Source organism: Benincasa hispida, chromosome 11 (genome assembly GCF_027475165.1).
Source record: "Benincasa hispida cultivar pf3 chromosome 11, pf3_genome.v1.1, whole genome shotgun sequence".
Lineage (NCBI taxonomy): Eukaryota > Viridiplantae > Streptophyta > Magnoliopsida > Cucurbitales > Cucurbitaceae > Benincasa > Benincasa hispida.
In genome coordinates this window covers 35,814,534-35,958,712 of record NC_143488.1, presented here as the reverse complement: position 1 = coordinate 35,958,712, position 144,179 = coordinate 35,814,534, and the positions used below count along the sequence as shown (strand labels likewise).

The 144,179-nt window shown below is 35.7% G+C and overlaps 3 protein-coding genes and 1 long non-coding RNA gene across 6 annotated transcripts; 3 read left to right on the top strand and 1 right to left on the bottom strand.

The window, feature by feature from the left end:
• The first annotated feature begins 43,345 nt into the window (after window positions 1-43,345).
• Window positions 43,346-45,800, top strand: AOX2 (alternative oxidase 2). The gene is made up of 4 exons (XM_039020773.2): window positions 43,346-44,118; window positions 44,447-44,575; window positions 44,829-45,317; window positions 45,553-45,800. The coding sequence occupies exons 1-4, from the start codon at window positions 43,744-43,746 to the stop codon at window positions 45,610-45,612; spliced, it is 1,053 nt and encodes a 350-aa protein (XP_038876701.1). The 5' UTR covers window positions 43,346-43,743; the 3' UTR covers window positions 45,613-45,800.
• Window positions 45,801-84,985: 39,185 nt separating this feature from the next.
• On the top strand, window positions 84,986-112,811 carry PAA1 (P-type ATP-ase 1). 3 transcript variants are annotated; one of them, XM_039020774.2, is made up of 17 exons: window positions 84,986-85,521; window positions 85,706-85,759; window positions 86,028-86,181; window positions 90,224-90,298; window positions 90,468-90,745; window positions 91,473-91,703; window positions 97,425-97,523; window positions 97,884-98,033; window positions 98,239-98,385; window positions 100,136-100,186; window positions 100,276-100,451; window positions 101,181-101,313; window positions 102,610-102,707; window positions 104,115-104,352; window positions 106,182-106,385; window positions 110,242-110,322; window positions 112,275-112,811. In XM_039020774.2, exons 1-17 carry the CDS (start codon window positions 85,093-85,095, stop codon window positions 112,458-112,460), a joined length of 2,784 nt encoding a protein of 927 aa, XP_038876702.1. In that variant the 5' UTR covers window positions 84,986-85,092; the 3' UTR covers window positions 112,461-112,811. The 3 variants fall into 3 exon arrangements, with proteins under 3 accessions (XP_038876702.1, XP_090163493.1, XP_090163494.1); XM_090307367.1 differs by lacking the exons at window positions 110,242-110,322; window positions 112,275-112,811 and adding an exon at window positions 106,678-106,755 and having other exon boundaries at window positions 84,998-85,521; XM_090307368.1 differs by lacking the exons at window positions 110,242-110,322; window positions 112,275-112,811 and adding an exon at window positions 106,626-106,752 and having other exon boundaries at window positions 84,998-85,521.
• Window positions 111,321-112,895, bottom strand: LOC150032598 (uncharacterized). Its single transcript, XR_016524667.1, has 2 exons — window positions 112,755-112,895; window positions 111,321-111,709 (listed from the first exon to the last, which is right to left on the bottom strand). It is a non-coding gene; the product is annotated as an uncharacterized LOC150032598 (long non-coding RNA).
• A 6,371-nt stretch (window positions 112,896-119,266) lies between these two features.
• On the top strand, window positions 119,267-140,238 carry KUP7 (K+ uptake permease 7). Its single transcript, XM_090307292.1, has 10 exons — window positions 119,267-119,826; window positions 119,995-120,223; window positions 120,521-120,769; window positions 122,574-122,624; window positions 124,433-124,693; window positions 137,218-137,270; window positions 137,394-137,508; window positions 137,617-137,871; window positions 138,426-138,948; window positions 139,146-140,238. Exons 1-10 carry the CDS (start codon window positions 119,557-119,559, stop codon window positions 139,681-139,683), a joined length of 2,544 nt encoding a protein of 847 aa, XP_090163418.1. The 5' UTR covers window positions 119,267-119,556; the 3' UTR covers window positions 139,684-140,238.
• Window positions 140,239-144,179: the final 3,941 nt, after the last annotated feature.

Here is a 144,179-nt window from a genome sequence, read left to right as displayed (position 1 = left end):
AAAAATGATTGGGCAAGAATCAAACCAAAATCCCATACAACAATAATCAAACCACTAAACTGGTTTGATAATAAATACGCATTTATTAATAATAATATTAGCGATTACTTAAAAATTTATATTAAAAATACAAAAATCGATAATTTGAGGGGACAAGTGCTTTTGGTCCTATGTGACTTCACCCTTTATATATATATATAAATTCTAGTTATAAAACAATTTAAAATAAATAAATAAAATTAAAAACCAAATCACTGCTGTCACTTTTGGATGAACATTAAAAGTACCCTTTCCAAAAATTTTTCAAACAAAACTAGGCACGAGTTCAGGCATGTATTATTAGGCAAGAAATCAGAAAATTCGAAGTGTGACCCCTACATTTTATTGATCTAAAAAAATATATATACTATGATGGCTTCACTTGATGTTGATTTTGTGTAAATATTTGTCTAACACTAATCATTTTGGCTTCGTATGATAATCATTAATGGTTTTTAAATTGTAATTGATTTCTCATCATTTATTTACCATGATTTTCATCTTTTTTTTAAGGATTCATTTGAATTTTTAGCCTTTTTTTAAAAAAAAGGTTTTTTTCCCAAAAATTTATACGGGTTATTTGATTCAATAAATTAATTATTTTGAGAATTCAAAATGTAAATGTTCTAGTGTTGAATGATAAATGTTGGTTAATCACAAAATGTTACGTTATTATTCTCAAATTAATGAAAAAAATAACAAAACATTGTTGGCAAGACACACTTGCCACTTCATGGAAAGAGAACAATCCCATATGGATTGTACGTTGTTGTCAAAACAAAAAGCTAAGTATTTTCCAAATCCCTCTTTTTCCCATGTAGGCTTGGACTATCGTCTCTCCTATACAAGGCATAGCATCTTAAAAGGGTTGTGAGTTGGCTCTCAAAGGTGGAAATTAGAAGTTGGGGATGATCAATCTATTGACTTCTATTCAGATCAATGGTTACCTAGAGAATCCACGTTCAAGCTTCTCTCTTTATCTATGTCACACCCCGCCCCGTGCCCACACTCCTGAGTCCGAGGAGAGGCGTGAGGGACCGCAGATACCACCCTTTTGTGATACCTACTATCTAACTGAACCTCTTTACTACACTCAATAAACTTTAAGTCAAGGAGATAACAACAAATGATTAAGTAGACCCATTTTATATTACAACAATGTAATGTTCATACAACTCCAAGACTTAATTATAAAGTTTACAACAACCATTCTTAAAACCCTCTGGAAGTGTAATTGTGGCTGGTGGCAGACCTTGACCTTAGCAGCACCCTAGAACTTCTCACCTTCTGCTACCTGGAGGGAAAAGACATAAAACATAGAAAATGTGAGCTACAAAGCTCAATGAGTGACAGTTTTAAACAAACATAAGTTTGATTTTAGAATTTCATCTTTGGGAAAACAATTCCACAATCAACAACAATCACATAGCAAAATGTAATCTCCTCAGCCTGTCAGCTAGACAACCCTGACATGATTATGTATTTTTCCCGAGTATTCTCCGCGAATGACCCGTGATGACCAACGTGGACACAAGCCCAATACCATATAACCCGTCGACTGTGCACATGTCGACATTCTTTGTTAGCCATGTTTGGGTACGCTGACAATTCCAGCCAGATATTCTGATAATCCCAGCCAAGCATCCCACCAAGCACACTAACAATATCCCGGGTATGAATCCCATTTCCTAATGCAAATATACACGCATTGTGACAAAAATACAAATCAAATATCCAGACAAACATATTTCCCGATCATGCCAATATTTCAACACAACCTATATATATAATCACATATATATATATATAGAAATCAACCATTCAAACAATGGAATAACCACTCACCTTGGTTGGTTAGGAACTTTCCTTTTCAAAGTTCATTAGGTTTCCTTGGTTTCCCTTTTGAACCCCTAAAATCTTAGCTCAGAACTCCTCGTGGTTAGCCGGAATCATCAAAACATCAAGGCTGGCCCAAGCTTACCCAACAACTCAACCCTCTTGTCTTTTCCTTATTCTCTAGCCCGATTCCTTGGAGCTTATTCTCCGGCAGTCCTACCCTGAAAACTAGACTCTCAAAGCTTTTAGGTGTCTTTGGAATCACTCCAAACGCACGAGTATTCTGGGAGATATCCTTGTCACAAATTGATGTTACTTCCAGACCTTCTTGTCTGACAGCATCTCCTCCTCTTGGAACTTCATGACCGACGCATGCATTCTTCCATCAACGCATAGTTCCTCCCACTCGACCCTCGTACGCTCTTCCTAATGTCCTTTGAAGAGAATTCGAGTTATGGTCTGAAGAGGTCCTCGTCCCTATTTATAGGCGTCTAAAATCTCTCTAAGGTCGACACCTTCTACTTGGCCGCATGTCCAAGTGTCTTTTCCCCACACTATTAACACAATCTTTAAGCCACCGCAATTCAAGGTGTCTTCCTCCCCTTTTATCAACACATAGCCCTCAAATTTACATGTCTTCTTTTGCATCCACCTCATTTGCTTAAGGCCCAAGATTTCTCCCCAACAAGCCACATGTCCGGATGATTTAGCATCACCATGGGCACATTCCACACTCACATGATCGCAAGCCATCTTGGCAAATGCGTCCATCCAACCACAAATGCATCCATCTAACCACAAATGCATCCATCCACCTATAAATGCATCCATCCCATCTTTACGCCCTTGAGGTGTCTTTTTAATCTCAACATAACACCCTTCAAGCCATTGTCGCCTAGCATCTTTCCCCATATGCGACCTACTAACCTCGATTATGCCATTTCTAATTAACGTAACCCTACCTTGTGCATCCAATTGACGCAACTTGGTCACATATGCTAGATGCTCGCAAGGCTCATCCTAACCTTATTGCTTGGTCATGCATGTCTTTTTCTCAGTTAGCCATCATCAACTTGTGGCTTTCTCATCAATGCATCACTTGAATCAAAACTCAAGGAATCCATCCTTGGCCACATACCTTCCTCTCCTGCATGGCTTACCTTTGGCCTATGCGCTCGACTAGGATTGTAACCACACTCTTCTAACATGTACTATTAGCCTTGTCCTATGCGCCCACATGCCCTCGGAGGTCCAACGCATATAGCAGGTCGCATAGTTCAACACCAACGCATATTAGCCTTGTTCTATGCTCCCACATGCCCTCGGTTGTCCAACACATATAGCACATCGCCAACGCATGTCAACCCTTTAGTCAAGCTAAGTCTCAGCTCAACACCTCATGGTATAACTTACCATCGCCTAGCCTCTTGTTAACGCATCCCTCATGACCATCGTATGTATACCTTAATTTCTTATCAACGTCCTTAGTCTCTTATTCAAGACCCATGCAACTAACCTCACAAGCCTTATGTACTGCCAGCCTTAGCAACGCAAAGACATTTCACCATGCGCTCACCATGGCTTGTCTCATCACCTAGCTCATCGTTTAGCAAGGTCGTCGCATAGTACCATCGCATAGCACCTGCGGCTATTGCATAGCACACAGCCTACCGCACAGCTCTTGCTCATCGTGTAGTGCTGATGCCCATCGTGTAGTGCATCATGGCTATCATCTAGTGCATCATCGCATAGCACTATCGTTTAGCGTGACTCCCCACATCGTCTAACGCCACATCGTTTCACACGATCGCCTACCACATCGCTTAGCTCCACGCATTTGTTATACAATTCTCCAGTACCCGCCTACACAATCGCCTACCTCATCGTATAGCTCTGCTCACTTACTATATGATCACATACCCCATCGTGTTGTGTTGCTCATTTGCTACACGATTGTCTATCTCATTATGTAGCACTGCTTATTTACTACACGATCAACCAATGCACACAACTCCAATGCCCAGCGCCCATGTCTGCGCAACTTGAGGCTGCCGCCTGCTTTGCTAACCTCTTAAGACATTGGCTGCCGCATGCTTGTCCCCGCATAGTCTTTCCTCTCGGCCACACTTTAGCCTCTTTCAACACCCAAATAACCTCTTAAATGTTCATGGCCAATGCATGGCACAACACCAATGCTTAGCATAAGGCCAATGCATTGTCTAATACTTGCCTATTTTTTCTAGCCTCCAACACATAGTTCTTTTTGGATTCATACTTAACTAGATTTTCACTAGTAACGGCTTATTTCAAAGCTACAAAATAATCTACTTAAACACTTAGAATTTTCCTACTCTTTAACATCGGATTTAACTTATACTTAGTTAATTCTTTTTATTTCCAGCTTAAGTAGGGAAAATGGAAATTCGGGTTTCACAACCTAGACCCTTATTTGTATATTCGGTGGATAGTCTTATTGTGATGGACATTAGAATCAAGATTTAATAGATGAGTTATTTTGTCCTGATGGTGTAGACATTATCAAGAGTATACCTATTTGTTCTTTACCTTGTTCGAATAGATTATTCTGGCATTATGACAAAAAAAAAGGATATACTCCATCAAAAGTACGTATAAGTTGGCTCTTGTTTTCGTTGTGGGTGCTTTGTCCTTATCCAATCTTGTCATGGAAAAATTATGGAAATTATTTTGAATTCTTTCTATCCCAAAAATGATGAAAATCTTTATGTGGTGTGCTTGTCTCAACTCTCTTCCAGCGTGTAATGCTTTGGTTCACCATTTAATTTAACACTAGTGGGAAATGTCCTTTATGTCATCATATATATGAATCGAGTATCCATGCTCTTTGTAAGTGCAAAGGAAGTAAACATATCTAGACCCTCTAGTTTCTCGGTCTTCCTCTTGATGACATACAATATTCTAATGTTGTTTCTCTATTTTATAGGACTTGTGAGATATTGGACCCACTGGACATCTGCATTTTCACACTCATTGTTCTGCAATTTAGCACAAATGCAACCTATTGGCTTTTTATGGCCATATTTCTCCTCAGTTTGATCCTATACGGTGGACAATGCCTTTGGTTGAAGACTTTGATCGGCATTTTGGATTGGATACCACTCAAGTGACTAAAGCTCCTTTGGCTATTACGGAGGACTCCCGTTGGTTAGCCCCTTTGCTTGGTTCTTTCAAGGTGAATTTTGATGTTGCCTGTCTGGATAAGGATGTGGTTATCGATGCCATTGTTCTTGATAATAATGGTGATGTCATGTTTTCTATGGAAAGTCACTTTTCCTTGATGGGTGTTGTGGAGCTTGTTAAGGCCATTGCTATGTTTATTGGTATTTACAGAGAAATTGAAGCTGGCATCACTTCGCTTTGGGTCGAAGTTGATTCCAAAATCCTTTGTAACCTCCTGGTTAGGCATGCTAGACATGCGAGTGAGGTTCAATTTTTTGTTGATGCTATTTGGAATATACATCTTAGTGGTTCTATTCTTGCTTTAATTTGGGTAAACCGTCAATGTAACTTTGTTGCTCATGATTTAGCTTCTCATGCTGCAAATTTTGACATTCAACTATGTGGCTTGAAGACCACTCTCTTTGGGCGGACTCTACTATTTGTTCTGATTCCCTTTGTCACTAGCTCTTTTGTATCCATATGTTATACTAAAAAAGGGGGGAAAAACATTAATTATCAAAGCGAGCATATCTCAACTGACATATAAAAGTGTTATTGACTACGAGGTTTGTAGTTCGAATCCCCTCTACCCCTTATTGTACTATCAAAATATTAAATTTGAAATCAATTACAAATTGGCACGTCTCAAATTCAATTTAAAGATAAAAAGATGACAAATCATAAATAATATCACCTATCTTTATTATGGTCATTTGATTAAGTAACCCTAATCCAAATAAATTGGGTTATATTGAAATTGGGCCCAAAATCAATTATAAAGGAGTTAGGCCTCAAGGCCCAAATCTAAAAGTCATCAAAGCTTAATTTCACACTATGTCATAGAAAACTTTATAAATAAAAGAGTTCTCAATTTTCAATGTTCAAAACTTCATATCTATAACACTCAAAAAACTTTTAACAAATCGAAGGGAGTCTTGAAGCTCTTAAAGATAGAAGATTCTTTGTATTCTTTGAAGGTGAAAGAATCTTTGAAAACTAAATCATTTTATTTTATAGACTTGAAAAGTTAATTCAAGCAATTAAACTAAAATTTTTTGGAGCTTTTATTATCATAATTTTAGACTCCATATTAGGCTTGGTACCTTGACTAGATTTAAGATTGGCAATGAAACACGGTTTTATACTCTTTTCTTTCATTTTTTAGTGTCATTCTCAGTGTTTTTTTAGGCATTAATGAGAGAAAGCTACAATATATTTTTTTCTTTTTTTTTTTGAAATTTGATCAGATACAAAATGACCATTGAAATAATTTGTTTTTAAGAGAAGAATTCATTAAACTGAATCCAAACTACAATCACTCTCCTCAACTATAGCATAAGAGATTCAACAGGGAATATTCTCCTCCCAAAAACTACAATTAAACTCTTCCAAAGAGGAGGAAGAGGAAGCGAATAAGCTCAAAAAAGGAATACAAAACAAAGAAAAATGTGCTCCAGCAGCCCAATGCAAGGATTAGTTGCAAGAACGAGAGCACTTAGAGAAATGAATATTCCCAAAGGCAGTAGCAATGTGCATAACATTACAAGTCACTAATTTAGTCTCCAAAAAATTGGAGTTAATATCTTTCAAAAAAGTAATCACCTCGGCAGAATTGGATTCGGCCATAACCGAAGAGGGGACCTCATCGCGATAAGCTAACACAACTGTTGGAAACGGCAGAGCCCTCAAAACGACAAATTGTAAACCGTCAAGGCACGACGGTCAAGCGAAGAGCAAACCTATAAAACAGAACCTCGTTATAGGCTGAGTCGCAGAGCTCGCTCTCACTAAGACGTTTCGCGGCTCTACTCAAGTGTGCAAGCAGGTCTGAAAATTGCCACATCGTCCCCAGGATAAAATAGTCAAATGAAAATCGATCGAAAATGCACCATTACCGACTGGAACGTACACCCTTTCTAAACTCACTGCTCGAAAAGCTAAGATGAAGGAGGAGAGGAAAATGAAGTGGGGAATTAAGAAATGAATTCTGTGTTTCACGAATTGCTGAAGGCCTCGCCTTTTATAGGCCTTTAGCGTCGAACGGTAGGGAGCAAGAAGAGCGCTCTGATGACGAGCAGAAATGCATGTCATCTTAGGCCTTTTATTTAGAATTATGAGGATTGTTAAGTGAAATATGCGGCGAATATATTAGGAATTCATGAGAAAATGAGTTTGCGTCGTTTGGCATTAAGAATCTCGGCTAACCCACTATTATGCGTTATTATGCGTTCAATTGTCTATCTTTGTAGCTAACGTAAGAAGCAGGCACATATGCAGAAGCCGGGCTATTGCAAAGATGACCGCATGCGGAGAATTTCTCCATCACAAAGGCGAACGAATACATTCGATGCATGGATGTTGCGACCATCTACCACATGCGTCCATCGCATAGGAGTTGCAGTCGTCAAGCGAATGCGGTTATCGCATAGAAGTTGTGGTCATCGCAAGATTGCGGCTACACAATGATAACCACAATAGAAGGATGAATGCAAGATTGATGGAAGGCAACATGAATGCATATCTCGGAAGAATCAAAAGATGATGTTGACATTTTACCTACCACGCCGTTAGTAGCAGAGATTCAGAAAAGGACCATCATACCGCGAATGTCAAAATCAGAGCAGGTCCATTAATGCTATTGGCGATCAACCTCTATAAATAGAAGTCGATGAGCAGAATTTCATTTTATCAGAGTTTCTACGTTCGAGTGGATCCTTGAGATCTAGACAAAAGCGTGAGAAGAAAACTTTAGAGTTCTTCATCCGCTCTATCCATTTCGAGTGACGATCAGAGCCTTTGCCGGAGTTAGAGCTCGAGAGAGTCTGCTTCACCGCCCATTCATGGCATCACCGGCAGCTTTGACACACATCTGCTGGAAGTAAGATATTGCTTCTAGCTAGCCTTTTCCATTTCTCTTCTTTCCTTATATTATATTGTATTACATTTTGGCTTAAGGAATTAATACACTTTGTGATCAATGCATTTCTATATTTCCTTCAATTCCATCTCCACATTCATTTACTTAGCATTTTTAACTTTCATTGCATCACTTAGTGAGATTGTTAGAGTATCGCATACTTAATCATGCAGCATAGGAATAGGAACCATGTAGCAAACCACTGGGAGGTGTGCGTTGCGCGAGTGTATGAGAAAACCTTATTTGCTTTGTGTGAAGCTATAGTAACGCTTGTCTATAAGCGGACGCAATGCTTGTCTATAAGTAGAATCAGCAGCAACTAACTATCCGGGAGGGTAAGTGGTTGGCCGCATTAAGCAATGTAAGCAAGTGTTCACTAGGAATAGGAATAATCTTACGTCAACCAGGCTTTTGTGGTTACCTTGTCTTATGTATGCGTCCATCACACCTTTAGAGCTACTCGAGAGAGAGCCTAAAGAAAGAACCTAAGACTTGAGAGAGCTAGGTTAGAATCGAGGCTCGGGAGGGCTAGATTAAGATCGCATAAGCAAGAATGGAAACTTAGGAATAAGTTCCATTTTCTATTACACTTCACGTGCATCTGCGTCGGGCGTGTATGGCATGATCGCATTAGTTTGTGTTGGCTGGGGTTGCCCTTGCGGTCAAGCTTAGGGTTGCGATGAAGACATCTTCACATTTTATCTATTTTTCCATACATCTACCACGCGTTAACAATTGCTGTGTCTCTACCTCTCATTCGTATTCTCATTGCTTAATCTGTTAGTTATGAGTAGGAGTAGTTTATAGCTTACAACCCCCATCATTCTTTTATTCATCCGTCGCAAACACAACATTGCATACATTTAGCTACAAGTCCCTGAGTTCGACTTCGGATCACTCGAGAAACTTGCGTTCTCGTTATACTTGGCGAGAGCGTAAGAAAACTTGTGACGGGAATGCATGGTCATCGCATATAAGAGTAACGCATATTTTCATTCTAACGCATGACCACCGATGCATGAGAACCAACGCTAACCTAAGACTTGCATCGCATATTGCGTCCCCCTAATTTTAGTCATGACGCTCTGCCACAGAACGTGCGCGGACGTTACGAATGGGCGGACGAAACGCGCGAACGAACAGACTGTTTCTCCCTTTTTTCTGGTTAAAAAATAATAATAATAATAATAATAATAATAATAATAATATATTTTTTATTAAAAATAATCATCACACACACACGCCTCGCCTCGCCCGACCGACTGACCGCGGCCGACATGGGATGTCCACCGAACCCACTTGGTCTATCTCCTCATTCCCTCCAAAACATGGGTACCCCTTGGGGCCCAAACCCAAAACACAAGGTTGGAGTACATAAAGAATACTTCCAACACCAAATTTTCCAATGTGGGATTCTCCAACCAAAAAAATTAGTTCCCTTTTTGTTTTAAGTTAAATTTTCACCCAACAATCCCCACTTGGAAATTTAAACAAAAGGAAAAGAGAGAAAATATTTTCATCGAGCAGTTTTCAATCTATAAAACACTGTGCATAAGCAAAGGTGTCTTACAACTTGAACCTTTACATAGTGTAGATGATTCAGAATATGCTAGAGTAACCCTTGGTTTTGAACTCTATCTCTAACAGCATCTCACACAGAGTGTCATTAGGGTGTAGTACGAAAGCCCGTGCTTTTAAGGCCTAGCACGTGAATCCCGGTTTAGTGAATGCTCTAGAGATTTTGCCTAAAAACTCCATAGGAAGCGGCCCTCACGTCCACATTCACACTGATGAATCTATCAAGGGTACTCTTGTAGCTGGGTACCCCACTTGTCATCAAGTATAGATCTCATTAAGAACTGAGTTCAACCTTTCTTACGCTTCAGGATATCATGCTCAGACTTTGTCATAGGAATGGAACTCTGTGTTTGGTTTAGCATGATCACTATATATTACTCGTGATCAGTTATTACCCGTTGAACCTGTTTCTTGGGATCTCCAATCTATAGGTTGGATTTTCCTCACTGTGATTCATTTTTCGATAGGCATGAGTCCCATTCTTTCTGAGGTTCTAAAAACCTTTTCTCTGGCCAATTTTTTCGTCAAAAGATCTGCCAAATTTTCATCAGTCTGTATGTGATCCACTCTAACTGCACCAGTAGTGAGAAACTCTCTAATAGTACTGTGCTTACGACGTATTTGACGTCTCTTTCCGTTGTAGTAACGGTTCTAAAATTTTTCGATTGCTGCAGTACTATCGCAATGGATCAATATGGTTGGTACCGGCTTTTCCCATAAGGGAATCTCTGATAGCAGACTTCTAAGTTAGCCTGCTTCTTCACTAGCTGTCGCTAGTGCTATCATTTCTAACTCCATCGTAGATTGAACAAAAATAGTCTGTTTCTTGAACTTCCAAGAGACAGCTCCGCCAGCTATATTAAAGATATAGCCACTTATAGCCTTTGAATCATCCGAAAGAGAGTTTCATTCAGTATCGCTAAACCCTTCCAGGACAGCGGGAAACTTTTGATAATGTAATCCTAGGTTTTGGGTTTTCTTTAAGTATCTCATGACCCTTTCTATAGCATTCTAATGCTCTTTACTAGGTCTGCTTGTAAACCTGCAAAGTAGTCCTACAGTATAAGCTATGTCAGGCCTAGTGCAGTCGGCAGCGTATTTAAGACTACCTATGATGCACGCATATTCAGATTGATTAACACTGTCAGTGTTGTTGAACAACTTGACACTAAGGTAATAAGAAGTACAGGCTGGTTTACACTCAAAGTAATTATATTTCTTTAGAATCTTTTCTATATAGTGAAATTTATCCAAAGAAATTCCCTTTTCAAACCTATTTACTTTTATGCCTAAAATTACACTAGCTTCTCCTAAGTCTTTCATGTCGAAGTTCGCACTCAATATTGATTTTACATCATTTATGACGTGCAAGTTCGACCCAAAGATCAATAAATCATCTACATATAGACACAAGATAGTGCAGAGGTTATTATCAAACTTATGGTAGATGCATTTCACTTTCATTGACCTTGAAACCTTTAGATAGGATAAGGTGGTCAAATTTTTAATGTCATTGCTTAGGAGCTTGTTTTAGTCCACAAAGAGATTTGTCTAATTTACACACCTTATTTTCTTGACCATGGACAACAAAACCCTCAAGTTGTTCCATGTAAATCTCTTCTTCAAGTTTACCGTTTAGGAAAGTGATTTTTACATCCATTTGATGTACTACCAGGTTATAAAGGGCAACAAGAGAGAACAGGACACGGATAGAGGTAATTCTAGTGACAGGGGAGAAGGTGTCAAAGAAACCTAAGATTTCTCTCTATCTAAAGCCCTTCGCTACTAACCTGGCTTTAAATTTATCGACAGTCCGATCAGGTCTAAGTTTCCTCCTTAAGATCCATTTGCACCCAATTGCCTTACATCCTGGGGGTCGATCTACTAAGTGCCAAGTCCTATTTGACTCAAGTGAGTCCATCTCATCATTTATGGCTTCTTGCCATAGGTTGGCATCTACTGAGGATAGGGCAGCTCTGAGATCTTTAGGGTCTTCTTCTACATTGTAGGTCAGGAAGTCATTTTCGAAATCTTTGGTGGTTCTAGCTCTTTTGCTTCTTCTAGATTCTGGGTTAGTTTCCTCTCTAGGGTTAGGATTTCTAACTAAGGTTATACCACTTGAACCAGAGCCCCTACTATTCCTTGATTTAAAAGGAAACTTATCTTCAAAGATGTCGGCATCATTTGACTCAATGATCACTTGGTTCACTAGATCATAGAACCTGTAGGTTTTACTATTTAAGGCATAACCTATAAAGATACACTCATAAGCTCTACTAGCCAACTTTCTCCTTTTTGGGTCAGGAATCCTTACAAAGGCTAGACAACCCATGTTTTAAAGTAGGACAAGTTTGGTTTCTTATTCTTGAGAATTTCGTAAGGTGAAGTTTTATTTTTAGATTTTGGGATTCTATTTAGAACATAACACACGGTAAGGATGATTTCACCCCACCAATAAGACGCGGCTCCTGAACTAAGTAAAATAGCAACTACTAGCTCAGCTAAAGTTCTATTTTTCCTTTCGGCTTTTCCGTTCATTTCAGGAGAATAAGGTGCGGCCTTTTTGTGTACTATTCCATGTGAGTTAAAGAATTCACTAAAACTGTCTGAGTCGTACTCGGTTCCCCTATCACTACAAAGTCTTTTAACTTTTCTATTAAACTGATTCTCTATTTCAGAAACAAAAAGTTTGAAGGCATCAAAAGCATCACTTTTGTTTTTCAGCAGGTATACAAAAGTAAAATCAGAGCAGTCGTCAATAAAAGTAATGAAATATCTTTTACGATTCCTAGTCAATATGCCATTAAATTCACAGACATCAGAATGAATCAAATCTAAAGGCTCATAATTCCTAAGTACAGATTTATGCGGAGTTTTAGTAATTTTAGCCTGACTACAATACTCGCATTTAACAAAATCATTCGTGGATAACTTAGGTATCATTTCCAGCCTAATAATGTTACTAATTAAATTCTTATTCACATGAAAGAGTCTAGCATGCCAAATATTCATAGAACATAGCATATACACAGAAGATTTAATTTTATTAAGGTCTAGATTTAATTTGAACATTCCCTCAGTTGCATACCATTTCCCTACAAATACATTATTTTTGGTAAGGGTATATAGGTTTGCCCCTATAGTTTGAGTAAACCCAGCTTTGTTGAGATGATAGCCCCAAACCAAATTCTTTCGTATCTCTGGAGTGTGAAAAACGTCCTTCAACGTGAGGGTCTTCCTAGAGGTAAACTTCAGTTCCACCTCACCGGTTCCTGCAATTTTTGTGGAGTGGTGATCTCCCAACAGAATATTCTTATTCTTAGCTTCAGTAAGTTTTAAATAGATTAAGGTCGTGACAGACATGGCGCGTCGTGCCAATGTCTATCCACCACCCTTCATAACCACCGATCACATTTACTTCTGTGATCATGGTGACTAACGGTTCTTCTGTCAAGTTCGCCTGACTAGCAGGACGACGCCTGTTCCTATAGTTCCTAGCCATGTGTCCAGGTTTATTACAATTAAAGTAAAGGAACTGTACTGTTTCTCCTAAAGGGGGCTTCTATTTTTTCTGTTGGTTCTGGTTGCTGAAGCCACGGTTCTGACCTTTTCTCTTTGTCCCCTTAGGTTTTTGGTCAGGTTTTACCACGGTAGAGGCAGGTTTCCTAGGTACTACGTTCACCTCCTCCCTCTAGTTCTGCTTTCGAGCTTCCTCCTCGATCCTTAGCCGAGTTATAAGACTCTCCAAGGAGAACTCCTTGGTCTTATACCTCAAAGTATTCTTAAAGTCCTTCCACAAGGGGGGGGGGGGGGGGGGGCAGTTTATCAATAACAAAAGCAACTTGAAATTGTTCGTCTAGAGGTACACCTTCGTCTAGAAGTATACCTTCAGTAATTATCTCGTGGGCTTTCTTCTAGATTTCATGAGATTAGGCCTCCACGGATTTTTCATCCGTCATCTGGAACTTGAGATACTGGCTAACTACATATTTCTTTGACCCGGCCTCCTCGGTGTCATACATCTTTTGCAGGGCATCCTAGACCTCCTTTGCTGCCTTCATTGTACTGTAGTAGTCATACAGATCATCAGTCAAATCATTTTAAATGAAATTCTTACATAGAAAGTCATTCTCCTCCCAATCAGCAGCTTCTTTTATCTGTTGTTCGGTTAGTTCTTCTAAAGGGACGATCGGCTTAGCGCTGGTACTAGCTTCAGCAACTTTCTTGACGGTGAGGAAGAACAACATCTTTTGCTTCCACCACTTAAAGTTCACTCCTTCGAACCGGAATGGACGGTTGAGGTCAGATATCTCATTGTTGCTACTGAGGGCCATTGATGATGTGGAAACGTTTAAAATTGTTGGAAATGGCAGGGCCCTCAGAACGACGAACTATAAACCGTCAAGGCACGGCGATCAAGCGAAGAGCAAAACTTGCAAAACAGAAACTCGTTATAGGCTGAGTCGCAGAGCTCGCTCTCTTAAAAACATTTCGTGGCTCTGCCCAAATGTGCAAGCAAGTCTGAAAATTTCCACGTTGTCCCCAGGATAAAACAACCAAATGAAAATCGATCGAAAATGCACAATTACCGACCGGAACATACGCCATTTCTAAACTCATTGCTCAGAAAGCTAAGATGAAGAATGAGAGGAAAATGAAGTGGGGAATTAAGAAATGAATTATGTGTTTCACGAACTGCTGAAAGCCTTGCCTTTTATAGGCCTTCAGCGTTGAACGGTAGAGAGTGAGAAGAGCGCTCCACCACAGAACGGGATGGGTGGACGAACGGACCGTTTTCCCCTTTTTTAGTTAAAAATAATAATAATAAAAATAAAATAATATTTTTTATTAAAAATAATCATCACACACACGCGCCCCGCTCGGACGGACGACGACGACGCACGTGTGAGAGGTCCACTGAACCCACATTGGTCTATCTCCTCACTTCCTCCAAAACATGGGTATCCCTTGGGGCCCAAACCTAAAACACAAGGTTGGAGTACATAAAGGAGACTTCCAACACCAAATTTTCCAATGTGGGATTCTCCAACCAAAAAAGTTGGTTCCCTATTTGTTTTGAAAGTTAAATTTTCACCCAACAACAACCAACAGACCTTTCTCGATCGTTTTCATCTCCAGCTTCTTAACCTTCCAAACTCTATTAATCTTAAGAATGCCGACACCAATTAGAGAGCCGGTGTAGTCACAGATAACCCAACCCACCCCTCCAAAACTTAGATCATCGAACCAAGTGGCGCTAATATTCATTTCCAACCAATGAGGGGAAGTGTCCATCGATCATGACTCGACGAGCTCACAAGATTTAGTCCACTGTGTTGGGATTGATGTATGAAATCTTGTGTATCTCGTGGTTTGTAGTTTTGTTAACACAAATTATTTATCTAATAAAATCAGAGGTATTTTATTTCACATTTAGACAATATTAATTCAATCCAATAAACTAAGATACTAATGGAACACGAGACATACGCAGCGGAATAAGGATCTAATGACACTCTAATTGCTTCTAATTAAACAGAAATAAGCATGCAAAAGTAAAAAAATTAAAAAATTAAAAAAAAATAAACTAAAGGGATAGTGTACAACCTTTGTAGTTCCCGAAAATAGCTTTTTCTCGTTGAATCTCGACCCGAACTCTACCGGACCACCACTAGAGTTTCCTTGCTATTCTCTGAACTCAGAACAAGGTTGTGGGACCTGGTGAATGAAGCAATGAAAAGAGAAGCAAGAGAGGTTCAAGGTTAATGTGAGAAAACAAGAATTTTTTGTGAGAATTTGGAAACCAAAAATATATATATAATTCAGCTTGCTAAAAAGAAAGAAGAAGAAATTTCTTTTATAAAACTTCCTTTTAAAAAAATTACATGCATTTAATGCATGTAAAAACTCACATAAAATCAACACCTCAAAAAGCACTAAACCAAAGTGGGCTATGCGTCATTCTATAATGTTTACACATAGTCCACTTAAGTTAGTGGGATTATCCAACAAAAATGTTGGATAATTCCACTAACTCTAGTCAAAGGAAAAATGGTCTTTTTCTATATGGTCAAAGTAAAACTTTGACTTTCCCTAGCGAAAAAGGCAACCATTTGACTTTTTATAGTTTTGACCCTCTTGACTAATTTTGACCTCCCGAACATGAATCCGCATTCATATTTTCAAAATTCAAATCACATTTGAATATAGAGCGCTATACAAAAAATCGATAGCGATATCGCATATACTTGTCGGTTTTAATCCCTTTTCCTAATTCGAATAATTCAAATTAATCCAACATACTGTTCTACGTTTAATTCATATGAGCTAGCAGGGGGATCTAATGGACCTACAGATCATGGGCTCCAACAATCCGAGATTAACCTGTAAAACTCTTTAACCTTATTAATTAACATTTGTTAACTAATGGGACATTCCATTAAAGTCCCGTAGTTGCACTCTCCTCACTGTAGATATATTTCTGTCCATCTGATATAACCATAACCAATAAGTCAATCTTTCACAGGTTGTTCGTGGTCTTGGCTAGGTCAAAATACCGTTTTACCCCCGAGAACACTTCTTGTTCCTTCAATTCGATTGAACCTCTAAAGAACAATTGATTTGTGGTCCAACCAAAAAATCGAGTCCTTCTTAGCCTAGTGAAAGGGTGAGGCCCCTTGTTCTAATTACGAAGTTAGCACTTAAGGGAACAACCTATCTACTACCACTAGAGATAGGTAGGAGTGAAGTCCGTCTTGCACCCTACCCAGTTATTTACCCGGTCTTACCCCTGAAACGGGAGGTTTATTGAGCCAGCGTTGTTGAGCTGCTCTCACCCATGCAGATCTAAGGATAATCCCGAATAAACAGGAGCTCATAGTTAGCTTAGGATTGAGAACGAGTTACCTAGGTCATCAAAATTGAATTAGTCAGTTTTATACAGTAAACGGTGTTATAAAGCAAAAGTGACTATGTCGTGGTCCAGTCTTATACAAACTCATTGCATAGGATGACCCTACTCACATATCTCTATATGAACGATTCAGCATCACATCGTTTGTACTAACTACAAAGTAGGCCGCATCCATAGTGTCCCCAGAACAAGGCGCCCAACCTTATCCCTATAATATAGACCATTTTAGGCTATATACTCGAACTTGGTAATTGTTCTATGTCATCACATAAAGTTCAAGTCTACATTAAACGGCCTCAGGACCTTACTTTATTGGATTCAAGATTACAATTTCAATAACAATTTTATCAAAAAACAAAACAGAATATGTTTATCAATTTACAAACTACGAGTTTTAAGACATAAAATCCAAAAAACTCCCACTTGGACTAAAAATCCTAGTGGATTATCACAATGTTGAATTTAAGTGAGGAAAAGAAACATATGAGTACAATAAACATATGAATACAATAAACTAGGGCATATACCCAAAAGTTCTCCCACTTGTCCTAGTTTACAAACTTCGTAGACCCAGACTCTGTAGGTGACCTTCAAACACTTTAGCGGTGAGGGCCTTTATAAAAAGATAAGCAATGTTTTGCTCAGAAGATATCTGGGTCACTACAACGTCTCCAAGATATACAATCTCTCGGATAAGATGGTATTTGCGCTCAATATGCTTGTCACGCTTATGGCTTTTTTATTCTCTTGAATTTGCAACTGTACCACTATTCTCACAATTTAGGGTGATAGGCAGATGCATATTTGGAACGACTTCCAAATCTGTCAAGAATTTCCTCAACCATACTGCTTCCATTGCTGCTTCACATGTAGCTACGTATTTAGCTTCCATTGTGGAGTCTGCAATGTAGTTTTGCTTCACACTTTTCCACACTACTGCTCCTTCATTCAGAATGGACACTGATCCCGATGTAGGTTTTCTTGCATCCTTATCGATTTGAAAATCAAAGTCAGTGTATCCAATAAGGATCAAATCCTTAGTATCATACACGAGCATGTAGTTCCTCGTTCTCCTAAGATACTTGAGGATATTTTTAATGGCAATCCAATGATCATATCCAGGATTGGATTGATATCTACTGACTATCCCTACTGCGTAACATATGTCAGGTCTAGTACATAACATTGCATACATCAGGCTCCCTACTGCGGAAGCATAGGGAATGTGTCTCATATCCTCAACCTCTTGGGGTGTCTTAGGACATTGATCCTTTGACAAATGAATTCCATATCTGTAAGGTAACAGGCCTCTTTTGGAATTCTGCACCTTATACCTAGACAACATTTTGTCTATATAAGTTGCCTTAGACATGGCTAGTGTTCTGTTCTTGCGATTTCGAATAATCTGAATCCCGAGAACATATTGCGTATTTCCTAAATCTTTCATTTGGAACTGCATTGCAAGCCATTTCTTGATGTCAGTTAGGTAACCTACTTCATTCCAAATGAGTAGAATATTATCAACATATAAAACTAAGAACGCTATAGTAGAATTGACGATCTTCTTGTAAACACAAGGCTCGTCAACATTCTGTTCAAAGCCATAAGATTTGATAGCAGTATCAAATCTTATATTCCAAGATCTAGAAGCTTGTTTCAACCTATAAATAGATTTTTGAAGCTTACAAACGTTTTGTTCTTGACCTTGTGTAATAAACCCCTCTGATTGAGCCATATAGATACTCTTCTCAAGATCGCCGTTTAGAAAGGCTGTATAGACATCCATCTGCCAAATTTCATAGTCATAAAAGGTGGCAATGGATAAGAGTATTCTAATTGACTTATGCATGGAAACGGGAGAGAAAGTTTCTTCATAGTCCACTCCCTCTCTCTGGATATAATCCTTTGCCACAAGTCGAGCCTTAAAAGTTTGTACTTTACTGGCTTGGTCTCGTTTTCTCTTGTAGATCCACTTACAACCAATTGGTTTTACATCATTTAGTTAATCCACAAGTTCCCAGACAGAATTGAAATACATAGACTCCATTTCGAGATCCATGGCTTTGACCCACTGATCATGGTCTATATCTTTCATCGCTTGTTTATAGGTCGATGGATCCTCTATGTCGTCATCAGGTATGCCAACTTGTGTTTCTGTTAAACCCAAGTAATGGTCAGGCTGATGAACAGCCCTTCCACTACATCGAGGCATTCTCAACTCTTGAGAAGGATGTGAATGACTAGATGTACTAGTTTTATCTACTACTTTAGTAGATGAACTAGCTCTATCTGTAGCGTCTTTGAAAATTTCATTCAATACTAGTCTACTGCGAGGTTGATGACTTCTTATATGGTCTTCCTCTAAGAATGTGACATTTGTCGATACAAATACTTTATTCTCTTAAGGATCATAAAATAGACCACTTTTTGTTTCTTTTGGATAACCTACAAATAGGCATTGTTTTGAACGACGTTCCAATTTTTTAGAATTTTGCACCAACACGTGTGTCGGGCATCCCCAAATCCTAAAGTGACGTAAACTTCCTTTATGCCATTTCCATAGCTCATAAGGTGTTTCTGAAACACTTTTAGAGGGAATGTTATTCAAAATATAGACAGCAGTTTCTAATGCATGTCCTCAAAAGGAATCCGGTAACTTAGCAAAGTTCATCATTGAGCGAACCATGTCCAATAAGGTTCTGTTTCTGCTTTCAAATAAACCGTTCTGCTGAGGCATCTTAGGTGCAGAGAGTTGTGACTTGATTCCGTGTTCTATCATATAGTCCTGGAATCTTAAGTCCATGTACTCCCCACCTCGATCTGATCGTAGTGTCTTAATTGTTTTACCTAACTGGTTCTCACCCTCAACCTTATATTCTTTGAACTTTTCAAAAGAATCAAACTTGTGATGCATTAGGTAAATATGACCTTACCTTGAACAGTCATCAATAAAACTGATGAAATATTCATACCCACCACGAGCTTTGACATTCATCGGTCCACAGAGGTTCGAATGTACGAGCTCTAAGGGTATTGTGGCTCTGAGACCTTTTCCAGTAAAAGATCTCTTAGTCATTTTTCCCTCAAGACAAGACTCACATAGAGGTAAAGAATTGTCTTCTAACTGATTTAGGAGTCCATTCTTAACCAATATCTCAATCCTTTTGAGATTTATGTGGCCAAGTCTTAAGTGCTATAGATGGGCATTAGAAGAAACTTTTTGTCTTTTCTTCTGAGTTTTGGCTGTTCTAAACATCTCAGAATGTAAGAAAAAATTTGCTTTAGTTGGTCTTAACTTATATAAGTTGTTTCAAGTACAGCAGAGCAAATTTGAATACCTTTTCTGAAAATGAACGCTTCATTAATTTCAAAAGATATTTTATACATTTGTTCCAATATACATGTGATTAAATTCCGTCTCATTTTAGGAGCATACAAAACATTTTTAAGTATGATATATCTATCGTTGAAAAATATCTTCAAGTCTCCCACTTCTTCGGCCGAGACAACCTCTCCTGCTCCAACCTTGAGGGTGATCTCGCCTTTTTCAAGCTTTTTCCTGAATCCAATATCCAGGTTGAGGTATCTTACTCCACTAAACATGTTTCAGCAACTAGTAAATCATATTTACCTTGTGCTTCTTTTGAGGCAGGGGCCTGAGGACATTCCTCAGTTAAGACAAATCTTAGGTCATCTATTACTAGTATCGTATTCAAATTTGTTTTCCATGTTGAGTAGTTTTCGCCTTTAAGTTTTTCAGAAGCTAATAGTTGAATTAAAGAGCTAGTCATACTAAAAAGAAAAACATATCCTTTTTAGTAAAAAACATTAATCTTTAAAATCCAATCAAGTTTAGTAAAAAATAATGTACCCATCTGTCACACCCCACTCCAGATTACCCTCTTAATCTGGATGGAATGGTGACTGCAGCAGTTACCAACCCTTTTGCTGGCACTTAGTGCCTAACAAACCTGTTAACTTTTACTCGAACCCTGAATACATACATATCATCAATATACCAACATATTAACTCGGAACTTAACACATTTACATTGCAGGATTTTGCAGCATTGTTCATACATGAATATTACAACTTAGTGAGCCCCATCTAGAATACTAGTCACTAGATAGACACATGTGTACTAACTAATACAGGTTTTCAATTACACATCCTTCAACTTGTTTCTTTGAGTGGCAGAGCAGCAGCAGAAAAGTCTTTTGGGAACTGACCGCTACATGAAAAGGAAAACATTTGAAAACGTAAGCTAGAAGCCCAGTGAGTGACTTAATAAAAATATAAATCTCATGCCCAAAACCGGAAGCTTGAAACCATAATACTGAAACTAAAATATACCAAGCAAACGTGTACATAAAACCTTTAAACCACCATTAAACATCATTATTCCTTAGTTAAGAACGAGCATACATCGCTCTAGTTCCCAACATCTGTTACCGGCCAAGAGACCCATACTTCGGCCTCCCTTTGTTGGTATATAACCTAGGAGACTCATACTTCGGCCTCTCATTCGGAACTACCTACGGCACATGGAGTTTTCTATGTACCGTCAACACCTTAGGTACATTTATTCAAATACCTTCCTTACCTTCAGTATCCCTTTTCATTATGTTTAGGAATACCAACGCATGTACTTTGACAATCTTAGATATTTAAAACATAGTACATCAAGCTTCATTCGACCTTAGCTTTAACCCTAACGCATGCTTCATACTTTGTAAAATAATTTGACTTAAATCATGTTGAGCTAGCTTGTAAAAACTATTAGCATGCATTAGATATGGAAAACATACTTGGAAAACTCATACATTAGTAACATCATGCGTTGATAAACATTCATAAGCATTAGCAATTCTAAACTATCCTTCCAGCCTAGGAGAAGATATGACTGCCCTTATCCTTAGTTGAGAGTGAACTATTAGATCTAACCCTCAATGTCAACCTTGGTCGGGGAGAACCCTTTTGCTCAATCCCTCGACGTCATATTACCTACGTGCACGTGGTTATAATTGAGTACCGTCATACCTTAGGTACTTGACTAGGATACCTTCTCATTGTCCTTCAATATCCTTAGGATACCTTCTCATTGTCCTTCAGTATCCGCCATATAACTAGTCATAAACATTTAGTTGAAATGATACCTTCTCATTGTTCTTCAGTATCCGTCATTTACTAGTCATAAACATTTAGTTGAAAGGATACCTTCTCATTGTCCTTCAGTATCTGTCATATAACTAGCCATAAACATTTAGTTGAAAGGATACCTTCTCATTGTCCTTTAGTATCCGTCATATAACTAGTCATAAACATTTAGTTAAAAGGATACCTTCTCATTGTCCTTCAGTATCCATCATAAACATTTAGTTGAACACTAAGGCTTAGTGCTCAAATCATCATACTAGTTCATCCATCATACTGGTTCATCATAAAAATGGAGTTACTTAAACATACTGATAGTATTTGGACAAGATAACATATCCAAATCATGTCAATTCCATGGAAAACATGCTTTACTTAACATGAGAAACAGTTTCACAAATATGTTGCTTAGCAATCCATTTAAACACTTAGCATGGGAAATATCTTCAAGAAATCATAGTTTCTAAATCATTAAAACAGTAAGTCATCATATAGTCACTCACAGTTCGTTGGCCTCTTAACGGGTTATACGCCTCTCCTAGACCTTCTTGGCCTGAAAGGACATAATTCCTGATTAAACTACTCAGAATTCTTAGCAAAATACCTCAAATAGTGGAACTTTCTTCAACAAAGATAGATTTACTAGCAAGATCCTCCTCATGAGCGAGATCAGCGAGATCCTCATGAGCGAGATCAAGCTTTTCTTGGAAAACTGTCATCCTAGTGATACTAACCTTACCAGCAAGATTCAGCCCAATTTCTAGCGAGATTCCCTTCTAGAACGAGATCCTCAGCACAAAATTAGAGAGATTTCCTTCATCAGCGAGATCTTCAGCACAAAATTAGCAAGATTTCCTTCAATAGCGACATTCTCTTTCTCCATATGAGTTGTTTACTTGTACTTCTCAAGCAACTGTCTGCTTATGCATAGCTTCTTTATTACAACTTCAAAAATTCATAACTCAAAATCCAGCCCTCTGTTGAAGAAACTTCCTTCTATAAACATATTTATAATTGAATTAGCAACATTACTTTAAAATTTCAGCTCAACATTCCTCATCGTTTAATCTGGAGATTAAAAAATTCATCATTGGCCCCAATTCAAGCAGCTGCCTGCTTGTTTAACAATTTCCAATTCAAACTTCAAAATTATATAACTCGATTTTCAAGCCTCATCTTAAAAAGTTTCATGCTACAAGTTATTTATAACTGAGTTAACAATATTTCCTCAAATATTTAGCTCAAAACGATTCGTAATTCGTCCTGGAGCATCAATTCTTCACTGATGGCCTAGATTCACCCGAGAAACCAACCCTTCATTTTTATTTTGCCCCTTCGACCTTATTTCGGCGAGTTTTCCTTCCAGTAGCCCAGCCACAAAAAATAGACACACAGAGCTTTCGAATGCCACTATAATTACACAAATAGCCTAAGTAGTTTGTCCAAAACCGACCCAATGAACTTGACCTTCTTGCTTATATTACCGCCCAAAATCCAGCATGAACCCTCCTTGTGCCACCTGGCCTCCTATTGGTGATGAAGGGCTAGGATTTAGCAAATTTCCTTTTGCTAACTTCATTCACAATATTACTTCAGCACTATACCTATTAGATGGCATGGTCTCATTCATATGCTTATTATGCATTCCATCATCAAGCATGACCTTCCTTAGCCTAGCCAAGTTTTGTCCTACTTTTACACTTAGCTACCCAAGAGCCTATTTCTTCTTGATTACATCTTCTACCCTTCCTAAGACATGGCTTCATTTAGCTCATTAAAAGACATCACATTACTTACTCTTACTTGAAGTAATTATGGTTCGGGTTTTACACCATCATTATTATATTTACAATGATATTTCAACGGTTTAGAATAACCTTCACCGAGGGGTGATCGACTATTCCTCCGTTGAACCAAGACTATCTTGACTAGATACTATCGCCAAAATAACTCTTGTTTCTATAGTAACTTAGTTATCGCTACTTTTAGTCAAGAATTTACTAACACTTGGTAATTTTCATAAGTGTGACCCTCCATTTCCAAACCTCAAAGATCGGCATCATTATGCTCCTGAAGTTGGAAAGACAAGAATGAAAATGGACCTGAGAGACCCTATCAATTTCTAGTGTTCGTGGAGTTTCGAATCCTATAATACAACCCTCCGATTGGTAAGGTCACTCCAGGGCAGACATATAGGTGCATTATAGGAATCTCACGGTACGACCTAATGGAAGAGATTGTAGGATGAATTGGCACACTTTCTTCTCCCACTTACTATGAACAACTTCCCCTATTCACCTTGGTATTGACTCATGCAAACACTCTCCGAATGGAATCCGCTCCCAGGGTGGCTCAAAGCCAAGCATGAATCTCACGATGTGAACCCTTAGGGACGCTAGAGCTAAAAGTACATTACTTCTTTCCAGCTGAAGTGTTCTAGACGGTTAAGGTATAAAGTACTTAGGATACATTTCGGCTAACTTAAACATATCCTAAGTCTAGGTAATTCATCCGAGTATAACTTTTATACTGGATTTTTAACCTATGATGTCTAGGTGATAAATAAATTTTATTACCTTACACCGCCCACGCATGCTCATAAAACCGGTTTAACCTAATTCAGAACCGGCTCGATCTCCAGGTAGTAGGTGTTCCGTGAACCGTCAACTTAAAAACCTTCAACCTTAGTCATTTTATTTGACTTTTTGCCAAGATCTTGTCGGGTGAGTTTTCTTGTAACTTCGGTTTTACAAGATATAGACCTATTTTCTATGAAAATTGGGATTGCTCGATGGTTAACCCTAAGTGAGCATGCATCTTATCTTTATTATAGATTTTAGAAGTCTAGGTTATTTTATAACAATTATAAAATAAATTATAACAATTATAACCCTAGAGCATTCATCTATAACATGCTTCCTTCAAACAAAGATGCTTTAATATAACACTTATATTAAAACTAAGCATGCATAGTATATATTTTATAGCACTTATAATATATAACAAATGCATGTCACATGCTTTTCCTATGGTGGGGTTTTAATACTATATGGCATACTATATGCACACATAATTAAACAACATTATACATCACATGCATAATAGGTAAACAACACTAAAGTGGACTGATTTTGGCAATAAAAACAAACAAATAACTAATTTATTACAAAAATCAGCAACCAGCTTCCCGGAACCGGCTTCAAACACTTTGAACCATCTGGAATCGAACAGAAACCACTCGAACCGACCCAAAAACACCAAAAACCAAGTTAAACCAGTCAACTTGGCTCAACCAGGTCAAACGAACTGATCCAAATCGGCTGTACCGGCTGGTCAACGCATGCTGGCACGGTCAATGGAAGCGCGGGGCGGGGCAGGTCGACGAAAAACACATGGGTCACGGAGGCGAGAGCAGGTGGGCGGCGCGCGCGGAGCTGCTTCGAACCGGGTCAAAACAGAGTGGGTGGGAAATCGAGTCAGAGCGCGAAATCGAGTCGTGGAGGTTGGAACAGCTGGCGTGCGCGGGGCTACTCCGAACCAGGTTGGATCTCGGGCTAGTGGGTGGGTCGTGGGGTCTAGTGACCGAAACGGTTCTGGAACCAAAATTTCTTTAATTTTTGAAGCTTTCCACTCTCCCGGAACCGAGCAATTACAACATAATTTCAACTCTAATGACTCCAACAAATTTACAGATCCTTTTTCACACATTAATGCTCATAAACATGTGAGCAATTACAAATTTCCATAAGAAATTTAAAGAAAAACAATGCCAAAACCATAATATATCCACTTTAGTCCACATTTCAATCAACATTTGAAAGAAAGGAAAAAAATACCCACCAAAAGTAATTGAGCGTAGTTAAAGCATCCTCCGATACCACATGATGAACACGAGATATATGCAGCGGAATAAGGATCTAAATTACACTCTAATTACTTTTAATTAAAAGGAAATAAGCATGAGTAAAAAAAAACAGTAAACTAAAAGGGATAGTGTGTAACCTTTGTAGCTCCCAAAAAAAACTTTTTCTCACTGAATCTCGACTCAAACTCTACCGGACCACCACTAGAGTTTCCTTGCTATTCTCTGGACTCAGAATCAGGTTGTGGGACCCGGTGAATGAAGCAATAAAAAGAAAAGCAAGGGAGGTTCAAGGTTAATGTGAGAAAACAAGAATTTTTTGTGAGAATTTAGAAACCAAAAATATATATATAATTCAGCTTGCTAAAAAGAAAGAAGAAGAAATTTGTTTTATAAAACTTCCTTTTATAAAACAATTATATGCATCTAATGCATGTAAAAACTCACCAAAAATCAACACCTCACAAAGCACAAAACAAAAGTGGGCTATGTGTCATTCTATAATGTTTACACATAGTCCACTTAAGTTAGTGGGATTATCCAACAAAAATGTTGGATAATTCCACTAACTCTAGTCAAGGGCAAAATGGTCTTTTCTATTTGGTCAAAGTAAAACTTTGACTTTTCCTAGTGAAAAAGTCAACTCTTTGAATTTTTATAGTTTTTATCCTCTTGACTAATTTTGACCTCCCGAACATGAATCCGCATTCATATTTTCAAAATTCAAATCACATTTGAATATAGAGCGACAGACAAAAAATCGATAGCGATATCGCATGTACTTATCGGTTTTAATCCCTTTTCCTAATTCGAACAATTCGAATTAATCCAACATACTGTTCTAAGTTTAATCCATATGAGCTAGCAGGGGGACCTAATGGACCTACAGATCATGGGCTCCAACAATCCAAGATTAACTGGTAAAATCCTTTAACCTAATTAATCAACATTTGTTAACTAACGGGTCATTCCACTAAAGTCCCGTAGTTGCACTCCCCTCATTGTAGATATATTTTTGTCCATCTGATATAACCATAAATAGTAAGTCAATCTTTCATAGGTTGTTCGTGGTCTTGGCTGGGTCAAAATACCGTTTTACCCCCGAGAACCCTTCTTGTTCCTTCAGTCCCACTGAACCTCTAAAGAATAATTGATTTGTGGTCCAACCAACAAATCGAGTCCCTCTCAGCCTAGTGAGAGGGTGGGGCCCCTTGTTCTAATTCTGAAATCAGCACTTAAGGGAACAACCTATCTACTACCACTAGAGACGGGTAGGAGTGAAGTTCGTCTTGCATCCTATGTCCCCAGCTATTTGCCCAGTCTTACCCCTGAAATGGGAGGCTTTTTGAGCCAGCGCTGTTGAGCTGCTCTCACCCATGCAGATCTAAGGATAATCCCGAATAAATAGGAGCTCATAATTAGCTTAGGATTGAGATCGAGTTACCTAGGTCATCAAATTTAAATTAGTCAGTTTTATACAGTAAACGGTGTTATAAAGCAAAAGTGACTAAGTCATGGTCCAGTCTTATACAAACTCATTGCATAGGATGCCATACTCACATATCTCTATATGAACGGTTCAGGATCACATCGTTTGTACTAACTACAAAGTAGGCCGCATCCATAGTGTCCCTAGAACAAAGCGCCCAACCTTATCCCTGTACTATAGACCATTTTAGACTATATACTTGAACTTGATCCATGTTTTATGTCATCACATAAAGTTCAAGTCTACATTAAATAGCCTCAAGACCTTAGTTTATTGGATTCAAGATTACAATTTCAATAACAATTTTATCAAAAAACAAAATAGAATATGTTTATCAATTTACAAACTACGAGTTTTAGGACATAAAATCCAACAGATACAAGGTTATATGATGTCACTTGAATAGTATATGGTTGACATACAGTTGGTTCATGTTCAAGTAATAACCTAAAAGGTCTGCAATAAATGGATGAAGATTGGATGCCTTGTCCTAGTAACAATGTAGATACGACCCACTTTGTCATTGTTACATGAGATGTAAGTATTATAAACAATATGAGCCATATTATTCATGTAAAGATATGTGAATGAGGTATCCTATATAAAGGAGTTTATACATAGACCGGACCACGAAATAATTAGTTTATCTTTATAACACAGATACTTGAAGAAATTAATATTTCACTAGGATGACCATAGGAAACTTAACCTTAATCGTGAGTGAGTTGTAAATTTCTATTTATGACGACAGTCCTATGATCTGTATGGGTGAGAGTGGTCATGATAGCCGACTCAATAAGCCTACCATTTTGGGAATTTGTCTTATTAGGGACCTTGGAACATAGCTACACAAGTTGGAATTCACTCCTTCTCATTCCTTGAAAAAATAGATAAATTGCTCTCTTGATAACTGGTTTCGGGTCTTGAAAAATGAGGCCTCAACCTCTCACTGGCCGAGAGGTGTTAGTTTATAGTTGGACTATAAACTAGGAATCAGTGGTACTTAAAGAGTTAGATGTAACTGCGGGGGTAAAACAGTATTTTGACCCAATTATAGTTATGAGCATTTGTGAAGAAGGGTCATCGCTCTGTTGATTGGTTATATCCATGGACACCTAAATATATCTACAATGCAAAAAGTGCAGTTATTGATCTTTAGTGGAGTGATCAATAGTTAATGAATATTGATTAATTGGATTGAAGAAGTTTAATCAATTAATCTCATATCATTGGAGCTTCTAATTTGTAGGTCCATAAGGTCCCTTTATTAGCTCACTAAAGGACAGTAATGAGGAATAATTTAAATTGTTCAAATCAAATGAGGGGAATTTTATACTAATGAGATTAATATATAATGGATAATTATAGATATGATCTATAATCCAAATTATGTAAGAGAGATATACTTGAATAAGATTCAAATATTGGATGTACACATATAAATATGTGATAATTATATGTTAATTAACTTCATATTAAATATGATTTAATATAGTTATTTAATTGATTAATTAATGGTTAATTAATTGATTAAGAAATAACGGAGATTAGAGGTTAGTATAAATATATGATATTTATGATAATTAAATAAATGTATATTAAATAAAATATAATATATGGTTATTTAATTAATGTGTCAATTAATTAAATAAGGGTTATTTAATTAATTAGCACAAAGGGTATAAAGGAAAATTCTTAGAGAAAGAGTTAACCCTTCCCCATTTAGGGCAATAAATTTTTTACACAAGCCTCCACCTTCTCTCTAACTTCTCTCTAAAAATTCTCTACCCTTTTCCTCCTCAAAAGTTCTTGGAGACTATTCTTCCAAGTTCTTTGGAATCCTAGAGAATAGCAAGGCAACTTTGTTGGTGGTTTCCTTCTTCATTGGAAAAGTTCGAGATCGATGATAATGGTGAAAGATGAAAGCTAAAGGAATCAACAAAGGTGAATTTTGATTTCTTCTTTTCTTCCTCTTTTCTAGCATACTTATGTTTTTGTTTGAATGTTTATCCTACAAATGCATGTTTTATTTTACTATTTTTTTTTCCATAAGAAACGAACGTCTAAATGCAAGACGTTCACACACTTCCACAGGAATTTGATTCCTTCAATTGGTATCAGAGCCGATGTTTTCTTGCATTTTGATTTTATGTTTTTGGAACAAAAATCAGTTCAAGAGGTGGGTTATTTTTCTGCAATTTTCTTGAAAATGTATGAGGTTTGCTTGATAGATAATTTCATTTATTGGCACCATATATTGTAAAATTTTATGTTGATTTAATCAATGTAAGGACCTATTGTCTGTGCATTTTATTCTTGCAATCAAGTTTGTATCTTTTGGGTCGTTTGGAGTCAGATTCTAAGTTGTCCAAAGCCTAGATTTTCAAAGAAAAATAGAGGATTTTCTTCTATCTCATGTCGTCTGGTATCATGGCATGCGGTGATGGCTTGCAGCGAGATGGCATGCGGTGATGGCTTGCAGTAAGATGGCATATGATGATGGCTTGCGGCGAGATGGCATGCAATGATGGCTTGCAGTGGGACGCATTCCATGCGATGGGGTGATGGTCTTGCAAAGCAGAGGGGCTTGAAGATAAGCACGTCAACGTATACCATGCGTCGACACTTACAACATTGAACGTAAACTCATGCGATAGGTAGCATACCCATGCGGTGAAGGAAATTAGGCGCGATGGATGCAGCGTCATGCTCGCATGCGGAGGGACGATGCCCATGTGATGAACTTCATTGCCCAATGTATGCGGTACTCGAAACCCATGCATCAAGCGAGGCACCATGCATTGAGCACTTCGTCTGACATGTGTGGAGAGTTCAGCGAAAATCCCTTGTTTGTCTCGGTTTGTGCGTCATGGAAGGTACTGGCAGATAGCTGATCGCAAGAGTCTTTTCAATGCAAGGATGAAAACTTTCCTTTGTAATTTTAATTTTGTTAAAATGAGGGTGCCAATATTTGGTCTATCATAGCTTTTATATAGTTTTAAATGCATGTGATGTTTTATTTGTTGGGATTGGTGTCCTAATTCTCCCGGAGTCTCGTTGTTTTGTAAAGATACACTTTGTTTAATGAATAAAATAAGTGTTATTTAATTCTGGCATTTACTCATATCCAATAAACAAAGCTCCTTGGTTACCTTATGTGAACTTAAGCATATATATGTGATATACAAGTGGATCATGCCTTAAGTGATAACCTAAATAGGTCTGTAGTATAAGGATTAAGGTGGGATACTTGATCCTGGTGACATTACGGATACCGCCCGCTTTGTAGAAGTTTGCAAACATATAAACATATATATTCATTTATGTATATAATGAATTATAACCATTGATTTATAATGGTTATAATTCAGATCAAAATCGATAACCAAGAGTTGCATGTAAACATAAATTCAAATTTTTTTAAATGGTTTAAAATTAATTCACCTAGACTTATGTTAAACACATTTCTAATGATATTAGAAATAGGTTAATCTTTTAATTTATTTTAATAGGATTAAAATGAACTTGGTTAAAAGATTAAATTAATAAAATAATTTCCTATAAGAGACCTTTGTCTAAGGAACGTTGTTTCTAGGCTGAGGTTTTTAAGTTGACAGAAACAGAACACCTATACCTTGGAATGGACCTGGAAGGTGAATTGGGCAAATATTTTATAAGCATACAATAAGTGATTAATTTCATTAAAAGAGTTTAATGAACAAAAACACATGTTGTTAAATATTCAAATGTAAGCGTTATATTGAGCAAATTTAACAAGAATTTAGTTAAAATAATTTAGCCTTATCTTTTAAGTTAATAAATCCAAAAGGTAAAACAGGAAAAGATATATATGATATTTCATTTTTTCACTCATGTTCTCCTAAAGAGTTCATAGGGTAAGATTCATGCTCAGCCTTGTGATGCCCTGGGCGCACACTCCCTTACGAAGGTATTTGCATGGGTCAATATCAAGGTGAATAGAGAAAGTGTTTATAGTAAATGAAAGAAGGACGTGTGACAACATATCTTGCAGCCTCCTTCATTAGTTTGTAATGTTTCCTTCATGCTCCACCTCGTGGTACCCTAGGCACACCCTTGCTTAAGAAAGTATTTGCATGGGGAAGGTTTGTGCTTCCTTCTGGATTCATTAGATGTTTGTGTTTCCTTTGGAATTCACCAGAGGTTTGTTGTCACGCCCTTCCCCAGATTACCCTCGTAATCCGAAAAGAGGTGTAAAGGCAATAATTGCCAACCCTCTTATGACAACCACTGTCCAACATACTCTTGGAAACTTGTATTCTTAGCACTTGTTAAACCTGTTTAGCAGTTTATAATTTTCTAGAACTTTAACACATAATTCCAGTAACAACTTTAAACATATAATTTACTGCTAACCAGAAATGTCAACATAAATATACATGATAGACTTAGAAACCAAACTCATATACAACACAAACTCCTCTATATTCTCCCCCTAACATAGATATAAAACTTAACAGAACGTTATAAGCCACCTAAACTGCAGTCTTCCTGAGGGTCTGAGGAGTGACTAATTGGCAGAACCCTTAGGCCTTGGGACATTGATCGCTACCTGGGAGGAAAAAAAATTTAAAGCGTGAGCTGGAAAGCCCAATGAGTGACTATTTTATGTAAAACATACTTTAAATCATAAATAACATAAACACACCTATCAAAGAAAATATTTATAAAATCATAATCAAGATTTTGGAAATGGAACTGAAATCGTAAAATACATCATGAAAAACCCTGTAATAAAACTCATTAACATCATTATGGAAAACTTCACTACTCCACTGCCTGAAATGTGGGAAAGCCCTTTTGCTCAATTCCTAATTAAATGGATGAAAACCCTAAGGCACAACGAAAGTCAAAACATATAACCCAAATGTATTTAAATTTGGCATTTAAAACAGAACAATTTTACATTGGAATAAAATAGAAAAATAGACTAAGCATTTAAAATTGGCATTTAAAACAGAACAATTTTGCATTGGAATAAAATAGAAAAATAGATTAAGCATGCAATTCAAAAACATAATTATATAGGGAAGAAATCTTATCTTGCAAACCTTTTGACAGTAGATTTTCTCTATAGGGAATTGGGATTGGGCACCACCACTTGGAGTCCTCCTTATTCTTGCAGGGAAATTGAGGAGATGAGAATTATGGGATTCTCCTTTTTTTTATTTCTTTTGGAATTGAGGGGAAGAAAAAAGATTAAAAAAAAAAAAAAACACATAGAGTTTTTTAATATCGATCAATTGATCTTCTCTGCTTTTTTTTTTCTTTTGTTTTGATGCAGAGAGAATGAGAGAGAGGGAGAAAAGTGAGGAGACGTGGGACTCATCCCACATCTCTAGTAACTCCCCTACGTGGCGAGTTACATTTTATTTAATTAAGATTAAATAAAAAAACAATAGCCATTTAAATCATATTTAAATAGTTCCCTCTCACATAACCTATAGTTTTAATGCATAACCTATAGTTTTGATTTAATCAATTTAATAAATTCATTCAATTAAATTAAATAATTAATTAATTCTTCAATCAATTAATCATCCAATTAAATATCACATAATTAATTTAAGTTTCTCATTTGAATCATATTCAAATATATTTCTCTCAGTTAACCTATAGTTTTAATGTGCATCTAATGCACATTATTTTTAACCTATAGTTTTCTATATGAATCTTATTCGTATTAGATTAATATTTGAACTCCTTTCAAATATTTCGTTCTCTCATTTATTAATTTTGAATCATATCCAAAATTAATAATAAAGTTTAAAATGAAAATTTATATTAAAATGTATCAACATACATTAAAAAATTCTCAATTCTAAACTTGAACATTTCAAATTCAATTTAATGACAAATTACCTCAATACCCTTTACAAGCTAGGAAGGGGACCTAATAGACCTGCACAGAAGCTCCAACGATGTGAGATTAATTAGCTAAACTCATTAACCAAATTAATCAATATTCATTAACTGTGGATACACTCCACTAAAGACCCATAGCTGCACTATTCTCACTACAGATATGTTTCTGTGTCCACGGATATAGACCAATAACAACAAGTTAGTTCTTCACGAGCGTTCGTAGCTCCAACTGGGTCAAATTACCATTTTACCCCTGGGTTACCTCTACATCCTTAAGTACCAGTGCTCCTTTAATAAACAATCTATTTATGGTCCAAACATTAAACAGAAACCCCTCTCGAGCCAATGAGATGGTAGGGGCCTTTGTTCAAGTCCCAGAAATACCACTTAAGGGAATACTCATCTACTTACCCTGAAGTCGGAAAGGAGTGAAATTCATCTTGTATGATTATGTTCCCAACTACCCACTCGATCTTATCCCCAAAATGTTGGGAATGTCCTAGAACTCGCAGTTCGTGTTAAACATTCTATTTAATCAATAACAATGACTTGTTGATTTTGCATCTTATTATGAAAATCCAATAAACGCATCCATGGCTATAGTTTGAATGTTGTCACTTTATGTAGTGACATAAACAGGATCAAGTTGACAGTATATAGCCTAAATGGTCTAATAAGTATATGGATGAAATTGGGTATCTCATCCTGGTAACACTATTGGATGTGGCCCACTCTGTAGTTGTTACAAGAAGTTGTAAGGTGCTACAAACGATGTGATCCACAAATCGTTCATGTTGAGACATGAGAGTGGAGGCATCCTATGCAATGAGTTTGCATATAGACTAGACCACGAAAATAGTCACTTTTCTTTATAACGACCGTTTACTGTTAAAACTGATTATTTCATTTATTATATAACCTAGGTTAACTCAATCTTAATCCTGAGCTATCTATGAACTCATGTTTATTCGGGATTATCTTTTGATCTGCAAACGGCGAGAGCAGTCCAACAGCACTGCTCAATAAGCTTACCATTTTGGGGATAAGACCGGATGAATAGCTGGGGACATAGCCTTGCAATATAGAATTCACTCATACCATATTTAGGGTTAGCAAATAGGTTGTTCTCTTAAGTACTGACTCCAGGTCTTGAACAATCGGGGCTCCGCCTTCTCATGATAGAGAAATGATTTGATTCATAGAGATTATGAATCAGAATTGTTCATTAGAGGATCAGTAGGAACTTAAGGAACAAGATGTAGTCACGGGGGTAAAACGGTATTTTTGACCTAACTGTGATTACGAACAACCTAAGAATGATCGACTTACTGATTATGGTTATTAAGTGGACATAATATATCTACAGTGAGAGGAGTTCAACAATGAGCTATAGTGGAGTGTCCCATTAGTTAACGAATGGGGGTTAGATCGGACTAATGAGTTTAGCCGATTAATCTCAAATCGTTGGAGCCCATGATCTATAGGTCCGTGAGGTCCCCTTACTAGCTCGTAAATGGATAAGCTTTAAGGTAGCTTGAGAGATTAATTTGAAACGTTCAAATTAAACGAAACAAGAGAATAAATATTTAAATATGATTTAAATATATAAAGATGATTATTGTGCAAAAATTAATTTAATATTTGATATTAAATTAATTATTATTTTAAATTAATTTGTGAAAATAATTTAAGAAAATAAAATTTTGAATTAAAATGATTTAATATCATTTTATGTTTTAAAAGAAAATGAAAATTGTTTGCATGATTGCACAAAAATGGAAAATGGGTATTTTCTATTATCATCATCTTTATGCTCACACAAAATGCATTATCTTCTTAACCTTGATTCTCCAAGCATAAGTTGCAAGCCATGCACTCCATCACTTTGCATGTTCATCTATTATATATTAAGTAGAATGGAGTTATTGGAGAAGGAGATAATTACAGAATTTCGAGAGAAATTTTTTAGAAGAAGAAACTGTCTTCTTCAGTTGTGCTGCTGTGAGTTTCTCTGGTTTCTTCACATCTTCAAGCTATTCTTGAGTCCCACAACTCTGCCTAAAGCTCCAAGAGCATAGTAGGGAAGGCTTTGAGGTGGTTCACGTTGATAACAAGAGTAGACAGCAGCTGAACAGGCGTTACCTTGAAGAGTTCATCAAAGGTATGTTCATAAAACCCACTTTTTGAAAAGAGCATGCTTTAGTTTTTGCTAAAATTAGTGAATTAGAAAGCTTATGGATCCTTTATACTTCTGCTACATGTTGTTTTACTCTTTCACAAAATGGTAGGTGTATTGAGTCAGCGATCTGGTCACTCTCACCCATACAAATCAAAGGATAATCCCTTGTGAATATGAGTTCATAATATACTCAGGAGTAAGACTAAGTTGCCTAGGTTATCCTATCGAAATAGAAACCTAACTAGTCGACGGAGTTACATCTAGTGATTATTATTTCACGGTTCATTCTTGTGCAAACTCATTGTCCAAGATAGCCCCACTCGCGTGTCTCTTACACAAATGCATTGGATCACTACATTTGTATCAAATACAAAGTAGGTCGTATCCATAGTGTCACCAGGATAAGATACCCAACCTTACCCCTATACTATAGACCCTTTATGTTGTATCTTGAACATTGATCCCTATATGTCTCTACATACAATTCAAGACTCATAAGACAGCCTAGAATGTTAGCTTATAAGATTTTAGGGTTAATAAGGCAAAATTAAATAAAATATCAATAACACTTATTGAGAAAAACATTAATAACTATTTATTAATGACGGTCATTTAATTACATTCGTTGTCTACGAGTTTTACGACATAAAACCCAACACTAATTACCTTAGTTGAGAGAGAACCCTTTTCCTCAATCTCATCAACTCAATAATATAGTCATACATGCACACAGAGCTGAATTGGATCCTAACCATACCTTCGATGTCAAGGATCCCTAACATCATTGAAATCTGAGTACCTTACCGTACCTTCGGTACCAACAATGGAGTAAGGTTTGTACAAGGCACAAACATTTAAGCATTTAAGAACATACACAGAATATGCATATTGGAAATAATCATATCTCATGGTTTCATATCAAAGCATATTGCCTTGTAAAACATGGAGTATACTTGATCAATTTCATCATGCGATAAAACATGGCATAGGCTACTAGAAAACGCATGCTAAACTCTTAAATAATTTCATCATTTAAGAAAAACATAGATCATGCGATCAACATACATTTTAAGGCATGCGTTGGAGAAAATTGTAATATAATAGCTTCAATAAAGTACTTATGCGTTGGAAATCATTCATAAAATTTGCATTAGAAAACATTTATTAAAACTTGTCACTCACTGTCTTAATCTACTTATCAAAGGGGTTGTACGCCTCTCCTATTTGCATTTGCCTCGAAAAGGAAAGCTCTCTTGGTCAATATACTTAGCTCCATTTTGAGCTTAACACATAGCTTAACTGTATTGCATACTATTGGTTATCGTATCGTAACTAAGTTCGACACATAAAAAATCATCCTTAACGCGTCGACCATTCCTTAGCCATCTTATCTTATAACTTAAATGAAAAATGGGAATCCCCTCTCAAGATGCTTGGGTAAGCATTGAAACACTTCTCAGCCTATGCAACATAAGCCCACTATTGGGATGTACTCAGATTGCCTTCGTTGGGATTTGCTATGTTGTATGCGTTAACACATAACCTTATTAAGTCAGCTGCTTGTTTATTCTTCGTATGCAGCTGCCTACTTATTCATCCACAACATCAACTCAACATCAAATTTCCAGATTTCATAACTTTAATTCCAGCATTCGTTTAACTAAACTTCCTTTAAAGAAATGCTCATAAACATCTTAACTTTTGCTTACCTTAGAGTTTGAGCATTATTTCCTCCAAAATCGATTGAAAATCCCTCAAATTCTCCTTTAGTTGGCTGAGAGTTCTTCAACTTTCAAAATCTTAAGATGGTAACAATACTCCCTTACTTAGGTGTTAGAAAAATTTTGGCAAAACAGTCTCCTTCTTGGTTAAGCCTATTTATACTTGGTTTTGCATGAAGAGTTTGTTTAATTAATTACCACCTGGTAAACTTATCCCTTTATTGACGTCTACAAGCCTGCCACCTAGCTTACTTACTCGTTAATTAAGTTGAATTTCTCAGCTTAAGCTTGACCGCATGGCTTTACGGCCACCCAGGGCTTCTCCCTTTAACGCATGATTGTCTGTCGCATCCCTCGTCAACTTAGCCCTCAACAATGGTATACAAAGTTGGTCGCATAAACCCTATATACCACTTGCTATACTTAGCCACAATGCTCTCCTTGTGCCTATGGCTGCATCATTCACCAAGTTGGCCACATGGCGCCTACCAGTTCCAACGCATGGAACCCTCTCCTCTCTCTAAGTGTTAACTTGTTCCTACTTCACCTGAGAACTAGCATTCCATACTTTGTTGTGTTGTATGTCCTAAGACTCATAGTTTGTAAACAGTAAACATACATGAAGTTTATTCAGACAAATGTTGTTGAATGAAATTGAATTGATAACTCTAAATCCAATAAACTACAAACCCTTGGCTATTGTAATGAATACTTGGACTTTATGTGGAGACATATATTGGATCAAGTTTGAGTAAAATAACCTAAATAGTCTATAGTACTTGGATTAGGTTGGGTACCTATTTCTGGAGATACTATTGAATATGGCCCACTTTATGATTATTACAAATGTTGTAAAGTGTCATAAACGACGTGGTTAGTTCGCTCATGTAGAGACATGTGAGCGGGAGTGTTTTACACGATGAGATTGTGTAAGACTGATCATGAAATAATCACTGTTCTGTATTAACACTGATTAATTTCACTTCTTGATGACCTAGATAACTTGATCTGAATCCTGAGTTGTCTATGAACTCCTGTTTATTCGGAATTGTCCCTTGATTTGCATAGGTGAGGGTAAGCTCAACATCGCTACTCGATAGGCCTCCCATTTCAAGGATAAGACCGGGAAGATAGCTAGAGACATAGAATTTGCAAGATGGAATTCACTCCTACCCATTTTAAGGATAGTAGAAAGGTTGTTCCCTTAAGGGATGATCCCGGGTCTTGAACAAGGGGCCCCATCCTCTCGTTGGCCTAAGATGGAATGAATTTAGTGATTAAGATCCTAAATCAATTATTCATGAGAGGGACAGTGGTACTTAAGGAGAAAAGATGTAACTTAGGGGTATTTCGGTTTTTGGCCTAGCTGAGGTTACAAACAACCTGTGAGGGATCAACTTATCGATGACAGTTATATCAAATGGACACATAATATATTTACAATAAGGGGAGTGTAACTACATGTTATAGTGGACAGCTCTATTAGTTAACGAATGTTGATTAACTAGGTTAAAGAGTTTGACCGCTTAGTCTCGGATCATTGGAGCCTATGATGTAGGTCCATCAAGTCTTCTTGCTAGCTCACTACGGATAAAATTGAAGAACCAGGTGAAGTAAGAATTTGAAATGTTCAAATTCAGACTTTAGGGAAAATTATATTTTATAAGAGATATAATTTATAATTAATTAATTATTTATTTATTTTTGGAGAGTATGTTTTAAATAAAACATTAGCATGAAAGTGTTTGAAAATTGATTAATGTGATTATCAAAAGTTAGGTGTTAAAGACAATTTAATATGTGATATTAAATTTGTTTATTTATTTAATTAAAATTGTTTTAACTAAATAGCTTCTAAAATATGAAAATAGTATTTGATATTTTTGTCAAAAATTGTTTTATTATAAAATTTAGTTTAATAAAAAAAAATTAGCTAGTGGAAAAATCCAATTGTTGGATTTGCCCACAAACTAAGTGGTTTTTGAAGTGGCTCTTCCAAAGTTTGACGCCTAGAGATTTCATGCTAGTGGAGTTTGAGGTGAAAGACATGCAAGATGGGATTTTGCATGTCTTTTGTCTTTAGATAGGTTTTGATTTCCAAAAATTAAAACTTAATGCTTCCTTGAATATTGAATTTACCTATTCAACAAAATCTCATTTACTCTCCTTTTTACTAGAGTGGAATTCCTTAGCTTTCACTAACAAAACGGTCCCACAACTGTGTTCTTCAACCGGAGAATAGTGAGGATTTTCCGTTAGTGGTGTCGTTCAAGCATGGAGAGGAAGATTACGATGGATTCTACAAAGGTTGTATTTTCTAACCCTTTTTGCATGCTTATTCTTAGTTTTAATATAATTAGAACGTTATCGATCTTTGTTTCCGTTGTGCATGTTGTCTTTATATTCCAACATACTTCACATATTTTTTTGCCTTTTTCTGGTTTACCATTAATAGACTTCTCCAACTTTCTACGCATCCACCATGTTACAACCTGAACGCATATAATCATAACACTTAGGAAATTTTCTTTCTCTTATATTCCAGACTATACATAATTACCTTTCCATTGACGTTAATTCACATCTTAACTCATAATTAGGAGGTCTTAAATTTGATTGACTAGTGAAACAAGTTTAGGGGTTTACATTTGTGTTTCTTTCGGGATTCACCAGAAGTGGTGATCTCCTTTGGGATTTCACCAGAGGTTTGTGTTTCCTTCGGGATTCACCAGAGGTACATGTTCCCTTCAGGATTCACCAAAGGTGGTGATCTCCTACGGGACTTCGCCAGAGGTTTGTGTCTCCTTCGAGATTCACCAGATATTTGTAGGTATACTTAATCTACAGTATAGTGGATTCAATTAACCACTAGTTAGCCATCCCATGGAAGTAGAGGTTTATGCACATCCCACTATAGAGTGGCATCTAGAGGACATAAATACTTAGCCTAACCCCGGTAGTGGGGTTACTTCCTAAGTATTTTATACTCATTCTTTCTCGTGTTTATTTTTCAGGGAAGGGTAAGAACAAGCCAGCAATGACAAGGAAAATATGTGGTCGAGCCACTAGGACCAGTCATATGCTTCCGTTCATGTTTTTAGGATTTTATGTTTTAAAATTTCTAGTTTTGATGTTTGACCTTGAAGTTTTGGTATTTGTGTTGTAGTCTTTTAAAAGCATTTTCTAGTTTTGTTTTATGGTTTTAAGGGTACCCTTTAAATGAATTTCAGTTATTTAGTTTTTAAAAAGTTTATTATTTTATGCTATTTATTTGGTTTTACTAAGTCCTAAAAAAAATGTCAATTTGAATTGTATGCATGCATGTCTATAGTAATAGCCTAGTTTAAGTCCTAGAGAGTCGGGTCGTTACACCAACAGTTAACACAACCTCCAAGCTTAGACGTACACTTGTTGGAGAAATGAATGGAATCAAGAAACTTTGTTTTTGCTTATAACAGTATAAACAAATGAGAAGATGGATGATGGAAGAAGATAATCAGATATGGTTAAAAAAAAAATTAAAAAAAAAAAAAAAAAAAAAAAAAACCTTTACTATATGAAGCATGGAGTAAAAAATCGTTGATATGAGGAAAAACGTTGGAAAATGGATCTGTACTAATGTAGATAAATATATTAAGGATATAATAATGAAAACACATTTAATAATGGATTATTTTTAAATAAAGAAAAATAAACTAAAATATTTATAAAATGTAGCAAAAGTTTAGAACTATCAATGATAGATGCTGATAGTTACTGATAGACTTCTTTTAGTAGTGTCTATCAGTGATATTGATTGACACTGATAGAAATATTTATCATTGATAATTCTAAAATTTTGTTATATCTTATAAATATTTTCAACAGTTTTACTATTTGAAATAATTTTCCTTTAATAAAACGGCAATATTTTTAAACGAAAAAGTAATAAAAAAATTAGTTCCTTTTTCACATGAGTGTGGTTATCCGACCCCGTTCGTCCTCCTTTTGGTTTAAGAAGTGCGTGCGTGCGTGCATGGAGAAGGTTTCTATTTCCCCCACAACTACGGTTTGGAAGCTCTCGTGCAAGCTTTAAAATCTTCCAATGTGAGACAACATACTATTTTTCTCTCAAATTTTTTTTTCTACTATGAATCAAAAGATTGAGTCATTCCAACAAGGTAAAACCACACGGATTTATATCCATAATAAACAAATATAATATCATAGTAAATATATATATATTTTTTAAAGATAAGTGGTCATAGATAGAGATTTCATTATCCTCTTTTATATATACACACATACATATATGTCATTTAATTTTATGGCAAATATCAATTTATACCCCTATACTTTGGAGATTGTATGAATTTAAACCATAAACTGAAAATTGTATCAATTTAAACCTTAAACTTCCGTATCAATTGAACCTCTGAACTTTGGGATTTATATCAATTTCAATAATTATATCAATTTAAACTATGAATTTTCACAAATATATCAATTCAAATCTTGAACTTTCATAAACATATAATTTAAACCCTAAACATTCATAAATGTATCCAAATAAAACATAATAGAGGGTTTAAGTTGATACAATTATGAAAGTTCAGGATTTAAATGGATACACTTATAAAAGTTCAGAGTTTAAAATGTTATAATTATTAGTTTGAGGTTTAAATTGATAAAATTTCTAAAATTTGTGATTTAAATTGATACAACTATTAGTTTATGGTTTGAATTGATACAATATCCAAATTTTGAAGATATAAATTGATATTTGCCTTTAATTTTATTATTCAACGTGGATGTAAAATAATTACATTTTTTGACAATCCATATGATCGTACTCGTACGAACTTTGTTGAACGTACAAAGGAGTTAAAAGTTGTTACAATTTCGAGTACTTAATTTCTAGTCAAATTTGTTACATCCCCCAAGATGCAAAAGTTTAGAGACGTTATTTAATTAATGTTGGGAATTATGTTATAGTTTATTTATATATTTTTTTTAATTTCGATTAAAGAAAGAGAAATAGAAAACAACAAAGAATTCAATTTGAATTTGTTCTGGTCCGAAGCTTGACCAGTTCCATGTTGTCAACCAGTTCTACTATCCACCAAATTTTTTTATTTTTATAAAATTCAACTAATACTCCAACAAATATTTTAAAATAAATTACTAGATTCGTTATTGCCGTTCCCACACACATATTATAAATATTTAACGTAACAATGGTAGGGTAGGTACCAACCATAACCTTTTAGATTGATAGTAAGTATTAGGATAAAAGTTGATTCGATTTTATTGATTTTAGGGTCAATCAAGTATCACTAAAAGAGAATTTAAACTGATGTTCAATCAAGAACATTTTTGTTTGATCCAATTTATTATCGGAATGGTTTTTGAAATTGGACATTTTTGTTTTTTTTTCTTAATATCTTTCTAAATAACAAAAATACATGCTCCATAATAATTAGTCAATAACTAAAATACTAAAAGATACCTAATGTTAGAGTTTATTTTTAATGGTATATACATATCTCCTTGATTGATTCAATTTTGATCGTCTTTCTTATGAAAAACCATTCCAAACAAATACATTTTTGGTTTTTTCTAAATATAATCAAATTGTCCAATTTTATACTAAAAATCAAACTTGCAGATCAATTGGGTTGGTTTGGTTCTCGATTTTTCAATTTTTTATTATACTCCCAGTAAATATTGAGAAACGAGTACCTAAATTATTTATGTTGATGCTTGAATATCTTGCTATTTTGCTTGGGTAATGATCCTTCTCAGTAAATAGTGTCTTACCACTAAGTTATAGTCAATATTATTTTGGTGCTTGGAAATTTTAGAAAGTTGTTCTATAGAACAAAAATTCCCTGATACCTTGAGACAATAATTCTTTCTTTCTTTTCATAAATTTGATATAATATTTCAAAACTTAATTTAGAAATATTACAGAACATTATGACGGAAAAGAGAGATGAATAAAAGGAAAATCAAAATACCAAAATAATTCAATATTTTTTTAAATAAATGTTTTGAAAATTATATTACTGAAAAAAAAAAAAACTTAAATAAAAATAAAAAATTATAATCAAAACAAAAATTCTTAGGTGTATCTAAAACATCACACATCTTTATGCATTTCACCTTTCTTATACACATACGAAAATTAATTAAAATATAAAAAAAAAAAACAAAAACAAAAAAACAAAAAAAAAAGTAAAAAGAACTTGTTATCTTTTTTTAAGAGTAAAAATACAGAGTCCTGTTTCCGACAACTTTTTAAATTTGCTATATTATTGGAATGGAAGGAAGGGCAAAACAGTCTTTTCACAAATCCGGGTCAAACAAGGCAACTACTTCTTCACAACAGATCCCAAACCTGACCCAAAATACATAATTAAATAAATAAATTCCGTCCGATCTGGATTACCATTCTTATATCCCAATGGGTCCCACAAAAAAAAGATCAAACGGTCAATAACGAAAGATGTCTGTTGACCGCTGACCTAAAAACCAGAAACACGTTTGACTCAAAAACCACACGATAATTTCTCTAAACAGCCGCCAACCCAGAGAGGTTATTATTATTATTTTATTAGAAAAAATACAAAAGTAGAAAATTGAATTGAGTGGTTATGGTTGTAATCCCCTGATTCTCGGACCATTATAAATCCTTTCTTTCTTGCTCCCCAAGGCTACGGATTTCCTGGAACCTTCTGGAATCTCGACGCCTAACGAAAGGCGTCGAAGATTTCTTGAGCCCCAAGCCTACTCATTCTTACCAACTTGAACAGCCGTCGCACTGAAACCGCAAAGCACAGGATTATAATCCTTTGTCGGTTATTTTCAACGAAGCCAGCCCACTACTTATAACGGACTGGTCATTGCTTTCATGGACAATCGGAGAAGAATCGACGTGAAGGAATTTGGTCCATTGTTTTGATTTCTAGCGATGAATCGTATTGTGATTAGGAGTTTTGCGAGGGCTTTGGTTAATAATAGCCGGAGCTTTGGCTCCGTCGCCGGGGTTTCCGTTGGTGGCAGTGACGGTGCTATGAAGGTTACTTTCGCGGCGGTGGCGTCGCCGGGGACGAGGTACCAGCCGTTGGCGGATGGGGGATTCCAGTGGAGGAGGTTTTTGAGCTCGTCGGCGGCGGTGGCAGAGGAACAGGGGAAGGTGAAAATGGAACAGGGGATTAAGGATATTGAGAATCAGGAGAAGAAGGAAAAAGAGAAGGAGAATGCTATGGTTTCTAGTTATTGGGGGATTTACAGGCCGAAGATTACTAGGGAAGATGGGTCTGAATGGCCTTGGAATTGCTTTATGGTATGAATTTGGTCTTTGCTTTATTTGCCCTTTTCAATGATCTGTTCTATTGACTTTAGAGGGAGCTTCTAATTCGTTTGTTGTACTTTTGTCCATCAACTGTTTGTTGCTTGCTTTTAGCCTTAAATTGTGTGTCCTTTTCTGGGGGTAATTCGATACTCTTTAAAGTTCGCCTGATTTGGCTTTGGGAGATCCGATTAAACGTTTTGTAATCCAGTGTTTTGATCAAATCCTTTTCGTTTAAGTATGAGAATGGAGTTTCGCAACTGTTGTTTTCCTGTTTCTTTAATGAATTGTGGTTCTGAAGAAACTGTTGCTGTAAATGCAGCCATGGGAGACTTACAGAGCAGATTTGTCCATAGATCTTGGAAAACACCATGAGCCGAAAGCTTTCCTGGACAAAGTCGCTTACCGCGTTGTGAAGCTTCTTCGGATCCCAACAGATATTTTCTTCCAGGTGGGTTAATCTGATTTGTTTGCTTTTCACTGAATTCTGAGTGGTTCAATCAATTTTGAAAACCCTTCTTACAAGAAACAATCGGATGATTCTAAATGTGGAAAGTTCCTCTGGTCAACACAACGTGTTTGCCTTTCTTTTACGGTAGGATTCAGGTTTAGAAATCCAAGTAACTCTTCAACACAAGTTTAAGATATAGTTTTTAAAGTTTGATACATTGTCTAGAATTCATTTCAGTTTCTACGTTGTGCAGAGACGCTACGGTTGTCGAGCAGTGATGCTTGAGACGGTGGCAGCAGTGCCGGGGATGGTTGGAGGGATGCTGTTGCATCTGAAGTCTCTGAGAAAGTTTCAGCACAGTGGGGGGTGGATTAAGGCCCTGCTTGAAGAAGCAGAGAATGAGAGGATGCATTTAATGACCATGATTGAGCTAGTGCAGCCCAAGTGGTACGAGCGGCTGCTTGTGATCACAGTGCAGGGAGTCTTTTTCAATGCCTTCTTTGTTCTCTACTTGATGTCCCCCAAATTGGCTCATAGAATTGTTGGCTATTTGGAAGAGGAAGCCATCCATTCTTACACTGAGTACTTGAAGGATATCGACGAGGGAAAGATCGAGAACGTCCCCGCTCCTGCCATTGCCATCGACTATTGGAGGCTGCCTAAGGATGCAAGGTTGAAGGATGTTATCACAGTCATTCGGGCCGATGAGGCACACCACCGCGACGTGAACCATTTTGCTTCTGTGAGTAACTCTGCTTCCTTTTGTGTCCAACATACTTTACTGTAAAGCTTGTGTCTACAAGGTACCAAATTTTAAAAATCGTCTAATAAGTCTTGAAGAATCAATACCAGTGCTCTATCATTTCAATTTTCTTGTCTAGCAGATCGATTGATTTTATAAAAGTCGAATATTTCAAATACCTAAATAGATATAAATTGAACATAGTATTAAATGGCATGGTTTTGTTTATGTGCAGGACATCCATTTCCAAGGGAAGGAATTGAGAGAATCAGCAGCGCCTCTGGGATATCACTAAACACACAATTTTTTTTTCAGTGTTTTCGGATTATAACCCTGGAGAGAACCTTGTTTTGTGTTGTTGAGGTGTACAAGTGGGAAAGCTTAATTTGGTCTCAATTTCTAGTAGATGTGTATGTCGTAATTTGTACATAGGTTCTCTCTTGAATTCGCGTCTAATAAAGACCTTCATAAGTTTTATGATTACTATAGTTAGTTTTAGAAAGTTATATTTTGAAAAAGAAAAAGAAATATGATTGGTCCTTACAAAATAATAATAATAATAAATAAATAAAATTGGCATTCCTTTGAAAGGCTCATTCTCTTTTTTGAGGAAAGAACTTAACCTCCCTCGTTCTTGAGAGAACAAGTGGACAGAGATTTCTTTCATTTGCATGTAAGAAAATAGTAGAATTGAAAAGTTTAAGGGTGTGTTTGGTGTGTGATAAAAGTAGAGAGTTGAGTTGAGTTGGTAATTATTATCTAGAGAATTAAAATTGTCTGTGTTTGTTTGCATAGTTGAGTTGAGTTGATAATTATTGTCTGTGTTTGTTGTAGAATTGAGTTGAGTTGGGGATCTAATACAATTTTTTGTGAATGAGAGTAGTTCTATTTTTTTCTATTTGTTTTTTATTTTATTCTTTTATATTTTAGTTTTATGTTTTGCTATTGTTGATTAATTTTCAAATATACACGTATTTTCTCAAGGAAAATTTCAATTTTTTTCTCAACTTATAGAACATAATAGATTATTTTTTATATATTCTTTTCAAAAACTGTAATAATTCTAATTCTCTTCGATCGGTAAAACATACCAACAAAATATATTTCATATTGCTGTTCAATTAATTGGTATATTGTATATTATATGTGTAGGAATATCACAACCATCTCTTCGACGTACATACATCTTGCTGTAGCATATTACATAGAATCGTAACGGTACGTTTATTCATTCGGGTGCTTTCACGACATGTCAAGTCACTCTCGTAAATTAGGTGAAATAAGGTCAACTGCCTAATGTAGTGCCTAGCATATGTCAGTTGTCTCTCTATCCTTCGGTAGTTGTTCAATAACATGGTTAGTGTTATGAACAACGGATTATGTTTCATGATTAAGAAAGAATAGCAAACGATGTCAAGCGTCGGTATTGGGTATATTGGGTTATAGTTTAGATTTATGGTGTTATTTCCTAATGTACCTATAATAATCTAAAAATACATGTTTTCAAGAGCTTAGTGGGTTTTTTTCCTAAGGATAGGGTTGAGGGTATTTTAGTTAAGTCTTTTTAAAGGCTTAGTGGGTTTTTTTCTCTCTCTCTTTCTTATTCTTCTTATTTTTTCCCCTATATTGGTTTATGAACAATTTGTATCAGCTTCTAAAAACTTATCATACTCCTAGTTCCTAGGACAACAAATTTTTACCGAAAGATGTGTTAAAACGATGTATATAGAAAAAAATATGCATTTTTCCATACTTCCAAAACTTGGTGAACCGATTGTATGAATATTGGTGTGCAATATTTTTTTAATTCTTATGTCACCGATTAGAAACTATATTTTTCATAATTTAAACATTGGTTATAATATTAATATCATCGTTTCATTATAATTACATAATTTTAAAAAAATCAATTTTGATTGTGAAACGATAGTAAGACATACTAAAATTAATCTTGAAACTAGTTTGATAATAACACACGAAAATGTATATAATATGTTCTTATTGAAGCTAGAAAAAAAATTACATAACAGTACTATTTCACTCATATTTCATTAAAAATTTGAGAAGTATCAGATTAAAAAATATAATGTCGCCAACCATTAATAAAAACAATTTGTGAACTAGTATTCCAAAAAAATGTGATCAACAATTAACAAATAACATATTTCTATTAAAAAAATAAAAAATAAAAAATAAGTCTTTGAACCTCAAAATAACAAACCTCCTCAAACTAATTAGGAATGATTTGTGCAATTAGTTTAGACCCTACAAGAAACACAAAATAATAATAGTTAGGTTAGAAATAAAATAAAATAAATTGAACTAAGGAGTAACCAATTGAACTAAGGAGTAACCAACAAAAGCATACTTTTTTAAGGTTTAACACCCATAGTGAAAAAAGGTATGAGTGGGAAGTCATCTATAAATAGAAGAGGGAGAAAGAAGTGTTTGTTGGAGAGAGTTGGGTGCATTGGAGAAAGAAGTGGTTGTTGGATAGAATTGTGTGCATTTATTAAAGAGTGAAATTAATTTAACCTCATTAATTAAAGAGCGAAATTAATTTGAATGTTAGTTGAAAGTAAATAGCAGCCACGTTAGTAGTAAAGTCAAGTAAATACAAATAGTAATGTCAAGTAAATAGAAATACTAAACAAACAATGAACCAAATATGACAGTAGAATGAACCAACAAAAATGACAGTAGAATGAATTTGAACATATAAGATAAGATCGGTCATTGGAAGAATCCAACAAAAACAATGAACCAAATCATCATATCAAATTTTTGTAAAACTAAAAAGTAAGCTATGAACTGGAAAAAAAAATATTTATGTGATATGACACAAAAACTCTATTAAATTAGCTACCAAATTTGAAATGAAAATCAGATTAGGATGAGCAAGATCCTCCTCATGAACGAGATCCTCATGAGCGAGATCAAGTATTTCTTTAACAAACTGTCTTCCTAGCGATACTCACCTTACCAGCGAGATTCAACCCACATTTCTAGCGAGATTCTCTTCTAGAGCGAGATTCTCATCACAAAATTAGCGAAATTTCACTTGTCGAGGGTTGAAGTTTCGACTTATGTATGTCGAAACTTCAACCTTCGACAACCCTTTATACATATTGTTTCTAAGTTTTTCTTTGTTTGTCGAGTTCTCAATGTTTGAAAAGAATCATATTAATATAAAAGGTCCTAGTTTTGAGGGGATAAAAAATGAGAGTTTTGAGTGGATAAAAAAGGGGTTTTAATAACCCATAGATTTTTTTTATGGGCTTAACAAATATGAATAATAAATATTCACCTAACTCAATAACTCCTACTCATTTATCAAATGCCTCCTAAGTGTTTAAATTAATCGCATAGTAGGTATTGAAGGGAAGAATTACTGTTTCTAAAGTTGAATAACGGTGATATTTAGTTAAGATTTTGAAGAAAGAAGTAGCAAAATATTAGTGTTTTATATATGCAAGTGTGGTTATTTGAACCCATCTGATTGGATAGAGATACTAGCGTTTGTGAGGAAGGACTTTACTACAACTACAATCACATTTTAAAGCTCGCAAGGAAGGCTTATAAAAACTCTTTACATGAATCAAAATCTTTTCATGTGACGAAGAACTTTTCTCAAAAGCAAGAACTTTTCTCAAAAGCATTTTCTTAAGGACCTTTTTAGATGTAAAAAAATATTTAAAAATATTTATACTTTATAATAAAATGTTTCAAAATATATAAAATGTAAATATTTTTTGGATTTTTCTATTTATAAGAATTTTTTTCTTTTTTTAATGGTTAAGTCATTTGTAATGCGTTTTACAGCCCTATAACTTCAGGAGAAGGGATGCTTCCTCATAAAGTGGGTTGCAGTGACTAGGCCTAAACAATTGTTTACCAAAAATACAGGTCTCCACAAAGTCATAAGATTATGTATGGGGAATGATGTCTGGGTAGTATTGGTTGGAACACATTAGCTATTAGCTTTCCGATTGGGCAGTAAGGGTCAGAGAAGGACAATCACTTATTCTTAAAACCAGCATTCTTAAGACCAAAGAGGCGGGCGGAAAAGGGGGGAAAGTTCTCCATTCCTGGTTCTTTTGTAGTTGGATTCTCCGGAACCACAAGAATTCTTAATTAGAATGGGATTCTAACTCGGTACCTTTTGAGATTTTGAGAAGAGTTGCTAGATATACTGCAATGAGAGGAAGATAAGAATTTATCGCTAGGTATTTGACCAAATAGGATCATCCAGTTCCTAGAGAACCTATTACTAAAATACCCCTAGAGGGGGATAGGGCTAAACAAAGCAAAAAGGGTTTTCCATGAGCTGGGAAATGAAAACTATTAGCCCCATACGAGGTTTGTGAATAAGTGATTGTTTGGATAATGAGCAAGGAATGTCCTTCTTTCTACTGAGCATGATGTATTGAACTCATAATTCATTAGATACTTTTTATGAATGTCAATTAAGTATCGTAAGTAAATTACTCCTGGTTGTTTAATCATTTGATAACTAGAGTCATCCTTTGATAAGTGATCATTATGAGTCAAACTCAATAGAATTCAATCAATCTGTGGGAGGCCTACACCCCATAGAAACTGTCTACCTGAGTTTGTCCCTTGGCCCGTAGGTCCTAACATAAGATTAGAATTCTAGCTCTTCCAGAGTGGTATCTCACTGATGGCTCAGGACCAAAGCTATAGAAATTGGGTGTGGGTCTTTTGGATGTATAACTGCTGAAGACATCATTTTACCACCTTCAGTGGAAATCGTTGATAATACACATATAGCTAACCTAACGAAACCAATTAATCTGTGTATTGAATTAAAGATTTAAAGGAATCACAGATATCGTATACAAACGCCAAATAATTTTTAGAATGCAAGTTATCCTGTAGATGCTATATTCATGCTTATTCGAAATGTGAATCATAGTATTCATTCTTATGTAAATGGGAATGAAAAACAAGAGATACTTTTTCTCAAAATATGGACCAATGGAAGTTTAACTCCTAAAGAAGCACTTCATGAAGCCTCTACGCTTTAGGTCAACATATATGTATGTCCCCTCACAAAGCGCGAAGAGTAATTAACCAGATTTGTGGACGTTCCTACGAAGAAACAATTATGATACTCAAACTCATGCCTTATCGAGCATGTTATCCAATTTTAAAACTGGTTTATTCGGCAGCAACAAATGCTAGTCACAATATGGGTTTCAACGAAAAAGATTTAGTCATTAGTAAAACATATGTCAATCAAGGTACTATTGTGAAAAAAATTAAAACCTCAATGGGTTTCAATATACGAGATCTTGTAGCACTTACCAATAAGACCCTGATTAGTATTACACAGAAGAAATCAATTATCGACACTAATATAATTAGATCTGTTTTTCATAGACAAACTTGGGATTTGCTATCCTAGGTAAGATCAATTCAGGATCATGGGATCCTTTTCTATCATATAGGAAGGGATGTTACACAAAATGTACTTCTAAGTAATTGCTCCATAGATCATATATCCTATATGAAGAAGAAACCATGTTAATTTATTATGAGCCCAAACGATGGATTCAATAAGTTCTTGCCAATAACCACGGCCGTTGAATAGAAAAACATTAAACTAAAAGCCCATACAAAATGAGCACCTAGGAAAAACAAGCTATATGCAGATAATCAAGAACTATAAGACTGAATTACTTGGGATGTCTGTGACCATAAGAAATCGTAAAGCCACCAATTAATAGTAATAGAACTCTACACAAAGTTTCCTCTCGTAATATGAGTTATTACCCCTTGATCACTTACACTACCCCAAACATCTGACTACATTTTCCAACTAAAATGGAATATTACTACCGAAATTGCATTGTACATCCAAAATAGCCCTAACAGAAGGCCAGTTCAAGTCATCTCATTGATGTTCATCACCTGTCACAACTTTCGGTAAATGGCCTTCTTTTTTAAGCATATAGAAGCTTGTGATCTTTCTTAATTTCTTTCAGGAATGATGGGCATTGGATGGAAAAGACAGAGAAGAGAACAACCCACCAGAAGGGCATACCTCAAGAGCACCCCCGACAAACATCGAGATGCATGAAGTCGACCTATATCTCGAAAGAAAAATGCAGGAAAGGAAAATAAAATATGAAAGAAAAAAGATGTTTTAAGGGCTTCCAGCAGCGATAGCTGCTCCACCAGATTTTAAAATAAAGTACTAATACGACAAATAGAGGTCTAAATCGATTAAAAAAATTAAGTTAACATAACTATTAATTTAGAATTTTAAATTATACAATCTCTAATATAAGAAAATATTTAGTTAAATCTAGGATGAATCCTATAAAAATTGTACTATCAAATTTTCTCACCCACATGTTATGAAAAGTCCACAATTGCTCTCTACCATGTATTGAGTTTTTTCTCTTTATAAATATTATTGCAATTTATGATTCACACGTGTCACCATCCGGTCCCAATTTGTATTGACTTTGATAATCGATTATCTCCATGAACCGTGTCCCATGTTCTCGGGAAAATTCCAGATAGAATCTGAACGTCGTCATCGCCCGATGGAAAGTTTTCTTACGCAATTTGCTTGGAAGAGTCACATAAATTATTAATTTATTTATTTGGGCCGCCACACAGATTCTGTTCTACGTGTAATGTAACCAAACACAGTCATATTATAAGAAAAAGTCTTCAATTTTATAATAATTAGTACCTTAAATTAGCACCGCGTTGTTTACCCATTCATATTAAAAATTGATAGTAATTATAATGGACCACCATCATAAATATAGTTAGATTGTTTTTCATTACGTCTAATTAAAATTATGAATTGATCACATTTATTATTACCATTACTGTTACCACTAAACCCTACTGATAACAATAATATTAATATAATTCTAATACTGTAACAATAACAATATCTGTAATGATAATAGTAACGATAATGAGAACGGTAATGAGTCCCATGTAAATTTCAAACGTAATCAAATTGAGAACCCTCAATTCCTCAATCAGATTACATTCTTTAGTTACAAAATTCAAAGTGGATCTCACATTTTATTGATTATGAAATACAGGTAAATAACAACAAAATTTAATCAAATGGAACGCACTTTTCAAATTACCATTGATTTATTACGTTTATGAGTGGATAAATACGGCCTAATATCAATTCAGAGCAAATTTATCATGTATCCGAGACTCAAGCTCCTCTCAATTTTAATGTGTTTTTATTTGAGTATAAATGGAGTTATTTAAATTATTGAAATGATTATCTAACCGAGTAGTAAAGTACTTCAGCTCCTAATAGGTTTAAATTTGAATTACCATATAATGAAGCAGTAAATTAAAATATACTGAACAGAAAAAATATATATATATTTTAGGATTAAATTACAAGTTTAGTAATTTTAAAACGTGTATTTTTTTTTATCTTATGAATTTTAAAAGGGTAAATTTTAATTTTTAATTCTTGGGCATTAAGTTTTAAACTTTCGATTTTACGTCCAAATAATTTATGAATTTTCAATTTTATGTTTAATAGAGTAATAGATCATTAGTCATTTTTTTTTTTTTTAATTCATTGATCTACTAGAAATATAATTGAAAGTCCGAATTTCATTAGACGTAAATCCAATTTCATATATAATAGATCAATTAATTTTAAATAAAAATGTATATGTTAAGAACATATTAGATATAAGATTGAGAGTTTAGAGGTCTATTAGACATTTTCAAAATTTAATGATGTGTAAGTCACAAAATTAAAAGTTGATCAACTAAATTTGTAATTTATTTATTTTTTTTTTTTTTACTTTTTAATATTGTTGCAGGTCTTTAAACTAAGCACTCTGAACAAAACTCATAGATCTACCAATGATATTAGCTTAAATTAAAAAAAAAAATGTCATTAAATAATCGATCAACCATACAAATTTCAACCACTAAAATTTAATATTCAAGATGTAGAAGAGTTTGAAAATCAAAAACATGAAAATCATTAAACCTAGCCCTTAATCCTCATAAAATAAATCACTAATAAGCAATAAAAACTTGATAACAAAAGTAAAACCAAGACAAAAAAAAAAAAAAAAAATCAATACTTCCCATAATTCTGTTTTTTTTTTTTTTTTTTTAAGAATTACCTACCTACAAAATTTAGAGTTATTGCCAACATGAGTCTAGATCAATTGGCATAGTGCTCGTATTATCGACTTCGAGGTCAGATATTCGATTTCCCTATCCCACATTTTAATTACAATACCGTTGCACTTGTGTCGATTCAGTACCTTTGAAACTTGGGACGGTTATATCTCGATTCTCCTTGACAAAGGTTGAATTCAATTACATTAAAACTGGTTTGCAATTTTCTCTTTAAGTTTCAAGTGTTTTTTTTTTTTTTTTTTTTTCCCTATTGATTCAAGTTCAGCTTCAATATAAGCTAAGTATTTTCATTCAAGTTAATTTTCCAGCAAGCTTAAAAATTGTAATTCTTTTAAATTTACAGGAGTTAAAGTAAATAAAGCTTTCTTAGTTTAAGTTCATTTGTTTATCTCTTTTCCTATCATTTTTATTCTTTTTAATTTGCTTTTATTTATCATATCAAGTTTCTATGTACCATTTAATTCAACCCTCTCTAAAAAAAAAAAAAAAAACGATGACTTATTTGGATGGATTAGAAAAAAAAATATTTTTCAAAAAAGTCATTTTTTTTAAAACTCTTTTGATAAAATTGTTTAAAGTACACTTTGAGAGTGTTTCAAAAACTATTTTTACTAGTTGCTAATCACTTCAATTCTTTTCAAAACGACTCATTTTCAAAATTAAACCAAACACCGTTGAGTTTTGGCAAAATGATCTTATACCTTTGATTTCAAATTGTCTCAGTCAGAAACACTTTAAGTTTACGTATGCTAACTTTAATTAAATTCTCTTTTGCATTTTTTAGTTTGAGAGTGAGAAAAATGGTGCGAGTAGTAAAAAATTTTGAGAGAATGATTTTGTAATTGGGGCCAACGAGAGATCTTTATGTGATTATAATAACTTTTCACATAGTAGAATTTTTCTGTTATTCTTATGCTTATTCTTGTCGTAGTAGTGGAAGATTTTTCACAATAAATACACCCTAGGATTGTAATAGTTTGAGTTTTTTTTTTTTCTCTCTCTCTTCTTTTTACATCCCAACATTCCATTGGTAGTTATCGTCCTTAATGTTAACTTACACACTCAATAGTTTAAAAGTTTATTCCCCATTTCTCTTTTATCCGGTTTTATTTAGAATGGAGAGAATATATATACAATCTAAATTTTGGTGAAAGATAGATACCAAAATACATAAATGGAAAAATATACAAATCAAAGATGGAAATATATTTCCTAATAATATACAAGACAAATATGGAAATATATTTCCTAATACCCCTATCAAATTGGAGCATGAGGATCACAAATGCCCAACTTATGAAGAAGATAAATAAACCGGTGTTTCCCCATGGCTTTCATAAAGATATCAACAAGTTGTTCGTTAGTAGAAACATGATGTGTAGTAATGGTGCCATCTCGAACACGAACATAGTGACATTCTACTTCGTTATTTTTTGTGCGTTCATGAAAAACAGGATTTCGAGCAATATTCAATGTCGATTAACTATCCCAAAATAAATTTATGGCACGAGGATGATCTACCCCAAGACTTCCAAGTAAGGCCTTAAGCCACTTGATTCATAAACATAATAGAAACCATGGAACGTTACTCGGCCTATGATTGAGACACTATATGTTGCTTCTTAGTTTTCGAAGATATGTGAAAACCACCAAGAAAAACAAGTCAACCGGTGAGAGAGTAGTGAGTCAAGGGACAACTAGCCCAATCCGAGTCAATGGACAATTTGCTCTAATACCATGCTAAATCACCAATTAACCCAAAAACTTCAGGTGAGAGGTGATCAATATAATTGGGAAGGAAATAATATTGTAGGGGTTTGAACACAAAACCTACCTGAACCACCTACTCTGATACCAGAAAGCTATTTCCTTCCCTTTTCATTTAAAATGAGGAGAATATATATACAACCTAAATTCCAGTGAAAACTAAAATAAATATCAAAATACATAAATGAAAAAATATACAATTCAAAGGTGAAAATCTATTTCCTAATAATATATAAAGCAAATATGGAAATATATTTCTTAATATCTTTTCAATAAATTTTTTTTTAGAGTTGTTTCATTTAAAATTGTTTTTCCTTTAGTTTATCATTGAGTTTTGTTCATCACAAGTTTTATTCTTTATTTCTTTACTCATGAACTAAGTATTGGTTTGGGATTCAAATTTGTGAATGTACTAAAGAAAGTAGTAGAAGGAATGCCTTAAAGAAAGTAGTAAAAGTAATATGTGGGGGAAAAAAATAAGTTAGACTCAATTCATATTTTGGTTTGCTTTTCGTTGATTTTTATTTACTCACTATTAGTTTAGATTAGTCACCTAGATTAGTATATAAAAATTGAATCTAACATCGAAAGTGAAATTTGGTTTTCATAAAAGCAATTTAGGAAAAGAGCCTAGAGATAGGACTTTATTTTTTATCGGGCAAAACTTTAAAACCTAAGGATTGTGTTTCTTAATTACTTAAATTCATACTAGCCACAAATATATAGGTTTAATGGCTTAACCCCCAAAAGATACTTTTTAGAAGGTCAAATAGGTATCGAATCTGGTTCACCATGCATTTAAATTGAGTTGAAGTTGCAAAATTGCATATTAGGTTACACTCACTTTCTAAAAGGCATGAGTATATTTGGATCTTGTTTCCTCACCATTCTATTTTTTAATTTAACCTTTTACCAAATCTCCAATTAAATTTTATTCAGTTATTAGAATTGCAATTTTAAGGAAAATCGTTATTTTGAAATTTTTGTGGAAAATATCCAATTTTGATCCGAAAATTTTTCTCCCATTCAAAAGTAACCTCATCTTTAAAATCTACATTTTTTAACCATTTTTTCAAAGTTTCAAACTTTAAGTAGAGGGATCCACCACGTAAAAAGACAATTTTGTCCCTCAATAAATGATCATTTTAAAAAGCTAAATCAAATCTCATCATCCCATGAAAGTTAGGGTTTTCTATTCTTCATCTTCTCATTGAGTTTTCTTCACCATTGTTGGACTCTCTTCTCGCAAAGACTCCCCAACCTCTGTAAAAAAGATCCATCTTTCGTATTTCGTTACCCCTTCGGCCGAATCAAATTTTGAAAAAAGGTACCTTTTCCATTTTCTTTCTTTCTAAATGTATTGATTATATTGCTTATAGGGGGAATCTATGTGATTTCTGACAGGAATGGGTAGTGAAAAACCCAAAACCCCTTTTTTATCATCCTTTGAACTTTAACGAACTTAAAAGAACCGGTAAAATATATGGGGTAGTGACTATATGTTCGTCTAGGTTTGATTTACCATTTTTTTGGGTGTATTGAACTTCACAAGACAAGTATCTCGTGAAGTTGTTGCGAATATTTGAATCGTGAAGTATTCGCAACAGTGGGAAGTTCTTAAAATAGCTCAAAAGCTCTATGTCATTTGTCTTGTAATGTTGTAAGTTTGTCTCGTGAAGTAAATTCACAAGACAAAAGACAGAGATCAACTCAACTTCATGAGACAAACCATAGAGAGTACAACTCAAGCTCTTTTACAAACTTCACGAGATTTGTCTTTTGGTGATGGCTTTTTGGCTTCTTTTTCGTGAAGTTCGTTCTTATTAAGGGTATTTTCTTTCACTAGGAATTTTAACATTGTATCATATTTTGTACCACATATAGGTAATTATTATGGAGCTGAGGATCGAGCCAACATGATACTTTAAGTCTTCGTTATCTACGTGTTCTCATTTGGCTAAGACTTGTATGGTGATTTGGATGATGTTAATGAGAGTTCAGTTAGACATGTTTAGGTAGAACATTTTCGGACTCATCTTAGATAGTACTCTCTCCCTCAATGGACAACTGATACCTCACCTACTTTTGAGAAAGGTTGTGGATGATAGACCGAACGTAATTTCTTTTAATATGTTTGGGTCTAGGATATCATTCGTTAAGGATGAGTTTGACCTCATCACTGGGTTTAAGGTACAAATGCGAGTGGTGCAGAATAATCCTAACCTTACTAGGCTTAGAAACTTATACTTCAACGATAGACCTAAATTGAAACAGTTTGAAGCCGAGAAACATTTTCTTGCCATGGACTTTAGGAATGACGAGGATGCAGTGAAAGTGGCACTTGCATATTTCATATAGAGTTAGTCATGATGGGGAGGGAAAAGAAGCAAGTGTTTAACTATAGTATTCTTGGCATTGTGGATGACTGGAAGATTTTTTGCAATCACGACTAGAGTAATGTGATTTTTTAGAAGACTACCAGTAGTCTTAAGAGAGCTTTCGAGTAGAACCTAGGACTCTAGCTAGATACAACCTGTACAGATTCCCATTTGCCTTACAGGTTAGTTCACATACGGTTTCTACACGTGTTTCCTTCTCAATTATCGTCAATTGTTTTTTATGTTTTGACTCTATTTTCCTGTTTGTAGGTGTAGGAATATGAGATGATTTCTTTGCTAAGAGATATTTTGGCAACTCGTACTAGTGAGACAGTCATTCCATGCTTGTCTTGATGGGAGAGCAGGAAAAACCCAACATATGCCTCATTGAACAGAGATATTTTCACGATACGACGGGCAACAAATTGAAATTCTTTTGATATATTGTTATATGTTCATTCTGTTTTTACCCTAACCTGTCACATGCAGAGAAACCCTGTTATAACGATACGACTAGTACCAACAGAGGAAGAGGTAGCTCATATGGGTCGTGTAGTTCTTGCTCTTGAAGTACACGTCCTCCCACCTAGTCCTGTTGGTGAGGGTGACAATCATCGTGTCGAGGGTGATGTTGGCCATGATCAAAGTGATTGTGGCGACAAGGGTGAGGGCCGTCATGACGATGGTGACGACGAGAATATTCCTAGCGTCCAACTAGATCATGTTCATTGTAAAGGTGATCACGATGACGATGAGGATAATCATGGACACAATGACCAGCAAGACGAAGACCAGGACCGAGTTCATGTTGATGTTAAAATGAGTAGGGTGAAAGAAGATCCCTCTCGTCCGAACATCAACGTTCACAATTCTTCGAAGCCCACTCGCAGACCAGACATCGATGCTGGCAATTCTCCACATTCGACGCGTTATGGAGTATCAGATACCAAGACATCCTGCGTTATGGGAGAGATAAAACAATTGAAGAGTCACATAGATCAGTTTGAGGCCAGTGGTAAGTCTGAGTTCGACACCCTCCATTCTAATGTCGCTGATGTTCAACAGGATGTCTCTATTGATGGTATATCTTAGGAAAATATTGAAGGTACGATTATCCTCTGAACCTATACGATCTTTACAAATTTGTACATTCGCTTACAGTCTTTTAACGCAACTGTGGGGAAAAGATGTTGCTCAATCTGATGATGCCGATGTATAGCCCAAAACTGATTTCCCTTATATCGTGTCTGAGAATGTTGGTGCCCTGTCTGAAGCTGTGGGGGATATTGCATCAGAGCCCTTTGAAGGAGGAGCTGATAGAGCAAAGGATGACTCGGTTTTTCTCGCTCTCCAAATCATTCCTAACACCGAAGAGGATATTGGTAGTCCTCAAGAACCGGTACTCAGAGGACAAGAGATGATTACTCTTGACTCACAGGACATTAGTGTCATGGAGATTGTGCCTTCAGGTGTCGATGGCACAGACAAGGATGAGTTTGAAGAACCGATGGTATGTGAAACTCAATAGATCAAATTACTCTCTCATAAATTTTAATTTTAGCTAACATACGTTGTTATTAAAATAGGAATACTTTACATTAGTTATAGCCCTAAAGACCTAACCAATGAAGGATGCCACCTCGGTCATTGTACATAGTCTGCGTAAATAAGGTCCGAGAACAAAACGTAGACAAAAGGCATATAGTACATCAGTTACTGATACCCAATCGGTTCATACTCTACAGGTTTTACATACACTGTTATATTAGGTTTATTCATTTTGGTCAATCTGGTTTTCTAATTCGAATAGTACAAACAGTGGATGAGGAGGATAGGGATAAAACATGGGGGACAACCAGTCGCAAGGGCAAGACACCTATACCCTCAAATATTGAAATGTTAAGGTTAGTATTTTACGATGTCGATGTGTGCCTTTGAATGTCGTACTATGTACCTAATAGTTATTTGACAGGATACGTCGATAAAAAAACTAGATCGTTCGAAAATAGATGAGGAATGCCAAAATTATCTCAGACATTGGAGGAATAATGGGAAGCTGCTCGATTAAAGGTGAAACAAGAGGCAGTTGAGATACTGGATGACCCAATTCTAGTTCTTATACATGTTCCAATAAAAAACAGATTGGTGCGTACACGCCAGGTTTCGTGGAAACTATCATCACCATATAAGGCCTCTGAATCTAAACAAAATAAGGGTAAGGGAGAACATAAGGGATATAACTCGATGGTCCTAGTTCAAAAACATATGGAGAAGTACATGATGGAGTGGGCAAATCATCCACAAATAACACTGTTAAACTTGTGGCGACTGTGTGTACTGTCTAGAAAAAGGAATGATTGGTGGAAGTCCCTAATTTATATGGGTCAATGGTTGGATGAAGAGGTAACCATCTAAACTTTTTCCATATTTTCAATTTTTTTTTTTTTTTTTGGATAGTCTTCATTAATATAGTTTTTAACGTCCACAAGCTGACTATGAATATCTTGTTCATATTTTTACAAAACAAGATATTGAATGAAAATTCTCCGACTCAAAGTATCTATTTGTTCACGACAAGTGATCGAGTAGTTACTATAAGTTATCATCAGTTAATAACAATAGTTTATTTACAATGTGTTTTTTTATGTTGATAGTACTTAATTTTGTTGACAAAACTTATTCCGTCATCCACATAAGTTGTTCTCTGAGTGGAAAAAGTCACAATGCACCACAACATATGATTGGGATAAAGCAAGCACAATACTGAAGTCTGTTTAAGGCGAGCTAATTGACTACAGTATTCCATGGTCAACAGTTGATGCCATATATATGCCTTACAATATACTCGACGTACAATGGATACTGGTCAAGATATACATGGTGCAAGGTAGGTTAGTTGTTAGGGATTCATACAAGAGACTCTGTACTTGGCCGGAACTGGAGTATGATTGGCGGTCATGCGAAAGGTTGTACCCGCATGTCACACCCCATCCCAGATTACCCTCTTAACCTGGAAGGAGATGTGACTCCAGCAATTACCAACCCTTTCGCTAGCACTTACTGCCTAACTAACTTGTTTGACTTGTCTTAAACCCTGGTATACATACATTTCATCAACATACTGAACAGATTAACTCAAACCTTAACACATTTACATTACAGGGTTTTAAACATTGTTCATACATACCCTTATGTACATTACAACTTTGTGAGCCCAACATACTACACTAGTCCCCATATGATAGACACATGTGTACTAACAATTATAGAGTCATCAATTTCTTCAACCTATGTCTTTGAGTGGTAGAGCAGCAGCAAAGACATCCTCTGGGAAGTGACCGCTACCCGAGGGAAGAAAACATTTAAGAACATGAGTTAGAAGCCTAGTGAGTGACTAGCTTTTAAAATCATAAACTATGCATTAAAACTGGAAATCAGTACTGAAAGCTTAAATTGAGCATAACTTAATAAACAGTAAGTACATAAAATATAGCACAACATAATACATCACAATGTATCCGCACTAGAATATAACCGGCTATTCCTCATCTGATAGTGGCTCGTAAGCTCTACTCGATGTTCCAGCCTCGCTGGTTCACTGTATAGCCAGGGAAGGAAACCTTCGCTCCAACCCTCTACTCTAAGTAATCCCTAGGTTAAGAAGTGACTCATTCGTCCACTAACCTCACCTAGTCCTACTCAACCAATCCCAAGTTTAAGGTGTGACTCCTCTGTCCAACACCTTCCTCAAGTGTGATGCCTCCGTTCAACGCCTAAGGTGTGGCTCCTAGGATTAAGATATGACTCCTTTGTTCAATGCCTCCCCTCAACGTGTGACTCTCTATTCATCACCTGAGGTGTATGGCTCCTCTGTCCAAGTCCAAGTAGCCTTATGCTCTCATGGCCCAGTTTCAGTTCTAACTCATATCTAGTCCTTCGCTTAAGTACTTTCTCCTCGGGTCCCTCAGTACTCAGCCTCTCATACTTCTTAAGGTACAACCCTAGCTCTACTAGGATTTAGTAACTCAATAGCACCTAGGGCTATCGCCTATTATGGCTAGTGAAACACTGAGCCATTCTTTCACACATCATAGTCAACACATAGTAAACATCATATAAGTATGTTCAATAAACATAAGTTGAACAATCATTCACAAAGATTTTAGAAAACATTTAAAGTCACTTACTGTCTTTGATGTCAACCCTCCAACGCCCAAGACTACTAGGCGTTGAGTACTTAGCCAATTTCTCAAGCTTTAACTTGACTAGGCAGTAAGAACGTCACTATGCATCCATCGCATGAGTCCATGTCTTGCCTTAGGTGTTCAAGCCTCTTATGTGTTCGAGTTTCCAGCCCACGCCTATAGCCCATCGCATGGCCCATCACATAGCTAGCATTTGCGCCAACTATTCAGCCTATGCGCCCAACTTGTGGCACATTAACTCATGCTCGATGCGTTCATCTAGTCGCGCGCCTCATGCTCCAGCACAACCTTGCACCAACTTATCCCTTGCACAACACTCAGCCTTTAACGCGTGCGTTCAACATCACTGTCTGGCTCTTCAAGCTGCTTGCTTGTTCAACCCAAGCAACTGCCTGCTTGTTCAAGATTCCAGATTCAACTTATAATTTTAATAACTAATTTTTCAGGAATTTTCTCAAGAAATTTCCTTCTACAAACTTGCTCTAAAATGTCTTAGCAAGATTACCATAAATTTTTAGCTTAGAAATTCTCGTGGTTTGGCCGAAATCCTCAAATTACCGCAACTAGCCCAAGCTTACCCGAGAGCTCAACCTTTAGCTGGATTCTTCAACCTCCAGCCCAATTCCTCTGGAATTTCCTTCTAGCAACTCAATGTCAGCAACTAGACACAATCAAGGTTTGAATGGCTCTAAAATCACTCCATTTGCACGAGTGAATTGCTCAAACTCTCTCTTCAAAGCCAAACATCCTTTTTATACTAGCAGCTGCATGATAAACCTTTATTGATAAGCTGCCACCTCATCCTTAAAAAGATAATACCAAACCTAAGCATGACAACTGGCTTAGCTGATCAGTCACTATGTTGATCCTTTCCTCTTGGTCATCAATGCAAGGATCAACTCTCAAGCCAACGCTTGCAATTACTTGGTCGCATGCCTCCTTCAACGGTCGCATGCCTAGACCAACGCATGTCCTAGCCCACGCATAGCTTAATCTTAACATATCATCAACCAAGCATTAAGCCTTCCTCGATGCTCAACCATCGACCATCACATGCCTCATGTACCTTACGTCAAGACTACCAACGCTTTCCAAGCAATCGCACAGCCTTCCAACACAATCGCATACCTTGGCGTATACTTCCTCGCTCCATCGCATAGGTTTAGCGTGCATCGAGTATTTAAAGCCTTGTGCTCATCGCCGCACACTGGTAAGCACGCACGCCCAACCTCAATGCTTAGCCTTGCAACCATCGTGCACCCTAGTGTATATCGTCTACCTCATCTTCTTCCGTTCATCGTCTAGCGCCTATCGCTAGTGTCTTTCGTGCAGCCCCACATGCACTATGCAATCACCCTCGCACAACGCCTCAATGCCCAGCACCTTGCTCGCGTGCAACCAAGTGCTTCCTCACTCACGCCTGACCTACTCATTGCACGATGGCTCCTTTTCATTGCACGATCCCTTGCACGCATGCGCTAGGCTCCGCACCAACGCCCAGCATGCCTTGCCCACATCCTCACTAACCTTGCAAGCCCCTTGCTGCCGCATGCCTTGTCAACGCATTATGAAAAATCCATCAACTCATGTGTTCATCCTTAGTTCCAACACATAGTTTGTCCTTAGCTTCAACAGTTAGATCTCTCACAACCTTCACAAGCCTTGGTTGCCACACACACAATCTCATGCATCAATGATTCCTAACACCAACGCATGCCTTCTCTTGGCTTCTATACTTAGCTAATTTTTCACTTGTTAAACTATTTAAAACTCGAGACTAGGTTTTTCCATTAATTGGAATTTTCTTACTCCATATTCCTACTTTCTTTACTTCCTTTCACTACTTTACTTGAGCATATCCTTACTCTTTACTTGGCATACCTATTACTCACTTATGTAGGGAAAATGGAGTACAAGGTTTACACCGCATTACTTCACAGAGCGAGTGTGATGCTGGCTCACCCTGAACTGCCATTGACTCCTTGGGAGCTAGAGCGAGTTGAGGATCACCGCAGCAACCAATTAACAGAGACTGTGGTATATTTTGTTCCAAGATGTTTGAGTATGTTGTAACTGAGTCTGATATGTCCACTTTGACATAATCAAATATGGATATCTTTAGATGTCAGTTTGTTTTGCAAATATACATGAACAAATCTATTTATTAGTGCATTTGTTTATCTTCAACGGTGTTTGTTTTCTACCTTCTTTTGATACTTTGCTTAAGATAATTAAATATTACAGCGTTTAAACTCTCACCCGCATTTATAGTCATCTAATCAAACCTTTGTCCACATTGAAATGCCTTGGCACACTTTTCAAATCCAATCTCCTTCAAGTATTGGCCCACTCCTTCGATTGGGATAATTTTGGCCCAATGTACTTGAAAAGTAGTCTTGAGGTGATTTTGCAGCTAGGAAGAAATCGAGGAGGAGAGCTTTTTTCCCGAAATGCTTGAGTAGGTTTAGACTTATATGATGAATACAGAAACAATGGAAGGTAGAAGAAAATACCTTACTGATTGCTTTGCCAATGCTTGCTTTACAATATGATATAATGACAAGTTCAAATATAGTCCTAACTGCCACCTTAACCTACTTAAAAACCATGTCTAAGCCTCTTCCATTTCAACATCCACAATGGAAAATGCAACCAGATATATTTGACCGTTCCCATCCACCGAATTCGCGCTTAACATGACACCTTTAAACTTACCCCGTAAATGTGTCCTGTTAAGAACCAAAACACGCCTTATGTAGTTCAAGAAGCCTCATACTGATAGACCCAAAGCCATGAAGACATACTTGAAGTACCTATCATCTTAAAGCTTTAATTTGTAAACAGCGCCAGGGTTTGTTATCTTCAAAGCTTCCTCATAAGCATGTAACTGACCAAAAAACTCCTCCAGCCTACCTAGGATCATTACTAATGCCTCTTCTCTAGAATGCTAAGCTTTCGTATAACTAATATTGACACAATATCCCTCCCGCATATCTTGCATGGCATCCTTCGACCTATACGTCCTACCAACGTTCGTGAACTTGGACTTAATCAAATAAATAATGAACTTGTTTCTAGCTTAACGATGATTGTGATCCATTAATTGTTTTTTAGCATGTATGTGAAGGATCTCTTACTAAAGAGTTCCATGAGCGTGTTCGGATCGCTCCAATTTCACAGTGGCTGAAATACATCAAATACATTCAAGCATACAGTTATACAAATAAATAGTAATTATCGGTATGCTTTGAACAAGAAATTACAAGGGTGAGAGTTGCCATACTAGTTGAAGACGTTCTTTAAACTTCGAAACTCAACGCAGCGAAAACCTCTAACCGATCAACTAATGCCTAGCAGATGCATCGACTGCAGTAGCATGAACAACCGCAAACTCACAAATGCAACGGGGACAACACCACCAGAAAAGAGCCCCAGGTATTCTTAGAGTGAGAACCTAAGCGTGGTCTTTGGTGAATTTGGTAGAGGAAAGAGGAAGAACAGATCGTGTAGGCGATAAGCAAGTGGGAGGGAAAAAGACGCTATCGTATAGCAAGATGCTTATCGTTTAGGAGAAACTACACGATCGTGTAGATTTTACTGAACGATCGTTTAGGAAAAGGTGAACGATCGTTTAGGAAAAGTTATACGATCGTTTAGCTAACATGACACACTATACGATCGTTTAGAACTTAGTGTACGATCATTTAGGCGCGAGGTGGATGCTCGTTTAGGTGTAGAGTGACTATCGCATGGGCTCTCAATTTTAATCGATCGATTACTATTTCACCAACGTGCTCTTCTATCTTTTTCCAGATTTTCGAACGATTCAAAATGAAACCAATTTCATTTTTATTCATCGGTTAAATAATCGACGATGCTCCACTAACACACATCCGAACGTGATTTTGGCTTAATTATCATATAATTAACCAATTAAAATAATAATAAATATAATCATATTATATTTTTACCCTATAGTTTGATATCACATATCTACTCTAGTAATTTCTCCTCTACTTGATATAAATCATATTTATATCTAATTTCCTCCAAAATAATGTATCTCATACATTTTGCCAATTATATCATATATAATTAATCAGTCCATTTATATCATATATAATCAAACTTCCTCTTGTCAATTTGAGCATTTTAAATTAACCCAAACACTGTTTCTCGACCTTATCCAAGCTACCCAGGGGACTTAATGGACCTGTGGCTTGAAGCTCTAACGATCTGTGAATAACTAACTAAACTCTTTAGCCACGAGATCCACCATCCGTTAACTGTCAAACATTTCACTAAAGACCAACAGCTGAACTCTTCTTACCACAGATATATTTATGTATCCTTCGAATATAACCAATCATGAGTACAATGACCCTTCATAGATGCTCGAAAGTACAGTTAGGCTAAATTACTGTTTTGCCCCTGTAGTTACATCTCACTCCTTAAGTACCACTGATTCCTCTCATGAACAATACAACATAGTCCAACTATGTGTGAACACCTCTCGGGCCAAGAGAAGGTGTGTGGCGCCACATCATTCAAGCCCCAGAATCAGCCCTTAAGGAAGCTATCTATCTACTTACCCCTGCCTCGGGGAATGAGTGAATTCCATCTGGTGTAGCTGAGTTCCCAACTCTCAAATCAGACGAATCCCCAAAATGGTAGGTTTGATTCGGCGACTTGGCCACTCGCACCCATACAAATCAAAGGGTCGCATCCGTAGCATTACCAGGATAAGGTTTCCCTCTTATATCCATATACTATAGACCATTTTGATTATCACTCAAGACATGATCCACTTGTATGTCATCACATATATGCTTGAGTCACATACAGATAACCAGGGATTTTATGTTTATTGGTTTGTGGTAAACCAAATAAAACATGCAACTGAACAAAATACAAAATGTGAAGTAAATATCATATATTATATAACACAAGCATTCGTACAAACTACAGGACACGAGACTTTAGGGCATCAACCCCAACAATCTCCCACTTGTCCTAAAGCGAAGTGGGGTGTACAATAATCTAGTACAAAATAATAAACTAGCGCATAAAAGCCCAGTACAAGAAAATCTTCTACTTGCCCTAGTCCATCCACGGGCGATCTTATAGACCCATGCTCCATAGGTGACCCTCAAACACTATAGCCATGGGAGCCTTCATAAACAGGTCAGCAACATTGTGCTCCGAAGCGATCTTTGTGACGATCACATCCCATCAATGCACTATCTCACAGATTAGATGATATTTCCGCTCTATGTGTTTGTCGCGTCTGTTATTCCTTGGCTCCTTGGAGTTTACCACTACCCCATTATTATCACAATTAAGGGTAATGAGCCTAGACATATCTGGAACAACTTCCAGTTCTGTCAAGAACTTCCTGAGCTAGACGGCCTCCTTAGCAGCTTCACAAACCACTACGTATTCCGCCTCTATAGTGGAGTCGGCGATGCACCCCTGCTTAGTGCTTCATCACACTACAGCTCCTCCGTTAAGAGTAAAGACTGACCCTGATGGACTTGCAAGATTCCTTATCAGTTTGAAAATCAGAATTTGTGTCTCCGGTAAGAAATAAATCCCTAGAACTATACATGAGCATGTAATCCCTCGATCTCCAAAAATACTTGAGGATATTCTTCACTGCAGTCCAGTGACCCTGACCTGGGCTAGATTGATACCTACTGACTATTCCCACTGCGTAGCAGATATCTAAACGAGTACAGAGCATTGCGTACATCAAACTGCCAACGGTAGATGCATATGGGACCTATCTCATCTCCCAACCTCTTAAGGCGTCTTAGGACACATGTTCTTAGACAAAGTGACTCCATGCCTGAATGGCAGTAGGCCCCTCTTGGAGTCCTGCATCGAGTACTTAAGTAACATCTTGTTAATGTACAATGTCTGAGATAGTGCTAGCACTTTGTTCTTACGATACCGAAATATTTGTATACCAAGAACAAACTGAGCCTCTCCCAAATCTTTAATTTTGAATTGGGTCGCTAGCCAGTTCTTAACTGCAGTTAGTAGACCTACATCATTCCCAATGAGTAGGATATCATCTGTGTATAACACTAAGAAGACTATTGAAGCGTTGATGATCTTTTTGTAAACACAAGGTTCATCAACGTTTTGGTCAAAGCCATACAACGTGATCGCAGTATCAAACCATATGTTCCAAGATCGAGATGCCTGTTTCAGTCCATAAATGGACCGATTCAGTTTGCAAACCTTTTGCTCTTGACCTTGGGCTATGAACCCCTCAGGTTGCACCATATAAATGGTCTCCTCAAGATTGCCATTCAGAAAGGCCGACTTGACGTCCATTTTCTAGATCTCATAATTATTATAAGTTGCAATAGACAGGAGGATGCAGATCAACTTTAACATGGCAACGGGCGAGAAAGTCTCCTCATAGTCGACTCTTTCTACTTAGGTATGACCCTTTTCCACAAATCGGGCCTTGAAGGTTTGTACCTTCCCATTAACACCCCGTTTGCGCTTGTAGATCCATTTACGACCTATAGGTCGAACCCCATCAGACTAATTTACAAGATCCCATACTGAGTTGAAGTACATCGACTCCATCGCGAGATCTATGGCCTTGACCCATTCATCCTGGTCAACATCCTTCATTTCCTTTCGATAAGAAAACGGATCCTCAATATCGCCATCTACTACCATAGCAAGGATTTCTGCAAAACCCAGATAGCGAACAGGTGGGTTCGCAACCCTCCCACTACGTCGAGGTTCCCTCAACTCTTGAGGTGGAACTGACCTACTGGATGAACTCCCATCATCAACTCTTGCTAATGTAGCGGGCTCCTCAACAACTCTTGTGAAGTTTCAATAGTTTCATTGGAAAGCTCATGCAACACGACTTTGCTTCGTGGACTGTGCTCCCTTATATGATTCTCCTCCAAGAAAGTAGCGTTTGTTGACACAAACACCCTATTTTCTATCGGATCATAAAAATAACCCCCCCCCCCCCCCCGTGTACCTTTGGGATAACCTACAAAAAGACACAACCTCGATCGTGATTCTAACTTCTTGAGATTAGCCTCAAGCACATGTGCAAGGCAACCTCAAATGTGGAAGTGACGTAAACTAGCTTTACGCCCGTTCCACAACTCCAGAGGTGTTCGTGCAACACTCTTGAAGGGAACACAGTTGAGTATGTATACCGCAGTCTTCAGTGCGAAACCTCAAAACGAGTCCGGTAAGGAAGGGTAACTCATCATCGAGCAAACCATGTCTAATAAAGTCCTATTTCTCCTCTCCACCACACCATTTTGCTGAGGTGTACCCGGCACTGAGAGTTGGGAAACGATTCCATGTTCTATCAAATAGTCCTGGAATGTCGAGTTCAAAAACTCTCCACCTCGATCTGATCGAAGTATTTTAATTCATCTATCCAATGCGTTTTCAACTTTAGCCTTGAACTCTTTGAACTTTTCAAAGGATTCAGACTTTCGTTGCATAAGATAAACATACCTGTACCTAGAGTAATCATCAGTAAAACTGATAAAATACTTATAGCCACCCTGGGCTCGCACATTCATAGGACCACAAAAGTCAGAATGTACTAACCCAAGAGGCTCCTTTGCTCTATAACCTTTTCCAGTAAAAGGTCGTTTAGTCATCTTACCTTCAAGGCAAGACTCGCACATTGGTAAAGAATTTTCTTCTAACTCACTTAGAAGTCCATTCTTCACCAATCTCTCAATTCTATTGAGATTAATGTGCCCTAAACGAAGATGCCAAAGTTGGACATTTTCTTTTGGAGAAATTCGTCGACGTTTTGATTGAGTTATGACAGTTCTAAACAATTCAGTATTATGGAGAGAATTAATGGTTAACGGCCTTAGCACATATAAATTCGATTCCAGATTTGCTGTGCAAATAAAAACACCATCTTTATGAATAAATGCTTTGTCCATATTAAAAGAGATAGTATATTTACATTACAATAAACACTTTACAGAAATGAGGTTCCTTTTTAGTTTGGGAACAATATATACATCATTCAAAACAAGAAACCTATTCTATAAAGCTAACTGGAACCCTCCCACTGCCACAGCTGAGATGACGTGCTCGGTGCCTACTCGCATCGTCATTTCACTATCCTCCAGCTGTCGCCAAGATCTAATCCCCTGAAAAGAAGAATAAACATGGTTAGTGGTGCTCGAATCAATTATCCAGGCAGAATCATCATTCTCCACTAAACAAGTTTCAAGAACAAGTAAATCACATTTACCTATATCGGTCTTGGCATTAGCCTTGGCTACTTTCTTCTCTTTCAGATACCGAGGACAATTCCTCTTCAAGTATCCATTTTGGATGTAGTGAAAACACTTTTCCTTAGTAACCGGTGGACGCCTCCTTGGGGCGACAAGCGGTGGGTTAGCAGGCGTCTTCCCTTTGGAAGCACATATATGATACATGTCTTAGGCTATGCATTTGTTCTCATGCGTTGGAATGGAAAGTATGCGTTAATCTCGTATGCAATGACCATGCGTTCCTATCACAAGTTTTCTTGCGCTCTCGCCCAGTATAACGAGATCGCAAGTTTCTCGAGTGATCCGAGGTCGAACTCAAGGACTTGTAGCTAAATGTCATGAAGTAATGTGTTTGCGGCGAAGAAGAAAAGAATGTTGAGGGTTGTTGACTATGCGCTACTCCTACTCCTAACTAACAAATTAAGCAGTGGAAGTATGACTGCGAGAGATAGAGACACGACAACTGTTAACATGTAGTAAAATGCATGGGAAAATGGATAAAATGGCGAGGATGTCTTCATCACAACACTAAGCTTGACCACAAGGGTAACCCTAGCCAATGCATGCTATGCGATCATGCTATACACACTTAACGTAGACGCATGCGATATATATGCGATAGTGTCGAGAGACATTATTTCTAAGTCTCTATTCCCACTCATGTGCTCTCACACATAGGCAAGATAACCGTATACCACCATATCCTACTTAAAGAGTGCATACGCTGTGTAGTAGCAAACAAAGCTTATTTTTAAGTCCCCCTTCTTGCTTATGCGATCCAATCTGCTCTCCCGAGTCTAGATTTAGATTTTAGACTACTCTCCCAAGTATGCCTAAATGATGAATGATGCACTCATAAGACAAGGTAATCATATAAAACATGGTTGAAGTAAGATTATTCCTATCCCTAGCGAACACTTGCTTACATTGCTTAATACGATCAATTACTTACCCTCTCGGGTAGTTGGTTGTTGCTGACTCTACTCATAGACAAGCATTGCATCCACTTATAGACAAGCATTGCTACAGCTTCACACTAAGCAAATAGGATTTTCTCACAATACTCGCGCAACGCACACCTCCCGGTGGTTTGCTACATTTTTCATATGTCTATGTCGCATGATTAAGTATGTGATACTCTAGCAGTCTTACTTAGTAATGCAATGAAAGTGAAGGATGCTAAGTAAATGAAGATGGAGATGGAATCAAAGGAAAATATAGAAATGCATTGATCACAAAATGTATTAATCTCTTAAGCCACAATGTAATACAATACAAAGATAAAAGAGAAATGAAGGGCCAGATGGAAGCAATGTCTTGCTTCTATCAGATGTGTGTCAAGGTTGCCAGTGGTGCCATGGATGGATGGTGGAGTAGACTCTCTCGAGCTTTAACTCCGGCGAAGGCTTCAATCGTCACTCGGAATAGTTGAGGGGTTTAACTAAAGAGCTAGTCATGCTGAAAAGAAAAACATATCCTTTTTAGTAAAAAAAACATTAATCTTTAAATCCAATCAAATTTAGCAAAAAATAATGTATCCGTCATTATTATATTTGCAACGATATTTCAACGGTTTAGAATAACCTTCACCGAAGGGTGATCGACTATTCCTCCATTGAACCAAGACTTTCTTGACTAGATACTATCGCCAGAATAACTCTTATTCCTATAGTAACTTAGTTATCGCTACTTTGGTCAAGAATTTACTAACACTTGGTAATTCTCGTAAGTGTGACCCTCTATTTTCAGACCTCAAAGATCGGAATCATTATGCTTCCGAAGTTGGAAAGACAAGAATGAAAACGTACCTGAGAGACCCTATCAATTTTCTAGAGTTCGCGGAGTTCCAAATCCTATAATACAGCCCTCCGATTGGTAAGGTCGCTCCAGGGTAGACATGCAGGCGCATTATAGGAATCTCACGGTGCGACCTAATGGAAGAGACCATAGGATGTGTTGACACACTTCCTTCTCCCACTTACTATGAACAACTTCCCTTATTCACCTTGGTATTGACTCATACAAGCACTCTCTGAATGGAGTCCGCTCCTAGGGTAGCCCAAGCCAAACATGAATCTCACGGTGTGAACTCTTAGGGATGCTAGAGCTAAAAGTACATTACTTCTCTCCAGCTGATGTGTTCTAGACGGTTAGGGTATAAAATACTTAGGATACATTTCGGCTAACTTAAACATATCCTAATTCTAGGTGATTCATCCGAGTATAACTTTTATACTGGATTTTTAACCTATGATGTCTAGGTGATAAACAAATTTTATTACCTCACACCGCTCACGTATGTACATAAAACCGGTTTAACCTAACTCAGACGCCGGCTCGATCTCCAAGTATTAGGTGTTCCCTTAACCGTCAACTTAACAACCTTCAACCTTAGTCATCTTATCTGAGTTTTTGCCAAGATCTTGTCAGGTGAGTTTTCTTGTAATTTCGGTTTTACAAGATATCGACCTATTTTCTATGAAAATTGGGATTGCTCAATGATTAACCCTAAGTGAGCATGCATCTTATCTGTATTATAGATTTTAGAAGTCTAGGTTATTTTATAACAATTATAACATAAATTATAACAATTATAACCCTAGAGCATTCATCTATAATATACTTCCTTCAAACAAAGATGCTTTAATATAAGACACTTATATTAAAACTAAGCATGCATAGTATGTATTTTATAACACTTATAACATATAACAAATGCATGTTACATGTTTTTCCTATGGTGGGGTTTTAAAACTATATGGCATACTATATGACACATAATCAAACAACATTATACATCACATGCATAATAGGTAAACAACACTAAAGCGGACCAATTTTGGCATTAAAAATAAGCAAATAACTAATTTATTACAGAAAACAGCAATTAGCTTCCCGGAACTGACTTCAAACACTTTGAACCATCTGGAACCACTCAGAAACCACTCAAACCGGCCCAAAAACACCAAAAACCAAGTTGAATCGATCAAACGGACCGGTCTAGACCGTTTGGTCAATGTACGCTGGCACGATCAACGGAGGCATGGGCGGATCGGATCGACGGAAAGCGAGCGGGTGCGTGGGTCGCGGAGGCGAGAGGCGTGCAAGCGGCGAACTAGGTCGGAGCATGGAACGGGTCGGATACTTTGTCGACAGCTGGCGCGCGCAGGGCTTCTCCAAACTGGGTCGGACCTCGGGCTGGTAGGCGGGTCATCAGGTCTGTAAGCAAAATTCCTTCAATTTTGATGTTGTCCTCTCTCCCGGAACCGAGTAATTACAACCTAATTTCAACTTTAATGACTCTAACAAAATTACAGACCCTTTTCACACATTAATGCTCATAAACATGTGAGCAATTACAAATTTTCACAAGAAATTTAAAGAAAAACAATGCCAAAATCAAAAAAAAAAAAAAAAAAAAAAAAAAAAAAAAATCCACTTTAGTCCACATTTCATTCAACACTTGAAGAATGGGGAAAAAATACCCACCAAAAGCAATTGAGCGTAATTAAAGTATTCTCTAATACCACATGATTGAATACGAGACATATGTAGTGGAATAAAGGATCTAATTACACTCTAATTGCTTTTAATTAAAAGGAAAATAGCAAATGCAAATAAAGGAAAAACAGTAAATTAAAAGGGATATAATACAACCTTTGTAGCTCCTGAAAAATGTTTTCCTCGTTGAATCTCGACCCGAACTCTTCCGAACCACCACTAGAGTTTACTCGCTATTCTCTTGACTCAAAACCGGGTTGTGGGACCCGGTGAATGAAGGAATGAAAAGGGGAAGAAGTGGTTGTTCAAGATCAATGTGAGAAAGATAGGAGAATTTTTTGGTGAGAATTATTGGAAATTAAAAATAGAAAACTTTTTTCAAGAACCAAAGAAAAAGATTTCAAAAACCTCTTTTATTAAACAATTACATGCATCTAATGCATATAAAAACTCACCAAAATTCACACCTCACAAAGCACTAAACCAAAGTGAGTTGTGTCATTCTATAATATTTACACATAGTCCACTTAAGTTAGTGGGATTATCCAACAAAAATGTTGGATAATTCCACTAACTCTTAGTCAAGGGCAAAATGGTTTTTTTCTATTTGGTCAAAGTCAAACTTTGACTTTTAGTAAAAAAGTCGACTTTTTGACTTTTTACATTTTGACCCTCTTGACTAATTTCGACCTCCCGAACATGAATCTGCATTCATATTTTTTAAATTCAAATCACATTTGAATATAGAGTGCCATACAAAAAATCGATAGCGATATCGCATATACTTGTCGGTTTTAATCTTTTCTTAATTTGAACAATTCAAATTAATCCAACATACTGTTCAAGTTTAATCCATATGAGCTAGCAGGGGGACCTAATGGACCTACAGATCATGGTCTCCAACAATCTGAGATTAACCAGTAAAACTCTTTAACCTAATTAATCAACATTTGTTAACTAATGGGTCATTCCACTAAAGTCCCATAGTTGCACTCCCCTCACTGTAGATATGTTTCTGTCCATCTGATATAACCATAACCAGTAAGTCAATCTTTCACAGGTTGTTCGTGGTCTTGGCTGGATCAAGCCCCGAAATCAGCTTTTAAGGGAGCTATCTATCTACTTACCCCCACCTTAGGGAGGGAGTGAATTCCATCTTGTGTAGCTGAGTTCACAACTCCCAAATCAGACGAATCCCCAAAATGGTAAGTTTGAATCGGCAACTTGGCCACTCGTACCCATACAAATCAAAGGACCGCCCTCAATGGCAGGAGTTCCCAACTCACTCAGGATTTGAGGTTATGTTACCTATGGTCATCCTAGTGAAGTGAAGTATCTGTCATGAACGGTGTTATATAACAAGACGTTAACATTTGTGGCTAGGTTTTATACAAACTCTTTCAATAGGACGCCCCTACTCGCATGTCCCCAACACAAATGATCAGGATCAGACCATCTGTGACAAGTCACAACACTTATGACCGTTCCACAAAGCGGGCCGCATCCATAGTGTTACCAGGATAAGGTTTTCCTCCTATATCCATATACTACAGACCATTTTGGTTATCACTCAAGACATGATCCACTATATGTCACCATATACATGCTTGAGTCACATATAGATAATCAGGGATTTTATGTTTATTGGTTTGTGGTAAAGCAAATAAAACATGCAACAAACAAAATACAAGATGTGAAGTAAATATCATATATTATACAACACAAGCGTCCGTACAAACTGTTTACAAACTACAGGACACAAGACTTTAGGGCATCAACCCCAACAGTATGGACATCTTGATACCTTGTTATTTTGAACAACTCCAAATCCTTAAGAGCCCGAATCCTCCAATGACAGACATTATGAATGAAAGTTCTCCTTTGAGAGATATATCTACCCTACCTTAATATCAATGTCCTCACTCTCAAACATCTAACATGACACAATCATTGCCACTTCAGGACATGCACTTGGAGGTTCTGTATAAGTATTTCCGACGTATAGGTTGATATCTTCGCATTAACAGTTACTACACTCACCCTCCATTTGAAGCTCTCTGTCATCCTCTTCAGTCAGATAATCAGACTCATCATCCAATTTCTCTGGTACATAGTCTGAATCATCTTCAACTATGTTCTTCTCTGGGTTCACGTTCTCCTCTCATACACCATGCTAAAAAACTCTTTCAACACGTACATTTTCATCTTCTATCTTATTCTCTTCACTTACATTATGCCCAAAACCCCTTGTCTGCACAACCAATATCCTTTTGACCATATATTGAGGAGGGTGGACTATTATCCTCGGGATTGTATGGATAAACAAAGAAACTGTCACCATATAGGTTATATGGGGCAATATTATTATTTAAAGGAGTTAGTGATGTTAGCATAGTCTGATGGATAATTTTGTTCAAAGGAAGGTTGTGTAGGAAAATAAGGGGTGGGTATTCTTGGGATAAATTATATGAAAAGCTTGGTTAGTATGAGCAATTGGGGGGTTTTAAGTCACTGTCATTATACATAGGTTTGGATTTCGTTGATAAATAGATAGGGGATCTACATGCGTCCTCACCGTTTAAAAAGAACCTAAGTTCTTCATCATTTCGTATCAAATATGTAGGAACCCTGGATCCAGAATTGTATAAACATCTTAGGGTGAGATCGTTGTTTTTTAGGTCAATCCCACATAGATTATACAACTCCAAAAAGAAGTCTTGAAAGAAAATGTCACCTCTTACATCCAAACCCCTTAGATTACTGCTTGTGTATTCTCGTCCATCCTCATTCTAAATACCACCGTAGTAAACAAACACATGAGGCATTCTACATGCGAAGATAAAACCTACTAGCTAGAAGAAAATGTATACATAAATATTAAAAAGAAAAAGAAAACTTACGAGAAAGTTGGCAAAGTCATCTTCACGAGAAAGACAACTTCACAAGACAAATCGTAGAACACCAACAATAAATTTCCCACGTCCAATCAATTTTCTCCACTTTTCTCCTAAAATGTAACAATACTCCTTTATAATGTATACAAGTCAAAAAGAAGTAAGAATTTTGTTGCTTAGAAAACTTTCTTTAAAAAGTATTTTTTTGGCTCCATTTTCATGAATTTCTAAAAAAAAAAAAAAAAAAAAAAAAAATTGGGACCCTCACCTCACGTAAAGAATTTTTGTTATTGAACACAAAATGTGAAACTAAAGATTGAAGTTTCTATTTTAAGATATGTGAGTTAGATAAGTTACCTGATTTCATATTCAAGGCAATTGAATGACCATTTATTGAGGGGCAAAATTGTCCTTTTTTTATGTGGTGGGTCCCTCCACTTAAAGTCTGAAACATTGGAAAAAAGTATTTTAAAAAAGTAGATTTTAAAGATGAGGTTACTTTTGAATAGGAAAACAGTTTTTGCGTCAAAACTGGCAATTTCCCAAATTTTATTGAGAAATCATTCCTTTGAGAGACGATACTTGGAGTCCTTCCCATTTTTACTACTTGTGGATAGTGCACACTCGCACCAAATAGAAGACTTTTCATTTAAAAAAGTTTTCAAATTAGGGCAACACGTTTTACGTCGATCAAGCCCTCGTACACAAATTTATTTAGTAACCAACATAATAAACAAACAGTTGACCAAATGATCAATGACATATGCGTTAATTAGTTCAAGTATACGTGCAGATTAACAAGTTCTGTAAGAATATTTTTTAAAAAATTTAAATAGAACTTAACTATAAAGCAAGGTTCTCTTGATTCAAGCATTAATCAACAGGTCGTTGTGACATTGCAGTTCGATTAACACAACCATGAAGATGCAATAATCTAGAAGCAAAAGCAATTTTAATGGTGGATTATCCAAGTGGCATATGACGAAGTCATTGACATAATATTAGAGAGAAATGTTAGAGATCAAACGATAATGTTAGAGAGAAATGTTGAAATCAAACGATTAGTGTCGATTTTTTTTGTTAATATGAATGGTTTTCTACTTTTATTTTTGTATTCTTCTATTTTTTCCACTTATTTTAGTAGAATAAAATGATAGATTTTCTTGCTAATTTGGCACGATTTTAGAGGGAAAAAACAATAGATAAATTCGAGTTGATTTTAAATGAAATTAAAAAAAATTGTCACGTTCTAAAATTAAATAGTTTTAAGTTTAAATTACGAAAACGATCACTAAAATATGGTGATAGTTGCAATGATACGAACAAACTTTCAATTGTAAAAGTTTAGACGTCAAACTCGTATAAATATTAAAATTGGACTTTCAAACTTACTTAATCGTAGAAATTGCAACAACTATATAAGTTTGAGGGTTCAATTTTTAGTATTTGACAATCTAGATTTTACAACTATGGTAAATTTGAGGGTCTAATTTTAATACTGATATAAATTTGATGGTTCAATTTTTACGATTGAAAATTTGATTAATTGCAACTACTACTATATTTCAAAGATTGTTTTTGCAATTTGTCTAAATTTTAATTATGAAAATCAATTTATAGTTCTACCTCCAACATTCCGAGAATAAATGGAATTCTTTCAATTTTACAGGCAAAAAGCTTATGAGAGATGACACGACAGAATGGCCGTGGAATTGCTTCATGATAAAGGGAGGATTGGAACCTCAATTAGCCCCTAAACTAATATCATTTAGTATCTATTTGATCTCCCAGATTTCAAAAGAGATACTTTAATCCCTGAAGTTTAGAAATGTTTTTAAATGGTTCCTGAATTAATTTGACGATTAGTTGATTAACGAAAAAGTGACATAGCATATTGAGTCAAAAATTTTAAATGAGGTGACAATTTTTATTAATTTTATATTATATTTTAGATTATTTAGATTTTCTTATTTATTTTTTATTTTTTATTTTAAATAAAAACAGATGCAGCTAAGCTAAAAAACTAATATAAAATTAGCAGAAATTGTCACCTCATTTAAAATTTGTCAACTCAATTTGTCATATCACTTTTTCATTGAAGTCAAATTAACTCAATGACCATTTAGAATTATTTTCCAAACATCAGTGACTAAAGTACATCTTTTGAAACCTCATGGACCAAATAGACATTAACCACAAACCTCAGGAACCAAAAAGTGCATTTTATCCTTGATTTTATTATATTCTATAGGTTTTAAAATATTACGATTTTACCATTGAAGTTTGAATTTATTTCAATTTGATCTCTAGGTTTTAAGATTTTCATTTTTAATCATAAAATAATTACTTTCAATCTTTAGTATACATGTTTGTTAATTAATTTAAAATAAGTATGATTGATTAAGTTTTACTATTTTTTCAATCACCATTCAAATTAATTTTAAAATTTTACTTCATAATTATTTTAATAGACATAAATGCTAAAATTAAAAGTTAGTATTTAGTGAAAAATTGATGTTAAAAATATAAGGAAAAAAAACTTTAAGAGCATGTAATGAGAAAATAAATAATATATTTATACATACACTTAATTAATAGATTTTTTTAAAGTACAACGACTACAAAAGAAAATATCAATACTTTGATCTAAGAGGATGACTGCATGTCGATTATTATTAAGTTAAGTTCTATCTTAATTAAAATTTAAACTTTTTTTTTGTTATTTTTAATTTTAATTTGTCATTTTAGTTATTAGACACTCAAATTTCTCCTTTTCTTATAAGACTAACATTAAATCAATGGGGCTGGTGACCCAATCTCAAGGTCAAATTCATAGATGGGCCATTAACTTTTATTTATCCAATTATTCATGGGTTAATTACATGTTAGATCATTAGAGCTTCAAGATTATACAATTATCTAAATTTAAGAAAATTCAGCTTGTCTCAAGTTAGGCCAACTCGTTGTAGAACCGTACAAAAAACAACAAGATTACAAAAGTGAATACTTATTTATAAAAAAAACAGATTTTTATTGAGATACTAATAAAGCAAAGTGTATATACAAAATTTTAAAATGATATAATAATATAATAAGATGATAAGTTATAAAACGTGATAAAAAAATTGAAAAATCGGGAAATTTGAATGAAATATACACTTTGTTTGATGAGAATATTTATAAAATAATGAACAAGAACTCAGCAGAATTAAATATGTTAATAAAAATTTAAATTAATAAAAAAATTAATAAGATAACGTAAAATTTGAAGATTTACTCTAAATAAAAATTTAGAGGAGTTATAAAAAGTATAGATTGATTCATTTGAAATGAATTCGGAAAGTGATTATACAAATCAAATCTGACAAAAAACTATCCATTCAAAATTCAAACTTGGCAAAAAATGCGTCACTTTTTTCTATAAAATTCTTGGAAACTAATAATCAACAATTATCCATTTACACAATATTGCTATTCAAGATTGATACACGCTATAGCAATTACACTGTAATCAATATTATTATTGGCTTACACATTAGGGAAAAATCCAATATTATAAAATCGATCTGACGTGAGCAGCACACGTTTTTACAAAAAAAAAATACCTATTATTTCTGAAATTGATCATAAATCCAAATCAACTACCGAACTTTGCTATTTTCTCCAATTTTCCTTTCTTATAAGACAACATAGACCCAAAATCAATGGGCCTGGTGACCCAATCTCAACGTCAAATTCATAGATGGGCCCATGAAGTTTATTTATCCAATTATTTATAGATATTTGAGAATGTTATGTTTGTGAATAAGAAGTCTACAAATCCAACGAGTTATGCATAAAAAATGTAATCAAAATTTTATATACCTAATGTTTTACAAATGTGCCCATTAAATTTAATTCTTATTTATGTAAATTTGGTCCTAGAAATTGATAAAAATAAATAAGAATATTTTCTTATTACCATCGTACTTAAAATCTCTAATATTTTTCATAATCTTCCTCCAAATCATTAATAATCATGAATATTTATTTTATCCCACCTCGTGTCACCATACAATTTAGTGCTATTTTTAGACTTACAAATATAAAACTCTTATGATTGAAAAATTCATCATCAATTCTTATATTCTTTGCCATCATATCGAGTTTTTAGAAACTTGGTCTTGCTCATTGGCACCCTAGAGTCCCATTTTATCCTTATTTAGTGGTAAATATATCGTTTGTTGAATCAAGGATATATTTTCTTTTAATAATGGAGGAGGTTATGTTTCTAACGAACAAACTCTTTTTTCGACAAACAATCACTAAAATATATATATATTTATATTTTGTATATTATTATTATATACAAGAACGGAGCCACGTAAGGGTGGGGACATGTATCATCACTTGGTTGGAATATTGTATACATATTAATCTATTCAACAAATTTTCCAAAAGAATACGTAGGTCTCGGTTGAAAGTTGAATTGTGCCTCCTAGATGTGTGGTCAATTCCCACAAGCATAAATTTGCTCTGATTTTTGTTTCTATTTTTCTTTTAACCTTCCGGCTTTTGTACTATTATTATTACAACACCTAAAATTAGTTTTAAAAAATTAAATCTAAATTAATAAAATTTCACATACAAATATATAAATAATTTTCAATCTTTAGTAAATTATTTTAGGAAAATGAGGAGTTTTTAACTTTTTTTCTCAAATAAGAGTTGCTTTAAATCTTATTTGCTTATATATTTGGAATTTTATAATTCTGTAATTAATATTATTTAGTTTAGATATTACAATAATGTGTTTTATATTTATATAAATATTAAATTACAAATTTAGTCTCTAAAATTTTTAAATTATGTCTAATAAATCTCTAAAATTTTAATATTGTGTTTAATAAACCATAAATGTCTAATTTATCTACGAACTATTAATTTTGTTTCTAATTGAGCCTTAAAATTACAAATGTTGAATATATATCATATAAATGAAATATATGTGCTAGATTATATTATATAAACTGGATGTATATATTGAAATAATATATATAACTGTCTGTTTCAAAAGTTGGCTAAAATGAAAGTTACATAGGACAGTAACATGAGAACTATTTAAGATAACAAAATTTCGAAAAGAAAGTTGAACGTGGTAGGGGAATAAATGGCCAGAGGCGATAAAAAATGTAACCAAGGAAAATGTCAATCATTTGTAATTAATATCAATTTAATAAATATTATCATCATGGAATAATAAAATAAAACAATCTCATAATCTCATAAATAGAAATTGTTGGTTCTGGGTCTTGAACATAGTGACCGCACCCTCTCTTGAGTAGAGAAGACTCACTCATAGTAAGACTATAACTTATTGTTCATTAGAAGAATTAGTGGTATTTAAGGAGTTGGATGTAACTATATGGGTAAGACGGTAAATCGGCTCAGCTATACTTACGAGCGATTTGTGAATGATCATCGCACTGTTGATAAGTCATATGGACACATAAATATATCTATCATACGAATAGTGCAGTCGTCAGTCTTTAGTGGAGTGGCCAACAGTTAACGGATGGTGGATATCGTGATTAAAGAGTTTAATTAGTTACTCACGTACCATTGGAGCTTCAAACTATAGGTCCATGAGATTCGTTTGGTAGTTCAATGGGTTCAAGTTGAGAATCAGATTTTGAGTTGATTTGAACTGTTCAAATCAACAAGATGAAACTCAATTATATGTGATATAATTGGTATGATGTATTAGATACATTATTTGGATAAATTAATATGAATATGATTTATATTAAATACCATAAAATAGAAAAATAACTATGGTTTATATGTTTCATATGATGAAATATTAAAACTATAGGTTGTAAATATAATATGATAAGTTGGTTATTATATTTATTTACAACATATTAATTATATGATAATTGATTATTCTTTTTTTTCTAATAACCGAATTGAGTGGGAGGTTATTGAAAGTTTTATGGTAATTGTGAAATAAAAGGAAAATGGTTTTTCAAAATTAAGAAGATGATTCATTTGGAAAAATCTCACAAAAAAAACAATCGAGTAAAAAGGTTTTATTAAACAATAGCATAGAGAGCATACACGATCAAGCTACAAGTTTACTATACAATAGTTACTCGCTTAATCGTTGCTACACGATCAAGTAGCAAAATCTATACGATAGGCTTCATCTTCTAAACGATCGAGTACATCGTCTATACGATAGACAGTATTCATACTATGAGTTTACTATAGGATAGTTACTTGCTTAATCGTTGCTACACGATCAAGTAGCAAAGTCTATACGATAGGCTTCATATTCTAAACGATCGAGTACATCGTCTATGCGATAAATAGTATTCATCTCTCACTTACTCGATCATCTACCTCATATTTTTCTCAGTGCAATATCATCCAGAGCCTACAACTCCTGGATTCTCACACCGAGAATACCAAGGTAATCATTGTGGTGGTGTTCTAAATCCATTCGTGGATCGAGTTGGACTCGATTGGGTTCGAGGTTCATTTAAACATTCGTTAAGATCGTGTTCTATTCATGACGTTCAAGTGCTTCTTTGGACGCATTGGAAATTGATCGAGGGATACTTGAAGAAGATTTCTTCAAAGGTTTACATACTCTATCCCTTTATCTTCCTTTATAAGTAGCATGCTATAATTTCTAATCATGCATAATCTGTTCATTTCTGTTTAAGATTGTAATTGTTTCTATTCATCCTCAATGGGATTTGGAACGATCCACTTCCGCTGCTCAAAAGATCTCTATTTAGATTTTCTTCAATTGGTATTAGAGTCAAGTTGGTGCAGAGTTATTTGGTTTGAGTTCATATGTCTATGTTTGGGGTGCAAAGTTGAGTTTATATGTCTGGGTATGTGATGTAGTTTTTGAACTCTAAATAATATGCTTCTGTGATTACTATTTTTGTTTTGAAACATTTGTATTCAATAATTCTACTTATCCTTGTTTGAATAAAATATGGATTGTAGTTTTTTTTAAAAAAACAAAATTTATTTTTTGGGCAATGAACAACAACTAACCCATTACATTTCTCATAGAAATATGGTTAAATAAAATGAGAAACTAAAGCAAAATCAAAATATTTTATTCTAGATAATTTTTCTCTATGAATTTCATTATCATCTTCTTCTTCCCATTGTTGCTTTATGTTTTTACTATGTCATGATTTCTTTTTTAATTAAATCTCCCCCATCATTATAACAGCTAATGGAATGTCACCACATTTCTTCAACAGTTTCACTTTCATTTCCTTTAAATTTGGAGGATCATTAGAGAACAAAATCTCTATTTTTCACTAATTCTTGCTGAAAAATGTTATAGGATTTTTTTTTAATGGTTTTTTTTGTTATATGTTACATATTTTTCAACTACATATATACTTCTCGTCTTAATATTTTTAACACTAATTTGATATGTGAATTTATTATGTATAACTATTGCAGTTGATGTAGACAAAATAATATCTTTTTTATATAATCAACAACCCTACAATATACTTTAACAGTCATTAGTCTTATAGTAACTGAAAGTGGTTGTCGAAGTTGATTATCAAATATGATTTTTGTTGGAGTTTGTAGTCAGGGGTGGTTGTCAGATCCTTAAGTTAGTCATATGAAGGTGTATTGGAGTTGGTTGTCGAAGTTTGTCATCGGAAGTGGTTTTCGAATCTCGGAGTTGGTCGAGCAAAAGTGGTTGTCGAAGTTGATCATCGAAGATGATTTTTACTAGAGATTGTAGTCGGAGGTGATTGTCAGAGCCCGAAGTTAGTCGCATGATGGTGATATTAGAGTTTGTCGTCGAAGGTGGTTGTCGAATCCTCGAGTTGGTCGTCAGAGTTGCTCACTCAAACGTGATCATTGAAGGTGATTTTCATTGGAGTTTGTAGTTGGAGGTGGTTGTCGGAGCCTACAAAGGTGATTGTCGAAGGCTAGAATTGGTTGTTGGAGTTGGTCGCGCGAAAGTTGTCAGAGCTCGGAGTTGGTCGCCAAAGTTGTCATCGGAGGTGGTTGTCGGGGTTCGAATTTCCTTGTCGAAATTGTCACCTCTAGTTGTCGGAGCTCGGAGTTGGTCATCGGAATTGTCATCAGAAGCGATTGTTAGAGCCTAGAGTTAGTTATCGAAATGTGACAATGGCGATAAGTGGAGCCATTGAAAACATGGGAAGACGGAAGTGTTGGAGTGAGTTGGTAAAATATACCAACTCAACTCCACCATTTAAAGTTGGTGGGCCAAACAATGAGTTGGTATATTATATCAACTCAATTCAACTCAGGTTGATGAGCCAAGTGCCCTGTAAAAACCACCAACGGAAATGGAACCTTATTGTAATAATAGATTATAGATCCTAGATAATACATTTATCCACGATTATTTGAAAATATAACCCAATAAAGAGACGCTACCTAACCGCGAACGGTCCTACCGTCCCAGTGTTATCTTTTCAAATACCCTTTTTCAAAATTTTGGTTGTAGTTATCTGTGGAAACTGAAGTCTGTACAGAGTTCATCTCGGTTTCCTCCGATGGACTCCATCTTCTCCGCCACGACGAGCAACATAGCCATTTGCTGCGTTTCGAAAGCCTTGAATCGGAGGCTTTCCGAAATTGTTCGTAGAAGATGCGTTCATGGCGTTGACCGAGCTCGCCGTTTCAGCTGCATTTCCAGTTATCTTGGCCTCTACGGAACTACTGGACTTTTCGGTTCTTCTTCACCGTCGCTCAGGACTCTTCAGGTTGTTCTGCCTTCGCTGCGGTGTCGTTTGCGGTGTGTTTCGAGCTCCTCTGTATCTTTTGCATCTGGTGGCGGAAATGGTGGTCTTGGAGGGAAGAATGGCGGCGGAGGTCGTGGTGGAGATGGTGGACTGGGCGGTGGAAAGGGCAATAAGTTTGTTTCTGGTAGCGCTGAGGAGGGTTCTTCACTGTTGCCTAACGTTATCATACTCGACGTTGGAGTACGGATTTTGCATCGCTTTCTTGGTTCTTGATTTATCTTATCATTGCAGCTGTCGTTCGTCTTATATCTCTACCGACTTCTGTGACAATTTGGATGCTTTTTTTAAAAAAAAAAAAAATTCTGATCCTTCTTCTGTTCAATATTATTGTAATTTTTTTTTCTCATATAAAAAAAAATCGTAGGGAATGACATGCGGGGGATGCGCAGCAAGTGTGAAGAGAATACTAGAGAATCAGGTTATAGTTACTAATTCTCTTTGCTCGGACTTCAATTATGGAAATAATTTTTGTTTTGTTCTGTTATACTCGGTAATAATCAAGAAACGTGAATATATGATTGAATTAAATGTAGAAACTAGGTTAGTAAAAGCCAGTAAGTTTAGAAATCCTCTTCAATTGGTTCAAAGAACTATTAAACTAAATCGCAGCAAGGCATTGAAAGTGAATGCACATTTTTTCTTGAGAAATGAACCAATGCTCATGCTATTGTAAAATCACCAAACAGCCACGAGTGTCATCTGCTAGTGTGAACCTCACAACAGAGACTGCAGTCATATGGCCAGTACCGGAGGTGAAAGATTCACCTCATAGGGTGAAGCAGTTGGGAGAGACGCTTGCTAATCATCTAACTCAATGTGGTTTTGCATCTAGTCTTCGAGGTCAAATCTCATCTTTCATAATGTACAAAACTATCCTCTTTTATGGCTAATATTTAATTATTGTTTACATGATCTCTAGTATAATTGTTCGTTAGTTTTTGTGGATGCCTTCCTACTTTTCTCCGCTTTTGTTGTTTCTGCCATCTCTGCTTTGGACTTGCTAAAATTGTTCATTCCCATTTGTATCCGATCAATTTGTAGAAACCTTTTATATGTGATAGTTGTAATGGCGACGGTCACCATAAGGCTCAAGGAGCCGCTGGGTCTTTCAATCTCTGGCTTCTTGATAGTATCTTTATGAAGTTGATGTTGGGAAAAACCTCACTTGCCACATGTCGAAGTTGATCGTTCCATCAAATTTCTCCACATCAAATGTTATTGGACTCATAAAACTTGACACATAATTAAACAGGAATGCTAATAAGGTGAAGGAGTTTAGACCTATTAGTCTTACAACCAGTGTTTATAAGATCTTGGCTAAGGTTTTCGCTAATTGGTTAAGGAAAGTGATGCCCTCTACCACCTCTAAGGTGCAAGGAGCTTTCCTGGCTGGAAGGCAGATCTTGGATCAAACTCTTATAGCCAACGAGGCCATCGAGGACGCTCGCATGAAGAAGAAGGAGGGAGTGATGCTTAAACTTAACTTTGAAAAGGCCTATGATCATGTTGATTGTGATTTCTTGGACAAGGTGATGATGATGAAAGGTTTTGGGTTTAGATGGAGGATGTGGATGTGGGGTTGCATTAGGGTGTCGTACTTTATCCTAATCAATGGAACCCCAAAATAGTCGATTCAAGCTTCTAGAGGTTTAAAGCAAGGGGACCCCTACTAACATTTGGGACTACCACCTTTTGGATGGTTTTTTATTTTGTGGTAATAGGTTATGCATCCCACAAGGATCTCTACGCGAGGCTATCATCATGGAAGCCCATTCGGGCGGCCTAACAGCTCATTTAGACCGTGACAAAACCTATGAAACCCTTGCCACATGATTTTTCTGGCCTTAGCTTCGAAAAGATGTCAACAATTTAGTAAAAGGGTGCTTTACTTGCCAAATCTTCAAAGGTCACACTCAAAACACCGGTTTGTATACTCCTCTTCCAATCCCTACTAACATTTGGGAGGACTTATCGATGGATTTTATATTAGGGTTGCCAAGGACACATAGAGGGTTTTGACTCTATATTTGTCGTTGTGGATAGGTTTGGCAAAATGGCTCATTTCATACCTCGTAAGAAAACATATGATGCTTAAACATTGCTAATCTTTTCTTTCGAGATATTGTTAGGCTTCATGGAATTCCAAAGACAATTGTGTCTGATAGAGATGTCAAATTTATGAGTTTTTTTGGAAAAGTTTGTGGAAACATTTTGGCACTAACCTCAAAATTTGCTCTTTAAGCCACCCACAAACGGACGGTCAAACAGAAGTTACAAACCGAACATTGGGTAATATGCTTTGATGTCTAAATGGAAATCAACCAAAACAATGAGACACTAACCTTGCACAAGCGAAGTTTGCTTACAACATGCAAAATAGATCAACAGGGAAGTGTCCATTTGAGATTGTATACACTAGACCCCCTCGTTTGACTTTTGATCTTACAGCTCTTCCTTCTAACGCAGATATTAGCGAAGAAGCTGAACTTGCTAAACGTATTCAAGAGCTACACTCAGAAGTCATTGACCACCTAGAGAAAGCAACCTCCACATACAAAGCTCAAGCGGATAATCATAAAAGACATGTTTCATTCAAGCCTGGAGACCTTGTAATGATATATCTTCGAAAGGACCACTTGCCAAAAGGAGCATACAACAAACTTAATGACAAAAAGCTCAGACCATTTGCTATCCTTGAGAAATACAGTGATAATGCTTACAAGATCGATCTCCCATCTTCATTCAACATAAACAATACTTTCAATGTTGTAGACATCTTCCCTTATCAAGCCCCGGATGAGTTCAAGCTTTCAACTTAAAACTCGAGGACGAGTTTAATTCTAAGGGGGCCGAGTTGATGTAAGTATATTAAGGGTATTTTGGGCATTTCTTGTAAAAAGGGTATTTTGGATATTTCTTGTAAAATGACAGATTGTGTTCTCTTTTTAAATTGAGTTTTAATTTTAGAATAGGTGTGACAAAACCCTTCTCCTTTAGGTCTATTTAAAGGAGGTTAGGTTAGTTAGTTAATTAGGTGTGTACAAGCCCTTTCCCTTTGGGCCTATTTAAAGGGAACTTATCACTCATTTTAGTCAATGAATAAAAGCTTATTCTTCCAAGACTCTTTAGTCTTCACCACTAACCAGTCGAGTGATTTCCACGTGATAAAGACAAAGTGGATCTTGGATGGACTTTGTTTTGAAAGCTTGAAATGTTTTCCATTAACTGGAACTATCGGTGTTAGGGAGAAAAGTTTCCGATCAATATGTATCGATCGGATGATGGTAGAAGAAGGGGTAATCGGTGATGAAGGCTAGGGCATGGTGGTTGGAGGTGGGGCATGGTGGTCGGAGGCTGGTTGGGGCTAGAAAAGGAAAATTCTATGTTGTGGAGGGAAGAGGAGAGAGGAGAGAGGAGAGAGCATTTTGGAGGCTTTTACGGCTTACATTGAAAATTCTAAGGTCTGTTCTCCTTTTTTAGTCAATAATATATAGTCTTCAGGTTTTTATTATTAAAAGGAAAAACCCTTTATCAGTTTTTTGTTCTTTTTAGTGGTCCACTTCGTATTAGGTAGATTTTGTTTGGTCTTATGCTTTTTTTCCCTGTTGTTTTATGATGTATCGCTTACTAGATCCATGTTGTACTTGGATGCTTTGCTTTTTCATTTGTTGGGTTGTTCCAAGTTTTTAGTATACTAGGATTGTTTGTATGGATATGATGAGGGTGCTATGGGGTTGTCAACCTAGTTGAGATGTCCAAATGCACCCCCCTTGATTCCTAGTCTTGTTGCTCTTTGTATCTCTTTAATTTGTACTTTAAGCATTAGTCTCATTTCATTATGTCAATGAAGAGACTTCTTTCCCTTTTTTTTTTAAAAAAAAAGGAAAAACCCTTTAATCAAATTCACATCTTCACTTTGTAAGTGACCTTGCAAATAGCTGTTCTTCTTCAACTTCAACAATGATCTGAGGGAACTAATTAGGTTCAAGCAGAGTCAAACGTTCAAGGGAGATCACCTCCTCTAATCGAAGTGGAAGACTTAAGAAGATGACTAAGGTTTTTCAAAACGCTAAACAATAAGCTATAAGATAAGAATAATTTTGAATTCCTTATCTTCAACTCATTGACGCGGTGAACTACAACCTCTTGGTGGCTTGAAGATCTGATTGTGGAGATGTGAAGTTTAGAGAGCTATAGGACATGTGCTTGTGAAGTCATATGGATAGAGCTATAGGGGACACTTTAGCTAGGTTTCCAATGCCAAGGATTCAGAGTAAGGTTACCCATTCCATATATAAGGTCAATATTAGACTTGAGTAAAATGTGTATGTATATATAGTTGTATTATTGGTAATGTTTTCTATCTAAACTAATATTTTCCTTGAAATATCAAATATCAAATTTTCTTTTGAGAAATAATTTGTAAAAAAGACTCCTTTGGTCTTTGCCCTTGTAAATCAAATCATTGGCACAGGCTTTGTTATGCACCATCTGCTTGTTAGCAAGTGTTTGCAATCCACGTTAGTGAGGACAGGACATAGTATTCCATTTATGTTGTGCTTCATGATCATATAGAGGCGTTTTTGCATATTTGAAAAGAACTTGTTTCAAAGACGTAGATTTGAATGTTTCTATCTGCTATTCAAGATGTTAAGCTTTATTTACCACATGTTTGCACCACCCAGCCACACATGCCCCCACCCACGTACACGCATACTTTCAGAGTGGAAAAAAACTTGGATAAAAGCTGCTTTAGAAGTTGAACCTAGTCTTAGCTTCACTCATCCCAAATGCTAGTGGGTCTCATATATTAGATGTTTGTATTCCTCGGAAGCTCTACATGTTTGCTATAGCTTGATAATACAACTTCTCATGTGTCCAGAGTCGGGAAGAGACAACATCTTCATGGTTTTTGAAAGGAAGATGGAAGAAAAGCACAATCGTTTAAAAGAGAGTGGTTAGTACTTTGTTCCCATGCTTTGGTCCTTTTGCCAGACTTTTTTCCCCTTTTGTTGGATGGATATTATGTTTACCAATAAATCTCTGACATGCTGCTATTCTTCATTTATATATAATAACTCTCTGTATATAATAACTAATGCTGCTCTTTTCTTACACTTTATCAGGTCGCAATCTTGTTTTTTCCTGGGCTCTGTGTGCTGTGTGTCTTCTTGGTCATCTTTCTCATTTCTTTGGTGCTAAGGCCTCATGGATCCATACATTTCATACTACTCAATTCCATCTATCACTGTGCTTATTTACATTACTTGGTCCTGGTCGTCAACTTATTATTGATGGTATGAAAAGTCTTGTCAAAGGAGCTCCAAATATGAACACTTTAGTTGGTCTTGGAGCTCTATCATCCTTTACTGTCAGCTCATTGGCCACCTTAATGCCAAAACTTGTAAGTGACATGTCTATAAATGAAGCCCACATGTTTCTGTACAGTCTTATTTATTCATTATAGTTTTTTGTGGCAGTCAAGTTGTAACCATTTCAATTATCAGTTGGTCTCCTTTTTATTTTCTATTTTTATGTATTAGAAAAAATCAATCCTTTTGTGGCCACATTCAAACACAAAGCTTTAAGTGCTTTGGATGGGAGGGTTTATCTATTATGCCATCCTTAGGAAAATTTAGACTGGATGAAATTGTTATACAACAATTTAGGGAGGAATTTAGTAATACGTTTCCTGAATCTGTCCAAGGATGGAAAACATGAATGTGACATATCCATTATGAGAGCCTGTGGGGAGTTGGGTTTAATTATTTTGATAAAACTTTATTCACCACATGTATATGAATGAGTTAACAGTGTCAGTTTGCTGTTAGGATACTGAAAGCTTAAGTTATTAACCTTTTTTTGGAAGTGATACTGTGAAAGCTTAAGTTATTAGCCTTTGAACATTCTTAATGAAAATTTATGTTTAGGCTCATTAATACTGTTGTTGAAATGTGATAGTAAATAAATCCACTATAGATGTTAGATTGACTTTATTAAGGTGGTTTCTGATACAAACATTTTCCAATCTCAATTTATTGTCATTTCTCTTACCAGAATATTTATTTCAATGCATTTTCTTCAATCCTCTACATAAAATGCCTGGCCTATAATATTTATTTTCTTGGCAGGGTTGGAAGGCTTTCTTTGAGGAACCAGTTATGTTAATAGCATTTGTATTGTTAGGAAGGAACCTTGAACAGAGAGCTAAAATTAGAGCTGCAAGTGATATGACAGGACTTCTTAGTATTTTGCCCTCAAAGGCTCGTCTAGTTGTTGATGGTGATACAGAATTGGATTCAACAGTTGAAATTCCTTGTTCTAGTCTTTCAATTGGAGATGAAGTTATTGTACTTCCTGGGGTTAGTCAAATGAATATGTCATCAAAAGCTCGTCTAATTGATATACTTTATTGTCAATTACTTTGAACAGATATGTCCTTTCTTTTAGCTAATTATATCCCAGGCCAAACTTCATATGAATAATTTACATTAGAACAAATTTCCTTCTTTAGCTGTTGAGCAAATTTAAGCTTAAAATTGTTTGAACCTGTCGAAAAACAGTTTGTAACCCTAGAGGTATTTTAGTAATTGTATGTACCCTAGGGTTTCCCACTAGTCTATTTATTTGACCTATTCTCTTGTACTTTGTGTATCAGAATTAATAATAAAAATCAGTCTCTATCGTGGTTTTGTCTCCCTGATCTAGGGTTTTCCATGTAAATCTCGTATTCCTTTCCTCCTCTTTTTTTCAACATGGTATCAGAGCATGGCGACGAAACCCTAGTCATCATTGATGAAAATAGACCAGATTCTCCATCAGCAACCTCCATTGGGACTAGTCGGGAAGCCGTGGAACAATACCTCCAAGCCGCGCTGCCGAAAATCATCCAATCCGTCTCAGACCCTAACTCTAATCGGCCCAGTTCCAGCTGTCCATCCCCAGCCGAACCGAAAATCATCCAGCTGCTCGACCATTCCCAATTGTCGCGGATGTTCCAGCCGTGCGACCCCAGCGTTTTCCAGCCGCTCGACCACTCCCAACCGTTGTGGATGTTCCAGCCGCTCGAGCCTAGTGTTTTCCAGCCGCTCGATTACTCCCAACCGCCGCGATTCTAGCCGCATGACCCCAGCCACACCTCCTCGTCGGTTGACTCAGCCGGTGCGACAAGCTAGTCGGAGCAGATCCCGTGGGTCGCGACTTCCCATCTGCTTCCAGCCGGCTGCTATGGTCGAGCAGAGTCAACAACCAGTGCGACTTCTCATCAGCGGTCTGCTCTGATGGCGCCCGCGGTCGGATCAGCACATCAGCTTTGTCGGGGGTCTACAAGTGATCTCCAACGGGGTTTTGTCCATTTACAACAGTAACTTGCAGATTTCGGAACGGTTCTTGGGACAAACTCTCAACCAGATTTCTCGGCCAACATACCAATATACTCTGAAAACCCGGTAAATTCTTTCCCTATTTTACCAACTACAAATATCTTGTCTGGATCCATGGGAAATTCTGCAGAGTTTATTACTGGAGAGAAATTGAATGGCCAGAACTACTTTTCCTGGTCTCAATCCATCAGAATGGCCTTGGAAGGACGTCATAAGTTTGGATACTTGACTAGAGAGATACCTAAGCCCGTTCCAGGAGACCCTCAGGAGCGGATCTGGAAAGGAGAAGACTCGCTGTTGAGATATGTTCTGATTAATAGCATGGAACCCCATATTGGTAGACTGTTACTCTATGCTGCAACTACCAAGGATATTTGGGATGCTGTTCAACAACTTTATTCAAAGAGGCAGAATGCATCCCGGCTTTATACGTTACGGAAACAGGCACGTGAATGTAAGCAAGGTACTATGGACGTAACGTTCTATTTTAATAAAATGACTCTTTTGTGGCAGGAGATGGATCTTTGTAGGGAGACAATCTAGAAATGTGCTCATGACGGAGCACGGTGTGCAAAAATTGAAGAAGCAGATCGTGTCTATGACTTCCTGGCCGGACTAAATTCGAAGTTTGATGTCGTTCGGAGTCGGATTCTGGGGCAACGCCCTACTCCCTCTCTCATGCTGCAATGAATAACCCAATCATTACATCTATTGATGCTGCGGCTTTTGCCACTAAGTCCTCCAGTATTGACAGCAATAAAAGGCCCACTCCTGTCTGTGAGCATTGTAAAAAGCCGTGGCATACAAAGGACCAGTATTGGAAGCTACATAGACGACCCTCAAACAGTAAACGTCTCCCAAATCAACCTCTGGACGTGCCCTTGTGAGTGACTCGGTAAATGAGAATCCTCAGCAGCAACCCTCTGCAGATAGTACAACCAGCCTGAGTACGGTTGGAGTCAAGGCCATCGCCCAGTCAGGTAATATCTAGTCTTTTGGTCTTATTAGTATTAATGGCAAAAAACCTTGGATTGTTGACTCAGGGGCGACAGATCATCTTACTGGTACCTCTGATCAGTTTCTCTCATATTGTCCAAGTGTCGGTAACGAACGAATTAGGATTGCAGATGGGTCGTTCGCACCTGTTGCAGGAAAAGGGCATTTATCTCTGTTTGAGAGTTTGGTTTTGCGGGATGTTTTGCATGTTCCTAAAATTTCATATAATTTGTTATCCATCAGTAAGATTACAAGAGATTTGAATTGTCGGGCAGTATTTTCACTCGACTCTGTTTTATTTCAGGATCTAAACTCGGGGACGATGATTGACACTGCTCGACACGATAGGGGACTCTACTTCCTGACTGATGATGCTTCCTCTAGGAATGATTATAGGACTGGCCTTGTCTCTTTAAATTTTTCTAATTCTGAGAATGATTTTCTGTTATGACATTACTACTTAGGACATCCAAACTTTCAATACATGAAATTCTTATTTCCGCATTTATTTTGCAATATTAATATATCTTCTTTAAATTGTGATGTGTGTATTCGTGCCAAATAGAGTCGTGTTTCCTTTCACTCCAGCCTTATAAACCATCCAAACCCTTCACCTTAGTCTACAGTGATGTTTGGGGTCCCTCACCAACCACAACCTCCACAGGGAAACGCTGGTTTGTCACTTTTATAGATGACCACACTCGGCTTACTTGAGTATTTCTTCTCACTGATAAGTCCGAAGTGTTATCTGTATTCCAACAATTCTATGCCACTGTGGAAATCCAGTTAGTGCCAGGATTGGTATTTTGAGAAGCGACAATGGGCGAGAATTCTTTAACACTTCCTTCCAGGAGTTCCTTGCATCCAAAGGGATTGTCCACCAGAGTTCGTGTGCCTACACTCCCCAGCAAAACGGGGTAGCCGAAAGGAAAAATTGCCATTTGGTGGAAGTGGCCAGGTCTTTGATGCTATCCACATCACTCCCGTCTTACCTATAGGGTGATGCCATCCTTACTGCTGCTCACTTAATCAACCGAATGTCTTCCCAGGTCCTCAACTTTCAAAACCCATTAGACCATTTGAAAGAGTCCTACCCCACTACTCGTTTAGTCTCTGATGTACCACTTCGAGTTTTTGGTTGTGTTGCTTTTGTTCACTCCCATGGTCCAAACCGCACGAAATTTACCCCCCGTGCTAAAAAATGCGTCTTTGTTGGGTATCCACTTCATCAGCATGGGTATAAATGTTACCACCCATCCTCTCGCAAATATTTTGTTTCCATGGATACCACCTTTCTTGAAGATCAACCCTTCTTCCCTGTTAGCCATCTTCAGGGGGAGACATCTAGTGAAAAGACTAACTGGTCCACTTATACAGTTCCCTTGGAGTTATCTCCCATTCCCAAACATGTCGGTCCTATCCTCCCTACCAATCAAGTCCCATGGATAACATACTATAGGAAGAATCTCCGGAAGGAAGCAGCGTCACCTGTTGCATCTCCGGCTTCGGTCCATGAGTCAAACTCGACATCAGGTACGTGTATTCCTGAAATCAATGAGATTGATACTTGTACTGAGACTAACGAATGCAGAGAGGAAAAAGGAGGAAAAGGTGCTGACAGCACCACTTTAGCAGATGGGAAGACGACGGTAAATAATGATTCGGACACAGTTCTTGAAAATGTGAGTGATACTAGAGATAATGGTGAAAAGGTGATTTCTGAAGATGAAACCCAGGCAGAGGAGACTAGCGATCACAGTGGAAATTCTAACAGACTGAAGGAGCAAGATGCTTCTCTTGATCTTCCAATAGCCCTAAGGAAAGGTATTTGGTCATGTACAAGGTACCCTATGCATAGTTACATGACCTACAGTAACCTGTCATCTGAATTTAGGGCCTTTACCACCAGTTTAGATACAGGGGTGATACCGAGTAACATACAAAAAGCAATGAGAACTGACGTTTGGAAAGCCGCTGTTATGGAGGAGATGAGGGCTCTTGAGAAAAATGGAACATGGGACCAGGTGATCCTACCCAAAGGGCACAAGACAGTTGGATGTAAATGGGTTTTCACTATAAAGTACAAGTCAAACGGGACTGTTGATCGGTACAAGGCCAGGTTAGTTGTCAAAGGGTTTACCCAAACCTTTGGAGTAGATTACTCTGAGACATTCTCTCCTGTGGCTAAACTCAATACTATCCGAGTATTGCTATCAGTTGCAGTTAACAGAGATTGACCTCTGCATCAACTGGATGTAAAGAATGCCTTTCTCAATGGAGAACTTGAGGAGGAAGTCTACATGAATCCTCTCCCGGATTTGAAGATCAGTTCAAACAGCGAGTCTGCCGGCTGAGGAAGTCACTATATGGGTTGAAACAATCTTCGAGAGCCTGGTTTGACAGATTTGCCACCTTTGTCAAAGGACAAGGGTGTACCCAAGGGCACTCAGATCACACACTATTTACAAAGAAGTCAACTTCAGGGAAGGTTGCTGTTCTCATTGTGTACGTTGACGATATTTTGCTCTCTGGTGATGATGATGATGAAATTGTGAAACTCAAAGCAAAGATGACCAAAGAATTTGAAATTAAAGACCTTGAGAAGTTAAGATACTTTCTCGGAATGGAAGTAGCCCGGTCAAGGGACGGAATCTCAGTGTCCCAACGGAAATACACGATTGATCTTCTAACGAAAACATGAATGACTGGGTGCAAACCTGTTGACACCCCAGTTGAATATAATTCAAAGCTCAGCAATATCAGTAAAAGTGTCCCAGTCAATAAAGAAAGGTATCAACGGTTAGTTGGAAAATTGATATACTTATCTCATACGAGACCCGATATTTCATATGCAGTGAGTGTTGTCAGTTAGTTTATGCAGGCTCCTTGTGAGGAACACATGACAATAGTTGAACGCATCCTACGATATCTGAAAGGTACATCAGGTAAAGGGTTAATGTTCAAGAAGTCTGATAAACGTTGCATTGAAGCCTACACTGATTCGGATTGGGCAGGGTCTGTTGTTGATAGAAAATCAACATCTGGGTATTGCACATTTGTTTGGGGTAAGCTAGTGACCTGGAGGAGCAAGAAACAGGGAGTTGTGTCCAGAAGTAGTGCTGAATCTGAGTATCGGGCCATGAGTTTAGGGATATGTGAAGAAATCTGGTTGATGAAAGTGTTGTTAGATCTTCATCAAGACAATGAGCTCTCAATGAAATTGTTTTGTGACAATAAGGCTGTAATAAGTATTGCTAATAATCCTGTCCAGCATGACAGAACAAAACACGTTGAGATTGACCGGCACTTCATCAAGGAAAGACTTGACAACGGAAGTATATGTATTCCATATGTTCCCTCAAACCAACAAATTGCAGATGTGGTCACAAAAGGGTTATTGAGACAAAGCTTTGATTACTGTGAGAGGGAGTGTCGAAAAACAGCTTGTAACCCTAGGTGTATTTTAGTAATTGTATGTTCCCTAGGGCTTCCCACTAGTCTATTTATTTGGCCTATTCTCTTGTACTTTGTGTATGAGAATTAATAATAAAAATCAGTCTCTATCGTGATTTTCTCCCCCTGATCTAAGGTTTTCCATGTAAATCTTGTGTTCCTTTGTTCCTCTTTTTTTCAACAGAACCTATAATACAGTTAAACATTTAACAGTTTTACTGCAACTTTTACATGATTTTTTCTTGATTTCAGGACCGTATTCCTGCTGATGGAATTGTGAAATCTGGTAGAAGCATTGTGGATGAGTCTAGTTTCACTGGGGAGCCATTACCTGTTACCAAGCTGCCTGGGGTACATTTTTTGTTTTTGTTTTTTAAAAAAATTTGGTCAGAGCATCATGATCTCTCTCTCGCTCTCTCTCTCTCTCTGAGAAACATCATTGTCTCAGTTTTGATGTTGGTTTTGCATGTTTATTGGCAAGCAATAAGTCTACCTTGTTGCAAAGTGGTCATATATAGAACAACATGGTGCCTTCTGCAACTGTCTAATTGAAAGTTGAGGACATAACTTTTGTGCATAATAGGATAAGTAAATTGCGTTTGACCATTATGACATACTTTTTGTTTTCTAAAGTAAAGCACTTCTGAAATCTACAAAGAGTATGTTAGTTTCATTTTATCATAGAGTTTTATTTTTCCTCCCCTATGCTAGAGCCAAGTTGCAGCAGGAACTATAAATCTTAATGGAACTCTTACAGTTGAGGTGCATCGACCAGGAGGTGAGACTGCTATGGGAGATATTATTCGTTTGGTTGAAGAGGCTCAAAGCCGGGAAGCTCCTGTTCAACGGTTGGCTGACAAGGTTATGGTTATCTCTGAATAATAATAATTATTATTATATTCTAATTCTATGTTGAAATTGCTTGAAGTAGTCTTCGGATGGATTTTATCCGCCCTCTTTTGTATCTTTCTCCCTATAAAAGAGGTTCCAAACATATTTAATGGCTTCTTATTGTGAATTTATGCATGGAATTGATTTTTTCTGCTGTCTGTTCTTACTTCACCAGGTGTCTGGGCACTTCACTTATGGAGTAATGGCACTCTCCGCAGCAACTTTTATCTTTTGGAGTCAATTTGGGTCACGCATTCTGCCAGCAGCTCTTTATCACGGAAGTTCAGTTTCATTGGCTCTGCAGCTTTCTTGCAGTGTTCTGGTATGATGATTGAAAATTGTGCTTAAACCCTGGTTACCTTTGCATTCAAATTTATGAACACATGTTCTACATCAAAATAATAGGGGTGGTCATTCAAACCGCAAAAACCGAACTGTTTCTAAAAACCGAACCGAAAACTCAGTGAAATCGAAAAATGCGGTTCGATCCGATTTGAAGAAATTTTGAAACCGAATTAATTCGGTTCAGTTCAATTTCACTTTCGAAAACCGAATTTGAAACCGAACCGAACCGTTTTTAACTAATATATATATTTATTTATTTATATATATTTTTTAAAAAGAGTAAAACCGAATTTAAAACGAACCGCTTTTAATTTAAAGAACAAAACTGAATTTTAAACCGAACCGAACCGTTTTTTAATTAAAAAAGAATATAACATGGATTTTTCAAAGATGCCAAAACTAAATTTGAAACCGAACCGAACTGCATATATGTGGTTCGGTTCGGTTTGAACCAATAAATCGGTTCGGTTCGGTTTCACATTTTAAAAAATTCGGTTCAGTTTGGTTTGACCACCGAACCGAACCGTTTCCACCCCTACAAAATAATATTTCTGAGGGGTCATACTAGAAATTTTCTCTAAACATATTCCTACGTTAAAATCAAGTAATTCTTACACTAGATCTAAAATGGCCATCCTAGACACAGATAGGATTTTGTGGTTGAATGTATTTGATGCTTCATTTTGGTAAATTTGGTTCGAAGCAAATACATTGATTACTATCGAGGAAGATGGATAGAACATCTGTATTAACTGCCTCGTGGATGTAGAAATATAGTAAATACATAGGGTCATATTTGTCCTAACCGGCAGATTTATCTGGTGGAATCTTTTCTTCTGAAGGTCCACACTCAGGAAGTATAGAGTTGTACCGTTCTCTAGGATTAACTAACTGGAAGTGCAGCATTTGGTTTGGAGGATGAGCAGCAAGCACAATGAATTCGGTTCTCATTGGAGAACATAAATTATCTGGATTTCCTGTTGGGCTTCATATTTGAAACACAACGTAAACCAATTTGATACCCGTTCTATTTTAAGAAGTAGAATTTCTTTGCTTCATTACATTACCTATTTCTAAAACGTTTTACAATACAAGCCAAATAATAATAATAAAAAAAATTTAATCTGTTTCTGTCCATAATATCCTGTTATTAAAAAAAGAAAAAAAAAAAAACTCTACTTTTTGTTTCGAAATTTGACTTGGAACTTTAAAAGTTTTATTGAAAAGGTGGGAAAAAAATTACAAAGAAAAACTGAGTAAAAGAACATAATTTAAAAACAGCAAGCTAAAACGTAATCTTTAAAAAACCAGATTTAATTTTTTGTTTTACAGATTCGATTTTCATTGTTGTTATGTAAGTTGTTTTCTGTTATTGAATTCCTTAGTAAGATGAATATCAGTTAATTCTCTGTATGAATGAGAATAATCCGAAAAAGTATTTATTATAGCATGAATGAAATTGAGAGAGATTTGGCAGTTTCATAATTCAGTCATAATAATATCAAAAACATTATATTCTCGACACAATTCTCATATTCTTCTAGTCAACTTTTTGACTCAACATCGATACAATAAAAAACTTTTATTCTTTGTATAACCCCACCATTCTTCTTACGAACTAGAGACGAAATGTGTGCATGTTCTTTTTCCCTGTAAAAAATGTTTTGCTTCTCTTTTATCAATTGGCATGTTTAACGGTATATTTCTGGTCTATATTCTCAATGCAGGTTGTTGCTTGTCCATGTGCACTTGGCTTAGCTACGCCAACTGCAATGCTGGTAAATTATCTCCTAAAGTTGCTTCATTTCTGTATTAGATTATGCAATTTGAATTTATTTATGATTTTGTTTGTTTATGAGTCTACCAGGTTGGAACTTCATTAGGGGCAACTAAAGGATTACTTCTGCGTGGTGGAAATATCTTAGAGCAGTTCTCAATGGTGGATACTGTTGTCTTTGACAAAACAGGGACCTTGACAGTTGGGAAACCTGTTGTGACAAAGGTGTTTGCAACTTCAAGATATGAGAGAAATGTAGATTCACAGTTGAGTGTAGTTTCTTAACTTATAATGGATGTTTCCTTGGGTGGTAAGTAGGCATATTAGCTAATAGTGTAGCTAAAGTAAGACAACCACCTCCAATTTATTCAGTTCAGTTATTCCTACCAAGGAGAAGTTCAAACTTCCCCTTATTCCAAGAGATGTTCTTCTTCTTCTTCTTCTTCTTCTTTTCCTTTAATTTTTTTAAATTAAAAAGAAAGAAATGACAAAATTTTGTTCAAGGTTTCAGACTCCCGTAGGAGTGAAGAAAGCAGTAAAGTCCTGAGAGGGATGAATAAACACATCCCTGCTTAGACAAATGTTACCGGCAGAATGAATTGGAAAAAGAACACCATTGAGAAGCCTTGAACTTAGGTCAAACATTTTATCCAAATCTCGATTTTTACCTTCAAAATTAATGCTCTTAATGTTAATGTTATTGCTAGCTCACTAAAAAAAAATTTAGTCAAGGGCATTATCCCGCCAAATCCTGCATTTCATGTTGTAATGAGATACCCAGAACTTGTAGATTCACATTTAATCAATTGGCCTTTTGTATTGGGTATTTGAGGCAAGAGCATGAGGAGTTTGGCCTGCAAAGAAATGTAGATAGTTGTGTGTAATGGATTTATCCATTGAATTTGGGTGTACTGCGTGTACCAAATGTGAGAGATAATTTTCAATGACTGCAAATCCCACAGTCGCAACTGAGATTAACTGCTCGTTTGATACAGGATAAACTCACATGGCAATTATTCAGAAAATGAGATTCTTAAGTTTGCTGCTGCGGTGGAATCTAACACAGTTCATCCAGTTGGGAAGGCAATTGTGGAAGCAGCTCGAGCCGTTAATGGTCAAAGCTTGAAGGTAGTTTCTTATATAAATAACAACGTTTAACAAATCAAATAGGCAGCTTATTTTCTGGAATTTTTACAAGAAACATAAGTCCTTAATATAGAAAAGTATTTAACTGTGCTATTCAATTAATTAGAACAATTTCTTTGATCAAACTTATACTAGGAACTAGCAAGTACCAGTATATAATGTGGGAAGAAAACTTTCAGGGAATGTGTACAGAAGTTGTAAATGCTCCATGGCATGCAGACCTAAAAGAAATTTTTTCTTTGCACATCCACACATTTTATCCACATTGTCACCAATATTTTGAAGACATTGATGGCTGTTAATGATATCATAATTGGTGAAGAAAAATAGAAAACCTAATTGTAATGACTAACTGGCGACGAAGTAGTTGCTTCTTATCCCCCAAAAAACAAACAAAAAATTAAAAAGTATGGATTATAGTTTTGTGATTTGCAGCCTTTCAAGCATTACCATTTAAATTCCTTTGTTACAAATTGGAGAAATCTTTTGTATCTCCCTTAAATGGTATCTCCTTTTCTATCCCTTTGGATCATTTGATTCAATTAATGATTTTTTTTAATTAAAAAATGTTTAGCGACTTGAATTATATAAGAAGAAACACATAAATTACCGAGAAAATTTTAGAGCATGGTCTTTTGTTATGCAAATTTTTATATCCTCTGACTCATGCATGCACCACTACAAAAACTTACAGAAATTCCCGAAGTGTGGGTTCTCTTAAAGCTTAAACGCCATGCTACTATTGGTTTTGATAAGTGGTATACTTTCATGAAATGTGATTTGAGGGCTTTAATGCTGTTGATTATTTCTTTTATTGTTAATATATATATATATATTTTTTGTATTATATTTGTTAATTGTATATTTCCTTATTGGTAATGGGTGTTTCTTTTATTTAAGAGACCCTTTCCTTCTCAAAGAAATAAGAAAGCATTATTATTTTCGGTATATGATATCAAAGTAGGAGGTTTTGTGTTTAAACCGTTGTAGTGTCCTTTCCTCTCTCATTTATCGTTGATTTCTACTTGTTGGGCGTCCTATAAATTTCCAAGCCCACAAATGAGAGAAGTATTGAAGTATTGGTATATAACCAAATCTATCATAACCCATCAGCTTAAGCTATTGGGTCAATAAGCAATTTAACCTATGCTATTGGCAAATTGCATATATATATCCTGGAAGCTTATAGAGGATGGAACTAATTGAGTTATTAGGAGAAAAACATTGCTTTTTGAGCTGTTATTTTAATTATTGAATTTAAATATTTAACACCTACAGGTGGTTGAAGGAACATTTGTTGAAGAACCTGGTTCTGGTGCTGTTGCAACAGTAGAAAACAGAATAATATCTGTCGGAACTCTGGACTGGGTTCAGAGGTATTTCTCCACATCTGTTCTGAATATGGATTGAAGGGCTATGTTGTATTTGTAAATGTCTATCCATGAAAGGTCCGTTTGTTTCTGAAGGCTCTCCAAACTTGGCTAAAAATCAGTTAAATGTGGTGCAATTGGATCTTAGAGAATTGCTGAATGAATTGACTTCTTGAGTTCAATATTCACAATAATTTGATTTCCTTTGTAGTTTATATCAGTTTGGCTTAGTTTCTCACTCTCGGCACTGCTAACTGTAGTGGACCTAAAATACGTCAGAATTCCTGAGTGTTCGTATGTGTATAGGGCAGCAAAATTGCAGATGTGTGTTATTCGGGAGGGAGGTTTGGCATGCATTTCCTCGTTCACAGCAAAGTGGGTAAAGGAATGAATGTGGAATTCCCTAGTGGGGTGATTACAAATTCCATATTGGGAGCTTTTCATGATTTATGAGTATAGTTTGATTTACTCGAGTACTAAAACCAGATGACAGAGTAACCCTTCTGCTAAATACCAAGGTAAAATTAGGAATTGAATAGAATAATTCTTTCATATTCACAAATTCTCAAGTACCTAAAAAATAAAAGGAACAAAGTCTTACATATACAATCACTCTCTAATTACAACTAATAAATATACCAAGGTAATTATCATTATTATTATTATTAGTGTACCAATGTAAATATTAAAGCACAAACCAACACAGACTAGATTGGAAAAGGGAACATGACCACTACTGGTTTTAGCTCTATCTAGTCCTGTTGATCAGTTCTTCTTTCTTTTTTTTTCTTCTAAATAGCATGTTTTTTTTAACCGCCGCACAAAGAAAATATTTGGTTGAAATTCTCATATACGGTTCTCAGATGGGGGTCCCCTTGGATTTCTTTTTTACCGACAAAAACTCGTGCTCGAAAATATGAACTTCTAACCAGTAGACAAGGGCCTGAATTCTTGTTGTCAGTTCACCAAAGACCGTAGTTGAAGCAATACCTCGTAACCTCTGGGATCAATCGTCCTTCCTCCTTCAGACAATTTTCTTCCTACAATCTCTCGTTACTTCTTGTCAGTTCTCCACTATCCCCACCTCCATGTTTCCAATTCTTTTTACTAGCAATTATTGGGTGGCAAGCAATCTTATCCCAACTTTTAGACATGGCTTGAATTTTCTCTTCTGAGACTGACGTAGAAACTTTGATCTTTTCTGACTTCTCGTGTCTGAGTATAATGATTCTAGTTCATATCCAATGGTATCAAAGCTATGATTCAAGCCATGAAAACTGTTTCTTGTTTCAAACCACTACTCAAGTGATGTCTCTGCACTATCCCTCTCTTTGCGAGGATTTATTTGTAGAATATTTTTGTTGAATAAGAAATTCTATATTTATAACCACATTGAACTAACAATATCCTCAGGCATGGAGTTGTCGACCATTTTCAAGAGACGGATGATCTCAAACCCCAATCAGTCGTTTATGTAGGAATAGACAGTATTCTAGCTGGTTGTATTTATTATGAGGATGGCATCCGGGAGGATGCTGGTCATGTTGTTGACACTTTGTCTAGGCAAGGAATTAACACATACATGTTGTCCGGGGACAAAAGGAGTAATGCTGAGTACATTGCATCTCTTGTTGGACTTCCAAAAGAGAAGGTACACGATTTCACTGGTTATATTTATCTTTTAGTATGCTAGATTTTATTACTGTATCAATCGCCCATTTCTTTGCTATTCAGGTTGTGGTTAAATGGTTAATTTTTAAAGGAAAAATACCTAGGTGCATCTGGCATAGTACTTATCTTTGTCCATACCACCCAATTATCCAGTCATAATTTGTCACGTGGAAAATTGTTCTTACTTGTTTGAAATATTTTAATTCATGATGAGGGTAAGATGCATAAACATAGGTGTATCTTGGGATGTACCAAAGTATTGCCTTTTTTAAAGGTCCATTGTGTATGATATCTTATTTTCTCTTTAGGCAATTAATATGCTTGTGACCACAAGGATAACTTGAGCAGTTGAATTTAGCACAATATACGTTTGAGGTTTTGGCAAAATTTTCCATTTTTCTCCCAAAGTTATTTTGATGAATTATTGTTTTCTGGTCCTAGAACATTCTTAGGCTCACCATAATTAAGGGACCAAAAAAGCTGGTCTAGATTATTAGAGAATATGGGTTCCATCTCATCAAAACCAATTGCCAATAAGAGGAGAAACTTATCTATCTTATTAAGATTGTGAGGTCCCTTGATTTTTCCAATGTGGGATCCTCATCATGCCCCCTCAAGATGGTACCTCTTTGGGTATTCTTGGATCAGATCCTTATTTTTGTTTTTGGACCAAATGCCCATTTGGGCTTCATAGGCTTTGGTACCATATTAGATAACATGGAGTTCAATTTCAAAACCAAGTAGTAATGAGAGGAGTAACCTATCAATCTTGTTAAGGTGGTGAAACTTCAACATTGTGGACTAGCACAACATTAGGCTCTTCATGTTTGGCATATGCTGCATTAGAATTAAAGAAAAGTGTGAATGAAAAGGACAACTATGATAGGGAGAATTGCCACAAGGAAAGATAATTTCAAGAGAGAAAAGAAGAACCTTTTATTCTTTAGATCTCAGTTTGATATTTGCTTCAAGTGGTTTGATAAGAATGATCAAATTAATTAGGTAACCTGAGTTCCTTTAGAAAAGGAACCTTCTTTCCTATAATGTTAATCTCCTATAAGTATTTATGTTGTGCAAAAATCTCCAAAAATTTGTGGCTGGATTTTGAATATTTTGTTTGGCAGATGCGGGGATGTGGGTGATTTATTGATCAATTGTTGGACAACAAGGGACTTTGTTTTTACTTATTTGAGTTTGGGGTTCAATTTGTTAAAATTCCTTTAAAGTTTAATTTGACCGTGTTAAATCATCAATTGGGGGATGAAATCACATTATTGGAGTTCAAACACAAGACCTCATGCTTTGATACCATGCAAAATCACCAATGAGCCTAAAAGCTTAAGCTAATAGATTATGGTAAATTTAATTATATCAGTACTTCAACATACTAATTCAAAAAATAGGTATTTTTTCACAAACGAATTGAAGGCCTTAAAACCTTTTTGCATACCCTTTTGCTTACCCATGAACACCCTATTGTAGCCATATAGTTCTTGGTTTTCTCTTTCTATTTTATTGACAAGCAACTATCTTATCTGCAATCAATCTTGATTTTTGGTTTTTAAGCAACTTTATAGTGGGCAACATTCAAATGCTGAAAGGAGTTTTTAGTTTTTGTGGTATATTATTAGAAACATCTTTTACATGGTATGTGTCATCTCACCGAGATTTCATGTGACCTCATGGAGTGTGTTGTGCCTTGCCTAGGCTCAAAGGAGATTATATTATATTGTACAACTTTCAAGACAAAATTTATCGAGTTCAAAAATATTTTTTTTTTCCTTTTTTTTGTGATAAAAATCTTTGAAGGTACGTTCTGGAGTCAAACCCCATGAAAAGAAGAAGTTTATTAGTGAACTTCAGGAGAAGAAGAGCATTGTAGCCATGGTTGGTGATGGAATCAACGATGCTGCTGCCTTGGCCACTGCAGATATTGGAATTGCGATGGGCGGGGGTGTCGGAGCCGCCAGTGAGGTGTCTCCTATTGTGTTAATGGGCAACAGACTCTCTCAGGTACTTCAAGCCATATGTTATTTTGTTACCGGTGTTCATAATTTTGGGCACATGTATACAAAAAGTTCTTGTTAATGATAGAACGCAACTATCATTGTACTTGCTTAAAGGCCTGCTGCCCATATTTATTTCTGAGCCTATATTTTGTTGGCAGACATACCTTATTCTTCTCCTCATGCCAACTTAATTTGATGTGTTACCATGCGGAATTGAAAGATTACAATTTCATTCTTCTTACAGGAAACTTTATTTTAATTAGAACATTAGAGAAGTTCGTTCTTTTTCTTGATAGAGAATAAATAATTATCACAAAAAAATACAATGAAGTCCACACTCAAGCTGGGGAGATTGCAGAAATGGAACAGTAAGAGAAGCCCAAGCACGAATATATTAGATAAGTACTTACAATATTTTAATTTCGATTTTGATCCCTTTAGAATAAAATTTGTCTATACATAGGTTTCAACAAAGGGCTTTCATGTCTATCTTTTATGTTCTTGTGCTTACATTGAGATTTGGTTTCTTTTTGTTTTGAGCAATAGCCTCTTTTCATTATATCAATGAAAAGTTTAGTTTCCATTTAAAAATAAAAAAATAAAAAAACAAAAGGGCTTTCATGTCATTCCATATAGAGTTTTTTTGGCTATGTCACTCAGCAGTAAGCCGTGAACCATCAAGTGCTTGATACATGAATTGAGAAGACTTAACACCATTGAACTTGTCATAGTTTACCAGCTTAAACTTTTAGATTTAGCGGCAACTTAATAAAATGATTATTTTATCTCTAAGAGTACGCTGACAAACATTTCACAAGTAATAGTAGCATTAGCAGCAGCTTTTAGAAAACTGTCAATGATTTAAGGGTGACAAATGCTGTCTCTTCATTGCATTAGATGGATTGGTAAGTCCTCTTGCCATGTGGAGAGGAGTAACTTTTACATTGCCGCTCAACTACTTATATAATCTATATGCAAGTAAACCTGCCATCTAAAACAAATAAGTCAGATCCGAGTCATCTCCCTAGTCAGGTGTACTGCCCAAATCAATTCAAGTAATGTAATTCAATTTTCACTCAAGTTATTGTTGGATTTTGACAAAATATTAGAAGAATAGTTGTTCCACATCTAAAATGTTCAAGAAAATGATGGGCTCCAAGTATTATAAAATGATTCTATGCCTTTAGTTTCTAATCATCTAATTTTGAAGCACTTTAAATCCGGTATACTAACTCAATTGTGTGAGTGATATAATGCTTTGAGTTAGTGCTCTTGAAATTAGGATCAGGGAGAGATTTTGTGTGATTGTAATAATTTTTCACATTGTGGAATTATTTTTGGCCCGTGGTTTTTTCCATGTAAATTATTTTAATTTCTTTGTTATTTTTTCTGCTTATTCTTGCGGTAGTTGTGAGAGGTTTTTCCGAACAAGTGGTATCAGAGCTTTAGATTTGTAGTTTCTTGAATTTTTTATTATGCTATGTGGTTGCAAGTGTCTAAACTTCCACATTAGATAGGAATCCTTAAAATGCGCTACGATAGTATGAATAGTGTGTATTGTTCACTATTGCTAGGAATGAAGTCGATATGTCAAGCTTTATGAGTCGGTAAAGTTTGATGTGGAGAAATTTGATGGAAGGATGAACTTCAATTGTGCCAAGTGCAAGTTAAGGACATGATGATACAAATTGGGTTACACAAGGCCCTAAAGGGAAGACCAAGCAGTGTTACTTCTAAAGAGTTTAGTGATGCCGGTGATGGTGGCCTAGGAGAGTTCGATGGCAGTTCCAGTAAAGGTTGCATGAGAATGAAAATTGGGAAGAAATGGATTTGAGAACTGCAAGTGCAATCAGGCTAAGAATATTCTTGCGAATGTGCATAGAATTTTGACAGCCAAAGAGCTACGGGTGAAGTTTGAAGCAATGTATCAGGCAAAGAGCATCTTAAATCGGTTGTACTTGAAGGAGCAATTTCATTGCTGCGGATGGTGGTAAGTATGAAATACTCAGATCATCCATGTATTCTCGATGACATTGTTTTTGAGCTAGAGGTGATCGGAGTGAAGATAGATGATAAAGATAAGACACTTAGACTCATCCTATCATTTTCCCCTTCTTACTATGAATTCATGAAGCCAATCTTGATTTACAAAAAGGAAACTTTAGATTTTGTTGAGCCTACTACTAAACTTTTGTCAGAGGAGGGAAGGCTAAAGAGTGAAAGGCGTTCTTCCCGGGAAGATTCAGTACCAGTAGCTAGCAACTGGAAGAAGAAAGAGTTCAGGCAGAAAAAGGGTTGTCAGGAATGTGGATAGTCTAGACAAATGAAAAAGGATTGTCCTAATAGAGTAGGTTTGTTAAAAGGCTCTAAATTGGATGCTAACGTCATCTCCATCATGAGTATGTGATGTTAGCGATTCCACAAGATTGCACATGGGCATTGGCTTGGCACTTATGCAAAGTGTGTGTTGATAGCTAAAGAACTTCCAGGTGAGCTATGTAGGTGGAAGTTGCACCATAAATTTCAGTAAGGTTAATCAATATGTGATGAAAAAGGAAAAATCTTGGAGGGTGGTATTTGAAGCGGTTTAGTGTAGTGAGTTATAATTTTATGAATTGAGAATTATGATTGTCAATTAAGACAATGGTTGCAACAAAAGTTGTGGATTCTTCAAATATCTTGCCAATGTGGAATTTGTTGGGTTTTGGCAAAATATTAGAAGAATAGTTGTCCTAAATCTGAGAGCTTTAAAGAAGTGATGGGTTCTAAACGCTATAAAAGGAGGCTTTGCCTCTAGTTTCTAATCATCTCAATTTAAAGCACTTTAAACCTGATATACTAATTCGGCTGTGTGCGTGGTATAATGTTTTGAAAGAGTGCTCTTGTAATTGCAGTCAAGGAGAGATTTATATGTGATTATAATAATTTTTCATACACTGGAGTTTGTTTTTTCTTTTTTTCTCTTTTTTTTTTTTTTTGTCTGGTTTTTTTTCAGTTTGGAATTTTTCCACGTTAATTCTTGTGTTCCAAGATTTATCGCTTTCTTTTAATTAATTTGTTGTTTTTTTCTGTTTGTTTCTACCATAGTAGTGAGAGGTTATTTCCTCTAGTTCTCCTTGATGGGAAACTTTTCGAATTCGCCACCACATTTACTGAGGAAAAGAATTAGGGCCTAGGGGTCTATATCTTGTTACATTTTTTCCCTACAGTGTGATAGCTGTCCCATTACCTAATCAGTAGTGAGAGTTTTAACCACAATGCTCTTGAAATAGTTATGTGAAACCTAGAACAGAAAACTATCAAGTATAGTCTTCGTTGTATACTATCACTAGCTAGAAGAGATTCTCAATGCAACGAAGCAATATGTGAGAGACCTAGTTAGGGATATACTAGGATTATTAGTATGGTATTAGTAAGAACACAAGGGTAAGTAGTTAGGAAGTTGGTTAGTGTATTTGGTTATAAATAGTGGGAGGGAGATTGAGGGAAGGTGGTGAGTGATTTTGGGCGAGGGTTAGCATACTCAAGAGTCAAGAGAAAAAGATTCTAGTGTCTTATACTTGATCTTTTCTATTTCAATGTATTTTAATTCTTCATTCCTGTTCGGTACCTAACACAGAATCTCTTCTTATATTGAGGGTACGTACAAAACGAAATTTCTCAGGTTTCATATCTGAAACCTCTGGAGATCAAAAGCCAAAGGCAACATTGGTAGTCAATTTTTCTTGTGCTATCATCTTTTACATATATATCGAACATGATCTTCGTGACTACTTGTCTTGTGAAATGTCATCTTGAAAATAATCTTCTCTTTGGTTTTATGAGATTGGATGTAATTTCCGTCAAAAACTTCCTTGCAGTTGCTGGATGCTTTGGAGCTCAGCAGGTTAACCATGAAGACCGTGAAGCAAAACCTTTGGTGGGCTTTTGGATATAACATCGTAAGTTTTTAACCATCACCCAGATGCTCTCTGTTTTTCCTTTGTCCTTTCATAGTACAGAAAATTTTCATTCAACTTATAATGCTGCCTACGGCTACAACCAAACATTAGGGTTCTGACTTTTGGTTTTGGTTTTTAAAAATTAAATTTATAAACATTACTCCCATCCATGGATGTCTTTGTTTTATTATCCATTTTTTAAAGATGTTTTCAAAATTCAAGTCAAGTTGTGAAAACTAAAAATAATAGTTTTTAAAATTTTCTATATTTGTTTTTGGAATTTGGCTATGAATTCAAATATTTTGGTATGAAAGATAATGAAAAGAAATTGCAAGCAAACAAGCATAATTTGCAAAATCCAAATGATTATCAAACTGTTCTTTTTTCCTTTCTGGTTTTAAGAGCCATAAAGGTATTAAAATTCAGGTGGAAGCTCTGTTTTCTTATTATTGTTTCATTGAGTTTACCTACGTTTCATCCCTGGCCCATTGCCAAATTTCATTACTAGATTTGGTCTATGTTGGTTTATTTTTTATTTTTTTGGAGTTTTATTTTCTTTGACTCGTAATTATGAATGGAACCATAGGAGTCTATACATTCAAATCCCACCTTACCCCCTGATTAATGAATTTAATCTTTGGGAGAATATATTCTACGAAAAACTAATCTCTTCGGTCCCGTTTGGTAACCATTTTGTTTTTTGCTTTTTATTTTTGAAAATTTAGCATATTTTCTCTCAATTTCTTACAATGATTTGCATTTTTTTTAAGTACAACAATTGAATTCTTAGCCAAATTTTAAAAATAATAACAAAATTTTGAAAGCTATTTTTTTAAGTTTTCAAATTTTGGCTTTTTTTTAAACTATTGGTAAATAGTAAATAACAAAGAAAGAAATTTGGAGGTGGAAACAGTGTCTATAGACTTAATTTCAAAAACAAAAATCAAATGGTTACAAAACGGGACCTTCAATTTTATTCTTCTATAAAAAAAACCAGCTTTCTTTTGAAACTACATTCATAGGCACACAAAAACACAGTTCAACCAGCCTGGGGTCAACAATATTAAAGAAACAATCCCTAATTGTTGGTAACCAAAAGCAAACATAGTACAAATATATACATAGATATATATACACACATACACATAGGGCATCTAAATGCTCTCATAGACCTGAAGCCTTTTTCCGCGTGCTATCATACACCTAAAAAAACTCTTCTAATTTTTTTAACGATAAATGCCACACCATAGCATAGCAAAGGAACAACTTGCCATAGAAAACGGCACTTATTTTGGAAAGGAGGCCCCTGACGTATTGTCCTTCATCATAGCCCACCAACTTGCTCCCTGAATCATATCAAAAGCTTGCCAAAAGGCCCACTTGACACCTTAAAAGAAAAAAAAGGTCAAACCAGAACACATGATTCAACTCATTTGAAACACACGAAAGCCAACTAGGGCCAAGACAAACCTTGGAGACTTTCTGAACTCTTAAAGTAGGATCAACCAAGAAAAACACCCAGATTCTCACTTTTAGCATATAGTAAAGTGGGCTTTTTGCTTCAATATTTATTATTTGGTTTAAATACTACTCTAGTCTGTATAATTTTGGTTTTGGTCATGTAGTTTTAACTTCTATTCATTTTCTGTATTCTCAAAATGTCCATTTTGGCTCCCATACCTAAAGTGATGATTTTGATCCATCCACTCACTTTTATCTGGTTCTTTTTTAATTAAAATTTTAGGATTACACTATTCACTATATTTCTGTATTGTATTGAAGGGTTTCCACGTGTGTATATAATTGATGAAATTTTACAAATAGGGACCGAAATAATTTAATTTTAAAAGTGCAAGAATCAAAATGGACATTTTGGAAGTTTCATATCTTTCTAACATAATCGCTTCTCTTTTACGAATATCTAATCTCGCATCTTTGACATCTTCAATCAGGTTGGGATTCCAATTGCAGCAGGCGTCTTGCTTCCTATTACTGGGACTATACTCACTCCTTCAATTGCGGGTGCTTTTATGGGTCTGAGTTCTGTAGGAGTTATGGCAAATTCACTTCTTTTGAGATTAAGGTTTTCTCAGAACAGAAAAAAATCTCTGGAGGACCAACAACCTAAAGAAAAATAGATTAAAAAGAAACCCAATTTACACCAAACCCCATGAAAGAGATGGCTTTGAGTTCACCCTACAGAAACGAAGAGATTCTTCGCATGAAACCGAAGGCCTTCATCTTATCATCATTTTGTTAATCATTATTTTAGCAAGCCATAATAAAGAATCTTAATGTACTTTTTGTTATACTGATAAAATAACCCTAAGCCTTTGAACTTGATAGTAGGAAGTGAGTTGAATATTAGTTATTTTCGTTACGGATTCAGTTAATAAACTTAGAACTCTAGTATAGTATAAATACATATTTACCTTGTTAAACTAAACAGGCATTATTGTTGATGAAGTTTCTTTCCTTTTGAATTGAAACTTGAAAGGCTTTCTTCGTAATTTTTCTTTTGGGAAAGGAACTACTTTGTCCCTTGTATTGACTGGCTGTTCTGGAAAGAGGCAGAGGTAGCAGGGATGAGTGGAATATGGTTTTAGGGAGAAATTTTTTCTCACAGAAATTCACGTCACTTCAAATTTATTAATATAAAAGTAATTGTTTTGCCAAGTCTCTGGTGAGATTGTGAACTCTTCTGATCTTCAAGATCTTCTTACTTATTGCTTCAGCAATCTGTCAATCTTCTTAGGGCTACATCGCCTCCAATTACGATTTTATTGGATGTGCAATGAATTTAGTGTGGGGTCTTTAGATCTAGTCATTTTCTCATATTATTGCTCCAATTTCCTCAACTATATTGTTCTTGTTTGATCCGAAGAACATTTATAGTTAGTTTACCACTCCTCAAGGTTCTTTCAAGGTGAATTTTCACGCGGTAGTACTTAACAGTGTTGTAGGAATCAGTGTCATTGTTTGTGTCTCCAATGGTAATGTTATACTTGTTATGGAACACCATTATCTTTTGACGGGATCATTGACATTGTTGAGGTCATTTTCCTATATGAGGTTTTTCTAAAGCTCTTGAAGTTGGTTTATTTTAGTTTTTGGTGATCTGGTTAAAAACCACCTTTCATGAACATATTCTGTTTTGTTTAATGATTTGTTGGTTTCTTAAGGGTTTTTTTTTCTCCCTGTCTTCATTTTTTGTGCTAAAACGAAGAATGGTTTGCAATGTTCATAATTAATATCATATATGTCACATTAGAATTAAGTCTTTTTTTTTTTTTGTTAAACGATGGTAACAAAGAAACAAAACAAATTTAAGGAACAAAACTTAAAAAAAACAGGTGATTTGTGAAGCTTTGAAAAGTCAACGCTTATATCAAGTGTGAGTATTGTCGGAAATTTAGAGTTTTAACGCCTAAAAGTGTGTATATGTAGGACAGAAAAGTTAGGTTGGTATTTACAAATCTCTTCAAAGAAAAACAAAAGATAGGAGTTACACCTCATCCACCTAATTCTTATCCTTAAAAAATAATAATAATAAATAATAATAATAATAATAATACCTTATGAATGTATTCACATTATGAACAATATGTGTGAGATACCAAAACAGATCTGATTAATACAGCAATCTTGTTGAGGTGTGTGGTCTCTATATTTGTAGCTATCTTTTTTTCCCCTCAATTCTTTATGACTCCGACCCAATGGGTTTACATTTTTAAAGCATGTTTTTTTCCCTTTAAATATATGTATTGGTTTATCATGTTTACATCTTATATTGGAAAAATTACTTTTTTGTCTCTATATCGTAGATCTAGTTTTTATTTGGTCTTTAGGTTTTAAAATGTTACAAATTTAGTTCTTAAATATTGAGTTTGGTTTTAATTTAGTTCCTAAATTTCAAAATGTTACATTTTTATCATTGAGATTTGAGTTTTATTTTAATTGGATCCATAAGTTTCAAAATTTTACATTTTTAATTTCAATTTTTCATTAAATATTTACTTCCAATTATTGACGTCAATGTCTCTTAATTAATTTTAAGTAATTATGAACTGAAATTTTAAATTTAATTTTAAACGTGATGAAAAATAGTGAAATTTAATTAATTATAATTATATATTTATTTTAAATTTATTAACATACATTAACACTAAATATAGAAAATTGATATTTAGTGAAAAATCGAGGTTAAAAGTGTGATTGAAATCGAAATCCAGGGACCAAATTGGAACAAAAACAAATGTCAATGATAAAATTGTAACATTTTGAAACATGTGGACTAAATTAAAACCAAACTCAAAATTTAAGGATTAAATTTGTAACATTTTGAAACGTATAGACTAAATAGAACTACACTCAAAAATTAGCGACCAAAATGGTTTTATTTTTCCTATTTTAAATTTAGGCTCATTTATTTAAGAACTCTCTTATATTTTAAAATTTTATAAATATGTCATTTGTATCCAAGAATGGTAAAATTAGTTTGATGATGAACTTTCATGTGGAGAAATTCTACAATAAGGGGGGAAAATCTACCAACTTCTTAAAATTTAGAGGAAGAAATATTCATTCTCCTTGCTGGAGTAGCATGCTTCTTTAAATCTCTATTAATTTCGCTCCCTCCGGTAATCATATCATTTTTAAAAATTGTGTTTGTTTTCTTTATCAATTTTTTAGTAATATTTTCATGGTAAATATTTGAATTCTAAGTCAAATTCTATAAATAAAACTCATTTTTTAGGCCCCTTTGGATAATCTTTTTGTTTTTGGATTTTGATTTTTGAAAATCAAGTTTTTTTCTCCCATTTTCTTACAATGATTTGTATCATTTTTAAGTATTTGAGATGAAATTTTAATCAAATTCTAAAAGCAAAAACAACATTTAATTTTTTTTTTTTTTTTTAGTTTTCAAATTTTGGATTGGGTTTTGAAAATATAGGTAAAAGGCAAATTGTAAAGTAAATAAGAATTTTACTTTTTAAACCTTTTTTTTTTTTTTTGGGATTGGGTTTTGAAAATATAGGTAAAAGGCAGGTTGTAGAGTAACTAAGAATTTTAGAGGTAGAACGAGTGTTTGTAGGCCTAATTTTCAAAAACTAAATATCAAAAACCAAATTGTTACTAAATAGGGCCTTAGTTTTCAAAACATGATTTGAATTTTAAAAACACTCGAAAATGTAGATACAATAAAATAAATAAACGAATGGGTAAGAATAATGTTGGTAGATTTAATTTTTTTAAAAAAAATAACAAATGGGCCTTTATTATTATTATAATTATTACAAGTAAAACAATAATACTTTGAGATTAGAGGTTCCATCCTCCACCATATATATAATAAAAAAAAATTGAAAATAGAAAATTGGAGCTTCAACCTGAAAAGAGAGTCTATGTTAATTAGGCTAACAAAAAAAAGTTACTCAATAATTAAACGGAGATAATATTATTATAAATACAAACTAAAAGATTCCATGTATTAATGGAATAAAAATTAAAATATTAAAAACAAGTTAACCCTCTTTTACCTTCTACTTTCACATTCTATCTCTGTTTACAACTATCTTGTAAGTGAATATTCACTTTAATTTAATTACATGCAGAAGAAAATCAAATTTACCAAATATTTTTTAAAAAAGCGTCTAATAAATTTATAAATTTTAAAAAGTGTTTAGTAAACGACGAAATGCTTTGGAAAGTTGAAAATAAGCGTAGATCTGGAAATTCTGGAATAGGTCAACCTTTTAAACTGCTATTGAATCCATGAACAGGCAAGGAACGACCTGACAAATTGAAACATCTTAGTAGTCCGAGGAAAAGAAAGCAAAAATGATTCATTTGTATTAATTATATTTTTTTGTTAATATATATATATATATATATATATATATTATAAAAGGCTAAGGCTCCGTATACAATTACTTTTGGGATAGCCAGAAGCAATTCTAGGAAAAAAAAAATATGGTTTTAGATGTTTGGTAAAATAGATTATTCTTTAATATTTTAAAATATTTTTTAGTTTCTTTCATACGTTAATTACCCATATACCATTTTTTAAAAGTAACTTTTCAAGAAATCAATCATATTCTCTAACTAATCATTTTAAATTAAAATCTCATCTTTTTATATATCTTTTCCTTTTCTTTGTTTTTCATCCTATATCAATAAAATTTTGTAACAATTGGTTTTTTAAACTTGTATCAACTAATTTAAATTAAATAAAATATCTTACAACTTAAATCATGTATTTTTTTTTATATATAAACTTATAATGAAATACTTAAATTGGAATAAAGTTTGTTATTTTAATTTTACATGACAACTACTTTCTCTTTTCTTTAATCATGTAGTTTAAAGAAATGAAAATATAAGTTATAATTTAAACTATTAAATTATAAATAAGAACTTATGAAATTTATATATTAAATATCAACATAGGCAACATTATATATAATATCCTTAAACTTTGTACTCTGTGTAAAAGATATCTTTGTACTTTTAAAATTTTCAAAAATATCCTTAAACGTCTAAAACGAGTTTTAAAATATTCTTACCATTAGCGATTTGTGTCAAAAATACCCTTAAACTTTCAAAATTTTCAAAAATACTCTTAAACTTAAAAAATAAAAAATAAATAAAGATACTCTTACAGTTATGAACATAAACTATTAATACCATCTTGAAACTGTTAATACCGTCTTATTCTTATATTTTGTCCCTCTTTTTTCTCCCATCTTCTTCAATAACCTCTTACTTCTCTTTTTGTTAATTGAACACATTTATCTCCAAAAAGAAGTAATAAATAAATAATACTACACTTTTAAAGTATATAGACTATAATAAGAAGAAAGATAATAATAGAAACATCAAGAGATTTTAGAACTTAAATAATTTAACGAAATTACATGTTAGCCAAATATATTTTTTTGTTTGACTATTTATCATTTTAGTATGTTTTAAAGGGCAGATTTTGATTTTAGAATTTCGTAAAATTTTGTGCGATTTTATAGTTTTACCTAAATTTTGATTGGTAAGAAAATTGGTGCAAGAGTTGGAAAAATAAGAGAAAAGTAAGAGTATCTATGTGAGAGGGAAAAAAAAAAGAAAAAAAAAAGAGAAAAAAAAGAGAAGAGGATATCTATACAATTTGTTATAAAATTGTTTTTTTGAACTCAAGAAAACTTCAAACAAGTTAATCACCATACTAATGATAGGAGCATTAGTTTAAAACTTTAGACTTGTTTTCGCAACGAAGTATTAGCGATTTTTGTTCATATATATTAACGATTAGGATATTTTTAAATTTTTTTAAGTTTAAGGGTATTTTTATTTTTGACGCAAAGTATAAAGTTCAAGGATATTTTTTATAATTCACCCTATCAGTATCAACATATAAATAATTAAAATAATATCTCTAATTTGGTCATTATAGTTAAGTCATAACATGTCTAGTTAATAGTGACCTATTTTTTTTAATTTTAAAATTTTCAAAGAGTAATCTACTCTATATGACAGGTGATTTTTAATTACCAACAATTATTTTAAAAGCTATAACAATCTTAAATGGAGTCTAAATTATAAAAGATATCCCATAATTTTTTTTTAGAAAGAAAAGTACCTTAGAAATTTACTCTTTATTTCAAAATTATGTTTGACCTTTGAGAAACCATTAAAAAAAATGATTAGAATATAAATTTATTAAAATTATTGAATGAACATTGAAATCTAAAACTACTAGAAAGCGACATAGAATGATAACATAACCCAAACCCTATCACACTCGATTTTTATCTAAAAACTATAACAAATTTTCCCACTAAAATAAATTATGAAATATTTATATAAGATTATTGAAACCTTACGAAGCGAAAAGATAAAGATATTTCACATAATTTAGTCTAATTATTTTTTTATCCACTCAAAATTATATGATCGCAAAATTGACTTGTTTGTTTTGTGAGAATCAAAATTTCTCATGAAATGGACATTTGGATTATCGTGTTTGTTTTGCTGTAATCATCTAGTTATCATGACATTAATAGATGTTTATCGTTGTCTATTGCGGTCTATTACTTAATAAATAATGAAATTTTGCTATATTTGCAAATAAGTTGACTCATTTTCCTTTATTTGAGAACAACTCTTACTTTTAAACCCTTCGAAGGGCTAGATTTATAATATTTAAATCTTATTTTTTAAAAATTATGGGATCTAAATATTTCAATTATATATTTGCTAATAAAATATTTTTATTTTTATTAGTAAATTTTGTAGTATCTTCTTCAAATAAAAAAAGATTAGAAATGACTAATTTAATATATAAAATTTTGTTAAGGTAGAAAATAAATTTAAAAGTTGTTAAAAAAAAAAATAAAGAAATGGAAAACACAAACGGAAAATTTTTCTTTAAAGGGAACCCGATCCTCGCGAATTATTGACGGAAAATCTCCACACCGATTGGACGAAGAAGAATTCTCCGTCCCCACCCTACCTCGTGGATATCTTTACTATTACATTTTTACCCTACCTTTTTTTTCTTCTTTTATATAAATAAATATGTATATATATCACTCTATTTTTTAATTTTTTTTAAGGAAGATATTCAAATTCAAATTTAAATTAATATATATTGTTTTTTTAAAAGATAACATATAAAAATAATATAAAATTTATTAATTTTGAAATAAGTTCAAAATAATAAAAATAGGTATGTTATAGAAGTTGAATTTATATTAAATTAAAGTAACTTTTAGTTGCATGACTTTTCTCGTAACATTATATAAATGTAAGACATTGGTCGATAAAAATATTAAACGAATGTAATTATCTAAATATTCATATAAAAAAATATTATTATAAAATAAAAATAATTATCTAAAAAAAATAAATAACGGACATCTATAATTCTGTCCATTATCTAGCGTCCAAAAAAAACAAACGGGCATTTTATATAATCGAGTAATTATTCAGTTTTAATTTTATATATCTCGTTCTTGAGATTCCACAGTCGACCGCGCGCAGTGTGTTAGGCATTCGCAACGTTCTTCGTTTCCGTTCCACCTGAAAAAACAAACCATTTTCACACTGAATTCCAAGTTTAGCAATTGGAATCGAATCCCTTCCCCCAAATCCAAACCCCCTTTTTCCCATTTTGTTTCAACCCCACAAATTCCTTCAAATCCCTTATCCCTTCTTTGAAGATTCAATCATTTCCTCTGTTTCATGGCTGAGAGTGAATTGGAGAGGGGCGAGACCAATTGCGGCCTACTTGCTTCCATGGATTCCTCCGAGTCCCGATGGGTTTTTCAGGATGACGATCAATCGGAGATCGATGACGACGACGACGACAATAATGCATCGCACCATCGTATGGATTTGGAATCTGAGGATGAAGATAATGTCGAGCAGAAATTGATTCGGACTGGCCCACGTATTGATTCTTTCGATGTCGAAGCCCTTGACGTCCCTGGTGCTCATAGAAATGAATACGAGGTGCTATGAATTTTCTGTTTCAGTTGCTGCATTTCCCCCCCTTCTTAGTGATATTTGTTTTCTGGTTACTAGAATGAAGTGAAGTAATGGCTTTCTTGACATCGTTTGATCTGTCTGGGCCATTAAAGGAAAAGTAGGATATTTTTAATTTAGGTAACTTAATTTCAGGACTTCAGCGTGGGAAAGAAAATTGCTCTTGCTTTTCAGACACTTGGAGTTGTATTTGGTGATGTTGGGACAAGCCCTCTGTATACCTTCAGTGTCATGTTCAACAAAGTTCCTATTAATGAAGATGAAGATGTTATTGGGGCACTATCGCTAGTTATCTACACCTTAATCTTGATTTCACTAGTCAAGTATGTTCTTGTTGTTCTTCTGGCAAATGATGATGGTGAAGGTATGCTTTCTAAACTTATGCCATGTATTTAAAATTGCCCCTCTTACATGCTTATATTTAAGTGTATTGATGCAATTTTCCACCCTGAATAACATGCATACAAGTATTGAAGGTTGGTCTAGTAATTGGGGGGTGACTGCGTTAGGATTGTACTGAGGTAATATGCATAACTCCAATTTTTCCTAGCCCTTAGAGGAAAATTTTTGATAGCAATCTATCAAATCATCGGATGAATGATTCAATCTTTGTATGCAAGCAAATGTGTGATGGTTTTCACTATTTGGTTAACTTCTGCAGGTGGTACTTTTGCTTTGTACTCTTTGATTTGTAGACATGCCAAGGTCAGTCTACTCCCAAATCAACTGCCTTCGGATACCCGAATATCAAGTTTTAGATTAAAGGTGCCATCAGCTGAATTGGAAAGATCACTAAAAATAAAGGAAAAACTTGAGGCTTCCCTGACCTTAAAGAAGCTTCTTTTGATGCTTGTTCTTGCTGGAACTGCTATGGTAATAGCCGATGGAGTTGTTACGCCAGCAATGTCAGGTTTGTATATCCCATATCTTCTCTTTCTGCTAGGCAAAATTCTAATGCTGCCAGCATTGGGACAATGAAAGCTATTTTAGATGTATTGTGATCTTGTACGCAACAAAGTTGTTGGCTAAAATGGCTTTGGTGTTTTGCCGTTTAGCTCGAATCCTTGTGGGGGAGGATTACTGTGAGCAAACATGGCCCCCATCCCTATGAGTGGGTGACGAAAGAGGTTAAAGGCACACACAGAAACCTGTGGAAGATATTTTTATTCAGCTCCCTTCATTTTCTCATTTTATTTGTGTTGTGGGAAATGGTAAAGAAACCTATTTTTGGGAAGATCATTGGGTGGGGGATAGACCCCTCTCTTCTGCGTTTCCTAGGTTATATCATTTGTCCTCTTTGAAAAATTGTTTCGTGGTGGACTTTTTGGTTTGACCGGGGAATTTTGTTTCTCTCTCCTTTGGTTTCTATTGGCCGTTGTCCAATAGAGAGATGACGAAGGTGGCTTCTCTTCTTTTCTTGATTGAGGGTTTTGACATTATGCTTGGGAGAAGGGATGTTTGTGTTTGGAATCCTAACCCTTTTGAGGGCTTTTCTTGTAATTCGTTCTTTAGGATTTTATTGGATCCCTCTCATGTTATTGCTAGACCTCCCACTAAGAAAGTGTACAGGAGCAGGGACAAAAGAGGAGTTACACCCTCGACAGAGGGGTAGCTGGTTGTGGTCCAGGGAGTATGATCTCAGGGGAATGTCGCTATTTAAGCATCTTTTTGGTTAGGGTTAATTGTCCTGTATTTTGTGTATGAACATTAGTTCTTTGGCGGGAGAGAGCAACCCTCTTGTTTTGGCTATAGTTTATTGTTTTGCTTGTTATCTTTTGTAAACCGAACTCTACTTCCCCTCTATTTTGGTTAATATCATCATGAAATATCATATCGTAAGGGAGTATCCTTATAGTTATTAGTCGGTCTTTGATGTGTTATGGAGGATTGAGATTCCAAATAAAGTTAAGTTCTTTTCTTGGCAAGTTTTGCTTGGTCATGTGAACACGATGGACAGGCTTTTGAGAAAGATGCCTTCGTTAATGAGTTCTTTTTGTTGTATCATTTGTCGGAAGGCGGAGGAAAACTTGGGTCACCTTCCGTGGGAGTGTCAGTTTGCGAGATCTTTTTGGAATGGTTTCTTTCAAGAGTTTGATTTTTTGCTTGCTCATCAAAGGGATATTTGGTTGATGATTGGGGAGTTCCTCCTCCATCCGGCCTCTAAAGAGAAAGGTTGTTTTCTTTGGTTTGCTGGAGTTTGTGCGCTATTGTGGGATCTTTGGGGGAGGGAACAATAGAGTGTTTTGAGGGGTAGAGAGGGATCCTAGTGAGGTTGGTCTTTGGTGAGGTTTCATGTTTCTCTAGCTTCGGTTTTGAAGACTTTTTGTAATTAATCCCTAGACAATATCTTACTTAGTTGGAAACCCTTTCTTTAATGGTTTTTTTGGGCTTATTTTTTGTATGCTCTCGTTTTTCAATTTTTTTCCTCAACAAAAGCAGTTGTTTCTATCAAATCAGGAGGGGAAACAAAAAACAAAAAAACAAAAAAACAATGAAACAAAGACAAACTTCTATCCTCCTTTATGCTGGTGATGAAATTACACTTTTATTCCATAAAGAATCTCTTTTACTGTTTAAACTACCTTGTACGGTTGGACCCTTTACTTTTATTTGTGGAATAAGCTTCTAAGACAATAACGGAGTTAGAGACTCGAGGGGTGTATTTACTGTTACTAATTTTGAATAAAGACTACCTTTTGTTTTTCCTCTTGCAGTAATGTCGGCTGTTGGTGGACTAAAGATTGGAGTGGATGCAATCAACCAAGGTAGTTTTTAACCTGTTCGACTGTCTAGTTCCTATTATATGGCAATTCATTTAGAAAGACCACAACATGATGATAGATTTGAAGTGTTTTATAAGGTTCAGGGAGTATCTTCATGAGCTCCATTCAGCTTTTTCAAATATATTATAAGAGACGATGAACTGCTTCTTTTTTTTTTTTTTTTTTTTTTTTAAATTATTATTATTACTATTATTATTATTATTTTTAAATTGTAGTTTTCTGTTTATTATTTTTCATGCTATTTCCTTTTTAGTACCCAGAGATCTATGGTTATGCAACAGTGAAATTTGGGCTCATGATTTGTGCATGGATATGTTGGCTAGATTTTTGGGAAATTGGCGTTGATGAAGAGGCCCAAATGAGATTTTACTCCACATTTGAAAAGCCAAGTCTTTTGACCTTTTGCTTACGTCATTGCTAGGTGAAATTACTAAAACAACCAAAGATGTACGCATGATGGGCTTCGTTCCTCGATCTCTCTCTCCCGCTCTTCGATTCTCACTCTCATATTGCAATACGATTATCGCTCTCAGATTCTTGCATTCGCTCCTCATCCTTCTCGATTCCTCTCTCTCTTTGTCTGCCATTGTTGCTCTACAACTAATCGATGAGGGAGAAAGAGAAGGGAGAAGCAAGAAGGGAGAAGCAAGAAAAGAAAAGAGAGAAAGAGGAAGCGAGAAGAGATAAGAGAGAAAGGGCTTAAGTGAGAAGAGGCCTACTCTCGTACTTCGTTGGTCATTTCGGTAATTTTACCCAACAATGACGTAACCAGAAGGTCAAAAAACTTGGTTTTTCAAAAGTTAGGTCAATTTTCATTTGGGCCTCTCAAAATAAATCATCTGTATGAAAATCCCTAGATTTTTTCCCCTCATTCGATTTGTGATTTACCATGGCATGAGGAGGACACATTTTCCTATAAAACTAGCCGTCGTTATACTTTTTTGTATCGCTAAAGTACTTATTGTTAACAAAAATAAAAAATAAAAAAAGGAAGTGTTTTTTCAAAAAAGTTTAATACATCCAAAATCAGTTTGTCTTTTTGAATACAATCATTTTGGGTGCATCAGTTCTTATTAGATTACACTTGAAGCTCATAAAGAATGGGTTCTTTGGCTTGTGTATAATGTGTCTATGTCAATATCTAATTTGGGTCAACAATCCAGCAGTTAGATTATTATATCAACTGTGAGAGCTTTTTATAATTTGGAAACTATTTGAACCTTTCAGAAATATGGACATAATGAAGACTAAAATAGAGAAAGCAATGAAGTTTCTGAAATCCCATAGCTCAACTTGAACAAAAAACACATATTCTGCCCAACGGAATTTCTGGTTATGGATGATTATGATGTCGTACTTACATGTATCCCTAAAAAGAAAAGATTCCTTTGTTTATGCCATGTGGCTTTTCCACATTTAACACACCTGTTTTCAGAAATCACATTTTTCAGTATTGCTTCAGTAACTAGTATTCTAGTTAACTTTTAGGTTTGTTGATGTTTTTTTAATGAATGTCACAAAGATAGACCAAGAACAGTATCAAATCATGGAAATTCTGTAGGCTGTATTCTCTTTCTTTTATTTATTGTATTTGCTTAATTTAATAGAAATTTCTAAGCAACTCTCTTTTTTTTTATTTTGTCAGTTTGAGAAGGTTTTATGTGATTTCTTGGGTTGGGTGTTCTTTATCCTGCTGATGATGATGCACTTATTTCTCTACATTACTTCTTATTGCTATGTATATTTGGGTCTGAATCATTTTCTTTGTTGACTATTTGTTATTTCTGCAGATGAGGCTGTGATGATCTCAGTTGCCTGTCTTATAATTTTGTTCAGTGTTCAGAAGTATGGCACTAGCAAAGTGGGGCTTGCTGTTGGTCCTGCGTTATTTGTATGGTTTTGTACACTTGCAGGCATTGGGATTTATAACCTTGTCATATATGATAGCAGTGTATTGAAGGCATTCAATCCTGTTCATATCTATTATTTCTTCAAAAGGAACTCTACCAATGCATGGTATTGCCTTGGAGGTTGTCTTTTATGTGCTACAGGTAAACACACTGATCTACTGATATTTCTTTTTTTGTTGTAGTTTAGATAAGAGATGCATTTCATTAATACAATGAAAACTAGGATGAAAATTACAAAGTCCCTCTCTCTTCCGCAAAGGATATTTCAACCCCCCACCCCAGGCTGCCGAAAGAAACAGAAGGAACAGAAACTCATTGATGAATGGAATAAGAATTTTGAAATCATTGATTTGTTAGCGTGTATAGCTTGCTTTCGTGTAAATCCTTCCCACACTTTAGTTATTTTATCTCTTTGTTGAGTTTTCCAATTTCAACTCTCCCTTTTTCCAATGGAACTGAAGCAGCACTCCTATTCCTTGTCTCAGTTTGCCTTAATTATGTGCCTCTGTTAGTCCCAAATTTATGTATTTACTAATTAGTCAAAAACCTAGAGGAGGTGTTTGGAACGTTGGGCTGGTAAGTAGTTATAATAGTTGATGTTTCCAACTATTACGACCTACAATTAACTAGAGTGTAGACTATTTCAAATTTCTTTTTGTTACAATATTTACTATTTCCTACTTAAACTAAAATAGTTTGCACCCCAAACAAAGACTATAATAACTTACACTAAAATAGTTTGCACTCCAAACACATGCTACTATAACCTACAAACTATTATAACACACAGACTATGATAACCACTAACTATAATAACCAACTCAGCGATTTATAGACTATTATGACCTACAGACTATAATAACCACTAACTATAGCAACCAACTCAGTGCTCCAAATACTCCTTGGGTTATGGTAGTATGTAGGTTATAATAGTTTGTATTTTTAGGTGTAGAGTATTTTAGTCTTAGTAACTTCAGTTTTCTTGCCTATATCAACTGCTGTATTTTTTCTTGGGCATTTTCCTTGATCGGGCAATAGTTCATTCTTGCAAAATCTTGAAAAATCTTTGGTTTCTTATTTTTTTTCTAGAATTTCAAAGGTTTCCTCTAATTAGATGTGTGCTGTTCGGCAACCAACACAGCTCACGAAGCTCCCTTTTGGTGTTGCCAAAAGTTTCCCAATCTTCCACATACGACAGTCCACGTCGGCCCAAATGGCTGCTTTGATACCAATAGCCTAAAATATAAAAGGATAATTCTCTCCGAGAATCCAATCAAGTCTTTATTATTTATGAAAGTTGTTCTCGTACAAGAGGGGTGATTCTCTATTTATAGTGAATTAAATGCAAGAAGGAATCCTAAAAGGACAACTAAAAGGAAACTAATTTCTAAAATACGAAAAAAGGAACTAATCAAGGATAAAACCAAGTTATGCTAAATCCTATTACTAGTGTTTTCAAATGTCCAAGGCGCACTAAAGCGCAATGGCCTTCTGGAGCCTAAGCGCAAGGCGCACAAAAAGGCGCGGGCTTTTTTTCATGAGACGCAATATATATATATATAAAATATATATATACTATATACATGTTTATTTACTGAAAGAAATCGTGAATGAAGGATTAGGGAAGAAGAAGAAGATTTGGTGAAGAAAGAAGAAGAAGAGAAAGAGGAAGAAGAAGAAGCAACAAGGCTACCGTCCAATAAGATTTGTTTTGTTGACATGTAGCCATCATTCGTACATATCATTATGATGCCAAATTAGGTTTAAAAAATTATATATATATATATATATTAAAACGCAATTTTATTTGCGTTTAAATAAATTGGGTTTAAGTTTTAACTGTTCAAGTATCTAAATTAAAAAAAAATTAAAAATTGATAGGCGTGCCTAAGCGCTTTGTGGGAGGTGCCGGAAGGTGTGCGCCTTCCATGCCATTGTTGCGCCTTACACCTAGGCGCGTGCCCAACCACGCCTTTCAAAACACTGCCTATTACGTCAGTAATACTATAGTTAATTGTAGGTTATAATAGTTGGAAATACTGACTATTTTAATTGGAGTCCCAACCATGGAATATGATGTAATAGGAATTGGGGTAATTTAGTAAATCCAAGATTAGTTACCCTATCCCACATATAATTCTCTATGAATAGTAAACTCCTCTCTTGTATTGATTAGATTTTGATCATTTGAATAAATCTCTCATTTGGGCTACACCAAGTGGTATCCGAGCGCCAATCCAACACGCATTCCTTTTGGATCTCGAAACATCATGGATGTGGAAGCATCCTCATCAACTAAGGCCGTGGAAGCCCATTTTTCTTTGATTGAGAAATCAGTCGATGAGATGAAGGGGGAAATTGGAGAAATCCGTTCCATCTTGGCTTAAGTCTTGCTGCGAATAGACATCCCAGCCGTGGAAGAAACACACTGACTGGCAGAACAGAGGCGGTACTCGAATTCAAGTACCACAAGATTCAGGCATGAATAAGGAGAAATCAGACAACTAAGCCTCTATTGAAGGACTTGAACCTGCAAGAAACCCAAGCAACGTCCAAGATCCACGACCAAAATTTCATGATAACCAGCATAGCCCACTCCATCTACTCGAAGTTGGGGGCTTAAACACCCTAGAGTGTTAAAGATCTCTCCCTTCTTCTCAGCGCTCAAACGAGCCACAAAAAGCAAGATGCCAAAAGATGAAAAAAGGCTCTCTCCCTCACTGCCTTTTAAGAGGGCTTTTCCAACCAAAACTCTCATTCACCCAATTACATCATTTTACCCATCCCTTGTCTCCTATTTCTCTGAGTAGAGACCTTAGTAACTTGGGTCTATCAGCCTCCTATAGGAGGAAATTCATCATTCTGCTTTCAAGTAATATCATGACCTTGCTACAAGTGCATCATCGAGCTTCAGCAATCTTTCTGTCCAATTTTAATCCACGTGATTCCCAGGCCTGAGGACTTTGCAAGGTCTGTTCTGAATTTTGAGAACCTGCCTGGAACAACGTTGGAGTCTCACCAGGTGGCAGCAACCCTAGGTTGCCTTGCCTTGCATAAATAATCTTTGATGTAAAATGAAAGTTTCTTTGAGTATATTCTTGGGACGTAGAAGCCAGGTTCAATTAATATCTTGGTCCTTCTCTATTTTCTTTCCTTGCATATTTCTACCACCAGAAGTTTCTCGTTTTCTTTGTCCATAAACTTCACTAGGAACTTAAATGATATGCTTGACTTCTCTTCTCTCTTTTTGATTCTTTGGGATGCCTCTCTAATGCCTAAGGTAAGGGGTTGAGAGGTCTGGTCTCAGCACTATTTTTTATGCTTTTGTTTTTTCAACAACCTTTCTTCATTTCACAACACCCTTCTGTCAAGTTGCGTTTTCTGGCCAATTTTTCTAAGGTTGGAACTTTTTGCCTGGCTGATTGGCTCACCCAGTCATTGTCGTTCAACCCATTTTTGTTCTTCCGCTTTTAAAACCAAAAGGAAGCCTTTTCATATCAGAAGAGACCAAACCAAGTTCAACCTATTTTTGATCTACCTATAATTCTATATATGTGTGTGTGTATATAGAATCTGATCCTTTTCACGTTTTTTTTTTTTCCTGTTCACTTACATTTGTTTATTTCTGTCATAACTTCACCTCTTTCTTGTTTGTTTTCCTTCTCCCTTCCTCTGTACCCAATTCTTTCTTCTAAAAAAATGGGAAGGAAACTGATATTGCTTGATTGTCTGGAACTCCAGCGTCAAGAGGGAAGAAACCCTACTTTTAATTTCGTCCCCAACCTCGAACTCTACACCAATGTGGTGACAATTGGTTGACTGGTGTGGTGTTGGTAGGTGCAGCCCACACTTAGGGCATGCAGGAGCAGATGAAAGTTACGAAATTAAAATATTTTAGATATTTGGTACATACTTTTTTAATTAATCGTTCAAGGTAATTTTCTATTAATCAAGTAATTCTGCGTATCATCCCTTCTATGTTAGCACATAACGTTCCAATCATCATTTAGTTTAAAGTATAGTTAGGGACCATTTAGAATCATGTTACAAACCTGAAGAATTAAAGTATCTTTTTTGAAACTTCAAGAACTAAACAAACATCAACCTCAAACCTCAGGGACCAAAACCACATTTTGCCCAAATTTCTATTATTACAATCCAACCAAATACCCCACAAAATAGCAAAGATGCTTGCTTGCCATAACATCACACCTTTCTCTCTGAAAGGGGAGCTCAAATTCACCTCTAAGTGTACTTGGCAAGTTTTTGTTTTATATCGTTTCCTTGTATTTTGAGCATTAGCCTATTTTCATTTATTCAATGAAAAGTCTTGTTTCCTTTCAAAAAAAAAAAAAAAAACCTCCAACAAAGAACATCCCTATTCTGAACCCTACTAACCCCAAAAGAACTCTGCCATCGATTCTAAAGAAAATTCGCAAACTGGCACTCCCATAACAAATGACCCAAATCCTCTTATCCTCATGCAAAGAATGCACCATTGCGGAAGCAAGACAAAGGAGAAATAACTTTGGATTCAATCCAAGTTATTAACTTCCCCTAGTAAGCTCTCCTCTCCCCTCTCCCCCCTCCCATCCTCCTTCCTCTCCGATTCTGACCTTCCTCCCTAGCCGTATCTTCTCCAACCACGCCCGTGGCACTCGTCTAACGGTCAGCCCCAGATCTCATGGAGGTGAAGAGTTGCAAAATAGGTGTTCATTTCTTTTGTATGTGGAAAGTGAGCAACGGTTTTTTCATAGAAGACATGAAAAAAGGACAAAAAGTTATTTTCTCATCACCAATGGCGCAATGGTTAGATGGTAGCATGAAGAGATTGTTGTACGGTCCATCATTTGAATTTTTCCTTCTTAAGGAAAGAGTTGATCAGTGTGTCATTCGCCTATCAAAATTTTGGGACAACAGAGGATGGTTTGTGGAACGTGCGGTTTGGCCCTCAATGGGTGGAAGGAAAAACATCCACATCCCTTTTGGTGATGGCACTTCCGGCTGGCAAGAGTTCAATGATATAGTCAGCGGCTGCCTCAAGGATTCCTCGTCCAATACGCTTCCTTCTGAGAATAACCTCCCCCCTTCAAAAGTTGACAAGTCACCATTGAGCACCTCTCATCAGCCACAGAGTTCCTCAAGGAACTCGAGATCCCTCGTTTCCCCTGTTTCGTTGGTCAAAAAACAAAATAGGCATCACCAATGGGTTATCAAGCATTCTGATGTGCTCCAACCTGACTTTTCCAACCTATGGATTGTCTCATGCCTCTTTGAGTTCGATAATTGGCTTGATATTAGTAAAACACTCAAAGACCACTTCCAATCTAATGTTATTATCAATCCTTTATTTGCAGAAAATGCTCTGGTGACAATGGAACAAGACTCCTTGGATGAGCTGATTAAAAACTTAGGCAAGTGGCAGAAATTCGACTCCTTCCGCCTGAAGTTCGAAAGATGGAACAATTCCATTCACGGCAAACCAGCTTACGCCAGAGGATATGGTGGCTGGATTTCTATTAAGAACTTACCCTTGACTACTGGTGCAAGCAAACCTTTGAGGCGATCGGGAAATACTTTGGTGGGTTAGAAAGCATAGCAATGGATATACTTAATTTGATCAATGTCTCATAGGCCAAAATTAAAGTAAAGGAGAATCTTTGTGGTTTTTTCCCGGCAACAATAGAAGTTTCAAGTGAAAAAAGGGGCTCCATCTACTTGAATTTCGGTGATACTTCGTCATCCAACCCTCCAAGCAAGGTCAAGGGTGAATTATTTGAGTCCGACTTTACAAATCCCATTGACTTAATTCGCCTGAATGAAGTTAAGTGCGATGAAGGCATTTTATGTGATCCATTAAATTCAAATTTCAACTTCCTCCTTCCCTCCAACTGCAATATTAAATTCTCCAGAAGCCCAGGAGTTTTTGTTGATAAAAAAGAAAACAGGAAGAGAGAGAATAAGTTCAAGGCCAAAAAGTCAAGAGGCCATTCGTCTTCTGAGCCGCCCCCCCGTTCCTGCCTCAGCCCTCTGCCGGTTGATCTTCCCAAGTTGCCCTCTTCAGATCCGCCTTTAGAGAAAAAAGCTTTTAATATTGAAAAGAAGCTTGAGAGTCGTGACTCTTCAACTTCTCCTCAAAAGGTGCCAAAAGTGGTTTGCAAAAAATCAGAAATGCTGGTCCGGCTTTTTCTTTTCAGGAAGCCGTTTCGTCTCCAAACAATATTGAGGAGTTTGGTGGCCAAGATACTCTCACGAAGAAGCTGGAGGCCTCGGTCTCTAATCCAATCTCCCACATACGGCTCCAAAAGGTGAAAAGGAATAAGTCATCTAAGTCTTTCACTACAGCAAAAAGGAAGTCGTATGGGCTGCGGCCTTTTCCCAGACATTTCATCAAAAAACACATGTCCTTTCAAAACCCTTGGTCAGCCATCTCCAACCCGGATATTCTTGAAGTAAGTTGTGCTAACCTCCAAGCAAATCCTCAAACCTCGGGCCTAGGTAGGGAGAGTTCTATGATCCTACCTTCTCTACACTGCATCCGAAGTGGTAAATCCTCTCCAGAAGGTCAAGTTCTTAGTTGTAACAAGTTTATTTCTCCTTCTCCATTCTCACAAGACTCAGAAGATGATTTGTTGGCTAGTGTGAGCAGTGAGGAGCTGGATATTATAGATGTTGAAGACAACAAAGACCTCGAAGATTGCCAAGTGGGCGTTGATTTCTCCCTGAGTTAGCTTTTCCTTCCTCCGGATGATCCTACACAGGTTAGTGCAAATAATTTCCCCATCCCCCCTCTAAAATTGTCAGATGTCCCCCAATCCTTACACTCCATCATAAAAGAGTGTGACTTCGTCTTGGCCTGATCAAAGGGGGAAGAATTAAAGAATCCTCGGTGGTCCAAAATGAAGATTGTTACTTGGAACACAAGAGGCTTAGGGGATTTTTCAAAAAGACTGCTTCTGAAAAAAGTCAATCCGGATATCGTCCTTATTCAAGAAACAAAAAAAGACAGAATTGAGGGCTCCTTTATCAAAAGCCTTTGGAGCTCAAAAGAGGTAGGATGAGCCTTGGTGGAAGCTAAAGGAAAATTGGGAGGTTTACTCACAATGTGGGATGAAAGCAAAATTCTAGTTTCCTACAGTTTGAAAGATGAATTCTCTCTCTTTCAATCAAGTGTCAAACAATAAACCAAAAAAAATTTGCTGGATTACAAATGTCTATGGCCCTTGTGATTACCGAGAAAGGAGAAGAATGTGGGCGGAATTATCCTCCCTGGCTGAGAAATTCGATGATCCCTGGTGTATTGGTGAGAATTTCAACAGCATTCGAAGAAGACATGAGAGATTCCCAGTAGGAAGAGCAACAAGGGATATGAATAACTTCAACAAGTTCATCAGGTTAAACAATCTGCTGGAATTTCCACTCTCAAATGGCCAATTCACTTGGTCTAGGGAAGGTGATGTTGCTTCCAAATCTCTCCTAGACCATTTTCTTGTATCAAGCACATGGGAAGATGTTTTCGATAATTCAAGGGTTGCAAGACAAGCTAGAACCATGTCAGATCACTTTCCTCTTACCTTAGAAGCAGGAGCATTTGAGTGGGGGCCCTCATCGTTTCGTTTTTGTAACAGTTGGTTGAACAATAAGGAGTCCTGTAAATTGATTGAAAAATCTCTAAAAAAGAAGGAAAATCATCAATGGGCAGCTACTCTCTCCACAAATTTGAGAAAAACTAAATCAGCTCTTAAGAAATGGTTTCATGAATTTGGGAAAGAGATGAAGTTGAAAGAGGAAAGTTTACTAAATGAACTTCAAAGAAAAGACTCACTGACAGTAGATGTTTCTTCACAGATTAGGGTTGATGATGCATCCTATTCCTTGAAAGCAGACCTGCTGGCATTATACCAACTGGAAGAAAAAAGTCTAATTCAAAAATGCAAGTTAAAATGGTTAAAAGAAGGGGATGAGAATACCTCTTTCTTCCATAGATTCCTTTCTACTAGAAAAAGAAAAAATTTGTTTGCAAAATTGCTCAATGACCAAGACCTTCCAACCAGATTCACCCGGGACATTGAAGATATCATTTTGGGCTTTTACTCCTTATTGTACTCAAAAAGTGATGGTCCTCGGGCCATTCCCTTAACCTTGACTGGTCTAGAGTCTCAAGAAGCCAAAATGAGCAGCTGGTAGTAAGTTTTTCTGCTTTAGAAATCAAGCTGGCAGTGAAAGGGTTGGGAAGAAACAAGGCACCAGGGCCGGATGGCTTCACACTAGAATTCTTCATCCATTTTTGGTCTCATCTGAAAGACAACCTTATAAAAATGTTTGATGATTTCTACAGCAATGGTAAACTCAATTCGTGTATTAAAAAGAACTTTATTTGCCTAATTCCAAAAAAGTCCGATGCAGTGGTCAAAGATTTCAGACCAATTAGTCTCACAACCCTCTTGTACAAAATAGTTGCAAAAGTTTTAGCTGAGAGGCTAAAAAGAATCATGCCAAGCATAGTAGCCCCTACTCAAAGTGTCTTTATTGAGGGAAGACAGATCTTAGACCCCATCCTAATTGCAAATGAAGCAGTTGAGGACCATAGATCGAAAGGGAAGAAAGGTTGGATTCTAAACCTTGATTTGGAGAAAGCCTTTGATAGAGTGGACTGATCCTTCCTTGAAAAAGTCCTACTTGGTAAGAATTTCAGCTCAAAATGGATCTCTTGGATTTTGGGCTGCATCACCAATCCAAAGTTCTCCATCTTTATCAATGGAAGGCCTCGTGGAAGGATAGTGGCAACTAGAGGAATTAGGCAAGGAGATCCCCTTTCTCCTTTCCTTTTCATCCTTGTGGGAGAAGTGTTAAATGCCTTAATCAACCGGTTACATGAGAAAGAATGCTTTGAAGGCTTTTTGGTAGGGAAGGATAAAGTCCATGTCTCAATTTTGCAATTTGCCGATGACACCCTTATCTTTTGCAAATATGATGATGCTATGCTAGAGTCTCTTCGGGCCACATTTGACCTTTTTGAATGGTGTTCTGGTCAGAAAATTAATTGGGAGAAATCATCTCTTTGTGGTATAAATATAGGGCCTTGACATGCTGAATAAGTGGGCAGCCAAGTTCAATTGTAAAGCAGAGCAGCTTCCCCTTCTCTATTTAGGCCTTCCATTGGGAGGTTATCCGAAAAAGATAGTTTTCTGGCAGCCCGTTATTGATAAACTTCAAGGCACTCTTGACAAATGGAGAAGATACAACATTTCAAGAGGAGGAAGAGCAACTCTTTGTAAGTCAGTTCTTTCGAACCTCCCCACTTACTATATGTCTTCCTTCTTGATACCAAAAAAAGTGTTATCCATCTTATAAAAAATATTGAGGGATTTCTTTTGGGAAGGCCACAAATGGGGTAAACTAAATCATTTAGGCAAATGGGAGCATGTGGCTAAATCTCATGAAGAAGGTGGCCTTGGTTTGGGAGGCTTGAAAGAGAAAAATCTGGCTCTTTTAGTAAAATGGGGCTGGAGATTCCAGCATGAAAGCTCTTCCCTTTGGTGCAGAGTGGTCAAAAGTATACGTGGCAGTAACAATTTTGGGAGTCACACATTTGGTAAGACAGTGAGCAGCCTTAGAAGCCCATGGGTTAGCATTTCAAGGGCTTGGTTGAAAGTGGAAAACCTGTTGGTTTTTGTTTTAGGCAATGGACCCTATTGTCCAGATTCTCCAAATTATTCAGATTGTCCACTCAACCAAACGGTTCTGTGAGGGAGCATTGAGATCACAACACTAAATCTTGGAGCATCTCTTTTAGAAGACATTTAAAAGATGAAGAGATTATTGAATTTCAAGATTTGTTAAGGCTCATTTCTAACCTAAAGGTGCAAGATTGCCCTGACTCAAAGGTTTGGTCTTTGGAATCCAATGGAGTTTTCTCGATTAAATGCTTAACCAATTATCTTCGCAAAGCCCCTCGAATTGATCCTTTCCTAAATGAAGCTCTTTGGAAATCAAAAAGCTCAAGGAGAATAAATATAGTCCTTTGGATAATGGTTTTTGGAGCCCTAAACTGCTCAAGTCTGCTGCAAAAGAAGCTTGTCTCCGACTACATCTCCCCCAATATATGTGCTTTGTGTAAAAGAATGGGAAAGACCTCCCGAACCTTTTTTTCGACTACTTTTATGCACAAAGCTGCTGGTTTTCGCTCTTCAATGTCTTTAACTTGTGCTGGACCTTCGGAGCATATTTTAGCCTAAATGTGCAGCAGCTGTTGATAGGGCTTGTTCTCAAGAAAACTCATCAAATTCTGTGGGTCAATGCTGTAAAGGCTGTGTTAGCTGAATTGTAGTTTGAGCAGAATCAAAGAGTCTTCCAAGACAAGGAAACCCCATGGTTCTCAAGATATGAAGCAGCAAAGCTAAAGGCCTCTCTTTGGTGCTCCTTCTCAAGCTCCTTCGCAGCATACTCTAGTCAGGAAATCAGTCTAAATTGGCATTCATTCCTTTCTCCAGTTTTCTGAAGTTCACATTCCTTTGATTTTTTAGTTCTCTTTGCTGTGATTGTTCCTGTTCCCTTAATTTTCCAGCCAGTTCTTTCTTTCTCGTTTTTAGAATTGTATCCCTTTGTATTGCTTTAATTTAGAGGATTTTCTAGTGTTTGGATGTGATGAGGGGTGCTAAGGGAGTGTCAACCTAGTTGAGATATCCGGGTGCACCTACTGATCCTTATGACTTCCTTGTAAATTGAGCATTAGTCTCTCTTCATTTTCTTAATGAATAAAGAGACTTGTTTCCTTTTCAAAAAAAAAAAAAAAAAAAACTTCCCCTAGTAAAATTTGCCAAGCAAGAGCCTTAACCATTTTTGGACCTTTTATCTTCCATAAAGAGAAGCCTAAAGCCTAAGAGCATTCAAGATTGTTGGTTTTGAGTGTTATTGAAGACTAAAGCCTAAAGACTAGAGTATTATTGGGTTTAAGGGTTATGGAAGTTTTCTTAGGAGGTTAAGCTTATTTTCCCTTTCAAGGGACATTTTGTTTTTTGGAAATCTAGATAACTGGAATCTTTGGATGCTCAAAATTATAAATGTCTGAAAGTACATATGCCCAACATTTTAGATTACCATGTTTGTTTTGGAGGAAAAATTTGTAAGAATGTATGTGAATACTTGGCTAATTGTGTTTGGTTTGCAAGATTTTTGTATGGGAATGTTAAGATTATGTATTATACCAGTAAGCCCTCACTAATTTTTAGGTGGTTTACATATTATTTTAATCTAATTTAAATGTATATAATTTTTTGGTATTTATTATTTAATATTATATCTTTAAATAAATTATAAAAATAATTAAAAAATAATTTCAATAGTTGTGCAAGAGAGAAAAATGCTAAACATAGAAGTACTGGGCAATTATTGTAAAGGTATAATAAAGGAATATTGCACTTTAAATTTTGATAGGAAATAAATCAAGATATTAATCAATTTAACTAAAGTTTATTTTATAACTAAATGTAAAATATAAATGTAGCTAATTGTATATGGTCATTTGTTAGTGCATGATTGCATAATTGGATGAAAGACAAAAATGTATAAGGTGTGAAGGGCAAAGATGTCATTCGAGGATGCCCTCTAGATGGGCATTTTAGAAACCCATGGGGCAAGAGGGCATCCAAAATTAGATAATTGCCTCCAACGTGGGCATCCTTGGATGCCTAGATTTTTCACATTCACATTAACACAAAACAAACAGAGTAATCTAGATGTTTATCCCATGTGAATCTTGGATTCTCACAAAACAAACAACTCCTTAATCTTTTTAGGCGTCAATTTCTGATCAGTTCAAGAATATTTCCACTCTTTTTTAACATATATGGTTGCATGTATTCCTCTTAAATCCATTCTTTCTTTTGTTATGTTGGCCCAAGCTTTTCTTTTTTCACCTTTGGCCTTTTTTCTTTTGTTTTTTTAGTACAACAACTACCGGGTGAGAGATTGAATCTCCGACCTCTAACGACAGAGCACATGCCAATACCATTGAGCCAAACTCACTTTGGTTTTTTTCTTCTGTCCTTAAATCTTAACTAATATATCAAATTACACCCAAATAAGTTCTTACCATCTACAGCCAAAAGTGAGCATAGTAGCTCTGCGGTAATTGGCATATATTCCTTTTTTTGAGTTTGGAGGTTCAAATCTCCATACCCCCACTTGTTATACTTGAACAAGTCCTACCATCTACAATGGAACTTCATAGGAGGGGGAGACGCTCATTATATCCTAGTGAACAACAATTTGCCTTTTGAACTTAAAACTTTGAGATTTGTTATATAATGTGGATCTATGTTGTCTCCTGGTGTTTCTTAAATTCATGGAGGGGGAGAGGGCTACTATATCCTAGTGGACTCAGATTTGCCTCAAAACTTCATACCTTAAGATCTGTTATGTAAAGTACAACTATAGTATGTCTCCTTGATATTGTGATTCCATGCCTATACTGATTGCATAAGTAGGATAGATGTAGAAACAGAAGATTCTCACATCCATAGGAAGAAATCATTTTTTCTATACTGTAGCGTCTAACTAGTAATTAGATTAAATGTAGTTTTAAATAATTGATTTTGGTGCGACTTTGATCAGCATGGAGATTTTCAAACTCCCTTATTTTATTTTTGATCATCAACTACCAGGTTCCGAGGCAATGTTTGCAGATCTTTGCTATTTCTCTGTGCGGTCAATACAGGTAGGAAAATTTAATTTAAGATTGTTAAATTAGGTACTTCTGTAGATGTTATTTGTGCAACCTTTTCACCTTTCAGCATTTTCTGGACTTTGATGTCTAATGTTGTATAGTGAATGTTTGCAGCTTACGTTTGTGTTTCTCGTCTTGCCTTGTCTTTTCTTGGGTTATTTGGGTCAAGCTGCCTACCTTATATCAAACCACAATGGAGCTGAGCACGTATTTTTTAATTCTGTTCCCAGTAAGGCTCATTAATTATCTTTACTTATTTGAAAAGCTCGATGGTCTTACATTTTCATTAGTTTTGTGGGTGCTTTTGCTTATGCAAGTTTCTTTCTTCTGTCTACAGAAAGTGCCTTTTGGCCAGTCTTTCTCATTGCTAATGTTGCTGCATTGATTGCTAGTCGGGCAATGACTACGGCTACCTTTTCATGTATAAAACAATCAACAGCACTTGGTTGTTTTCCTCGTCTTAAGATTATTCATACATCTAGGAAATTCATGGGGCAGATCTATATCCCGGTGTTGAATTGGTTTTTGTTAGCTATTTGCCTGGTGGTCGTCTGCTCCATATCTAGCATGTATGAGATTGGAAATGCATATGGTAATGCTCACATTTTCTCATGATCTAAGTTTTTTATTGCTTTACCATAAATGATATATCTTTGAGGATAAGTTGGCCCAAAGGGCGTGGGAGTTCTTACCGTGATATTTGGTCTGTTATTAGATTACCTGTTTCTCTCAACGCTTTTGTTTTCAGGCTCCTTTGTAATTATTCGCTAGGTTTTACTTGATCGGAGTCATTTCTTGTAGTTGGGCCCCTTTTTATGGGATTTTCTTCTTGTATGCCAGTATATTCTTTTATTCTCTCAATGAAAGTCGAATTCTTTTTCAATAATTTTTTCAAGGAAAAAAAAAAAGTGGGCCCGTGGTAGATAAATATGGATAACGATTCTACCAGTATATCTGAACTCTATCCTATATTTTTGAATGTATAATGAAATTTTTGGTTTTTTTTTAATCCAAATAGTGTATGAAAAATTGGGGGCAATATGAAGGTTGAATTATTGTACCCTTGTCCTGTAATGCTCCGAACCTTTGTTGTCTTGGGTATCATGTGTTGTACCTGATCTTAATGCTAAACTAATTTTCTTGCAGGTATTGCTGAGCTAGGAGTGATGATGATGACAACTGTCTTGGTTACCATTGTTATGCTTCTTATATGGCAGATAAACATTATCATCGTGATGGGTTTTGCAATGATCTTTCTTGGGATAGAACTGATCTTTTTCTCTTCTGTGTTATGGGGTGTGGGTGATGGAAGTTGGATCATATTGGTATTCGCAGTAATTATGTTTTTTATTATGTATATTTGGAATTACGGAAGCAAGCTCAAGTATGAAACTGAAGTCAAGCAAAAGCTGTCAATGGATTTAATGCGGGAACTTGGGTGCAATCTCGGTACAATCAGAGCTCCTGGCATCGGTTTACTCTATAATGAACTAGTGAAAGGAATACCTGCAATATTTGGCCATTTTCTGACTACTCTTCCTGCAGTTCATTCAATGATCATATTTGTCTGCATCAAGTACGTACCAGTTCCTCTTGTGCCTCAGAGTGAGAGATTTCTTTTCCGCCGAGTCTGTCCAAAGAGCTATCACATCTTCCGTTGCATTGCCAGGTATGATTTATGGAACTCGATTTTCATAAGAAATGTGGCTGCAATGCATCCTCATTCAGGCAAATTTTTTCGTTTTGGTTGATCTCCTCATCGAAAAGATAATTTGGTGATCTTTTTTCAGTATGTACTGATTAAGATAACTATATGTGATACTCTACCTTTATATGATCTTTCATGTTGGGCTCATCACTTAACAGGTATGGATACAAGGATGTTCGAAAAGAAAACCATCAGACGTTTGAGCAGCTCTTAATTGAAAGCCTTGAGAAATTCATCCGCCGAGAGGCACAAGAAAGGTCATTAGAGAGCGATGGAGATGATGATACTGATTCTGACGAGACCCGCTGCTCGCGATTTCTTGTGGGTCCCAATGGAAGTGTGTATTCACTTGGCATTCCTCTGCTTGCTGAATTTAATGAGACTACTAGACCCATAACTGAAGTCATCAACGTACCAGAAGAGGTGCAGCCAGTTGAATCTCCAGACCCCTCAATCCCAGATGCAGAGCAATCACTTGAGAGAGAACTTTCTTTTATACGAAAGGCTAAAGAATCAGGAGTAGTTTACCTTCTTGGTCATGGAGATATTAGGGCAAGAAAGGATTCTTGGTTTATTAAGAAGCTAATGATCAATTACTTCTACGCATTTTTAAGAAAGAACAGCAGGAGGGGTATTGCCAACTTGAGTGTTCCCCACACCCACCTGATGCAGGTAGGCATGACATACATGGTTTAGAGAGCTCAATTTTGTCAGATATATGAGGATATTACCAAATACATGTGCGGCACGAGCGAAAGGTGCTCAGTAAAAACAAAAACAAAAATGAAGGTAATTGTCTTTGCATTCTTCAGTGTGCTGCAACATCCATTTGATTTCTGTGGTGGATTGGATTCAGAGGACGCTTTTCCCGACTTTACCCTTGGTGTCATGCCGAAGGTTTTTCGAGGCTCCATATTGGGTTGATCACCGTTCTTCATTCGTGTTTCATGCATGATGCTGAACGAATGCCTAAGGTGTTTGAGATTACATGAATTCCATTGATGCAATCCCACTGTAGAGATCTGGTACGACTTAAAAGAAAACTCTTGGAATTAGTTTGGAAACTTTCATATGCATCAGTGATTTAGTCTTGTAGATAGTTGTTCTTTCTGTTTCTATTCCCTTTTTTAATGATAATGCAAAGTCATGCCGATAGTTGAATTTCTTCAGATTTTTTAATGTGGCTTCCTTCTGACCCAGTCGAATGGAAGAATACTTATGATTGAGTAGAAAAAGAATTTCCAATTTCAATTACTCTTAACACCAAAGCACATACGGGTTCGTATGTTGTGAAATAGAATGGAAGAGAACAGTATTAACACGGCTGAATATCAATTTTGTATACAATTTGTGAATTTTAGAAAATATCAAACAGGTTGATAACCAATTAGACAAAATTTAAAGTGCCAAAGTTTTATTAGATATTAAATTAAATATTTATTTTATTAAACACTAATATGCCTATATCATCTATTAGACACAAATAGTTCATAAACTAAACTTGTAATTTAGCCATACCAAGAGTTAATTATACATATAAGTTTGAAGTTTGTCTAAATAAAACTTTGCGTTTGTTTGTTTGTTTCTTTTTTTTTTTTAATAAGATAAGAAACAATTCGATTGATGTATGAAATAATGCAAATGATACAAAAGATCCGTATCAAAGGAAATAAAGAGAATGAGTCCAATTTGCAACAAGAAAATCTAAGTTGTGGTCTTTGAGGAGTCAGTAATCTTTACACCAATAAATAGAAGATTCAAGAATATCTTTGAATAGCTTTGATTTGTCTTTGAAAATCCGATCATTTCTCTCTTTCCAAATCTTGAAGTCTTTGACAAGATCGCGAAAATGATGTTGGTCCATAAGTTCACCTTGTATCCCTCGAAGGGGTGGTCCAAAAACATTAATTTGATCCCATCCCTCGAGAGGGGGAGCCAAGTTCCATCTAAAAGCAATGTTTTTCAGCCCATAAAGCATGAACAAAATGGCGGTGGATGAAGAGGTAGTTCACTGAATCATAGCTATTCTGACAAAGGCAATACCAAGATTGCGGGAGAGAAATCCAGGGGCATCTAGATCTTGTTGGAATCCGGAAACAAGCAGTGAAAGTAAAACAAGATCATTAAGGATTCTAATTCATTATTTTGGCTTTAAATTAAGCATGCTCATGAAATTAAAAGAGAATTTCATGACATACATTTGAAGAACACCTTGAACCACGATTCTCAGCTATCATCTCCTTGAATTCAGCTCGTGAACTACCACAAGGTCTTCCCTACTATCCTCTAGGTACCTTAGATTGAGTTGTGGGGCTCAAAATAAGCTTGAATTGAAGGGAATTTTGAGGAAATGATATTGGTTTAGCAGTTTGAAGAACTCTGCTTCAACACAAAATTTTAGAGTTTCAGCAACAATTGCATGAAGAATTCCATTCACTCTTCAGTATTTATTGCATGATCATCATGCAAGAAGGAATGTTGCATGGATTCCAACACATGCTTGAAATTTTGACCGAGAAAAGAAGTGTATTATGAGTGAGCTAGTTGGGCTTTTAGTGGATTTTTCCATTTTCATCAAATTTTAAATTCTGAAACTAATTTCAAAGATAAAAATCAATTTTCAATTTTTATTCTATAATTAAAACTGAAATTATATTAATTTTACAAAAATTAATTCAAAAATTAATTTTCTAATAAAATTAATAATAAATAATTAATTAAACAATTTAATTAACTTTAATTAATCTAATATCAAATATTAAATTAATTAATCACCAACTCCACTACCATGAATCCCTATTCATAATTTTAATATTTAAATATAATCGAGTCTTCAATTTCGTTTAATTCCAAAATTAAACGTGTAATTATATCACATATACCAATTCCCATTAATTCTAATTTGAACGTTTCAAATCAACTTATCATACTATTCTAAGACTAATCCGTTTGTGAGTTAGTAGGGGACCTAGTGGACCTATAGATCATGGGCTCCCATTCATTTAACTACTGGGTCACTCCACTAAAGCCTGTAGTTGCACTCCCCTCACTGTATTGTGTCCATTCGATATAACCATGATTAGTAAGTTAACCCTTCATAGATTGTTCATAATAATGACTGATTCAATAGGCTGTTTTTCCCCTGAGATTACCTCTCATTTCTTAAGTCTCACCGATCCTCTAATGAACAATTGGTTTATGATCCGATCATCAAACCGAGTCCCTCTGGGCCAATGAGAGGGTGAGGCCCCTTGTTCAAGACCCGGAGTCAGTATTTAAGGGAACAACCTCTCTACTATCCCTGAAAGCGGGTGGGAATGATTTCCATCTTGCACCCTATGTCTCCAGCTATCTACCCGGTCTTACCCTTGAAATGGGAGGCTTATTGAGCCGGTGCTGTTGAGCCGACCCTCACTTATGCAAATCTAAGGATAATCCCGAATAAACAGAAATTCATAGTTAGCTCAGGATTCAGGTTAAGTTACCTAGGTCATCACTTTGAAATAGTCAGTCTTAAACAGTAAACAACGTTATAAACGTAAGAGTGACTTATTTCGTGGTCCGATCTTGTGCAAACTCATTGCACAGGACGCCCCCACTCCTCATGTCATCACATGTATGAATTAGGATCACTTCGTTTGTAGTACTTTACAACTTCTTGTAACAACTACAGAGTAGGTCGCATCCAATAGTGTTACCAGAATAAGGCACCCAACCTTATTCATATACTATAGATCATTTTGACTATTTTCGCGAACTTGATCCACTTTTATGTCTCCACATAAAGTTCAAGTACTCATATAATAGCTATGGATCTTTTAGTTTGTTGGATTTATTTCTAAAACGAAATAAACAATTCATATATTCAATAACAACTTTATTGAATTTTCATAAATAAGTTTATTGTTTACAAACCACAAGTTTTAGGACATAAAACCCAACAAACTCCCACTTGGACTAAAACTCTAGTGGTAACGTATATATGAATATATAATACTGAGTTTTTGAGTTTTACGGAGAAATACAATAAATTAGGCATCACATGCCCATGGTTTGCCTTTAGGTATCATATACTCATGAGTTTTTCTCCCACATGCCCTAGGTTATATACCTTGTAGTCCTAGTCTTACTAGGAGATTCTCAAACACTTTAGCCGAGAGAATCGTTCTTCTTATTAAACTATATAGGGAATGCATCTTATTTTCACAACGCTTGTTTCTCAACGATGGCTAGGAAGTCATATACTCCTCCCACTACATCGAAGTACTCTAAACTCTTTGAGTAAGATGGATCTGATTTGTTTAAACACCTTTTGTTTATAGTATTAGTTTTGATCAATAACTCTTTATAGATATATATATGCTTTTATGGAATATTGTTCAAAACAATTAAGGCAAGTAAGTATAGAAAGTTTTCATTTAATTTCATGTTCTATCAGAATAGTCATAGAAATTTCAAACTTTCTTAGCTTGTAGTCGATGGATGGTATTGAGGCAAGAGTGACAGATTTTTCATAAAAGGAATGCAATGTAACATCCATAATACATTCGATGAATGAGTTGTTCGATGATAAGTGCGACAATAAGGAGCTTGAAGAGAAAATGCCATGGATTCCAACTTCCAAAACCAACAATCGGGATAGTTGGTAAGCTATAGTAAACCCTTCAAGAGATATAAAATTTGGTCCATAAGTTGATCTCATCATCTTCAAGATGCCTTCTAAAGTTCAAAGCCTAATATTCATAAAGTGGATTTCAAACATCAACAATGGAGGCATGTTTAAAATTAACAGTGGCGAACAGGCGAGGGTAAAGATGACAGAAGTTCCAACCCATACCAAACTTCTTTCCAAAAGGCAGTAGAGGAGCCATTCCCAATCTTGCATTGAATATTGCTATAAACAAGATCCTCAAGCTTCATAATGTGTCCATGGACTTCTACTAGATTTGTTTCTCTATCTAATATCAGAAATGTCAAGGTCACCTTCCTCCAATGGTTGTTTGAGAATTTGCCAACTGATGAGGTGAGAGGTATTGCTATTCTGATTCCCACACAGAAAATTTCAAAACCTCTTGTCAATAAAAGCAACAACTTTGAATGAAATTTGAAAGAGCAATAAGTAGTAATGTGACCTTTTGATAGGACTCCAAAATTATAAATTTAGTCTCTAAATCTTCATATTTTTTAATTTA

Excerpts from the sequence above, each read along its gene's own strand:
- PAA1 (XM_039020774.2), top strand. The coding sequence starts at position 85,093 with ATGGACTCCATCTTCTCCGCCACGACGAGCAACATAGCCATTTGCTGC. Across the intron at positions 85,522-85,705 it reads TTATCATACTCGACGTTGGA|GGAATGACATGCGGGGGATG; the intron begins GTACGGATTTTG and ends AAAAAATCGTAG. Across the intron at positions 98,034-98,238 it reads TTCAACGGTTGGCTGACAAG|GTGTCTGGGCACTTCACTTA; the intron begins GTTATGGTTATC and ends TTACTTCACCAG.
- AOX2 (XM_039020773.2), top strand. The coding sequence starts at position 43,744 with ATGAATCGTATTGTGATTAGGAGTTTTGCGAGGGCTTTGGTTAATAAT. Across the intron at positions 44,119-44,446 it reads GGCCTTGGAATTGCTTTATG|CCATGGGAGACTTACAGAGC; the intron begins GTATGAATTTGG and ends CTGTAAATGCAG. Across the intron at positions 44,576-44,828 it reads CAACAGATATTTTCTTCCAG|AGACGCTACGGTTGTCGAGC; the intron begins GTGGGTTAATCT and ends TACGTTGTGCAG.
- KUP7 (XM_090307292.1), top strand. The coding sequence starts at position 119,557 with ATGGCTGAGAGTGAATTGGAGAGGGGCGAGACCAATTGCGGCCTACTT. Across the intron at positions 137,271-137,393 it reads TCTCTGTGCGGTCAATACAG|CTTACGTTTGTGTTTCTCGT; the intron begins GTAGGAAAATTT and ends GAATGTTTGCAG. Across the intron at positions 137,509-137,616 it reads ATTTTTTAATTCTGTTCCCA|AAAGTGCCTTTTGGCCAGTC; the intron begins GTAAGGCTCATT and ends TTCTGTCTACAG.